This window comes from Phodopus roborovskii, unplaced genomic scaffold (assembly GCF_943737965.1).
Source record: "Phodopus roborovskii unplaced genomic scaffold, PHOROB, whole genome shotgun sequence".
Classification (NCBI taxonomy): domain Eukaryota; kingdom Metazoa; phylum Chordata; class Mammalia; order Rodentia; family Cricetidae; genus Phodopus; species Phodopus roborovskii.
Window position 1 is genome coordinate 8,770,460 of NW_026126424.1, and position 127,684 is coordinate 8,898,143.

The 127,684-nt window shown below is 42.2% G+C and overlaps 2 protein-coding genes and 1 non-coding gene across 3 annotated transcripts; 2 read left to right on the top strand and 1 right to left on the bottom strand.

The window, feature by feature from the left end:
- The first annotated feature begins 17,969 nt into the window (after nt 1-17,969).
- On the top strand, nt 17,970-34,541 carry Mettl14 (methyltransferase 14, N6-adenosine-methyltransferase subunit). The gene is made up of 11 exons (XM_051185561.1): nt 17,970-18,181; nt 20,193-20,281; nt 21,054-21,141; nt 23,526-23,606; nt 23,955-24,042; nt 27,223-27,313; nt 28,509-28,650; nt 29,375-29,467; nt 29,858-29,974; nt 31,182-31,392; nt 33,150-34,541. Exons 1-11 carry the CDS (start codon nt 18,116-18,118, stop codon nt 33,452-33,454), a joined length of 1,371 nt encoding a protein of 456 aa, XP_051041518.1. The 5' UTR covers nt 17,970-18,115; the 3' UTR covers nt 33,455-34,541.
- A 3,706-nt stretch (nt 34,542-38,247) lies between these two features.
- Sec24d (SEC24 homolog D, COPII coat complex component) lies at nt 38,248-121,306 on the bottom strand. Its single transcript, XM_051185562.1, has 23 exons — nt 121,248-121,306; nt 119,026-119,182; nt 112,026-112,155; nt 104,982-105,130; nt 102,256-102,498; nt 101,736-101,869; nt 96,537-96,648; nt 92,449-92,576; nt 74,106-74,244; nt 71,360-71,475; nt 63,356-63,480; nt 59,795-59,986; nt 59,124-59,217; nt 51,935-52,051; nt 51,163-51,333; nt 48,556-48,652; nt 48,290-48,435; nt 47,223-47,361; nt 46,532-46,650; nt 42,496-42,675; nt 41,484-41,675; nt 39,641-39,730; nt 38,248-39,055 (listed from the first exon to the last, which is right to left on the bottom strand). The coding sequence occupies exons 2-23, from the start codon at nt 119,141-119,143 to the stop codon at nt 38,915-38,917; spliced, it is 3,072 nt and encodes a 1,023-aa protein (XP_051041519.1). The 5' UTR covers nt 119,144-119,182; nt 121,248-121,306; the 3' UTR covers nt 38,248-38,914.
- LOC127223132 (U4 spliceosomal RNA) lies at nt 113,532-113,672 on the top strand. The gene has a single exon (XR_007834615.1). It is a non-coding gene; the product is annotated as a U4 spliceosomal RNA (small nuclear RNA).
- Nucleotides 121,307-127,684: the final 6,378 nt, after the last annotated feature.

Genomic DNA, 127,684 nt, shown 5'->3' on the forward strand with positions numbered 1-127,684 from the left:
TCTAAGTGTCAAATTCTAAGACTTAAAAGATTCAAAACAATTTTTCTAGTTAAATTCTAAATTTAACTTTGAATTTAACTGCAATACAATGTAAAAAAAATTAATGTCATGTGCAATGTAATCTCTCAAGTATTTCTGAGAGTAGCACCCTCTAAGAACTCAAGGTCTTTGATGTCATCATATGATAACTTAACTATGGAGTTCCACACTAATATAGACACAAGTCTCACCGTGTATTCTTTTTTTTTTTTTTTTTTTTTTTTCTTTTGAGACAGGGTTTCTCTGTAGCTTTTAGAGTCTGTACTGTGGATTAGGCTGACCTCACACTCACAGAGATCTGCCTGCCTCTGTCTCCCAAGTGCTGGGATTATCAAAACAAGACACGAAGCTGTGGAAACCTGTCTAGACTTGTAAGATACAACAGAGAACTATTGTTGGAGTGGGAGATACAAATTTGCGTGATTTTTTGAAGCAAAAACACAATAATGGCACCTTTGCTGTTACTGATTCTGCAGATAGAATCATGATATGGCTGAGGCATAGTTTATCCTATATTTGTGTACTTCAGACAACATGAATAAGCGATATGAGAAAACTAAGAATTGAACTTATCAGAATTAAAAATATGTTGACTTTGTTATTTGAATTAATTTGCATTATTGAAAATGCAGGTGAAGGCACAGAGAGAATTTTTTTTTTTTTTTTTGATAAAATAGGTGGAAGTGCTCCATTCCCCATGAAGGGATACTCCCTTAACCTAGAGGCAGGGGGGAGGGCCTAGTCCCTACCCCAAATGACTTGACAGATTTTGATGACCCCTCCTGGAAGGCATCACCACACTTATGGAGTGGGGGGAAATAGGGAGGGGAGGGTGGTTGGGGGGCATGGAAGGGTGGAAGGGATAGATGGATGGAGGAAAGGAGGGAGGGTAGGAGGGAGGGAGAGGGAACTGGGATAGATATGTAAAATAAGGAAAATATATTCATGATAAAAAAAAGAGGGAAGTGCTTGATATTTAATAAACATTTAGTAGGTCCAAAGTGCTGGGCGCTGGAGATGCAGCAGTGTGAATGCCAGGCAAGGCTCTGCTCAGACAGACCCCTCCAGGGTGGGGAGACAGCAAATAATTTAGTAAAGTTGAGAGATGCAAGGCAATGAGGGTGAAGGCTGCTTTCGGCATGGTGATCAGTGAAGCATCATGGGATCGTCTGAGTGAACGGAGTTCTGAGTAAGAGATGCTAGCTCTGCAGACATTAGAGGAGCGATCAGCACAAGCAAGGACCTAAAGGAAGGGGGCTTGGGGTAGTTGGAGCATGAAAAACTTAAGTGTCGGTTTAGTTTAGTGCAGCACAGCGAGAGGGAGGAAGATCAGAGGTCAAAGCATCAAGGTGCTATCAGACACCAATAAGCCAAATACGGCAGGTTTTTTTACAGATTGTGGTAAAAAGTAAATTTTATTTAAAATGTGGTGGGAAACTTTGGAAGCAGTTAGGCTAACAGGTCACATGACATGCGAATGGAGATATTACGTGACAAATAATGGTGGCCTGAATCTTGGTAATAGCTGTGAAAATGGAGAGAAACTGCGGAGAGGTTTTGGAGGTAGTGTTGACATGACCAGGGAATGAATTGCACATGGGAGACGAGAGAAGAGGATGTGCTATTTCCATATGCGAAATGTCAACCGTTGTTTTATACCAAAGGTACAAAAGTAAAACGACTGAGAAAGTCTGAGAAAGACTATGTTAAGAGGACACAGGAGCAGGCTCGGGAGAAAGGTGGAAACCACGCACCCACCCCAAGGTGGAGAACACGTACTGGAATCCACACAGAAACCTCAGAGCTGGGAACGGATGTATTTTAAACCTGAATTGTGGTGATGGCTGCACAAAACAATGTATTTTCTAATTGCAGACCTATGTGTTCAAAAGGAAAGATGTTTCAATTAAACCATTAACAATGATTCCTTCTGGAAGATGCAATTATGGAGAATTTAAATCTGTTTACATCTTGGAGTTCTTTAAACTCGTTTATAATGAGTGTATAATAATTTCAATGGCTACCGTTTTCTATCACTTCTTTACCCTACAGAAGTGTAAGACATGTGACGGAAGATTTTGCCTTTGCCCTCTTTCGACCCACTGCTTGCTTCCTGGAGTACAAAGGAATGAGTAGGACTCGGTAAGCCACCTGGGGCAAAAGACAATTCCTATAATAAAAATAGAACACAGCATAGCAGACAGAATTCTCTCCTCACGTGGCCCGGAGGGACCCCATTCATAGGTTCCTGTTACATGGAAGAATAAACTTTAAAACATTTAAGCCAAAGGAAATTGGGCCTTTTACTTAGAAATATACCTAATCCTAATTTTAAAAGAATCTTTAAAGTCAGCAGTAAGAGGTTTATAACAATATAGCTAGGACACAGACAAGACATTAAAGAAAAAAAAAAAATTAGGGAGGAGGGGGAGATGGCTGAGTGGCCAAGAGCATTTGTTGCAGAAGTGGCTGGTTCAGTTTCCAGCACTCACATGGTGGCTCACAACCATCTGTAACTCCAGTCCTGGGTTACCTGATCCCTCTTCTTACCTCCATGGGTACCAGGTAAGAACATGGAGCATATATATGCAGGCAAAACATTCATACACTTAAACTAAAATAAACAGATATACACTTTAGCCAGAAAGACAGACACAGATTGTCAATTAACTTATACAATTATGTTCAACATCACTGAGCATTAGGGAAATGCAAATTAGAACCAAATGAATTACCACTTTAAATATATCAAGAGACGTAGAATAAAAATAGAATACCAGATGCTGGCAGGGGCCTGGAGGAGTAGATTATTCACACACTGATGGTGAAAATATAAAATGGTAAGGATGCTCTGGGAAACATCATGTCAGCTTGTTTAGAGACCAGACACTCAACAACACAATTACATGGTACACATACAGCCTAAGGAAGTAAAGACTTGAGTTCTCAAAATTCTTGTACAAGGATATTTAGATTTATTTAGAATATTAAAAGCTGGAAGCAAACTGTATATCCTTCACTGGTTTAATTGTTAAACAAAGTATAGCATGTCTTTGCTCGTTTGTTTTTGTCCACTTAACACAGGCTAACATCATTTTGAAAGAGGAAACCACATTTGAGAAAATGCCCCCCCATCAGCTTGGCCTGTGAGCAAGCCTGTTGTAAAAATTCTTGATCAGTGACTGATGAGGAAGGCGCTAGTCTATGGGGTTGCTCCATCCCTGGGAAGGTGGTGCTAGGATAAGTGACCCACTTCCAGCTAGGCCACCTCATAAAGTTTCCATCCTCCCAAATAACATCAAGAATTAGGAACCAAGTTGTTTTATAATCAATTCAGAAAAAAAAAAGTGCTCCCATTATATCCTCTTCTGCATACTCCAGGCCTACGTGGACCTCAGGCCTAACTGGACAGAATGGGGCATCTGCACAGGGAAGGCTGTGGTGATATATTGTTTATGATGTATTAAAGCCAATGTAGATCAACGTGGCAAAGCAGCCATACTAGTTAGCCATACAAGCCAGGCACACACCTTTACTCCCAAAACTCAGGATTAAGAGGTAGATCTCTGACTCCAAAACCACCCTGGGCTCATGCTTTTAGTCCCAGAATTTGAGAAATATGAAAAGTTAGTCTTTAGCCATGTTGAGGAGAACATAGCAGTCTAAGTGAATCTGAGGAGTAGCGAAGTTGGGGGCAGTTGAGGATTGCCCCTTTGATCTGAGCTGAGGTAAACATAAGAGCTAGTGGCTGGCTGTTTTGCTTTTCTGATCTTCAGCTTGAAACTTAAATCCCAATATCTGTGTCTGGGTCCTTTATTTTCTATGTTACAGAAGGCAGCACTACACTCGTGTCCTTCAGGATCCACACATGTACAGAAAAATTAGAACCTGATTTTGGATTCCCAGAACCGGGGGGGGGGGGGCGGGGGCACCCAAAGCAGGGTATGGCTCTGTGTATATATGACATCAGTATTCACGGGGTGGAAAGGGGGCAGGCTGAGACAGGCAGCTCTTCAGAGCTTGTTAGCCAGTCAGTCTAGCAAAATGGTGAGCCCCAAGTTCACTGAAAGGTAAGGCAAAGAGTGACACTCCATGTTAGCTCTGTTCTCCACATACACCCTCTCAAGTGCACGCATGCGCACGCGCGCGCGCGCGCGCACACACACACACACACACTTAAAATATAACCAAAAATTCAAAACTGAAGGAAGGCGTCTTAAGTTCCTGTCCAGGAGCAGGACAGAAGCAGCTCCATGCAAAGAGAAGGAGAAAAGCTTTGACTTGATTTAATAAGCAAAGAACATTGTAGTCCTCTATGCACACCATTTCTAATTGCAAATGTATTTCCTATATATTTAAACCTTTTTTCTGATTTACACATCAACAACATGTGTGGGCACACAATCACGTGTGATCTTTTTATTTTCCAGTGTGACTCTATCAAGTCCCAGTAACTTCTAGTGTAGACAACATATAAGTACAGTGGGATTTATTCATCACACACTTTCCAGTTTCTCAATTAATGCACCACAGATATGAACTGGTTTTGACATGTTCTGTGACAGCTTTGACTTTAGAGGTACAAAACAAGTGCAGCTGGAAGTTTAAGTTGAAAGCCAGTTCCTATCAAGAATGAGAAAACACCACGACCTTTCTTTTTGTTTATGCAAGCTCCTGTGGCAAACAGCCACGTTCCTCTTCTCTTCTAACTCTCATCAGAATCAACATGCTTATTTATTGTACATTTTTCCTAGGAATGCATGAGGGACAATCAAGTGAGGCTAAGTCCAATCAGAAGGAATTCTGAGTAGTTGATGACTGGCCAGCCAGCAGGAACTTCGCATCACTCACAAGTCATCTGTTCTAAATGCCCAGAGAACAGTGGGGGCCTGCAACACAAGGAGACCCGTGATTGCTTTTAGATGCATTTTTCCATAATCAGAAACAGACTTAGCATGAGAGCCAAAGGCTGACGTCACTATCTTCCAAGATTGCCTTTCACATTCATTTGAAACTAAACTCTTTAGGGTAAACCAGTATTCATGCTGGTTACAATAATAAGGTACATACTGTTTAGAATTACACATTCCATCCATATTTGTGGCAGTTTGTGTATCACTTTTCTCATCCCCAAAATATGAAAAAAACATGAGGGTTTATTTGGGTTCATGATCTGAGGGGGGAAATCTATCGTGGTGGGGAAGACACCGAACCTGGTACAGCTTGGTTCACGGCGGCAGAGATAGCTAGCTGCTGAGTTTTCAGGGCATCAATCAGGAAGCAGGACTTGAAATTGTGAGATCTCTTTAAATGCAGGTTTTGTGACTGCTGCACTGCAGACCTCACACTGCTTTTCTAATTGCTTTTACCATTTCACACTTATGCTTGGGTAGGAGACAATATTCAACTTTTAAGTAAGCACTAAGCCTAAGCTTCCAAAGACAAGAAGAGTATTAAATAGTCAGGCTTTTCATTTGAATGTGCAATATATCACAGAACAACACGTTCTTCAGACATCAGACTGAGCCTCAAGAAGAGGTGCATTTATAAGTATTTAATTTCTTACAGAAGTTGAACAGATTATTGACTCTATGTGCAAGTTACATATGAAACTCCAAAGATTTTACTATCCTTGCTAAGTTTTCAATTGGTATTTTGCTATGTGTACAGAACTGAGCCATTGTCCATTTGAGCAGTTTAAACTGTTGCCACAGACTATGTCACTTATAATTAATACAAATTTACTGGCCCATGATCCTTGAAGCTGGGAAACTCCAGTCCAAAGGATAGACCTCAGAAGAGGACCTTCTTGCTGCACCATCCTTGGCAGAAAACCGTACAGAGGAAAGGAGAGAGGGATCAAAAAGGATACAGAGGGAGGGAAGGGATTCCCCCAAACCCACAGTTTTTTGGGGGGGTTTTGTTTTTGTTTTTTTATTTTACATGTTGATCCCAGTTCCTTCTCCCTCCCTCCCTCTTACTCTCTCTGCCCCCTCACATGCACCCTGACCACCCTCCCCTCCCATCCCCCCACCCCAATTCCACATGTAGGGCAATGCCATCCAGGTGGGGTCATGTAAATCTGTCAAGTCATTTGAAGTAGGACTAGGACTTCTCTCCTGTCTCTAGGTTAAGGCAGTATCCCTCCATGGGGGATGTGTCCACAAGGTCCTTTTGTGTACCAGGAATACATCCTGATTCCACTGTCTGAGGTCCCTTAGACTGCTCAGTCCTTCTAGCGGAGACACATTTTCAGGGGGTCTGAGTCAATCCCACGCTGGATTCCCAGCTATCAGTTTCTGTATCCTGGTCTTGTCCTACCTCTCTGCATCTGGATTCCATTTTGGCTCAGTGTTTAGTTGTGGGTGTTTCCTTCTGTCTCCAACAGATACTAGATGAGGGCTGCATGATGGTGGATAAGTTAGTTGTTGATCTCACTATCCGAGAAGGGCATTTATGGTAGCCTTTCGACAGTTGCTCTAATTGTTAGTTGGCGGCAGTCTTGGGTCTCTAGACCTTTCTTTAGGTTCAGTTTTCTCTTCAAATAAAAAATGGCTCCATCTTTTATGTTTGTTCTCTCTCTCTCTCTCTCTCTCTCTCTCTCTCTCTCCATTCACTGCTCCCCCACTTCCCATGTGCTCTGGGGGACTTGTCCCTTCCCCCTTCTGTGAGGGACTTTATATGAATCTCTTAGAATACACCTTGTATCCTAGTTCCTCCAGTGGTGTGAATTATAGGATGCTGATCCTTTGATCTAGGTCTTAAATCCATATATGAGCGAGTACATACCATGTTTCTCTTTTGGTGATTGGGTTACCTCATAAAGGATGGTTACTTCAAGTGCCATCCACTTGCCTGCGAATTTCAAGATACCATTATTTTTTTCTGAAGAGTAGTATTCCATTGTGTCGATGTGCCACATCTTCTTTATCCATTCTTCAGTTGAGGGGCATCTAGGTTGCTTTCAGGTTCTTGCTATTACAAATAATGCTGCTATGAACATAGTTGATGACATGTCTTTGTTGCATAGATGTGGATCATTTGGGTATATGCCTAAGAGGGGGATTGCCAGGTCCTATGGTAAACTCATTCCCATTTTCCTGAGGAACTGCCATGTTGATCTCCAACGGGTTTGCACTCCCACCAGCAGTGGAGGAGTGTTCCCCTTTCTCCACATCCTCTCCAGCATAAGTTGTCATTGGTGTTGCTAATTTTAGCAATTCTTGCAGGAGTAAGATGGTATCTCAAAGTTGCTCTGATTTGCATTTCCCTGATAGCTAAGGATGTTGAGCACTTTCTTAAGTGTCTTTTAGCCTTTTTGATTTTCTCTATTGAGAATTCTCTCTTCAGTTCTGTATGCCATTTTTAATGGGGTTATTTGGTGTTTTGTTAACTAGTTTCTTGGGTTCTTTGTATATTTTGGAGATCAGCCCTTTGTCAAATGTAGGATTGGTGAAGATCTTTTCCCAGTCTGTGGGCTCTTTGGTCTTTGTCCACTGTGTCCTTTGCCTTACAGAAGCTTCTAAATTTGAAGATGTCCCATTTATTAATTGTTTCTCTCAGTGTCTGTGCCCCTGGAGTTATGTTCAGGAAGCGGTCTCCTATATCAATTTGTTAAAGGGTACCTCCTACTTTCTCTTCTATGAGGTTCAGTGTGGCTGGATTTATGTTGATGTCTTTGATCCATTTGGACTTGAGTTTTGTGCATGGCAACAGGCATGACTCTATCTGCAGTCTTCTACACACCATCATCCAATTGTGCCAGCACCATTTATTGAAGATGCTGTCCTCGCCTCATTGTATTCTTTTAGCTGTCTTGTCGAAAATCAGGTGTTCATAGGTGTGTGGGTTAATATCAGGTTTTTTGATTCGATTCCATTGGTCTACCTGTCTATTTTTGTGCCAATACCAGGCTGTTTTCATAACTATAGCTCTGTAGTAGAGCTTAAAGTCAGGGATGGTGATACTTCCTGAAGTTCTTTTATTGTACAGGGTTGTTTTGGCTATCCTGTGACTTCTGTTTTTCCACATAAAGTTGATTATTATCCTTTCAAGATCAGTGAAGAATTGTGGTGGAATTTTAATGGGGATTGCATTGAATCTGTAGGTTGCTTTTGGAAAGATTGCCATTTTTACTATATTTATCCTACCTACCCAAGAACATGGGAGATCTTTCCATTTCCTGGTATCTTCTTTAATATCTTTCTTTAAAGCCACAAAGTTCTTATTATATAGGTCTTTCACTTGTTTGGTAAGCATTAGCCCAAGGTACTTTATGTTGTTTGTAGCTATTATAAAGGGTGATGTTTCTCTGATTGCTTTTTCAGCCTCTTTGTCGTCTGAATAAAGTAGGGCTACTGATTTGTGTGTGTGTGTGTGTGTGTGTGTGTGTGTGTGTGTGTGTGTTTATCTTGTATCCTGCTAGTTTGCTGAGGTGTTTATCAGCTGTAGGAGTTCCCTGGTACAGTTTATTGGGTCGCTTATGTAAACTATCATATCATCTGCAAATAGTGAAAGTTTGACTTCTTCCTTTCCAATTTGGATCCCCTTGATGTCCTTTTGTTGGCTTATAGCATTAGCTAGAACTTCCAGTATGATATTGAAGAGATATGGGGAGAGAGGGCAGCCTTGTCTTGTTCCTGATTTTAGAGGAATTGGCTTAAGCTTCTCTCCATTCAGTTTGATGTTGGCTGTTGGTTTACTGTATACTGCCCTTATTATGTTTATGTATGTTCCTGTTATCCCTGATCTCTCTAAGACCTTCATCATGAAAGGGTGTTGAATTTTGTTGAAGGCTTTTTCAGCATCTAGGGAGATGATCATATGGTTCTTCTTTTTCAGTTTGTTTATATGGTGGATCACATTGATAGATTTTCGTATGTTAAACTGTCCCTGCAACCCAGGGATGAAGCCTACTTGGTCATGGTGGATGATTTCTCTGATGTATTCTTGGATTCGGTTTGCCAGTATTTTATTGAGTATTTTTGCATCGACGTTCATGAGGGATATTGGTCTGTAGTTTTCTTTCTTAGTTGTGTCTTTGTGAGGCTTGGGTACCGAGGTTATTGTGGCCTCGTAGAAAGAGTTTGGTAATGAACCCTCTGTTTCTATTATGTGGAACAATTTGAGGAGTATTGGTATTAGTTCTTCCTTGGATTTCTGGTAGAATTCTGCACTGAAGCCATGTGGGCTTTTTGTTGTTGTTGTTGTTGGAAGTCTTTCGATGTCTACTTCTATTTCATTGCGGGTTACAGGTCTATTTCTGTTGTTTGTCTGTTCTTGATTTAATTTTGGTGATAGTTATCCAGAAATTTGTTCATTTCCTTTGAATTTTCAAATTGTGTGCAATACAGGTTTTCAAAGTATGACCTGATAATTGTCTGGATTTCTTCTGTGTCAATTGTTATGTCCCCCTTTTCATTTCTGATTTTGTTAATTTGCATGTTCTCTCTCTGCTTTTTCCTTAGTTTGGATAAAGGTTTGTCTATCTTGTTGATTTTCTCAAAAACCCAACGCTCTGCTGCATTAATTTTTTTTTGTATTGTTTTCCTGGTTTCTATTTTGTTGATTTCAGCCCTCAAATTGATTATTTTCTGGCATCTACTCCTCCGGGGTGAGTTTGCTTCTTTTTGTTCTAAGGCTTTCAGTTGTGCTATTAATTCTTTACTGTGACTATCCTCTGTTTTCTTCATATGGGCACTTAGTGCAATGAACTTCCCTTGTAACACTGCTTTCAAGGTATCCCATAAGTTTGGGTATGTTGTGTCCTCATTCTTGTTGAATTTTAGAAAGTCCTTAATTTCTTTCTTTATTTCTTCTTTGACTCAGGTGTGGTGCAATTGCACATTGTTCTGTTTCCATGAGTGTGTGGGGTTTCTGCAGTTTGTGTTGTTGTTGAATTCCAATTTTAAATCATGGTTGTCTTGTAAGATACAGGGGACTATTGCAATTCTCTTGTATCTGTTGAGGTTTGTTATGCCATCTAGTATGTGGTCGATTTTAGAGACGGTTCCATGGAGCAGAGAAGAAGGTATATTCTTTTGTGTTTGGATGGAATGTTCTATAGATGTCTGTTAAACCCAGTTGAGACATAACTTCTGTTAGTTCTTTTGTTTCTTTTTTGAGTTTCTGATTGGTGGTCCTGTCTAGTGGTGTGTGGAAGTCTCCCACTATAAGTGTGTGAGGTTTTATGCGAGCTTTGAGTTTTAGTAGCGCTTCTTTTATGAATGTGGGTGCCTTTGTATTTGGGGCATACATGTTCAGAATTGAGAGTTTGTGTTGATGCATTTCTCCTGCGATGAATATGAAATGATCGTCTTCATCTCTTTTGATTAATTTTGGTTTGAATTCTAACTTGTTATATATTAGGATAGCCACACCTGCTTGCTTCTTGGGTTCATTTTATTGTAATATCTTTCCTCACCCCTTTACCCTGAGGTAATCTCTATCTTTGAGGCTTTGATGTGTTTCTTGTTTGCAGCAGAAGGATGGATTCTGTCTTCATATCCATTCTGTTAGCCTGTGTCTTTTTTATAGGTGAGTTAAGACCACTAATATTGAGGGTAAGGACCATTGATTGTTAATATTTGTTTGTTTTAGATTTGTTGTTGGCAGTGGTATTGTGAATATATTTGTCCTGCTTTACCCTTGGTTTCTGGTGTAGTGGGATTATCTGTTGCCTCTGTCTTTGTGAGCATAATTAACTTCCTTGTGTTGGAGTTTTACTTCCAAATCTTTCTGTAGGGCTGGATTTGTAGGTATGTATTGTAAAAATCTGGCTATGTCATTAAATATCTTGTTTTCTCCATCTATAGTGATTGAGAGTTTTGCTGGGTATAGTAGCCTGGGCTGGCATCCATGAACTCTTAGTACTTGTAGAACATTTTTCTAGGACCTTCTGGCCTTGAGGGTGTCCATGGAGAAGTCAGGTGTAATTTTGATAGGTCTGCCTTCATATGTTACCTGTCCTTTTTCCTTCGCTGCTCTTAATATTCATTCTTTAGTCTGTATGTTAGGTGTTTTGATTATTATATGTCGGGGGGTCTTTTTTATTTGGTTCAAGCTATTTGGTGATTGGTATGCTTCTTGTACTTTCATGGGCATATCCTTCTTCAGATTGGGAAAGTTTTCCTTAATTATTTTGTTGAATATGTTTTCGGCACCTTTGAGCTGGGCTTCCTCACCTTCCTCTATGCCTATTATTCTTAGGTTTGGCCTTTTCACGGTGTCCCACATTTCCTGGATGTTTTGTGTTAAGGATTTGTTGGATTTATGATTTTCTTTGGTCGATGAATCTATTTCTTCTAGTTTATCTTCCGCACCTGAGATTCTCTCTTCCATCTCTTGAATTCTGTTGGTTATGCTTGTGTCTGTAGTTCCTGATCGTTTGTCCAGTTTTTCTATTTCCAGCATTCCTTTGGTTTCTGTTGGCTTTATTTTCTCTATTTCAGTTTTCAAGTCCTGAACCATTTCCTTCACCTGCTTAATTGTTTTTTCTTGTCTTTCTGTACTTTCTTTAAGAAATTTGTTCATTTCTTCCAATTTTTTTGTTTGCTTTTTCTTCCATTTCTTTAAGGGATTTTCTCGCATCTTCTTTGAGCACCTCTATTATATATAAGTCGTTCTCTTCTGCTTCATCTGCTTTGTTGTGTTCCGGTCTACTTGGTGTAGATTCCCTAGATTCTGGTGGTGTCATGCTTGTCTTTCTGTTATTAGGTGTTTTCTTGTATTGCTGTCTTCCCTTAGCTTCTTCCAGTAGGTGTTGGTGGGGTCTGGCCCTCTCTCTATGGTACTTCCTCAGTGGGCTTAGGTGGGTCAGAGCTTCAATGTCTGTAGCTCTGGGTGGTCCAAGTTCTCTAGGAGGCATCTCCACAGGCAGGGGCCTGGCGATGGGGGTCAACGATCAGGCTCCAGCAGAAGACTCTAGCCAAGGCCTGGCTACAGGGGACAAATGCTGGGCCCCAAACCCACAGTTTTATGATGAGTCTACTTTTGCATTGATTCATTGATAAATACTGTTCCTGTGGCCAGCCACCACTCATTGTTCCCATTCCTCTATGCTCCCACATGGAATTATTTTCAGTTTCTGCCCTCTTTTAGAGAAACATTCAAGTGTAGCACACAGTGACCTGTTTGAAAATGGTGTTGCTTTATTTTTATTGGAGTTTACCAAAGCCTCCATCCCAGTGACCTTTGCAATTGCTGCAGTACTAGTGCCTTCAGAACAGTATTCCTTTCCATTTGTTATTAGTTCTTTAAGGATCTCCCACAATGCACTTTGGTCATATTCATCCTTCCCACAATCTTCTCCCAGACCCACCTCCCTTTCCGTAGGTACTCAACTTTGTGCCCCTTCTCCTCCTCCCTTTTTTAAAAATAATTATAAACCCTGTCAAGTACAGTTTATGAGGCCCATCTACTCTTGGATGTGTGCCGCCTTTCACTGTGTGTTGGTCCACACACTAGGGGCCACAAATCTTAGAGAAAACTGCCTCTATATCTTCCTCCAGCAGTTATCAAATGACAATAACTTTTCACCTAGGGGTGGGACTTTATGCCTCTCTCCCTTCTCAATGCAAAGTTCTTGTGCATGCTGTCTCAGCTCCTGTGAAGCCCTGTTGTGTTCAGGAAACACAGATTTCATGTACTCATCCACCATTTCTGGGTCTTTTACCAGGATCTCTAAGTGATGGAAATGGTTATTTTAGGGATGAGCAATTCACAGTCTCTGATTCTCTGCACCACTTTTATGGGTGCTAATTGCTATCCAGTGCAAAAGTAAGCCTCTCCAATGAGGGTTGAGAGATGCAGCAAACTATGAGTATAATGATTAGTTATTAGGAACCAGTTTAATACTATGTTCATTTAGCAGAGTAATAGTGTAGGTTCCCCTCTGTGGTCTATGACCAGTGTAGCCACAAGTTCTTGGCTCTGATAATGGTATGAGGTATAGGTTTCAACTTGTAGTGTGGATTTTCAATTAAATTTTAAATTAAATTAGCAAGTGGTTGGTTACTCCCCCCATGCTCTTCACATCACTGTTGCACCAGTGGGTGCGCCCTCTTGGACTGGTCATTCTTGTAGCTCTCAGGGTTCACAGCTGGGGAAGATAATTCTTTTTTTCTTCCAGTGCTGTACATAGCACCTTCTAGCTCTATAAAAGCTACTGGGTGGGGATGAAGATTTCAAGTGATTACCAGCGTGATTTCTCCATGTTCTCTCACCCAAGTGTGTGGTGTCTTTGACAGTTTCCTGAAGAAAGAGTACACTCTCTGCAGTGAGATATTCACTTTGTCTGCACCAGTGACACTGACCATGCCCATCATGGGTGGAGAGAGGGGTGGACATGACCTAGGGGAACTAGGTCTGGGGAAGGGGTCCCCAGAGGACTCTTGCTTGCTTGCAGGATGGGGACAGAGAGCATTCAAAGGCATCCATCCTTGGGACCAGGAACCTGCTGGTGTTCATCTGTCTCTGTTGTAAGTTATTTCTCCCTGAATAAACATCTATTCAGCCTATCTGTTTTTCCTGATCCTTATTAAACGATGATAACGCTCTAGCTTCCCTAAGGGACTATGGAAGTTTTTTCTGCTCCTATTTGAAGAGGCTGCACCCCATTTTCTTCAGTAGGCATTTTGGCCATCTTCTCCTACTTAAGGTCAGACCAAGCCTCTCCCTTCCACCTTCCATTTCTTCCTACACATACTTTAAATATTCTAAGTCTTCTGCAATAAGGTCTTGCTGTCAATTTCTGCAGGGTAACCAAGAGTATTGGCAAGAGTCTGCAATATTTGGGGTTCTGAGGGACTTCACTAATCAACCACTCCGAAGGAGGTAGCCATTCTTGCCCACTCATGGCGTGGGGATTTTTATTTGCTATCCCGTGGTGTCTAGTAGGAGCAGTGTTGCCACATTACACTCCAAGATTTTTATGTTTGTGTATATATTAGGAAGTTTCTACAGTAGGTTAGTGTTTTAAAGGAATACTTAGTTAATTGTATCCAAATAATATAATATCTTCATATCTTATAAAATCATTTCAATGCACATCCTCAAAATTATAATTAAACCCTTATGCTTTTTCTCTTCATAATGATTTTGTTGATTTTTAAAATACAATAAACAGGCTGGAGAGATAGCACAGCCATTAAAGGATAGGCTCTCAACCCAAAATAAAATACAAAAAGGAGGACTAGAGGCATGACTCAGTGTATAAGAACTCTTGCTGCATACGCATGAGGACTTGAGTCCAGACCCCAGCATCCACACAAAAAGATGTGCACAGCCCTGTCTGTGTGCCTGTCACTGTGTGCCTGGAAAGGGGCAGGGACAGGAGGATCATTAGGATAGGCTGCCCACTGCATTGTTCCAGGCTCAGTGAGAGGCCCTGTCTCAAAGCAATAAAGTGGAAACCTAGTTACCAGAATATCTGGCACCTTCCTTTGGTCTCTTCATGCGTGTAAAACCCCACATATGCACATACACCACATCACACCCATACATATACAGAATATATAGTAAAAATTTTTCTTAAAACTATTGAAATGCTAGACAACACAAATCACAAGATACTCAGGAATTAGCTCACATGTTGGAATTTGTTGTGGTTCCCTCTGAAATACTTATTCTGATCTCATAATATAATTTGCATTATGTATATTAATATAACACCGGCTAAAGCATAAACCTAACTTTCTTGTTTTAGTCCCTTTTGTTGAAATCAATTTAGAAAAAAATTCTAATTTTCATGCTTTTCCTTTAATTGCCTAGAATAGCCTTTGTTTTATTAAGAGTAGATGTTTTTAAATCTTTACCCTCTTTAAATTATTTTAGCTTCTGCTAGACAACTCTGTACTTTGTTTTCTCTAGTATTCAAGAAAATTATTTCCAAATACAAACCAAAATGTGTGGTAATATTTTGGTTATGACCTAAAAAATAAAGCTTGCCTGAAGATCAGAGTGCAAAGCTGGCCACACTAGTTAGCCATAGAGGCCAGACAGTGGTGGTACACATCTTTAATCCCAGCACTTGGGAGACAGAGGCAGACAGATCTCTGTTAGTTCAAGACCACCCTGAGCTAAACAAAATCGATCCAGTCTAAAAAAGAAACAGAGCACACACAAAGGTGATCTCAGCACTTGGGATCCCATGCCTTTAATCCCAGCACTAGAGAGGACTATAAGGCTGGAGGAGACAGGAGCTCATTGCAATCTGATGTTTTGTTGAGAGCAGTGCGGTCTGAGGTTAGGTAGATGCAGGACAGTGTCCTGAGTTTGGTCTGAGGTAGAGGTCAGAGCTAGTGGCTGGCCGCTTTGCTTCTGTGATCTTCAGCTTTAACCCCAATATCTATCTCTGGATTTTCTTTATTATTATACTAAAAAAAAATCACAAAATAGGTACACAAACTAAATCAACTGATCTGATCCTAATGTGTAATATTTAAGAAATGGGTGTTGACAAACAACAGCTGTGGTCAGGAGTACTCATGTCTGTTTAGTAGAGCAAGTATGTATCACTGACAGTAAGACATGCCTGTGAGCATCTCTGACTAAACTTCAGTCTGTCCTTCAGCCTATCCACCAGTGGAGAGAAGGTTGGTGCTGCACATGGAGCTATGGAGATGGAGATGTCTGCAGAGATGTGGATATCACAAAATCCTACTATAGTTATCATGCCCTAACTTTCTCCTTACACCATATGTTCTTTAAGGTGATTTACTAAATTGTGTCATTGGGACAGCATGTTTTAGTCAAGTTTGAAATGATAGACCTATAGTTTTCCACAAACACTAGGAAGACTTGGAGGAACCAGATATGATTAGACAAATTAGGATGTGAAACAGGATCAATATCAGGTTATGGTAGAAAAATGAAGAGGTAGGTAGGTGTGTGTGTGTGTGTGTGTGTGTGTATGTGTGTGTGTGTGTGTGTGTGTGTGTCTACTATACAGAAGCTAATGGAAATTGGAGAGCTTCTCATTTGGGAAATGGCTTGCTATTAATCTTACTTGAAACAGGAACTGCTGGGGGAGTAGAATTGATGCTTTTTTGAGAGTAAGAATAATGAATACATTTAGGTTGATTTTATATTAATATCGTTTGATTTTGTGTACAGTAACAGGCTAGGGAACTTACACAACAGTTATTTATGTCTCATGGATCTGAAAGCTTGGAAGCCAAAGATGATGAAAATTTCTGCTGGTTATTAACATACTAACTTCAACAGTGTCTGTCCAGAGGGTAGAGATGTCATATTCTTACACGGCAGAAGGTAGGAATGCAAAAAAAAAAAAAAAAGAGGAAAATTTCCACCAAACCCCTTTATATAAAGCAAATAATCCATCAGAGTGGAGTCCTTATGTCTCAATCACCTCTTAAATGTCCCATCTCCTTCCTCTCCATGTAGAGATTCATGGCTGCTCAAGGTACTGAGGACAACTGGACCCTTGAGTGTTCAGCCCTAAACAGGACATTTATACCTCCTCCTCAAGCCTCAGGGAGGAGACAGAAAGAATGAAAGAGCTGGAAATAGGGCATGTCTTCTGGCTGTGGCAGAGTCAATGAAGTCATGACCCCACAAAACAGGCCTATCACCAGTCAGTCATGGGTTGGGGAAGGGCTCATAGGGCCCTACTTCTCCCTGATGAACTGCTATCTATCTTGACAGATTCCAGGCAAGGGACAGTGACTGTCTCCAGTTATGTACCCACTGAGAAGCCTACCAGGCTCCAATGGATAGTTCCAAACCCACAGTCTCACGTACGATTCTGGTTAAACTCAGTGGGTCTCAAAACAAAACAAATCCAGATAAACCAGCCACCAACCAATCAACCAAAACAAGCAAACAACCCAGACATGAATATGAGTAAGAGACATATGGGATAGGTAATAGGTATGTGGGGTAAGATTAAAAGGTAGAGGGTTACAACAATTGGAACTTAATACAAATATGAAGTTCAAAGAGGAAAGGCAATAAAAATTATTTTTAAAAGTCACACCTTCCAATGTTGGGAATTAACTTTCATCATATAGTTTTGAAAGAAACAACATAACAAGTGATGGGGGAGATATTCCTAGGTATACAACAGGCACAACTTCATGGAGGGAAAGGGGTGTTCTTTAGACAGTAAACTGCATGAGAATAATGAAATATATCACAGACTCCAGAGCCTCCCATGGTGCTTGCCATATGAAATGCTCAGTGAATAAATATCTGGTTTCATCATTGGCATAAAGGTAAATCAGCAGTCATGATTAGCAAGTAATACAACCGAGTTTTAAATAAATATATATTAGCACTATATTCAAAATGTTTTACAGTATACTTTTTGGAAATGAACATTTTTGTCATATATCATAAGCTACCATTATGCAAGCAATTTTTAAGGGCTGTTCTCTTAAAATTACTTGTTAGGCTTTTTAAAAATGTATTTAGTGTGTGTGTGTGTGTGTGTGTGTGTGTGTGTGTGTGTGTGTGTATACACGTGCCAAGCTATAAAACTACATGGTGGTCAGAGAACAACTTAGTTAAGTTTTTGGGAAATGCATGATACATTTCCAGGTTGCTCTGTGCTAGGTGCTTATTCTCTAGGCGGGCCCTCTTACTGCTGTCCTTTCACAAAATCTCCCTAACTTGCCTGGGTCACTCAGCTAGGCAGAGTGGGGATCCAATCCTTCGCAAGTCGGTTACTGCTGCAGTTAAAGAAACCCACACGCATACCTCAAATTGTAAAACGCCAGGCCTCGAGGGTGGGTATTGGTTAACCGGGGAAAGGAAGAATACTTTCTTTATGATCAGTACAAACCCGACCTTCCAGGAAGGAGTTAAACATTCAGACAGGCGGACTGCCCCGCCCACCTCGGATCCCCATTGGGTCTTGTCCTGGGCAGGGCGGGACTTCCTGTCTGGGTCGGCCGGTTTGGGGCGCTCCGGAAATCCTTTCTGAGGGACGTGAACGCCTGCCTGTCAGGAGCTCTGCGAGGCTCTGTGTTTCCTGGTTCGGGAGGAGGGTTAGTGTTTGAGCGAGCGGGCGCCTGGCGTGTCGGGGCGGTGAGAAGCAGGAGCCGGGCGCTGGGGCATGGACAGCCGCTTGCAGGAGATCCGGGAGCGGCAGAAGTTGCGGCGGCAGCTCCTAGCTCAGCAGGTGTGCGGCCCGGTGTGTGGGCGGGGCGGGGCGGGGGGGGGCAGTGCGCGTGCGCGGCCGCCTTTTCCGCGAACTCCCCTTTCTGCCAGCGTCAGGTCTTCGCCCCGAGGCTTTTCTCCCCCGTCTCCGCTGCTCTTCGCTCCGGCGGGTGCAGTGCCTGTGGGGGTCGTTAGGGAGAAGGCCAACCGGTGCCTCTCTTGGGCTTTGCGGCCGCATCGCCGTGGGCGCCCTCAGTCGTGGGGATCTACGGTTCTCTGCACGGTTTAAGCGGTGTTTCGTGCCTGGCCTTTCTTCCAGTTCAGCTTTACGTGCTTTTATTTTATTGTTGTTGTTTTTAAGAGTTCTTTATTATTATTATTATTATTATTATTATTATTATTATTATTATTGTTATTTTAAACCACATGGGTTTGCCTCCGCGTGGGTGAGTCCAAGTGCCCGCAGAGGCCAGAGGTGTCAGATCTGTCTGGAGCTGGAGTCAGAGGTGTTTGTGAGCCTCCTGATGTGGGTGCTGGGGCTTGAACTCGGGTCCTTTGGAAGAGCAGTGCATGCTCTCAATCGCGGAACCATCCCCAGCCTCTCTTCACACTCTTGAGATTGATTTTGAAGGAAGTTTGTATTACTTTCTTGAGACCTTGTCGAAAGGCGCATTGGAAGCAAACGGATAGTAAATTTTAAATTCTGCACTACTAACACACTCTCCCCGCGACAAATATTTGAATTCTGCCTTTGTAAGTATTAGAAACAGGAAGTGTTAGGGTCACTTACCAAAGAAGGAATGGGTTTCCAAGATTGTTGCTTCCCCTGGTCACTCCTGGAGAATTAACTGAGACTTGTCTCTGCGATCAATTGCCTTCCAAGCCTTTCGCTTTTATTGAAGCTTATGGATGAGTATGCAAGTGCTTGCCAAATAGTAGACTACAGGTGCAGAAGGTACACAAAATACGTTGTTGTACTTAAAATCTGAGGCTGTTTGAATCGCACCACGCATATCAATATAAGTGGAGGAAAATGTGCAAAGTTTTAGTGAGGCAGCTTGCTAAATCCATCGATAAATATTGATTGCTTAAAGAACTCCGAAAAAATGACTTGTATTCTGAGATGTGAATTACAAATAGAGAGAAATTAGTCATGAAAAGGAAATTAGAAAACTTTCCAACCATAGGAAGCAGGTGTTTTGTCCTCCGACCAAAAAGAATTAGAGAAGATTTTATAGAGAGGAGTTGAAATATATATACACACACACGTGTGTGTGTGTGTGTGTGTGTGTGTATGAGAGAGGAGATTTTTCATAGGGGAAGTGAAGGCAGTCATATGAAGTGGTAAATTAAGAGAATATTTTGTTGTACAAAGATGCTAATTTGCAGCATTGATATTTTTGTCTGCCTTCTCTCTCTGGAGCTAAAGGGACCACTAAATGCACATGTTCTTATAGGTCTTGTGCTTTGTAAGTTCAATACCATAGGTTTATTACCAAACATGTTCCTCATGCTAGTCTGTACCCTTGATCTGACTTGGAAAGCTTTCCATGAATTGGCTCTATTCATCTTAGCATTTGTTTACATTTGTTACACTCTGCAGAATTTTCCCAGTGGCTACCCAAAGTTGATACTACCATTTTTAAGCTATTAGTAAGCTTTATTAAAATCCTTGCTATGATAAAATGGAATAAACTCTTGAGACAGTCTGGGATGGTTTATGAAGCAGTTCATATGAAGTGATTTGCCTTTTTTGGTTATTGCTACTATTGTTAAATTGTGTTTTATTCAAAATAGGCTGAAAGTCATCTTAATTTTAATGTAACCAAGTGCATAAAATGTTTTTCAGCAGACAAAGTCATTCTCAATTGAAATGATCTTCTGTTTCAGTTCCAGTTTATCTCGACAGCCTATTGATAGTGTGTTATGGGAAGTGTTGCTTTTATAAAATATTTGGTATGTTAAAATTATCAGCACATTCTGCAGTGTGTGAGGAGTGCGTTCTGGTCTAACTCTGGGCTTTTGCTTCCTAGCTGGGAGCTGAAAGCGCGGATAGCATTGGTGCTGTGTTAAATAGCAAAGATGAGCAGAGGGAAATTGCTGAGACACGAGAAAATTGCAGGTATGTTGAGCAACCATCTTTAGCGATGTTTATGGTGGGAAAGGATAATTTGTTTGATTTTCTAGTTGTGACATACTCATGGCAGTTATTTAGGGGGAGTAAGACATAGTCTTGCTATGTACCCCATGCTGGCCTAGCAGCAACTCTGCCTAAACCTCATGAGATCTGGAATCACCTATTGAAGGTTTTTTTTTTTTTATGAAGTTAATTGTAAGTATGAATCTGTTGCTAGGAAAATTGTGGAAATGGAGATTTTGAAATTATGAAATATTTGCTTTCTGAAAACAATTAGTTCCCATTTATAAAGTAGGTAGAAGTGAAATTTTACACTAAGAATTAGCTTACATACCATAAGTAATGTTAAATTATAAATCATAATTTTTACGAAATTATAAAAGATGTAATTTAAAAGTGGTACTTGATAATTCAGAAAACATTTCATAATTTTTAAAATTATTAGTTTATCGAGTATATCAGTTTGCTTACACTAGGTAGTACAAAATATACATAAACTAGTAGAAAGGACACATAGTTTAAAAGTTTCTTTTCATAATATAATCTTTATAATAGCTTATGTTTTCACTTGGTTGCCTTATAAAAAATAAGCTACAAATTATTGCCTGTGATGTTTTGGATGATTTATAACCTGAATAAACAGATACTTAATCAGGAAACATTTGACTTTGTTCCTATAACTTGTTAATAATAATATCAGCAGAGCCATCTGCACCTTTTGTATTTCCTTGTGTGATAGTTGTAGTTTACTTTTTAGGGCTTCCTATGATACAGCTGCTCCAAATTCAAAACGGAAGTGCCTGGATGAAGGCGATACAGATGAAGACAAAATAGAAGAATATAAGGCAAGTAAGAAATGAGATAGCAAATGAAATAGTTTTATGCAAGGTTGAGAAAAAAAAGTAATCCTTCTAATAGATTCATTTCACTTAGAGAGCTTGGTTTTAAGATGTGCTAAAATCCTTGAGTAACATTTATGTTACTCGCATCAACTTGCTCATTTTATATAAGAGTATGTGGCTTCATATGATTATGTATATAAAATAGTATAGTTATTGCTAAGTACTAGCAGTACTTTTCAGAACAGCAAAAGGTAAATATATCATAAACACTAAATAATAGAAAAAAATAGATTTTGAGGGGCTGCAGCAGTCACTTTTGGATGACATTGTTCCACATTAAAAGCACAAGATAATAAAATTAAAGTACTTTGACAACTCATGGGCTCCAAAGCATTGGTATAACCATTTCCAAAAGAGCCCAAGCTAAACCTTACTTCTTTTGGTTTAATATAATCTTTTACTAGTTTTTGAGAATTTCATGCAGGTGTACATTGTGCTTTGATCACATTAACCCCTAATTATGATGCATCCAATCCACCTTCCACTCTCATCCCCCCTCCCAACTTCATAGCCATATTTTAAACTCAGAGTCTAATTTGTGCTACCCATAGACAGATGAGTGTGTAGCTATTGACCGGATCATGGTTACCCTACCTGGAACCACACCCCTACAGAAAGAAGTCTTCCCCTCCCAGCAGCACCAACTCTTAATAGCTCCTCAGCTAGGGATGGGGAACCATGAGCCTCTTCACCTTCCATGATGGAATGTTGACTGACTCGTCCTTTTGTAAGCAACCAGAGCTACTGTAAGTTCATGAGAACACAGTCCTGTTGTGTTCAGAAGGTACTGATTCATCTAGGTCCTCCACATCTCTGGCTCTTACAATCTTTCTATCCTTCATCCCCTCTTCTACGTTTCCTGAGCCTTGAGGGCAGAGTGTAATATAGATGTCAAGTATTCTACAGATACTTGACACTTTGACCAGTTGAGTCTGTATTAACCACCACACACATACCTTGCCAGGCCAGTTACTTTATCATGAGGTTCACAGCTAGATAAAGATGTTGAGTTTTCTTTCCTAGCAGCCTACATAGCACTTTTCAGCCTTATAAAAACTAGCAGCAGGGAGGAAACTTTATGGTTAATGCCAGCTTGGTTTCTCCATGTCTTGTGACTTAAGTATGTATATCCTTGGCGATAGTGTCTACCATCAGGTTCTGGTGGACAACCAAGAACTGGTAATAACCTATTGGGGGGGGGGCTGTTATGAGTAGGCTTTTTCCCCCAGCAGCCTGGTCTGACCTCCACGCCAGCCCCAAATAACACACTGAGACTCTGTATTAGATGTAAAGCTGTAGGCCAGTTATTTGTTTCTTATCGGCTGGCTCTTTCTTAATTATTAACCCATTTCTATTAATCTAAGTATTTCCATGTGGTCTCATCTTACCAGAGGGGCTGGCTGGCGTTCTTCTCTCTCAGTCCTCCATCTTGGATCTCGTCCCTACTCCTTCCTCTCTCCTCCTTGTCTCCTAGTCCCACCTATCTTGCTTTCCAATTGGCCAACAGTGCTTTATTCATTAACCAGTAAGAGAAACATATATACAGAATGACATCTCCCATGGGGGGGGGGGGTTCTTCTTGACACCCCTGACTCAAGAGGAGATATCCCACAGTGACACTGGGATTTTTATTTGGCAACCAATGGCTTCTGGAAGGCACATTATCCTCTGTAGGGTAACTTGAATTAAACTCCTTATATATGACTATATAATTGAATATCTTATAAAATAGTAGATGTCCATATGACTTTTTCAAACAGCCTTAGCCCTCCTACACACACACACACACACACACCCACACCCTTCCCAACCCCCTACCCACTTAACAAAGCCTGAGTTTGGTTTCTAACATCTATCCCATAGGTACCTACTCATTTGTACATACCAACATGCAGACATACATACCAACACATGATTAAAAATAATAACTAAAGAGATGGCTCAGTTGTTAAGAGCACTTGCTACTCTTGCAAAGTACCTAGATTCAGTTCCCAGCACCCACATGATAGCTCACAACCATCTGAAGTTTCAGGGGATCTGAGGCCCTCTTCTGATCTCTGAGGTTAAAACACTCATACCCATAAAATAAATAAACAAACTTTTTAAAAGTAAGTCTAAAAACTTTAATGCAATGCTTGTATAAATATATCTGAGGCAAATAAAATACACTGAGACTTAAGATACAATAATTAAATATAGACCAGGCTGGCCTTCAACTCAGAGATCTGCCTTCCTCTGCCTTCTGAGTGCTAGGATTAAAGGAGTGTGCCACCACACCAGCTAAATGTATATATTTTAAATGTTTTCTTAATCTTTCCTTTTTCAAGGATGAACTAGAATTGCAACAGGAGGAAGAAAATTTGCCATATGAAGAAGAGATTTACAAAGATTCCAGTACCTTTCTTAAGGTAAAATACTTTTCCAGTCTTAAAGCTGTTGATAGTTAAGCTCAGTGCCTGAAAGGACCTAGTTTTTCTTAGTATGTTTTCAATTTTTGAGAGATCTCAGTATTAAAATAAAGATCTTAAATTACTCATGAAATAGTTTTTTTGGTATTTAGATGTTTAGCTGTGATAATGGTATATTCATATAATAACTGTTGATAAGTAATGTTGTTTTTAGTTGTGTTTTCGAATATTAGTGGTTTTATTTTTTCAGTCTGTCATAATTTGGCAGCTTCATAATAAAAACACACAAAGTTAGTATATCTGCCATCAGAGTGCATACTGTGTATTTAATTTTGACCATTTCTTTAGGGAACGCAGAGCTTAAATCCCCATAATGATTACTGCCAACATTTTGTAGACACTGGACATAGACCTCAGAATTTCATCAGGGATGTAGGTATGTCAGATTTATTTGGACTATCCTGCTGTAAAGTATTGCTACATGCATGTGATTTGTGCATTTTGTAGATTATTTCTAACAAGACTTTTTTCAGGCCTTCCTTCCTCCTTTGGGTGTCAGGGCTTCTATTCTACCTTCCTAGCCTTTAAGCAATGTTATGTCTCCAATTAATGTGTGTGTGTGTGTGTGTGTATATATATATATATATATATGTATATATGTAATATATATTTATACCCATAATTAATCCATTGAAATGATATTCAGTGTTCTTTTAGTGCATACAGAGCCTTCTTGGCAACTGTTAAAGCAATATGTTTGAGAACATTTGTTTCTCTAAGGAAGCTCTGTACCCATTAGCAGTGGGACCACATTGCTTCCTCTAACCTGTCCCTTGGGCTTAACCACTAATCTACTTTTTTCTTTGTAAGTTTGACTAGCTATTGACATTTCATATAATTGAACTTATACAGCATGGGGCCTTTTGTGATTGGCCTCTTTGACTTAGGACAGTGTTTTCGAAGCCGTAACACATATCAGTACATCTTTTTATTCCCAAATAATAGTCCACATGATAAGTAAACATACACATATGCCTAGGTTTCAGTTATTCACTTACATTATTATAGGTACTTGTATAGAGTATTGTACGGCGTGTACTCATTTTTCTTTGACAAACACCTACGATTGGAATTGATAGGTCATGAAATGCTTTTAAATTTTTTTAAAGTATATTCTGTGTTTGACTTTTTGAGGTATCACCCCCAAAGTTTTTCAAACTGCCATGTCATTTCACATTCCTATGAGTAGTGTATAAAGATTCAAGTTTCTTTACATTCTGTGTTACTGTCTGTGCTTTTTACTGTAGCCACTCTAGTGGATGTTAAGTATGCCATCGTGTATTTGTGTTTTGTTTTGTTTTGTTGTTGTGATCTTTTTAAATTTTAATTTTTTTATGTATATGAATGTTTTGCCTACATTTATGTATTTGCATCACCTTCATGCCTGGTACCCTTGGAGGCCAGAAGGAGGTCTTCAGGTCCCTTGACGAGTTACATTTGGTTGTGGTTGTAAGCCACCATTTGGGTTCAGGCTTCTGTCCGTGATTTTTCCTGAGCCTTAGGTGTAAGGGTTTTGTTGTAGATGTTGGAGTTGGGCACTCACAGTCCCTGTTCTCTGTAATAGTCTCTATCTGTTGCCAAAAGAAGCTTCTTTGATGTGGGAGCAAGAGCCATTCTTGCCTGTGGATATAAGGATAAGTTTAGAATACAGTTAGAAATTATATTGGCTTAGGAAAATGACAGTAGGGGGTTCTCTCAGGTCTGTGACAGCTTGAATAAATATCACCTTTGAATACTCCTAGAGCCAGTCCTTAGGGAGGGGGCTTTCAGGTCAGTCCCAGCTCAATACCTCCGAGTCCTGTATCTAGAGTGTGTAGTATCAGTAAGGTCCTATAGTTTACACTAGGTTGGTGCACTGGATCTATTTTGTGTTTTTTGTTTGTTTGTTTTAGGATAGTTGCATTGTATAGCCCAAGATGGCGTATATGGTGTGCCTCCCAAGTGGACATCCCTTTGCCTTAGCCTCTGAGTAGAAATGATCCCAAGTCTCTGCCATCAGGCCCACATTCTGCTGTGGTTTTGATTTGTATTTTCTTGGAGACTAATGATAAGCTTAGCATCCTGTAGGCATATTGACCCACTTAAATATCTTTTAAGAAGTAACCAAATATTTTGCTTATATTGTACATTTTTGTCTTTTTCCTATTGAATTAAGGGTTTTTTCTATTCGTACATACATGATTTATAAATTTTTTACTCATTCTGCTAGTTGTCTTTTTAGTTTCTTGATACTATCATTGTAACACAAAAATTTAAATGTGATATAATTAAATTCTGTCAGCTGTAAGCATCATCGCTCCTGAAGAATTAATTTAAATGTGGTTTTTATGGTTTTTTTTTTTTTTTCTCACTAGTAGGGCTTGAACTCAGAGCCTTGTGTATCTAAGCAAGTGCCAAGCCCTATATTATTTTATCATTTTGAGAAAGAGTCTATGTAGGTTGCTGGAACCCTCTGTGAACTTGCTATGTGGCCCAGCCAAGCCTCCAGCTCGTGATCCTTTTGCTTCAGCCTGATCAGTGGCTGAGATTACAGGAATATATCACCACTCCAGGCTCTGGTTTTACTGTACTTGTAAATAGAATTTAAGGATAGCTTAAAGAGTTACAATCAGTTGTATTTGAATATAGACTCATTTCTTAAGATACATACCTGCTTTCCCAAGGTAAATATGTTTATAAAACTTATAAATTGTGAAGAGGTTGTTGTATTGATGTATTTTGAGTCAACTGGAGATTTGAATTAACCAAGAACTAACGCACCTTATGTTGAGGCAACAAAAAACAAACAAATAAAAAAAACAGTGAATTTTTTTTTTAATGATAGCATGATAAAAGGCACCATATTTTTCCAAGATCTTAATGCCAAGGAACAAGGAACAAGGCTGTTTGTAAATCTCCGTGTACCAAACAGGACACCTCAGATCTGATCATCAGGTCATCCAGAAAGACAGGTTTCAGATTGCTTCCGTTTCTACCTTCTGTTTTGTAGATAAGGGGCTGACTGTTGTATTCAAACCTGACAATAGTACAATCTTCAACCTTTTTATGTGAACTGTGACCCACATCACTGAATGAGGGAGCTTTACAAAAGTTTTCACTTTTATGTTTCATGTTAAAGACTGTGTTTTTGTTTTGTTTTTTTCATTAGGTGTATGTGTTTGTGTGGGGTTATGTTCATGTGAGTTGTGAGTGCATGTGCCCCCAGAGGCTGGAAGAGGGCATAGGGATCACACGCGCGCACACACACGCACACACATTTACAGGCAGTGGTGAGCCATCTGATATGAGAGCTGAGAATCAAACCTGGGTCCTCTGGAAGAGCAGAGCAGCAGTGCTCTTACTGCTGATCATCTCTCCTGCCCCCGGACTTTTAGTTTTTAAGATGTTTATTTATGCAGTTTATTTTCTTATCAGTGTTTCTTATGTATGGAAAACAAAAGCAAAAATGAATTTTTAATTTAAAGTGATGATCAAGGAAGACTCATAACTTTTATATTCATTAGTGTTAACTTCAGTTGAACTGAATTTTAGAATTTACTATTTTTTTCCTCCTTAGGTTTAGCTGACAGATTTGAAGAATATCCTAAACTTAGGGAACTCATCAGACTAAAGGATGAGTTAATAGCTAAGTCAAATACTCCTCCAATGTAAGTAGTTCAATGCTTTTTCTTTCTAATTCTGACTTACATATCAGTCTGTTATTCTGTAGCCTTATTCTTTCCTATTTTTAGTAAAATATGTTATTTTTTAACTCTGATGCTGAGTCCATAGTGGCTTCTTATTTAATTTTCTGGGTAATTTGGGGGGTTTGTGAATTCTGCCTCGGTCTCTGTAGGGTGGAGATGCCCTCCTGGGGCTGGTAGCATTTGAAACTGCCTTGCAAAAAAGCCTGGCTCCATATTCCTGCATTTTTGCTGCATATTCCTGCATTTTTGCTTCTGAGTTGGGAATCACTGTACAATTCTCTGTTCACTAGAGCTTGTTGGAGACAAGGTTAGCCCTCTACCTGTTACCTGAATGACAGGAAAGTGCTTGTCCTTCAGAGATGGCGATGACTTCATTATAGCCTGACTTTTTAAGTCTAAGCATTAAAAGCCCCCAAGTCCTTAAAAATAAAAGAAAAAATTCCTGTTATTTAAAGTATCTTGAATTAGGAACCAGTGAGATGCCTCTGTGAGTAAAGGTGCTTGTTGTCCAGTGATGCATGCTTGATGACCTGAGTCCAAAACCCAGAACCCTTACAGAAGTGGGAGGAGAGAACCCACAGCATGAGGTTGCTCTCTGACCACCATGTGTACACCATTCCCCCCACCCTAGTAATAATAAATAAAATGTTCTCCTAAAAAGTAAAATAAAAAATAAAATTAAAACAATGTTCATTAGGTAGTATGATAACACCATTAGTGTAAAAATATTTATTAATGTTTCCTCATAAAAGGAAATCATGTCCATATTTAGAAACTCTGAAAGGAGGAATTTGAAACTTGAATGTCACTCTTCTAACCTAAATAATGATATATTAGTGCAAATAATAATGATATATAAAAATCAAAGTAGATTAGAGATCACATCTGAGTGTAGATTTTCAGTGTAAAAATAAATGAAGAATATATCCTTGATATACATGGAGAGTAATATGCTCTTTACTTTGTTGTAAATATGTTTATAATCCTAAGGAAGACATTGACTGGTGTTATAAAGTCTTCAGGAAAACAAAAGACCTACTAAAGCTATTTAATAATTAGCTTATGAGTATCTTATAAATAATGTCTAGCAATAGTGATCCAATAATATTGGGTAAGGAATTTCCTTCACTACCACTATCCTTCTCCCTTTTGTTAGGTACTTACAAGCAGACATAGAAGCCTTTGACATCAGAGAATTGACACCCAAATTTGATGTTATTCTTCTGGAACCTCCTCTGGAAGAATACTATAGAGAGACTGGCATCACCGCGAATGAGAAGTGCTGGACATGGGATGATGTACGGTGAAACTTCATATTTCAGATGAATACGTGCTTATTTGATCAGAAAGTAGAGTTATGGGTGCACTACACTTTACTTCTACTTGACAGTTATTGAAGTTTTAAAAGTTTTAATGAGGTTAGTGAGATCATCTCGTGGCACATGATGAGGTTAGTGAGGTCATATCATTGCACGTGATGAGGTTAGTGAGATCATCTAATGGCACGTGAGCTGAACTAGAGTGCAGTAAATGTGAACAAAGAGATGGCAGGAGACTTTCATTACTCACCTGTAAGAGGATTCCAAGAGATACCTGAGCACAAATGGGCCTCATGCTTCAGCCACCCAAGCTGTCTGTGGCTATGGGTATATAATACACACCCAACTTACATTTCATTTTACCATTCACTTTAGACTTGTTTATCCTTTGACTGTTTCTTGTATAATATCTGTAGTAAAATTCCGTTACTCTGGAAGTGTATTATTCTATCAGCTCTTTCTCCTGAACACTATGAAAACAAGTATGCGTGTGTGTCTTTTTGCACATGTATGTGTGGCACTTGTATATAGTATAACAAAGCAGCAGCATATCAAAGTAATTTGAGGCACAGGGTTTATTTTCTATGGTATTTTCTAGAATATGAAGAATATATTTGCATAGACCCTAATGAGTTTTGATAGTTATTCTTTGGATTTATGATAAATGGGAAGCTTTACACACTATTATTTTTGTTCCTTCTAGATTATGAAGTTAGAAATTGATGAGATCGCAGCACCTCGGTCATTTATATTCCTCTGGTGTGGCTCGGGGGAAGGACTGGACCTTGGAAGAGTAGTAAGCTGGGGTTTGTTTTGTTGTTCTCTGGTGCTTTTCAGGTGGATTCTTATTCATTAGGGAGGGAAATATATTTTACAGCTACAAGATTAATGGTCTTTGTCTTCAGTTTCTGAACTAGTTTAATAAAAATATTGAGAATTTAAATGTAAAGTACTTTATTTTGAGGCATATTATATATGATATTGGTCACAGTGACGAGAAAAAACTAATGCAATATTCAAAAGATGTACTTAACATTTATTATGCCTTTATTTCTTCTGTCTGCAATGGGACAGTTGTTATGATGCTCTGAAATTTGGTATCTCTCTAGAACTCTAGAAAATTCTTTAATTTTTTGTTTTTAAAGTTTTTTCTTTTTTTAAGATTTCATTTTGAAATTATTTCTAGTGTTTACGAAAGTGGGGTTACAGAAGATGTGAAGATATTTGTTGGATTAAAACCAATAAAAACAATCCTGGCAAGACGAAGACTCTAGATCCAAAGGCAGTTTTTCAGAGAACGAAGGTATTGCCTTTTTTGCTTTTTTTTTTTTTTTTTCTTTATTCCCATTCTCTCAAGCTTTTCTAAATTACTATATGCTGTGAAATTAATTTCAGTACTAAGGCTCTATGCTTGTAAAGTAGCATGAGCATTACAACTTAAAGGTGTCTCCTTTGCAATCTTGGGACAGTACACACTGGCAGTACACAGTGGGTTCCTGTACATTGTAAACTGACATAATAATTCCAATTTAGTTGTTTTCTCTGATATAAGAGTTTCCCCTAATCTAAGCTCAGGAAGATGCAATGACTGCTGCACTCAATTGCTGACCAGTTAGAGTCATGTTTGTCTAATCTTCCCTTTCCCATACAAGTTCCACTGAGGACTTCTGCATATGACTCTGTCTCGCTAGTTTAAGGTGTAAGAGCTTTTGCACATTACACTTTGGAAGCATTTAGAAGTAGCATCTGTCTTACTGAGTCTTCTTGAACTAGATCATGTACGTGACAGGAGTTAGAAAATCTCCAGGTTGGTGAAGCTGTGGAATTGCTGAGAGGGAAGAGTGCCTGGAGAATTCACTTCCATCCTCCTTATCCTACTCTTACCATATGTATCTTCCCATCTGGCTAGTTAAGTTGTACATCCTTTTATAATAAACATGCTATAATAAGTAAAGCACTTTTCTTAAGTCCGTGAACCACCCAGGCAAATGTTTGAACCCGGGAGGATCATTGCAACCTCTAATTTATATTTATAATTTTAACGAATATAATTAGTCAAAACCATATGACTTTGGATTCATTCATACCTGAAGTTGGAGTGCCATCTTAGGATCATATGCCTTTAGCCATTTGGGGTATGTATCAGTGAGATAGATTGTGTCATAATTGAACTGACGTGGAACTACAGTGGGGGAAAAGTGGACAATTAAATTACATGGTTTGGGAAATCCCCGCATAGTTGTGTTGGAAATGAAGTAACACTTGGAAATGAAGTAACACTTTGAAAGTATTCGCAGAAATGTAGAAGTTGGGAGAAAAGTTTTTCCCATTTACTTGACAATTGCCTGACAGCCAGGGATCTAGCCTTTCCTGTCATAATGTATCATAAAATGATATTGAACAATCCATAAAAATGAAGTTTGTTTTAGAATTGATTGGGGACATTGGGCTGTTAAATGCTGTGAAATATGATTGTTGGTAATGAGAGTTAATTGGCTGCTCTGTTACAGGAACACTGCCTCATGGGGATCAAAGGAACTGTGAAGAGGAGCACAGATGGGGACTTTATTCATGCTAATGTTGACATTGACTTAATAATCACAGAAGAACCTGAAATTGGCAATATAGAAAAACCTGTAGAAATTTTTCATATAATAGAGCATTTTTGTCTTGGAAGACGACGTCTTCATCTGTTTGGAAGAGATAGTACTATCAGGCCAGGTGAGACCTAAGTTTTATAGAAGATAGTTTTATCATTCTTTGAGATCCAGTTTTAAGGTAATAGGACGCGGTATCGTGTAAAATAAGTTTTACGTATTTGATTCCTCTTCTCTGTGGTTCACATGTGATCAGCTTTATCGTAGCAAAGCTGAGAAGGCAGAGATTTCCCATACACTCCCTGCCCCATATCCGCATTGCCTTCCCCATTGTCAGTATTCCTTCATGACTACAAAGGTCATAATTTGTGTTGATGTCAGTGTTTATGGACTTAGACAATTGGTCATAGTGTATGTCAGTCATTGTACTATTACACTGACTACTTCTCCTACCCAAAAGTCCCTGGTGCTCTACTTAGTTTTTGGCACCTTGTAATTATACACATTTTGGATTACAGTGATGCTTCCATCCACATGTATAGTAAGGTCAGGGTAACTGAAATGTATGTCGCCTCAGTTTTTCTTTGTATTGGGAAAATCTTAAACCTGTACTATTTTGATATATTCAGTTATCACTCATAGTTAACTCTGCATTCCTATGCAGCTGCCGTGTACACCTTACTGTCCTTTCTATGCACTTTTCTTCCCTCACTCTTACCAGGCTGTTTGCAAGCACTGTTCTAGTCTCTGCATCTTTTAGATGCACTTTCTGTTTCTACCTATAAATGAAAATTTGTGCTGTTTTTCTTTGCCTAAATTATTTCAGTTAACATAATGCCCTGCAGCTCCATTACACTCAGCAACAGAATTTCATTCTTATGTGTATGTATGACAGTCACTTTATCCATTCGTCCATCAGTGAACACCTAGGTCACTTCCACATTTTGCTTGTATGAACAGTGCTACGATAAACACAGGGACTGTGTGGTTTTAGTTCTTTCAGATCCCCAGGAGTGGGATTTTTGGGTCATGTGAAAACCTCATTCTAGTTTCTTGAGAACCCTCCACACTGTGTTCCATAATAGCTGTTCTAATGTACATTTCCACCACTTTCTTTGCAGCCCCTCCACCCATTCTGACTGGGGTTAGATGATGCCTCATTGTGCTTTTGTTTCCTTATTATTAACGGTGGTGTACATTGTTTTCATATCCATGGCTAGTGTTTATCTTTCGGGAAAAGTCATTGCCCATGGAAAGATGGCATGAGGAGCCACATCGCTGTGCTTGAATTCTTAGGACCTAAGAACTGAGTATACTCTAAGAGAAAAGCAATTTTTTTTTTTCAAAATTTAATAAGAAAACAGCAGCCCCATTTTCAAATAAGTAGGAAAGATATATGTATAGGCTTTATTAAATTTTAACCCAACCCAAACTTTGTTTTTTTGAGACAGGGTTCCTCTGTGTGTAGCCCTGGCTGTCCTAGAATTCGGTCTGTAGACCACACTGGCCTTGAACTCACAGAGATCCACCTGCCTCTGCCTCCTGAGTGCTAGAATTAAGGCATACTCCACCACCTGGCTAACTTATATCTTAAAATAATATTTATTAGTGGTATTCTAACAGTATAGTACATGGATGGGGAACAATGAGGATGGATGGTATTTCATAAAAGCTCTACTATCTAGGATAAGAAACGAGATATGTGCATATGAACCCTTTTACATATGACCATGGATATTGTACATTCTATAGCAGAGATGGTAGCTGTGTGGGTAATTGAACCATGTTTAAGAATGTCTTGAGGATTTGAAGTAGCCCCTACAGGACCAATAAAAGAAGGAGATAGAAAGTCTCATCTGTCTTTTTCCCCCTTTATTCCAGGCTGGCTCACCGTTGGACCAACACTTACAAATAGTAACTACAATGCAGAAACATATGCATCCTATTTCAGTGCCCCCAATTCGTACTTGACCGGATGTACAGAGGAAATCGAGAGGCTTAGACCAAAGTCACCTCCTCCAAAGTCCAAGTCTGACCGTGGTGGTGGAGCTCCCAGAGGTGGCGGGAGAGGGGGAACCTCTGCTGGCCGTGGTCGAGAAAGAAATCGATCGAATTTCCGAGGAGAAAGAGGTGGCTTTAGGGGAGGTCGTGGAGGCACACACAGAGGTGGCTTTCCGCCTCGGTAACTTAAAGACACCTAACAATGTCCCCTCTGGCTTCTATGGTGGAGACTTACTTTAGAACTCACTCCCAGCTTGCACTTTGCTTTAGTGCTGCCAGAAAGACCTTAGCTGCCCCTACCCCATCCCACCCTAGGTCCCTGCAGTTGTCACAGGGACTGCAATTCTGCTCAGGGTAGATGAGTCACGTGCATGCAGTAGGACAGAATGGAACACTCACACTGACGTGACTGATTTCAACTGAGGCTGTGGCTTCTTGGAAACAGGTGAGCATTGGCTTCCGCATCTCAGGAGCATGGCAGGAGCCGGGGCTCTTTCCCTTGCCATGGCTTCCACAGCAACTGGAGACTGGGAACCTGGGTAGAACAGGCTTGGGACAGGTGGTGAGCCTCTCTGGGGCCTTTAACATTTCTCACTGAAACACTAAGAAGATGTAGATCATTTCCCCTTTACTTTTAAATCCTAAAATCACTTGACGTATCATTTGAGGACTAAAGACTGAGAGATGAAATGAAACCACTTTCTTCCAGATCAGGGTCTGAGGGGTGCTGGAGCCCTCGGGATAGGTAAAGGAAGAGGTAAAACTCAGTAGATTTAAAAACCAAAGCAAAAGCTTATCATAATGTAAATTGTGCAGCCACAGATGACTCATAATCATGCTTCCGAAGAAGCAAAAGGAGGGCTGTGGTGTGGACTTGATCTTGGATTGGCCTTCTAAGACGATTCATGTTTCTTAACAAAGGTGAAAACAGATTTGCTGGGGAAGGGTTGGTTTAAACATTTTTGAGTAAATGCTTGGTGAGGAGGAAATGACAGACATCTTTAAAGTTGCTATGTAAAAGCAATTACAGAAAACCCTCAAGAATACAGCTTGGAAGAAGGAACTGCAGTTGCCGTTTAGAAAACCATGTGGTGCATTTGTCTCCACGAGACTGTTGTTGGCTTGGAAAGCTTCATGCTGTTGCATTTCTACACCTTAACTCATGTTTGAATGGATATGGATATGCTGGATGAGATAATACCATTATTGCTCTTGGTAACTCCTTTTTTTATTTTGCTATAACTTTTCTAATAAAACTTTAAAACTTGGAAATTGTGTTTGTTTTCCTTAAATGCAATTAGTGTTGTTACCAAATGGAAAGGGCCCGACCTAAAGTGAAACTCCTTTTGGATTGCATTTCAGTTCTGCTTGTCAAAGATGGGCATATATGACAGCCGTGGAACACCGTTTAGTTTGAAGGACTTACTCTCTAAATGCCTGATGAATTTGGCTCTCAGCTCGTTGGTGCTTTCTAATACGACAACCTTTAGATGTCGAAGGTAGTTACATTTGCTGTAGTGTATTTTTAATTTCAGTAATTAAAGTTATATCCAAAAGCACACCTGTATGCCAGATTTGACAGGTAAGGAGAAGGTAGGGATTCCCATTTGTCAGAGGTAGGTTCCCAGGAGACCTGACTCAGGAGTATCCCTTCCACCTCCCACAGGTTCTCATGTTCCATATTCTGGGCATAAAGGATAGCAACAGTCTGGTGTTCACTTGGACTAGGCTCCTATCAGATAGTTCATAGTTCATCTCACAGAGAGAGAGTAGATTTTTCTTTTTGTACTTTGTAACTTAGATCCACAGACCATCTTATGTGGAAAAGCAAGAAGACTTGGTTGAGGAAAGAAGGTAATGATTACCAGGTGTAGCGGTACGCATCTTTAATCCCAGTACTTGGAAGGCAGAGGCAGTGGACCACTGCAAGTTCACTTTGTCACACAGTTCTATAAAATCAGATTTTCAGTTGTTTCTCAACAGTAAGCAGTTGTGTCATAGCCTTACATTTTTCTATTTAAAGTTTCTAGAGCAGTGTGCATGGGATTGCATATAGCCTTCAGCTGTAGGTGGTGTGGCCAGGGTAGTAGTGTTCATTTACAGCAGGAGCCATTATCAAAGGATAAGGAGTAGGGGGCCCAAAGTGCTTAGACTGTGTCACAGTGAAGGAATTGGTATCGTTTACAATTATGTATTGGAGAGTGCTGTAACCAAACAAAACAGCATCCCCTTCTGTTAGAGCAGCTTATGGAGATGGTGGTTAGGAGTAACAGCTTGGTTATGAAAGGGAAAGCTGTCAGGCTGGAAGTGCGAGGGAGGCAGTCATTCAGAGGTAGGCTAGCAGCTGAAGGACCCTCTGGCTTAGGTGAACTGGGGGGGAAGGTGGAGGGAGGCTCTACCTTTTGAGGACTTATGTGGAGAAACTTACACCTCATAGCCCCATTCTGCTAAAGCTAAGGGCCATGGATTATTCTCACTTAAGGGCACTCATGGATGGGAGTGAGTAGATCGTTACATCTGTCTCTGGGAGTGATGCCAGCCTATCTTTATACCCATCTTAATTGCTGATTGACACACTGTGGTTATAGCAGCTGTTACTTTAAAACACACCGGAGGCCAGAGTAGAGCACTTTGCTTCCATAGTTTAAGGCTCTGGGCTCAATCTTCAGCATCCCAAGCATACCACCAACAAAACAAAATGCATAAAATGCTATATCAGAGTTTGTGGCCTTTTATCCTTATATCCTTCACATTTATTGATAAGTCTGAAATTTAGCTAGAGTCTCAAGTATATGCCATCAGTTGTACAAATCTACTTCCCCTAACACTTCTTCAGCAGAAAACTCATTTTCTGGATGACCATACTGCCGCTCTCAAGCCCTCCATCATTTACTCAGGTGTGAAACTTGTTGGTTATATTGCACAGAGGAAAAACCAACTCCTTTAGTCTAAATGATTTGGACAGCTTTTCCCAATAAACATTTTCCCTAGAGCTAAACAGAATGTTCAAACTATCTCTACCCTCAAAAGTTAACGTGTAAAATGCACACAGAATTGAAGCAGGCTACAGAGTTGTTGCATGTTAGAAAAAATGCTATCTTAGGACATTTTATCTAAATTTGAAATAGGAATGTTTATTTCGACTTATTTTCTCCTATTTCTCTTCTTTTTGCCTTCATTGGTTTTACTCCTGAGAAATTGGAGCAGCACAGAGTCCCTTAATAAACTCCTTGGCCTTGAGTCTGTAAAAAGATGGCTCATGACCTGGCTAATGTGGCTATCGACTGCCATCATAGCTATTTGTCACACAGAATAAAAGGGTGTGGTGTTTAAGTGAAATTGCACCTATTTGTAGAAGTTGACAAGCTAGTTTGTATCATTTGCTTGTATTTTTTCTCATGAAGTTTGGTTTGGTTAGGTGAGGATGCCGTTCTTGTTTTAAATTCTGGCTTCTAAATACTATGTTGTCAAATTTACTCAGATGGGGAGCTGGGCATTGCTTAGAAAAGGGAACCACTGTCTTTGAAAGCATGTGAATTGGCTTACTTTAGGGTAAACATGCAAGACAAGAGGTGGATTATGAAGTTGCCCACCATGACCCATGATGTGACATGAGTGTAAGCCACTCACCTCTCCAATGGGAGACAGTGTAGAGGTGCAGACCTGTTTCTCTCGTGAAACACCTGTTAGAGACTCCTACACATGAACAAGCATTTACATTCTTAGGAGCATAGAAAAGTGAGAGAATCATTTCCCTTTGTGTATGTTAACCTTTTTTGAAAGCAGAGGGCAAAGGTCTAAGAAGTGTTTTCAATATATCCAGTTGTTTTTGCTGTTCAATGATTAAGGCTTTTTTCTGTCTTCAGTATTATCTCTGAGGACAAGAAATCAAGTAGTTTTCACTGAATTACCATCTTTCAGAGGTCTTGGACAGAGCCAACTTTGCTTGCTCTTTATTTAAATGAATAAAGAACAGTGGTTCAGTCAAATTAATAAAGAACAGTGGAAAAGGAGAGGATGCGGGGTGGGGGTGGGGCGGCAAATGAATAGGGAACTGAGACACTGAAAGTTTCTTACTCTGATGTCACAGTAGTGGTGGGAGCAGTAAGTCCATGTTGGCTCCAGGGACTGTACGTAGTCACCCTGCTGGGTGGCAGCATGGTCTCTCAGTCCCTTAGCTGCTTCTGTACTGAGGTCACATTTGCTTTCATCGCACTGCTCTTCATGACAAACTCCTTTATGCTTTTTAACCTGCTTTCCACAAATACCTCCATTATTCTTTCCATTTTGTGGACCTTCTGCTCTTGTTAAACTCATCCAAGTCAATCTGAACACCTCACTAGTTGGCTAGCACGAGGGCATTTTACTAGGTCAGCGTATGTATCTGTTCTCAGTTCATGGCATCCAGCAACCTATCAATGACCCTTCCTAGCCATGTGTCCACAGATGAAGTACTGAGCAGCCGCAAAGCTATCTTCATATGCAAAGGAAGCTAACAAGAGGAAGTTTCCGCAGCGTTGAACAAGCCAAGTGAGGAAATGGTCAGAAGACAGCAGAGGTGTGTGCTCTCCATTGTGACTCAGCAGTCACCATGTGTCGTGTTTTTGATGAAGCTGAGGAGGGTACACATGGAGCAGGTGCCATTCAAAGCCATTCTCCTATTCAAGAGAACTATTTATTACTAGTATGTGCATTGAAGGACTTAACACAAGAAGCCAATACCAGAGTCCTCCAGGCACAAGCAGTTCAGCCAGATGTGTCATAGTCAAGAACTTATAAATGCCTTTCTTGAGGAGTGTTTCTGACAGCTAGATGCTACTGACCTTTACAAAGATTTTTTTTTTTTTTTTTTTTTTTTTTTTTTAAATCCAGACATAGTCTCAGTAAACCGTTCCGTTTGGGAGTTTTTTTGCCATGTAGTTTTAGTGCTATCCTTATTTCCTTTCAGATTTTCAAAAGACATAAAATATACCCAAAGTACATGAAGTAATTTATTGATATTGGTTAAGATCCATTATATACAGGTAGAAACCATCAAAATTGTACAAAGAACCATTAAGAATATAGATACTGTTTTATAGACAAAACGACTGGAAAATATTTTAAACAGACAATATATAATTATGAAAAAAGGAGAACACGAATTGTTCTACCAGAGAGATTACAGGCTTTTAAAAAGTATGCTGTGCAGATTTTAAGTTGAAAAAAAAATCTGTTCAATGTAGTCACAGAGTTTTAAAAACATTGGGTATAAGGCAAAATGAAACCTTGTCCTCTCATGGTGAAAGAGAGAGGGACCATGAATCTATACAGTTTGAAAAATAATTTATATATCTAGCTAGCACAAAGAAAGGAGACTGAGACAGTGAATGGCTCTGTAAACTATGTATTTATGAAATGAAAACTGTCAGCTTTAGAAATTACAAGTAGGACAGCCAGAAATAGACTGTTCCCTTTATGGTACCACCACACTTCACGGGCTTGCTACCCGAGCACCAAAGCTGAAGGTCTATGCGCTGTCTTGGCAAGCAATCCTGAAAATTATCAAGAAATTAAAACTAGCCTACTGTCATTGGGAAAATTAGGCACCAGTTTGGAGGCTGTCTCCTCGGAAATGCCCCCTCAGTGGGAGAGAAGGGTACTCCTCAGTTAAGCAGCTGACAGATCTCCTTGTGGACACAGCAGAGGAAATCCACATAAGATGGTCCTCCATAGAGTCCTTTGTCTTCTACCAGGAACTGTCGGAAAACCATCTCCCGCTGCTCTCGCTGCTTCACGATGATGAGCTGGCAAAACCCAACAACAGCTGGTTAGAATGGCATTCCGAATATGGTCCAGCGATTGCCTCTGATTCAATGCTTCCTAACATGCCTGACTCTGTAGGTTTTTAAAAGTGTGTGTGTGTGTGTGTGTGTGTGTGTAAATGTACAAACCAGGACAGGTGCCCAGAGAGTCCAGAAGAAGGTGTTAGATCCCCTGTTGCAACGAAGTCTAATCTTGGATTCAAGACATGATTTTATTCAAACAGGAAATAATAAAATGGTTGAGGATTGACTACAATTGTAAAATTTTTCAGATATAGGACAAAACATTTTACAAATGTTCTGAATAACATTTCTATGATTAAATAACACTAGGCACACAAAGGAAAGATATTTCAAAGGTTGGTAATGACAGCAGTTGTGTTTACACCACAAGGAAGGCCATCTAGTAAGATAACCCATGGTCAACGCTGTGCCTAATGAGTAGACAGACATATTCAGAGGTGAAACTTTTCTGTCAGGGATCATGAGATATAACTATAGAATACACATTTGAAAGATTTCTGATGAAATAAACACTTGAAGGAAGAGGGGGTAGTTTCGTTTTACCTTCATTGAGTATGGCTTCTTGTGCTGGATATTGTTCATTATCATCCGGAGTTGTTGAGAATGTGGACTTCCCACCTCAGGCAGCGATGTCTGCATGGAAGAACATAATTTCAGTACGACTTGAGACACTTAGAGCAGAAGCAGCAATACGAGGTCATCGGCCTGCCAAAACCATCCCGCTAATGCTACAGAGACTATTGGCTCAGGACATTTACCTGGAAACATGGGAAACTCAGCTATCAATTACTTACTTATTCACGTACATTCACACCAATGAACCAATTATCCCTCTTGGAAACATAAGTCACCCCTGTAATGCAGAGGCTAGCTTTGGACCATCTCTCAGGAAGGTGATTAAGCCCTTTCAAGGCCATGGTGGGAGAGAAAAGGATGTCCCTATCCCTTTACCTTGTTTGGGAAATGCTACAGAATTCCAACATTAAAGTAACCAGCAAGTGCCAATTTCCCCCAAGGAAATGTTACCTCTCCCATGACAACTGTGTAGTTTGCAAAACAGCACAGCTTCACTTGGAGTACTTCATGTGAGAGAATATAGCGTGCTAATGCTGCCTCCTCAGTGAGAAGATACCAAGATCCAATCAATGCATGAGTTAGCCACTAGGGAGGATGAGGATGCATGCCAGTAAGGATGCTAATCTTAGGGGGAAGCGTGTGGCCAATGGATTTCACAGGAGTTCCGAGGAGGGCAGAGCATCATCACTAATGCTCACATCCATCCCTTTTGTGTTTTATGGCATTATGGTGGATCATTTTATATAAGAAGTGATATTAAGTATATAATAAATTTATCAGAGTGCCAAATGAGTTTAAAAATAAAGTAATCCTATTTGGGCTTTGGTTTTGTTTCATTTTTTTTTTTTTTAATAGTGAGGAGGTATGATAAGAAAAGCAGAAGCCCTGGACTCTTGCTCTGTGGTAGAGAGACCCCTATGTCATGTGCACTTGGGACCTGCAGGGAAGTTTGCAGCAAATGTTAACTCTCACATTGGTGCTGAGTTTTCACTTGAAAATAGATATCTGTATTCATTTCTCCATCAAAACAATTTCTTTTGCCATGACTAACAGAAGGGGAAAGTCATGGTTTAAGGTAGGGCTGGGGACATACTCTGCTTTGTGTGATTTTTATTTTGTGCCTCATTAATATTAGTATGTGGCAAAATACCTCTGAAGGATTCTGAATGTTCTCAAACAGGCAGTTCAGCGGCAAGGATGAAGAAACGGTAGTTGAAAAGTAAATGCAAGCTCTACCTCTGACCTTATCACCTGCAAGCACCTGCCCCTAGTTCATCAGGAACATTCTGTTGCAGCATCTACTTTACTCATGTGTCAAGAGAATGAGTATGGGTTTAAAGTACATGTGGCCAGTAGCCACTGGCAGACAGCAGGGAGTCTTCAAGTGTTGTCAGTGGATATGTACTGCGTGAGTGCATGCGTGCGTGCAGCTGTCTGTCTGTCTGTCGGCATATGCCACATATGTACAGGTTCCCATGGAGGTCAGAATAAGTTGTCAAATCCCCTAGACCTGGTGTTACAGTCAGCCACAAGCTACCTTATGTGGGTTCTGGGAATTGAACTTGGGTCCTCTGCAAGCATTCTTATCTACTGAACCATCTCTTCAGCCCTCTGTATTATCAGTTCCTATTGAAGCCATGTTTAATTTAACACTTCAGGAAATTATTTTACATTTTCCAGTTTTTAATTCATCAAAATATGATTCTCATACAGAACTATATGAGAACTGGTTTTCTTTGTATCATAAAATTGCACATAGATTTTAAAAATGCATATTTGTATTTTATCATAAAAATAGAAAATTACCTACCATTTCTGTGTTGATATGTGCAAATGATGGCACATTAAATATTCCTTGAATCAGATCTGGTGAGCTACTCACTCCGAGCCATAAGAACATGTTCAGACCATTAGCCAGCAGGAATATTCCTTCTTCGGAGAGTCGGGACTCAGAGCAGCGGACAGCAGCCGGCAGCAATGTGCTCTTCACATCTAATGTGTGCTGTTTGGGCAAAGTCAAGAGACTCAGGAAGTCATCCCTTTCCCGCTTTTCATTTCCTTTCTCTTTGTCCTGTCCCTCCCTTACAGCATACAGTTTATCAAAACCTATGTGCTGACAATCCAAGTTTATGTGACAATGAATCATTTGAAAGAATTCATTTCTTACCCTGGCATCTAACACAATTTGTCACTGACTGCATCATTGCTGAGTGCCTACTGTTTCTTACCACAAAGACTAAGGAGGAGTTGCATGCAGCCTACCAGCCTTCTAGAACTCTGAGAAAAAGTCCAGGCAGAGTGCCTGGCATTCAAAATATTAACAATGCATCAATAAAGTGGAATGTACTGTCATGGGAACCCTGGAGGTCAAGGGCAGCTGGACTCTTGCATGGCACAGATATCCCCAAGCATGTGATCACACAAGTCCCTGTCTGCATTTGAGAAAGGCCAGTGTGAACAAACATGGTGACTCTTAGACAGCCACACATTAGGTGAAAACCGATCTTTCACACTGCTCTAATCCCCCCAGTACATGCAGAAGTGGTCTTCTATGACGTGCAGTTTGAAAGACGTTTTCTGGCACCCACGTGTTTAGACTTCTAAGAGTGCCTACTTAACTGAATGTTACCAGTTTAAGAGTGGTACAGAAAGCAATCTGAACAATTCAGTGAGACGGGACTCCCCACGCCCTTCCCCAGGCATGCTGAGCACAGCAACTCGGTGAGAGAGCTTCCGCTTGATTTGACTGAATTTCTTAGAAGCAAGAGCCTCCCCTGCCAAACAGGTCTAGGGGGCTCACAGTCACCTCACCGCACACTTACTATTGGCAGGAGCTGTGGATAGAAGAAGAGCTGGGTGTCAGCCACACCCATGGTCATGACCAGCTGCCGTTGGTATGCCCGTTCATCAGGGGAGATCTCTGGTCTACTGAGCAGCACACTGTTTTTTAACAAACAGTTCATGTACACAGGCAGTACTTTCATGGAATCTGGCAGTATAAGCTGAAAAAGAAAACATCTGTTTCACGAGCCTGTCCGATTTTTAGCTTTCTCGTGTGTGTGTGTGTGTGTGTGTGTGTGTGTGTGTGTGTGTGTGTGTGTTTGCGTGTGTGCAGGCCAGAAGACAACTTTCATATCAAGAAGGCCTTCTGCCTCGTTTGAGACAAAGTCTCACCAGTTAGGCCAGGCTGACTGGTGAGCCCCAGGGATTGTCCTGTCCCCAACACTGAGATCACACCTCTCTACTGTGCCCAAGATTTTTATGTGGGCTCTGAGATTAATGCAGGTCCTCACATTTATGAGGCAAGGATGTGGCTAGTAAGAATCTCCCCAGATCTTTATGTATTTTCCCATTTAAAAAAAAAAAAAAAAAAGATATACATGCTCAGAATCAACAACGAACAACGACAAGAGATTTTTTCCCTCCCTGCAGGATTCTAATGTGATTTGTATCTCATCTTCCACCTCACATCCTATCATATCAGGAGTCTCCTCTCATGACCTGCTGCAAGAGGGGTGTAAAGCACGAACTTGTTAACTGACTTAGGCAAGCACATCCCAGAATGTTCTACCTGACCTTTTTTTTTTTTTCACCTCAACCGCTAATCTCATTTCTTTTCTTTTTGTAGATTAGTTTTTTGGAGACAGTCTTTCACTGTGTAGCTCTGGCTATCCTGGAACTCACGCTGTAGACCAGGCTGGCCTTGAACTCACAGAGATGCGCCCACCTCTGCCATCTGAGTGCTGGGATTAAGGGTGTGGCGTGTCACCACTGCCTGCCTTTCTGATCTCATTTCAGGCAGTAAACGTATGCTTTCTCCCGTGGGACGCTCTTCTCATTGTAGTTTTCCCTAAGCCAACTTTACATACTCCATTACTTCCTCAGCCACGGGAAATGGACAAAAGAAAAACAAAACAAAACAAAACAAACAAACAAACAAAAAACAAACGAAGGGACTGAAACATGGCCAAGTTTCGGAGCCAGTAGCCCCCGTGCTGTTTGTAAACAACTTATAACACAGTATGAAGAGATCCTCCCAAACAGATGTGCACATATACCTTCTAAATAAGTAGAAACCTCACTTACTGCTTCAAGTTACCCAGGAATATTATGGGAGCTTACATATTGATCATTTTAAATGCCACAAAGGGGTGAGCTGGCATCTGTGCCACAGCTCTAAGGAGGCTGGGTTAGGGGCCCAAGCGAAGGAAATGGAGGGACAAGAATGACAGCTGATGGGAAAATGTTGTTACAGATGGAGGAAAGCAAAAAGGGAGTTTTACTCTGTAATTCTGAGGTTAAAAAGAAAGCATATCACAGATTATTACTGTAAAACTTCTCCCGAAGATCCCTGACTCCTCCGTAATTAAATTGCCTTGGAGAGAAAAGGTTCTAGTTAGGCATGAGCCAAAATTCATGAAAGTCTGGTTTGACCAAGTTTGGAAAATTCTTTGCATTTTCTAATGGCAGAGCAGTAATGATCAAAACCACTGGCAAGTTTGTAGTCTTTACCTTTTTTTATTTTATTTTTTTTTTTTAAAAAAAACACTTCAGCGGCATTTTAAATAAAAGATGTACTACTGTATATGTAAGAATGCACTCAAATGCATATCTGTGCAGTGCACACACACCTCATGACCTCAGAAGTCAGAAGAGGGTTTGGATCTCCTGGATCTGGAGTCACAGAGGTTGTGAGCCACCACGTGGGTGCTGGGGGCCAAACTCAGTCCTACAAGAATGCTCCCAAATGCTGAGTCATCTCTCCAGCCACTGGCTTGCCTTTTGAGGAGCATTTCACTCCAAAATAATGAGTGGCCTATTAGATTTCAAAAAGATAACTAGCCCTACTTACACAAGAAGATTTACTGGAACATTCTTTTGACTACTCTCATGGCTGAACATCTGAGTCAGAGTGGTACCTCCTTAAATTTTTGTCCTCTAAGTGACTTCTCTTGCCTTTCGTAATTGAGCAAAAGCAACCCACTCAGGTCTGTTACACAAAGTATATTTCTTTGTGGTCTGGCTTGGTGTTGGGGCCTGGGTATGGAAACTGCCCGGCAGCCTCGGTATTGAAGGCTTAGTCCTCAGTGCATCACCATTCAGAGGTGGGTGTTGGAGGAGGGCCCTCACTTCATTGGTGGTTGGAGGATGCAACTCAAACAGCAGGTATCATCTCTATTAACTCACCCTGAGCAAAACAAGCACCACAATGGTTTGTCCTACACTGTTTAAGCCATAAAAACAGATGATCTAGTGTAGACACGAGTCTTCCCTTAAACCAGAAGGAAATGGTAAGGTTTACTTTTCCCCCCCTTAATTAGGCAACAGATTGGCTTTTCACCTAAGATCTTTAAAGGCGATTATTTCAATGTTAGCAAATAAACTTGAAGAGAAGACACTGACTGCCCCAGCTCTGTATCAACTGATCCTCCAAAAGGTGACACACTCCAGAAGTAGAAGAGTGTCTTCCAGAAATCCAAGACACATAGTGAAGATGGGTACAAAGTGCTCATGACTGGATTCCATTCAAGCCAGGCCCCACGAATGCATGGTGGGCTCATGTGACTCAAACAAAGGCACTGCCCAGCTATGCAGCCGGTCTGCCTGCCTTTTCCTCCCCGACTCCTTCCTTCCTTCCTTCCTTCCTTCCTTCCTTCCTTCCTTCCTTCAGTTTTGTTTGTTTGCTTGTTGGTTTGTTTGTTTGAGACAGGCTCTCACAGAGCTCAGGTAAGCCACAGTAACCTCGAACACCTGACCCTGCTTCCTCCCCTTCAGTGCGTGGGAATTACAGGTGCATGCCATTTCACCTGGCTTCTGCAATAGTACTGAACCGTGAATCCCTAAAGTGAAAATATACCAAATAATAAAGAGAACTGAACAGATTCAGCAGTTGGCCGAACAACTGTCCCCACGGAAGGGCAAAGAACGTTTGAGGAGTCCCTTCGAGCAGCACCAAGGGGGACTACCCTGAGGAGGGCGGCACAATAAATGCTCGTCTTCCTGTCCTCCTTTATCAGCTGTGAATTTAGATGCAGGATTTGTGGGTGTTCTCTTCCTGCCTACAGCTTCCTCCAAGGCGAGGAACCGCTTTACTGGAGAATGGGGCTAGGAAAACGTCTACCAGTGTTTCACTGAGTTCTTTTTCATCAGAGTGAGATGTTCGGTATACAGCTATGAGAACTGGCATCTACCGATGTGTGGAAGAATGTGAACCAGAGGGCACAAGCAAAACATTTGGTTTAACCCCTCTAAGTAAGGTTTACCTGAAAGATCTAAAATTTCAAATTTCTAAGATGATGAACAAAGACAATTTTTTTCAAAGTGATTCTATTAATTATGTGTAAGCTAAGGCAGGAGGATTGCCATTCATTTGAGACGAGCCTGATCTACACAGAGTCACAGGTCAGCCAGATCTACATAGACTAAGTCTCAATATGTAACTTTTAAATGAAAATAATTCCATCACTTATAAGTTCTATTTCTTAAAAAGCCATTGTTACTACTGCCATCAGTTCACAGCAACATTTTGTATGCCTAAAATGTATTTAAGCAAATACATTTCACAACAAAGTATCTGGGTCTACATACAAAGGGAATCCTGTTTTATTATGACATTCCTCTGTTGATAAACAGTGTAGTTGTGACTGCCACATTTTTGGTTCAGACACTTTGTTAAGCCCAGGCTTCTTTCTTGATGTTGGCTACAAAGACACATGCATCCATTGTCATGGTCCCCTTCCCATGCCAGGTGCATCCTTAGTTTCTTTGGCTGCATGCTCTACCTTGGAGCATCTGGCTGCATGCAGCAGCTGCACACACACTTGCTCTGCACATGCTTGCTGCTCATAGGGAACTCACCTGGCTTGCTGCAGATGGACTGGCGCAGTGCTTCCGGTAACATGCCAGCATATGAGCAGTCTGATTGACTAGAATTTCCCGGATGACCTTCAGAGGCTGGTTCAAAACTGCTTTAAAAGCTGGGAGTGCAAAGCAGAAGCTTTAGAAACTAATCTCTTCAAATAATAACAAAGAGCAAATTGCTGTTATCTTGAGACAACCGAACAAGGATAATGTTCTTGCTGCTGGCCCTCTTCTCAGTACATAGGATGATCCAGGCCACGAAGGACAATGGTCTAATTATAGCAAAGGGTTACATTAACCCAGATTTATCTTGAAACTACTAGAAATAGAATTCTATGCACAGAAAAGACAGGCCAGCCTATTGTCTGCCCAAGCCCTGACATCTGAAGGCTGTAATGCTCTCTTTTAGGGAAGCAAAACAAACAAACAAACAAACACAGATAATCAACATACATTGGTGCAAGTCACCGTTGCTAGAGGGCACACTCACATACACTTAAACTTCACCTTATCCTCCTTATTAGCAAGGAAACTTAAGGCACATCTGTGTGGCCCAGCCCTAGAGGCTTGCCACTCATTACAGCTGATGGCACTGACCATTCTTCAACCTTGGGCTTCACCACTATGTATTTTCCAGCTTCTGACTAGTTACCCAACGAGTCTCGACTGAATCACCGATCGATGCTACCTGACTTGGCAAAGAAGTTGATAAGAGCATCTGTTTCACAGCTCTTGTAGAGGTCTGCTAGCTGGGTGCTGCAGTTCAAGGCGAGACTGTGGATCCGCAGTCGGCGCTGACCACTGATGGTTGTGTAGAGCACAGCACACTGGAAGCAACAGCAAGAATGAGCGCTACTGGTCCAGACCCACACAAGCACTCTGACCCTGCTCACATGCATAGAGCAGAGGCTAAGTCGGGCCCCTATATGCTGAGTTTCTAACCCCAGCACCCCAGGGTGTGGCTTCATTCGGAGGTGGAGCCTGCATTGTTTTATTTTTGAGACTAATATAATCACAACATTTCTCCCTCCCCTTTCCTCCTCCAAAACCCTCCCATATGCCCCTCCACACTCACCTTCAAATTTCACTAATTGTTATTGTATATGTATGTATGTATACACTTATTTTTTCCTTAACAACATGTTAAGTCCATAGAATGTCACATGAATGTATGTTTTCAGAGCTGACCATCTGGTCCTAGACAACCAATATATGTGCTCTTCCTTAGGGAAGACCATGGAGGTAGCACCTTTAAAAGGGTGAGTTAACTAAAAATGAACGAATTGGAGTGGGGTCACATGACTGCAAGAATCTTGAACACAGACTCTTCATGGGAACCAATTTCTGACACCTGGCACTTCCCATCAGTTGGCAGGGCTAATGACTGCCATGTCACATTAAGTAGCATATATGAATCAACCTATGGGTGAACCACACGAGAGTCATGTTAGGGCTCCTGCTTTGAAGAAAGAGAACTGAGTTTTGTTAGGAAGAGAGTAGCACGTTCGGTATCATGTAACAAAGGCCAGCATGGGGACTGAAGAGATGGCTCAGAGTTAAGAGCACTGGCTGCTCTTCCAGAGTTCCTGAGTTCAATTCCCAGCAACCACATGGTGGCTCACAACCCTCTGTAATAGGATCTGGTGCCCTCTTCTGGCCTGCAGGCATACATGCAGGCAGAACACTGACTACATAATAAACAAACAAATCTTTAAAATAAAAATTTAAAAAGGGCCATCATGACAGCTTGTTCACCTGGATCAAGGCCCCAGCATCCTCACTGAGCTTGTCATCATGCTTGAACTCTACAGTCACGGCCTTATCACAGTCGATGGCTGCCATTTCTACATCCGTGGTGTTGTTCATAAATATTCCACCAAAGAAATCAGTGGCCCTGAAACCTAGAGTACAGGAAGAGAGGAAAATTGGCTGATTTGAATTCTGCTATTCTCTGTTGGGCTGTTACTTAAAGAGAAAATAATTGTGCAGAAGAGACGTGAAATTATATAAATGATAATTACCTGTGCTCGTACGAACCCTCATAATAGCATCGAAGCCTATTTTCTTCTCAATATCATTTCGGAGGTCATTCAAAAACTGTTGGCTATCCAAATTTACCTAAAAGATAAGATGTGGTCAGTGGCCACCAGGTGGCAGCAAAAGACTTCAAATGACGTTACTTTCCACTGATTTTTTTTTTTTTGAAATAATTATTTTTGTATTTTTATTTAGCACATTTACAAGTATATCTTATGTACGTATATAATCTTGTGAAAATACACAATCTTTGGGCAATGACTCAAGGTTAAGCTCCTAAGTCAAATCCTTAATTTTATTTTGCAAATGGAGAAATAGCATAAGTCATTCACTCAGGGATTTAGTCCTAGACACGGGAAACGTGCATTGCTTAACAAATTCAGTGAGGCTGGGGAAAGACACTGTAATGGTGGGGGGCAGAGGTGTGGGGTGGGGTGAGGGGGTGGATAGGGCGTGTCTTTTATTCAAATCATATTAAAGGTCTGAAGCTCAGTCAGAGTTCAGACAGAGTCTGGAGAGTAAACCCTTCCCTTGGACTTCTCGACTCCTCTTTTAAATTGTATTTCTGAAAGCTGTTCACAGCCCACACCTAAGCAATACATACACACACACACACACACACACACACACACACAGAGAGAGAGAGAGAGAGAGAGAGAGAGAGGAGAGAGAGAGAGAGAGAGAGAGAGAGAGAGAGAGAGAGAGAGAGAGAGAGATTCCTATCCCCAATCCACAAGACCAGGTGAAGGAAAGAGGAATCAGTCATCACAGCCAATCCTCACAGGGCACTGCAGGCACACCAAAAGTCTATGTCCCTGACTGCCATTTTCATCTAGCAATATTATTTAATGGAGACACTATTGAGTTTTCTCTCTTAAAGCTAAGAAGGAGGTGCTAAGATATGATTCAGTCTACAACAGTGCACATAAAACCTGAAGTGATTAACGCTAACACTGGTTATGAAATGTTCTACTTCCTGAAAGTGCAGACGGTTTTCTTCTATTGCGATATGAGAGCACTTCTTTTCTAATAACATTAATGGAATCAACAATAAAGTTTTGTATATTGACAAACAAGTACAGGGCTTTTATCAAAAACTACGCAGAACCAGCGCGCTCCTTAGGGAATGACAGTGACAGCGGTGAGGTCCAGGGCCTCTTGCCAACACTGTCCTTGGTCTCTCTGCAGCTAATTCACTCTAAGAAGATAGCCTCACCCAGCACTACCCCAGCCAGGACTTTGCTCACAAGGAACCCAAGATGGAGGTCTCTGATCAGATGTATCTCCCTCACTGAGAGAGTACACTGAGACAGTCACCGTGAGCCTCAAACACCCAGAATTCCGACCAGACGAGTGTCTGAATTTTATGTCCTAGTGTACCTGCAACGACCTATGTTTTTCCAGAAGTCTTCAATGGGCAACCGCAGCTTTTACAACGTAGTTCACTTTCAGTCTTTGTTCTTACTAAGTCTCTCACTTAACTTCCCAAACACAAATGTAACTGAGTGCTGCTTTTTCACTCCTAAGCTTGAAACAGAATGAGAATTAGAAACAGCCCTCTATGACCAGCTGCCCTGTGGAGCACAAATGTCAGCGGCCTGGCCCTGGATCTTCCTGGAGCGGCACCCATTCTCTGTGCCAAAATACAGTAAGACTTCAAGGCACAACTGTCCACAAGAGGAGCTTGTGATGTGCCTATCCTAAACTGGGGGGGGGGGGGGGGGAGGGTGCCTTTGCCTAATTCGGGGGAGGCACATTAGTTCAATGTGGAAGGGCAGGATGTAATGAACGGAACCTGCCTCAGAGTTAAACAAATTAAAGCAAACATGCAGTTAGGTTTTCAAACATCATCTTAGATATACATCTCTTATATAAAGCACACTTTCCCCCCACAGCAAAGCTCACATTAATATTCAACTCTGAGGTAGTGTGAGCCCAGTGTGTGGCCAAAATCAGTCAAACAGGCATGGTTTTACATCTACTGAATTTACTTTCGCTAGTTCTGCACAACCTGACACAACTTTCTTAATTCATAAACACGCCACAAACTTCAGCTGGGCTGGGGAGATGGCTCAGACTTTAAAAGCACTTGTAGTGTGAGCCTAATGTGTGAGCCTAATGACTTGAGTTTGGTCCCGACCCACATGAAAGAACACAGACAAACAACAATGAACAGGTGTGGTAGCTTGAAGCTGTAATCCCAGAACTCCTATGGCAAGGCAGAAGGCAGAGACAGGAGAATTCCCAGGAAGCTTTCTGGCTACTAGCCTAGGACATCACACAGTACACTGGAAGAAACAGGGAAGACTCTACCTCAGCTGGATGGAAGGGGAGAATTGACGCCTCAGAGTCCTCCACGAGCACCAGAAGCTCTCAGTGATACGTGTATACCTGCATACTCACGAGCCTCCTCCCCATACAAGCCAGAGAGAGAGAGACAGAGACAGAGAGATAGAGAGAAAGAGACAGCGAGACAGAGACAGAGAGAGAGTGGGGGGGGAGAAACAAAGACAGAGACAAAGTATATTTTAAGGAAATATTCACAATTCAAACAGGAGGAAACGCGGAAGAACAGATGGCTTGCCACTTACCCGAAACACATTGTACTTGTACAGAGTCCCTCCGGTGAGCAGAGGCACCAACCCCAAGGAAGCCACGTCCACATACTGACTGGGAAAGAGGAAGAGAGTCACCGAGCAGCTATTGGCCACACAGTCCTTGGCCAGAGACTCATAGACTGCTGTTTGGGGCTGGAAAAGTATCTGAAGAAAAGGATGAAAGAAATGAAAAATGAAAAGCTATGTGGTATTTTAAGTTTCTATTAAGTTGCTTTAATTGAAAACTTTAAATGGGGAGACTATGGGATTTCTCCCTCCAGTAAGCGGACTGGGCTAATAAAATAGTTGGTTGCCTGCAGGTTGTTTGATACTCTAACACCCCTAATGGGGCTGTCCCTGTCCCCACCCTCAGCCCACACCCTGAGCCCATAGGCCTGATGCAGCTCTGTGGATTGGAAGATGCTGTGTGACTGAGAGGTGTGCCCGGCAGGCAGATCCATCTTCCATCCACAGGCTCTCTTGAGTTTGTGTGACGGCCCCCTTTCAGCATGCGGTGCCTTTGCTTCACGACTAGTGTCCCTACCCCAGGAAAGTGATGTCACAGCGCATCTGCCTTCCATTACTCTAAAATTCTCATCTCACATAGATTACCCATGGAAGATGTTTCCATTTTGATATGTCAGCTATCAGCTTCCCTAGCAATATGAAACTCCTTAATGGTTTGCAGTTCAAAATACTCAGGAAGTGTGGGACCCCTTTTAATAGCACTGCAGTGGGCACTTGAAAGAGTAACGCTCCCCGGTACCTTCTCTTTGTCTGTGTTAACCAGTTTTTTATCATCTCTGTTCTTGAGCTTTCCCGGTGCTTCTGCAGTAGGCAAGGAGGAATGGAAGATGAATAGCTTCCCAGGGCACTCTGCTGCCTAAAAACATCAGACAAAATGTTTGGCTGTCAAGGTTTCAAGAGTGTCATAAATACATGAAAATTCCACCTCGATCCAGTCAGAAAGGCAACAAAATAAAAAACACAACAAACTACTGTTGGGGATGGGGACAAAAGGGACCTCTTGAGTGTCCCTAGAAGGAATGCCAGCCAACCAAGTCCCTCCAGAAACCGAAGAACCACCATACGGTGGGGATGAGTTTTCTGAGAAATTCTGCTTGTAGACTGCCTTTATGAATCAAACTTTCACCCAACCTGGGACGGAGTTAATAATGTGCTTGGAGATAATTTACATGCTGTATTCATTCTGATTGCATACTTCATACTCAGCCTGTTCAGAATTCACTGACCTTTGAAAAGAACCAATGTAACTAATCTTTCTATACTTTGAACTCCCTGGTATAACAGGTTCTCTATTTCTCCTTAGTGACCCATTCATGCCACGGACTTAGGACAATGTATGTGTGACTAAGCTATGTTGGATACACCTAAGACCAGTCACTGGAAGCTGAGAGGCATTAAAAGCAACACAAAGGAGTTTAAAAAAAAAAAAAAACAATATGTGAGGATAGATCAATGACATGTGGTTGTGGCTTTGTGTGCCGATCTGGGTCAGTAGGGCCTAAAGGGAACTTCCTCTCTTGTGAGCCATCTACAGATGGCTGATTAAGATATAAGTTCCTATTTGCTGTGCTGTTCGGTGCATAAAGAGAATGGCCGTTTTTCAGGAGACCTGATCAGGTCAGAGCCCTTCAAATCCAATCGAGCTCATTCTCTGGTAAACAACCCCAAGGATTAGTTTCTTTTCTTTAATGTGACACTGTCTTACCTGGTGACAAAGATACAGCACACACACACACACACACACACACACACACACACACACACACACCACACACACACACATATTCCCCTGAGTCCACACACCACAGGGATACGTGCAAATCCATGTTTATCATAGCACTGCTCACATCAGTCAAGTAATAGAATCAGTCTATGTGTTCATCAATAGGGGACATTGTGTACATGTAGTCCACATACACAATGGAATTTTATTCAGCCATAAAGCAGAATGAAATTATTGCTGGGAAATGGAGATTATCACTATTAAATATGTCAAATTAAATAAGCCAGACTTAGAAAGACAAGTTTTCTCTCGCTTTTGGCTCCTGTGTTTTATATACACGCAGAAAGCCAAACATGCACAGGGCATGCTAGCAGAATAGATACCGGAGAAGGGAAAGACATTTTTCCAGGGAGGGGAAGGGGGGTTAGGTGCAGGAGAACCAGGATGAATGCAGCGTGATCCACAGTGGGTGTAAGTCAAAACAGCATCTGGAAACTGCCCACTCCTTTTCAGCAGGTTTGGAATGTTCTTCAGAACTAAAATCGCATGAAAGCAACAGCCTGTGTTTGTGTCTGAACGGTCGTCACCACTTTTCCCCTCAGATTTAAATGACCCTCCCTTCTGCTTTCTGCCTTAAGACAGTATCTAGTCTTTTACTGTAAAAAGGAAAGTGAAAATCACATTATACAGAGACTTCCTGTGTTAACTGGATCAAATTAAAAATACCTCTCCCAATCACACATTCAGCTCTCAAAAATATAAAGTAAAACATTTCTTGTCTGAGCTACCCAATTCCCCTAGAGAATTCACTATCAATGTTCTCTGTGCCCATATGGACATTGCCTAGTCACTGAAGGGCTGAAATTTTGAACTACAATGATCACAGGTCCTTGTCCCCACAGGCTAGGGGTTGACTCTTTGACTTTAGGACACTTAGCTCCTCTAAGCTTCATACATGCTACACATGATGTAGATATAGCAACCACAGAACACAATGGTTGGAAGACTTTGATGGTTCAGTTATCCATAATAAGCATACTTAATTGTCTGGTTAGATGATGACAGGGCCCTACTGTGGGCCCTACTCTGGGGCTGGGGAGAGGGCTGAAAGGACAAAGTGCTTGCCATTCAAATGTGAGGACCTGAGTTCAGCTCCCCCAGCCCTGCATAAAAACCTGGTAGGCATGCTGGATGCCTGCAACCCCAGGAGAAACAGAGAAGACCAGCCAGAATTGGCAAGCTCCAGGTTCAGGAGAAACTCTGCTGCAATGGGGGGGGTAAGAAGTGGGGGCAGGGAGCAGGGGGGAGGGGAAGGGAGAGGGGGCCAGTCTAGGCAGCACTCGATGTTGATGTCAACTTCAGCTCCCCCATGTACCCACACACATGATCACACATATGCTCATATTTGCACACATATACCACACATACATACACATGCAAAAAGTTTACAAGAAACAACACACACATATGCAAGGACACATACAGTAGCTATATTTATTTATCCTTATTCAATCACTTCATTTTAGAGCTATAATTCACTAATCGCAGACTTATAAAGCATTTTCCATCTGGCAAATGGATTATACTCCTATAAAGTTGATGTCTTTGCCAACATTCAATTGTGCTCACGAGAGTGAATCACTCAGGGTGAGATGAATGGCATATGTCCTTCTGACTTCCATAGAAATAGCTTACAATGGGCGGGCCTCAAGAACTCTGTTCAAATTATGTCTCTAATGTTCTTCCTTCCAAGAGACTGGCATTAGAAGCACTGACCGGCCAGCTGCCTCTGTCACTGTCTCCCACTCTGTAGACAGTCTCCCACCCTCTTACAAACCACCGTCTCCTGTAAATGGAGGCTCTCCAAGGAAGGGTGCCTTTATTTTTCCACCCACATCAGGCCTCTGTCTTCTCTCTTTAAGAGTTCCATGTTGTCTGTCAACGGAGTGTCATGATGAATCTTGAAATTGAATTGTGGCATCAATTGTGGATTATCTCAAGGTAGATTTAATCCCTATACGCAGGTAGAAATCTATTTCAGGAATAACCATCAGCATCCATGTGTGTCCAACTCATTTTTAAAGATGTACTTGTATTTATTTTATGTGTTTGAGGGTTTTGCCTGCATGTATTTAAGTACATCGTGCGCACACAGTATCCACAGAGGTCAGGAGAGGGCATAGGACCCACTGGAACCACAGGCAGTTGCGAGCCACCATGTAGGTGCAGGGAACTGAACTTGGGTCCTCTGCAAGAGTAGCCAAGCACTTCAAACCACGAACCATCTCTGTGGCACCCCTTTGCCCAATTCTTATGTGGAAGCTTACTTATCAAGTTATTTGACTTAGATAGTTGATTCTGTCTGCGATTCACATGTAATTGATTAATGCACATGTAAGAGTCTGAAGGAAATAGATTTTACTACATAGCAGGAAAAGGAGTTTGATATTAGAAGATGCTATGTGGACACAGCACACAGAAAGCATGAAGTCCTTAGTGGAGTGTTTCAAGGACATTTAGGAACATGCACAGGGCTTTCCAAACAGCCACAGTTTATCTTTGTGACAAACTTACATTTTTTTCTAATTGTGATCTGTTCTGATCACTTTGACAAGTTTCTTAATAATAATCCTACATATAATTAACATATATTAGTGGTACATAGTAATTATATAATTAGTAGCATATATAATTATATATGTGTGTTACATATTATGTAAAGCTTTTATTCAGTATCTTTCTGGTAGAAAGAAAGGTTATAACAGGAGAGCCTAGTTCTGAAATGCCTTCACAGTAAAATGAGTCCTACTTTCCACCATTTATGTATTTATTTAAGTTAACATTTTCACTCATTTTACATACTGACCACTGATGGGAGATGTCATTCTGTAAATATGTTTCTCTGGTTAATGAATAAAGCACTGTTGGCCAATAGGAAAAGAAGGTAGGAGGACTAGGAGACAAGGAGGAAAGAGGAAGTAGTAAGGAGGGGTCAAGATGGAGAGACTGGAGAGAACAGAAGTCCACTATGCTGAGTCAGGAATCCTCCCTTAAAGGAGCCACGCAAATATCTGCTTGTCTCTCGCAAAGCAGAGTCCAACCCAGAAAAAAACTGTTAGTAAGAAGCCTTGCTTGTCTGTGTTCTTTTGTTTCTAAAACCTTTTTTTTTTTAAAGCTTTTGTTAAATTTTAAGTGGAGTTCTTATTAGCCACGTGGGTGCCATATGTAAGGAGTAAGGTTTTTCCTCCCGCCGCCGGTCTTGTCCCGCCGCCATGCCTGCACCAAATAACACACTGAGACTCTGTATTTGATATAATGCTGTTGGCCAGGTACTAGTTTCTTATTGGCTAGCTCTGTCTTAAGTATTAACCCATTTCTGCTAATCTATGTATTTCCACGTGGTTACCTCTTACTCTCGGAGAGCTGCCTGGAGTCCAGCTAACGTGGCGGTGGGACAAGACTGGCAGCAGGAGGAAAAACATACTCCTTACAGACCACAGCCCTTCCCTACACGCATCTTTCATCTCCCCATCCACTCTGCCTCCATCTCCATGCAGAAAGGGGCAGGCTTCTTATGGACTTGAACAAAGCAGGAACAAACCCCCCGCTGCATCAAAACCGGGCAAGGTAATCCAGCATGGAGAACAAATTCCCAAAAGCCAGCTGAGTGCCAGGGACAAGTCCTGATCTCAGTGCTAGGAACCTGTTTCTACTCTGTGCCCATAGTGAATGGGATCAAATCTCTGCCCTCTGTACACAATATCCTGAGCTATTGACCAAACCGTAGTCCTGGACTTTCCTAAGTTACCCCTGGCCTCCCTACTCCCTATTTTACATTTTACTACCAGAAGAACTGTGTCTTATAATACAGAATTAAGTCTTCCCTGCAATGCTTCATAAAGCTTAGGCACAGGACAGTCTAGACGGCCTTGCAAAACACAAGAACTTGATGATTTTTCTTGCTGTTTGAAAAGAATGAATGATTAAGTGAGGAGCCCTCCTCAACACTGTTTCTCCATTGGACAATCTCAAATGTGTTAGCTTTTGTCCAGTAGTAATGGCTAAGGCGAGAAGAGCACAGACTTCTCATGAAAATTGTACTAATTTGTCTGACTTCCAGCTCTCCAGACCAGACTTTATATTCATGAATTCATATTAGCTTTTTCTCATTTTAAAACATCGAAATTTTTGTGCTGGCTAGTTCACATCAACTTGATACAAGCTAGAGTTATCTGAAAGGAGGGAACCTCCATTGAGAAGATGCCTTCATAAGATCTGGCTATAGGCATTTTCTTAATTAGTGATTGATGAAGGAAGGCCCAGTCCATTGTGGGTGGTACCATCACTGGGCAGGTGGTCCTGGGTTCTAGAAGGAAGCAGGAAGAGCAAGCAATGAAGAGAAAGCCTTTAAGCAATGCTTCTCCATGACTTCTGCATCAGAGACAACTGCCTCTAAGTTCCTGTTCTGACTTCCTTTGATGGTGGACAGTGATACAGAAGTGCAAGCCAAATAAACCTTTTCCTTGCTAAGTTGCTTTGGTCATATGTTTCATCACAGCAATGATAAAAACACTGACTAAAAAACAGTTTTCATATACTTCAAGGATTCCATATTAATAAACATTAATATAACAATGAACTTATAAATAAAAAATGTAATGCAAAAGATACAAAGACATGAATTACAGTGAATCAGACTGTCATAAGTGGATGGCAGAGACTGCTTCGTGCTATAGTTAATCACTGCCTAAGCAACCTCAGACTATATTATTATTGTTATGGACAACAATTCATCGGGATTGGCATTAAATTTTAGATAAAGAACAGCTTGTCATCACTCACTCATTCCTCTCAGATGTAAGCACGTAGTTAAAATTCCAGTCTTAAAGCAGAATGATGTTTAGGGTCTTTTAGGAATTACGATGCGTGGAGAGATTTACTAATGAACCTCTCGTTGGAGAAGAGAACATGGAAAACAAAGCAAACATTTTCAAAGTGAAAAAGAACAGACAGGATTTTGGTTTTTGTGATGTGGAATATTGTAATTTCCGCGGCTTTCTGTTGACCAATGATAGCTTTCAGTTGGGTAGACTCTAATACTGCCAAGTCACTTGTGATATACTGTTAGTTTCACATTAAATTGCTGACTGCTGAAGGACATCCACAACACTGTGAACAAATGCTCCTGATACCATTACCTGAACACTCAGAAATCAGAAAACCTAGACAAGAATCAGATGCTAGGGTCAGACTATACAAATAGATGGAACATTTGTGTGGGATCAGTTCATAAGCTAGGCCCGATAGCACCACTGTTTGCTTGTATCCTTCTTGTCATTATTACTAGTCATTCTATTTTAAAAGTTGCCGTGAACTTAATTTTAATAACACATTCTTAAAACTAACTTCAGGAAAGATCTGACAAAGTACACAGGTTTGACAATTGTGCTAAACAAACAGCAACTGGGAATAGGGTCTTCAGTATCACATTGCTGTCTTCAGTCCAATGAAGACACAATGTCATTTGAGCTCAGCCTCCCTAGACACAAGGACAAGAACCCTCCATGAACGTTAGTCACTTTCCTGACACAAACTGTCCCCAGGCCTTGCCTTCGTATGTTTGAAAACCCCAAGGAAGATGGCAGTATGGGAAGTTTCCTCCACATATCTGATAGTCCTGATTAGACTGAACTGACTTTACAAACAGATCACAGAAGTTCATCTAGAAGCCAAAGCTGAGATCCTGATAAAACAGCTGTTCTGATGCTAACAGCACTGGGTTGTAAACACAGGGAATGCTTGTGGCTTGGGCCATTTCCTCCTGGAAACTGGGCAAGTTTAGAAACCCTAATGGCTGGCTTTTAATCCCAGCACTTGGGAGGCAGAGACAGGCATCGGATCTCTGTGAGTTTGAGACCAGCCTGGTCTACAGAGTGAGTTCAAGGACAGGCTCCAAAGCAATACAGAGAAACCCTGTCTCAAAAAACAAAAAACAAAACAAAACAAAACAAAACAAAACAAAACAAAACAAAAAAAGAACAGACAAACAAAAAACCAAACAACAACAGCAACAACAAAAGACCCTAATAACCTAGGCATTTGATGATTTGATGAAACTGTATTTCTTTTCACACACAAAGCTTTCTTTCTTAATCTCTCTGTTATAAGCTTTATCTTCTATCAAGTAGAGGTGGCCATTTCTCACCTTAAGTGCTTCCATACCAGCCTGGATGACAGGAACAAAGACTGTCTCATTTTCATTAGAGTCTGCAAACATCTCAGGAATCTGATCCAATAAACTGAGGGAAACAAATGGGGAAAGGGGTTTAAATGCTAAGCAAGTCTGTCATTAACTTCAGAAGATAAATCACTGATGTCTCAAGTTGGAACACATATGACATTTATTGATGGGCAGCATGTGAGGGGAATTGCTACCCACAGGGAGCAGGCAACCTGATACAGACATTCTTTAACAGAGGGTATTTTAGTACAGTCCAGCACCAAAACCTATTCTTTAGATGGAACATTTATTAAATTACCCTCTTTGTAGACATTTTTGACTCATTATATTACTTATTTATAATACCTAGGACTCTTTAAATAATACTCTATCTTAATATGTATAGTACATTCAAGAAATGCATGCCTTTCACTCCCTTTCCATAAAAGAGAAAGAATTCAAAGACCGAGAGTGAGTGTTTTTAAATGGTCTACACCAGAAAGGGTTAAATCTAACATACATGTCAAGAGTTGTACAATCTATGCCCTAAGCCCCCCTGTTGACAAAGTCAAACAATATTTGTATTTGGATGAAAACACAAAATGACTTCACAATGCATCTGATTTGCATTTAAGTAGGAGATACTTGATATTTACTTGTGAATCACAGATTGAGATTCTTGATAGTTGACAAGGAACCCATCCAACAAAGGAACAAAGACCTCTGCAACATCCGTCACCACCATCATCTGAGGTTGGGCCAAATTACTCTTCACATTAAAGAAGTGGAGAACTTTGTTGTATGTGATAAAACCAACTCGAATTGCAGATGTCTCCTCATGCTCCTCCCTAAGAGAAAAGACAAAACCAAACTCCAGGCACAAACTCTCACAAACACAGTTGAACTCTTGCTCAGAAGCAATGAAGATGCTTTAGACTTGGGGAACATTTTGCCTTCCTCAGTCATTTGCCTGTGCGAAGAGGCTTCTACCTAAATTCAACGACTGTGTCTAGAACATAAGAAAGGCATATTTAAAGTTCTGGTTTTAATTTCTATTGACTTTAGAAAGCAATAATGAATCATGGCAGGAAGCGGTACAGATTACTTCAAAAATAAGCAGGTTAAAAAGGAAAACATTCTCAAAATTCTAGGTCAAAGGTTAGATATTATGAAAACACTTCATACATATTTGCTTATGTGTTGCTATTTCTTTTAAAAATTTTTGGGGGTGGGGGTCTTTTCGAGATACGGTTTCTCTGGGTAGTGCTGGCTGTCCTGGAACTCACTCTGTAGACCAGGCTAGCCTTGAACTCAAAGACCCTCCTACTCTACCTTTCATGTGCTGAGATTAAAGGCATGCTCCACTATGCTTGGCTTATTTTCAATTCATAGGAAATTAGACTTTTTAGAATTTCCACAAACAATCCGGGCTTATTCGGTTCCTATAAATAAAACATTCTCAGAAGTCACAGAAAAACTAAAACAATGAGACATTTGAAGCAGCAGGAGCGGAGGGGTGGCTCGGGTCACTGATAGCACAGTTGTTTGCATCCGGAAAGAATTTTAGGCTCCTGTGTGATATTTTTACTGCACAACCTATGGAATCTCAATGTAGAAACAGCTAGAGTTTACCAACACGCCACAGAAACATATAACAGCAAGTAAGTTACACTTATAAATAATATTTCTTGTGATGGACATGCTAAGAAGACACATCTCTGAAAGTATATTAGACAACATCTTTTCTTTTAGGAGTTCCAAACAAGGTGCTAATGTTCAGGAAGTATAGGACAGTGAACTTGTTCACCTCAGTCTGTAGCGAAGATATTCAGAATTCAGTGGCACAGGCTCCAGTTGCCTGCTTACTGACTGCATTTCTTCCCACTTCCAACTGCCTTGAAATAAAATCTCCACACCACAGACACTCTAAGTTCTAATGGCAAATACTACATGGCACTTGGTGTCTCAATGACAACCACAAGAAAGGCACATTACGTCTTCCTTGACTTCCCATTTCAGCAAGACCTCCTCTGCTGAGGACATTTTTCTTCTGCAAAGGAGTCTACTCATTTCTGAATTTTCTCCATAATGATGCCTTGAAGTTATGGTGATGTCTGTAACCCAACCTCTTAGGAGGCAGAGACAGGAATACCGAGAGTTTAGGGCCAGCCTCAGCTACACGAGAGTGACTCAAAACACTCAAAAAAAAAAAAAAAAAAATCAGTGAATGAGGTATGTGCTTATATATGAGCAACTTGAGCACGAGGAAAAAGGAAATGAAGTACCCATGAAGAGAGATCTCGGTTGAAATGCCAGTTTCTCCTGCAGACTCTGAGTACAGGCTGACAAGACCTGGATTTTACCTGTTTGCTTCTTTTCACAAATGTGGTTTGATGGATAAAGTTTAAAAGGTCCTCATAAGCTATTGCAAAAGCAGTGGGCAAATGCTTGCATTTGGCCTCTGCAATGCTTTCAGAAGCGAGAGCCCCCTGTACTTGGTTAGAGCACTGAGGGACACATACGGGCGCCTCCTGAGCTGCATGACGTCACGTGAGCAGCTGCTGTGCCACCCTAAGTGACACTTGTCTGTGACACTGCTTCTGGGCTGTCTCTGCTTCCCTGTTATTAAAATCCTGCTTGTCGAGACCGATCATAAATTCTTCCTCCTCTGTGAAATCTCTGAGGCTACCAGCTAGAAGTAATTTCCTCTTCTAAATTCCTCTAAAGTGTTTCTCTAAGTGTATAGTACAGCTGGAAGTTAATGGGAGGAAACGCCCAAGACTTATCAGACTCATCTACCACCACCACTAACCCTCTCCTATAGCCCGAATGTAAAATCCAGGCTTGGACTTAAGACAGGCCATGGGCAAGTTCCATGATGAAGCACACAGCATCTAACAGAAAACTGATCCTTTTCTAGTCTCTCTGAAAATGGTGTGGGTCAACTCAGTCTTGGGACATCTGGGCCTTTGTTGCCACCTGCAGCTGGCTCCAGCTCCGGTCTGTCTGAAGTCCCTTCAGTGTTTGTCAAACATCCTCACTGCTTTACAAACCATCTCAGCAATATTATGAGTTCAGCATAACAGACACAAACAGCGTTGGCCCCTGGGATGTCCAGAGCCCACTCATCCTAGGTTCTCATAGACAAAGCATCGGTCTGAGTGGAAAGATTACAGGAGTGGGCATTCAAAGGCCAAGAAGCAGCATGGCTGAGGAATCCCTCCTCACCCAATGCCCCTGTCAGAACAGATGTTGCCCTGTGTGCTTAGCAAGACAGGGAGGAGGGAAAAGGTGGAGTACACAGCATGTGCTGGCTTGCACAGCATGCCATGGCCTGCATAGCCTCTATGCATAGTCTCTTGGCAAACAACCCCCTACTCCTCTGTTTCCATGCTGGGTATTAGCTCCAGTTCCAAACAGCTAGCTTGTGCACAGAGACAGCTAAAGCTTAGCTATGAGTTTAGTTTTAGTGGAGAAAGCCAGAGAGAAAAATGAGGGGATGCTGCCAGCTATTTCCTGACACTTTTTCAAATCTCTCTTTAAAGGTTTACTTACATAAAAACAATGCTTTATGTGCCGCCCCCTAATCTTTCAAAGCAAATTTGTTTGTTTTTTTTTCTGCAAAATTTAATGTAAGCTATGCATGTGTACCATGACATTTCATGGTTAAAATTGCCATCAGTTTTATTTCTCATTGTTGTCTGAAGCAGGTAGCACTCCAGCTAGCATTTTAAAGCAGTCTGCAGCGGCGATGTCATGTCATCGTGACAGGGTATATTCACCTGCAGAGCTGCCTGCAGAGCTGCCACCTCTGCTGGAATGACAGAGAGGCGCTCCTCTCACACATCTAGGACTCACAAGTGAGGGGCTCCGCTGCCTCATAAGGGCAGAAGGGACTTTGGCTAAAGGAGTCCATTCACTCCTACAACAACCACTCAGTTTCCTGAGACCCTTTGAACTCTGCCACTGTCAGCATCCCCCCACACACTGACTGCTGGGATTCTCCTTGTAATCTACAAAGTATTTTGAGATGTTTCATTTATCTATCATTGTTTCTCTGCTTTCCTTCCTTTGTACAAACATCCACTCTGACGTTCTGAATATTCAGAAGCCGGGTGAAGTTAGATTTATAACTACGACGTCCCCATTAGCAGGTGATTGAATCAGCCAGTCCGCGCCAGCGGCACAGCATAGGTCCCACAACAGCAGTGCCTTACTTGGGCAGTCTCTGAAGCACAGTCTTCAGTTCCTCACAGATGAGCTTGACGAGTCCATTCTTTATGTTGCTGTACGAGACATCAATCATGAAGATAAAGGCTGGCGGGTTGGGAGGCTTATTCTTCTGCAAGAAGGCAAACATCACATAAAGGAGACACAAAGTAAGACTATTTCATAATCAAATGTAAACAAACTCTGAGAACAATCAGATGCTCTGGTCAGTACTTAGGATATAATATATGTAGATCAAATAGCTTTTCTAGGAAACTCAGTCCCTGATGCTATAAAAAAAAAAAAACAAATAAAAATAAAAGAAACTGCTTATTTTCCAGGTTACGACACGACCTTTCTATTATGTTGAACAGAGATGGAGCTCACTTTTATATCTCAGAGACCCCCTAGAGTGAGTGCTGAAGGGAGGTCAAGTATTGGGCCAGCTTTGCCTGCAGCATGCTCCCTTAGAGGAGGAAAAGTATTTGGGGTCCTGAAAAGGAATGCTAAAAAGGGATACAATTGGAAATTAACATTTTTGGAAGCTGTACCCAAGCTTCATTAACTGGGATATGATGATTTTCAAGCCGATTACCAGTTCCTTTAGTTTTAGACATATTTTCTTGTTTTGCTTTGTTTTTGAAACAAGGTCTTGCTTCATAGCTCAGGCTGGCCTCAAACAGTCAGTTTTCTTGCCCAAGCCTCTCCACTGCTGAGATTACAGAAATATACCAACACATTCAACTATAGACAGGGAAATGTCTATTAAGGTTTAACTGTCTATCTTAAAAATGTACATTATAAATTACTTCCACAAATTACTTCATATTTGTGGTAAAGAAAAATGGCTCCTTTCCTATGTCTTTGCAACATTCACTGTAATATAAAGCAGCTGTTGTGAAAATGGGCTCTCATTGGTTTCCAATCTGGCTTCTGTCCAAATAGCTCATAAGGAAGTGATCCTTCAACTGAGATTTATAAAATGTTTAAAAAAGAAAGCCACAGGCAAATATCAGTGACCTCCACTAGAAAATGAAGACCTAAGACCAACAGTTTTTCAACTTATGGTAAAGCATCGAAATGTTCTAAAACTAAAATATCTTTCAATTACTATATGACTAGATAACAGTTACAAATGATCCCGTTGACTAAGTCTGTATCTACTATAATAGACATAACCCTGTCCTAATAAAATACCCCATTTCAAATAAAAACGTGTAAGACTTAAAATTCAGTCTGAAAATGTCACTTTTCCATTTCCAAAATCAGAAGAGCCGAGGAATGAGGGCTCTCTGTTGGTATCTACATTAGGATTTCTTCTCAGTTCCCAAGTGCCATCTTCTCTATTCCATAACACAGGTTATAGAAGATAAAAATAGTAACCATTCTCATTAACTGAAGCTAAACCTTGTGGTGACAATCCCATTGTATCTTATTATTCTTAAATGCTCTCACACACTCCCAGCAGTCAATCCTCACTGACCTATTCCATAGCTCTCGGCAGCTCCTCTGTCTAGGAACTTTCTCTCACTAAGACTTTCTTTCAACATGTGTATGGTCAACCTGCTGTTGCTCCACACCACATTGCCTTCCGGGTTCTGTCAGTGACAGCACCACATGACAGCTCAAAGGCTTCAGCCCTGGCGGGACTTGACCGTTCTGTTTCCCTCCACCATCTGCTGTTGTTTTGTTTGGTTTGGTTTTAAATGGGACCCTCTAGCTCTTTCCCACAAACCCTCTCGGTCTTCCCTTCTGGCCTCCATTCTTTGTGTCAGCCACCAACCTGCAGAAACATTTTCTACCAGAGGACCCCGTCCCCACTGTACTGAGACACCAGTAGGCAGTTTTCACTCTTTCCTGTCCTCCATTCAGGCCCTCCCGACTCATTCTTAGCCGGGCTGCAGCCTACCTGCAGGAATCCCTCCTCTTACCCAACCTGCACACCCTAAGGATACTTTCTCATGTTGTAGACCCAGGGTCCCTCTAGATCTTTTCTGCTGTCCATGTCAGCCTTTCCTTCTAGAACATCTGCATCCCTTGTGTCAAGTGCTAACCAGCAGAAACATTCTCTATGAGGGACCCCACAGCCACCACACTTGTCTGGGATCTAGAGTGGGCAATGGCAACCAATGAATAGAACCATGAGACAACTCCTACATCATTATACCAGATGCCTAGATCCCAGTGCAAAAGCACAAACATGAACATCCAAGACAATGTGCCTCCTCCAGAAGCCAGCAACACCACTGTGATAGGCCTTGAGAAGAGCAGCTCAGCTGAAGCACAAGGCAAGGACTTCCAAAGAGCAGTTATGAACACACCCGAGGGCCTTAAAGAGAATACACTTAAAGGCCTAATGAGCCCTGAAAACACAAACCGCTGAAACAGTGAAAATACTTTAAGATAGGAAAGAAAAATTTAACAAAGAGACAGAGTCACTAAAAGCAGAGGTTCTCAACCTGTGTGTTAAACAAACCTTCCACAGGTCACCTAAGACCACCCTGCAGATTAGATATTTACATTACGATTCAAAGCAGTAACAAAATTACAGTTATGAAGTAACAACATGAGGAAATGTATTAAAGGGTTATAGCATTAGGAAGGTTGAGAACCATCGCACCAAAGAAAAACCAAACTGAAATGAAATATTTAGAAAGCCATAAAACAAACAAACATCAAGACAAACAAACAAATAAACAAACTCAGAGGTAAGCCTAGTCAACAGAGTACAAGATATGGAAGAGAACCTTGGGTGTTGAAGACAAGATGAAAGAAATAGATTCTAACAAAATCCAGGGAAAAACATACAGGAAAACTTGGACATGATGAAAAGCCCAAATCTATAAATAATAGGAATGAGGAAGGATAGGAAACACAGGTCAAAGGCATAGAAAATATTTTTAATAAAATTATGGAAAGCACATTCTCCAACTTAAAGGAGAAGCCTATCAAGCTACAAAGCATATAGAATACCAAAAAGACTGGAACAGAAAAAAAATGCCCATGACACATAATAATCAAAACATTAAACATTCAGAATAAATAAAGAATATTAAAAGCTGCAAAGGAAAAAGACAGAGTAACATTTAAGTACAGAACTATTAGAATAACAACTTGACTTCTCAACGGAGGCTCTGAAAGCCAGAAGGACCCACCTGGTTATTCCACAAACTCTGAGAGACCACAGTAGTGGTCGTAGAGCCCAGGAAAATTACCAATCACAGTTGAAGAAGGAAAACAATCATTCCACAGCAAAACCAATTTAAACAATCTCTACATAACAATCTACCCCACAGAAGGTGCTAGAAGGACACTTGAGTCTGCAGAGGTTAACTATACCCAAGAGGGCACAAGGAATAAAACCTCCAAGAATAGTAGGTAAATGGAGTTGGATCTTTGAAAAACAGAAAAAAAAAAAAAAAAAAAAAAAAAAGATTGACAAAACTTTAACCAAAAGACAGAGAGATATAATCCAAATTAATAAAATTAGGGGAAAAGAAGGACATTACAATAGATACCAAGGAAATTCAGAGAACCACAAGGACGTACTTTAAAAATCTGTATTTCACTAAACTAGAAAACCTAAAAGAAGCAGATGAATTTCTTAATATAAAACCTTCCAAAGTTAAGTCAAGATGAAATAAAAATTTAAACAGTCCCATAATCCAGCGAAACTCAAAAAGTAATTTTAAAAAAAATCTCTTAATAAAAACAAACACAAGAAAACAGGACCAGCTGCATTCAGTACAGAATTCTATCAGACCTTCAAAGAAGAACTAATGCTAATCAATATCCCTCAAATTGTTTCACTAAATAGTAACTGAGAGGACACTTCCTATTTCTTTTTATGAAGCCACTATTGTCCTTATATCAAAACCACAAAAAGATCCAATGAAAATAGAAAATCATAGATGAGTATCCCTTGTGTAAATATTTTTGAAACTGATTTTCTTTGGAGAAGAAATCCAGAACCTGAATTTCCAGATCACATGACAATTCTAGTTATAATTTTTAAGAGCTGTAATGCATTGATCATTTTTTTCCCTACTTGAACTATTTATACTTATTTCTAATGTGCCATCCCCTCCAATATGTCTGTTCTCATGATAGACTTCATGAGATAAACTGGCCCATGGCACAGTACACATCAAAATGTGGTCTTCTGAGAATCACTTTACTGAACTCTCAGAGCCCAGTGTCGAACATGATACTAGAGTTCTCCATGGTTGCTAACAGTGAGTGGTGTGTGTGTGTGTGTGTGTGTGTGTGTGTGTAGAAATCAACAGAAACCACTACTTCCTCACTTTAGTCCGCAGTCAGACTAAAGTAACATAAGCTCTTAAACAGCCTGCCAATCCAGATGCTCTATAAAACTTCCTTTATAATGTGTACAAAAATCTAAAACCTCAAAGACATGATGCTAACCCAGTAGGAAATAAAAGGACAGATTTGTCTCAATACTTCTTCAATTTCCTTCTCATGCATCCTCTCAATCTAAGTGGCTGACATTTCCTACACAGAGTCACAGCCCCCCCCCCCCCAGGCCTGACGCAGGTAAATATGTTTTATTTGACATAGTTTTCTTTTTTTTTTTTTAGAAATACTTGAATTATTTGAGATTTTGAAGAAATAGGAGGAGCCCTCCAACAATCCTGGTGCTTACAATTGGTCCACATCAGTCATCAGCAATGTGTGTAGAGCCCCCGAGGAAAAGTGACTGAGTCACCAGTACCTCTGTGACTCTGCAGTTTCTACTTCTACCTCCACAATCAGTTCTCTGTCCACGGATGATGATGACGATGATGATGGTTGTTATTATATTATTATTATTACTTTTTTTCTTTTGAGACAGGGTCCCACTAGCCCTGACTATCCTAGAACTCACTATGTAAAACTCACTATGAACTCACACAGCTCCATCTGCCTCCTCCTCCCAGGTTCAGGGATTCGAGGTGTGTGTCAGCCTGGCTATCTGCTCCTGGTTTAACTTGCTCGTCCCACTTCCCAAGATGCAACTTTTTAATCATACTCCTTCACAGTATGTAACATACTTAGGTTCATGTGTGATTATACATGCTTCTTTGAACTGTTTACCATATTGCTGATTTGGGGTAATTCTTACAAAGACAAATTGTTTGGACATGCAAGGCATCTAAAAAATGTCAAAATGAGCTAAAATTAACTAAGAAAAACCCCTACATTTCTATTTAGGAAGAAAAGTTGACAGTAGATTTCCTTTGCCTCAGGGAAACTCTATACTGATTTTGTGAAACACCTGACTACACACTTCATGGTATACCAACTGACAGGAGGTAGGGCTCTGGCCCCACAGACACATTTTTAGTTGGTACCATCACCTTCTATACATTTGATCTGCAGCCAAAGCTCTCTTACCTGTCCCCATTGAATGTGGCACAGAGCATCTGGACTCACTGTGAGGGCTAAATGATGTCACACATATGTAAGAAGTATCTTGCAGAGATACACATGATGTTCAACAAATGCTAATTTTATTACCTAAAGTCAACACTAAGATTAACTAACTGGAGGATTATAGCATTATAATATATAATTATAGCATTAACACACACACACACACACACATATGCAAAGTCAATAAACTCCTTTCCATCATACAAATCTCCAAGTCAACTCGTTATTTTACTTCACTTACATTTTAGATTATATAAAACTGTGTGCATCCACTATAAACTCTACTTAGATAAAAAGGAAGATGAAGCTCCAAAGTTTTCAATTATTTGGTTTCCTGCTTTCTGGGTGAGATTTCCCATTTATTATCCTTCTTGAATACTGCCACAAAGCAAAATTTGGAGCTATGGTTGTTTGACTCTCGCCTATGTTTCTATTGAAAACAGTATAAGGTCTGTAATTATCATTTTGACAGAGACTTGAAGCCTCAGCACTTGATGGAATTCATACTCTGGCTAAGGAGTTCAGTGAGCAAACTTTCCATCATAACTTACAATGGCATTGCTATATTTAATTAGAAAGCAAAATGCTTACTTTTGTGTATTTATTCTCCTTCAGTCAAAGCAGGAAAGACAAAGAAACTGTTGAAATGTAAATTGTACTTCCAGACGTGTTTGATGACTCACATAAAGCCTCTGTATCAAAAATGTTTTATATGTCACCAGATAAGTTAAATAGTTCTCAACAAATCAAACTAAGAAGGCACTGGGTTTTGCTTTAATAACTATATGTATATTAGTTTAAAACAATCATAAAATAGTCAATAGAATAAAATATATTAACTGAAAATTTTAAAGATTTAGCCAACTGCAAAGAAAGACTAACATGGATAAAACTTCTTGGTATCTATTTTCAACACGTGGATTTCATCTCTAGAAATCATCTCTGGATGCAGGTAGTGGCACACACCTTTAGTCCCAGCACTTGGGAGGCAGAGACAGGTGAGTTCGAGGCCAGCCTGGTCTACAAGAGCTAGTTCCAGGACAGGCTCCAAAGCTACACAGAGAAACCCTGTCTCGAAAACCTAAAAAAGAAAGGAAGGAAGGAAGGAAGGAAGGGAGGGAGGGAGGGGAGGAGGGAGGGAGAGAGACAGACAGACAGACAGATAGACAGACATCTCTGGTGGGAACCTACAGCCAGGTGCTGTTGTCCAGAAGTGAGATATTGGCAGGCATTCGTTTTTGGAAGAGGAAAGAGAGAAATAAGTCAGAATGGGCCTGTGTCTTCACCTACCTATCATGCTTCAGAAGCACACTCAAGTTTTATCTGAAACTAAAGAGTAAGCACTGTGGTTACTCGTGCTGGAGTCTGTCGGTGAACACACGGGGTTAGAGTAACTCATCTGCAAGTTCACGCCTGCTCATGTACTCATTCCAACTCTGTCAGACACTGCACAAACGTCACAAAGCCAACCCAAGTGTCGAAATCTATGAGGAAGACACACATGCAGAGCAGAAACACAAATACCACCGGGAGAACAGATAAAACAAAGATACAAAGATGTTCCCTAAGCTTGATGAAGGGGGAAAAAGGCACCAGCTGGAACATATAAATAAAGATATGTGCTCATAAAAAACTTGCATCTAGTCAGTAAGTGGATAATAAGTAAGATTTTTCCAGACAGGACCCATACACACACGATGGTGAGTAGAAAGACACCGTCTTATCTTTACTATATAAAGGCAGAGCTGATAAAGTCAGTCTCTGCATTGAGAATTTCATGCAGTTGTAGACAGCTCTGCAGTGGTAGCATAGTGTCCAACAGTCAGTTGCTTTATAAGGAAAGTTAATGTTGCTATGGGGTTTTTTTTTTTTTTCCTTTGAAGAAAGAACTCAAAGAAGTTTATGGGAGGTAGTTAGATAAGTCTCACTACTTTAATGAGAGTAAGGAAGCCAGCAGCCCTCTGAGAATACTGGTTAAGTTTTTGCCTTGGTAGAGAAGTCACTAACAGACCAAAAGAAGCTGAGACCTGGATGGAATTATTGCATTAAGAAGCAGTACAACTGGGCAGTGGTGGCGCACGCCTTTGATCCCAGCACTCGGGAGGCAGTGGCAGGCAGATCTCTGTGAGTCTGAGGCCAGCCTGGTCTACAGAGTGAGTTCCAAGACAGGCTCCAAAGCTGTACAACATCTGGGAGTGGTGGCACACAACATTCATTCCAGCATTAGGGAGTTGGGGAATCAGGAATCCAAGGTCATCTTCAGCTACATAGCAGAGTCAAGGCCCACATTTAGTGAGACCCTGTCTCAGAAACCAAATCAAAACAAAGAAGCAGGATACTCTCTCTCAAACAGATAAAAAGAATTGTTTCCTAGCTATATACCACACTTGTGAGCTTGATTACTCCAGGAGACAGCTCAGCAACTGAATCATGCTAGTGAGTGAGGTCACATCTGGGTTGTAGGTATTTGTACATGCCCCCGGAGACTGTCTGGGAACCATGTCATGTCTTTCCATATGGAAGCTGTTCAGTGAAACCCAACATCGGTGCAGGGATGCTGAAGTCCTGGCAACACTCACTCTGCAGTAATCCAAAGTAGCGACGTATTCATAGGATCCCAGCGACAGCTCTGGCTTCTCGTAGTGGTCCACTCTCCTCCCATTGTGGTCCAGATGTTGGAAATAGAATGGAGGCACTACAGGAAACAAACCAGGGCAGAGTCCTTTGTTTTCACAAGCACACAACCCAACAAATTCTCAGATTTTATTGTTGAGGAAAGGAGGAAAGGAGATTCTCAGAATCATTATTATGAGAGCAAGTCTTAGAAATATGTGAAAAATGAGTTTTCTCTTTTTCAAAACTCACTAAATTTTTGACTACTACACATGTTGTAAGTCATTACAATTTTGCCTTTTAATTATGTTTATAATAGTTTTGCCTTATATAAACTTTGATTTTTTTTATAGTTAAATCAATCTGCCTAGAATTCTATCTATAGAACTACATAATTTTATACATAATTTTCATCAGTGTTGATTGCTTCTTTATTATTTCTCAGTATAAGGCATCACTATATTTTAGTCATGAAATAGTTTATACATATAGAAAAACCACAGACCACAATACTCACATTCATGTAACCAGAATGAGAGCTTTGCTAACAACCTCCTGATCATATAAAAGTTATTGATGCCAAAGAACACTTATGATTTTGGAAACTCCAGAGAGAAGTGCTCTTGTTTTCAAGCTAACACACCCAAATATCTGCCTCTACCAAGTTACCTTTTTTTAAAATTTTTTTTTTTAGTTTTCTATTTGAATTTTTAACATAGCTGACAGAGACTAATGCTGATTATCTAGATAAACTATCAATACAATCTTTGTTACACCTTAATTAAGACATTTCTTTGGCTCTGGGTTTTCATAGGCTAATCTGCTACCATCGGCCCCACTCATGTAGAAGATTACTGTATTAGGGAAAGACTGCACCCGAAAGATCTCAGCCGAAGTCTAATTTGATTCAAATGTCTCAGAAGGTTACTTCTAGCAAGTTCTGGAAGTCACCCAAAGGCAGGGCAAGACTTATGACTCACACACTGAACACTTGGACAAATAAGGCCTTGTGTCTCTGTGCAAACGAGCTCCTGTAGCCTGGAGACGTCCAGAGAAGGCTGTGAAACTTCTGTTAATAGTATGTGAGAAAGTCACCAATGCTTTTAAGTATTTTGCTAAGAACAGCATCTCCTTTTGTAAAAACCACAAAAGCAGTACTTTTTGGGTTGAAACCAACACTTGGCAGTCTTCATGTTCAGCTGTGAGTGTGCAAATTATAACAAACTATTTTGCTTTTTTAAATTTATGATTTATTTATTTATTTTAGGTTTTTTTTCTTACTTTATCATATATATCCAGATTTGACTCATTCTACTACAATAGTAGTTCAAGGTCAGACTTGACTTTCAGAACTCTTTTTCTAAAGTCAGACTTTAAAAAAAAACAGAAGTTTCAGAATCTATGTTCTTACCATCTCATGGCTTTTAGAAGTGAACTCTATAAAGTTTATATTTACATATTTGACCCTGAACTTGGTGAATTCAACATCTTGAAAAGATTACAGACAGTGAAGATGACAGTCTCTCTCAGTAAAGTCAAATATACCAGGGACCATGTTGGTGACTTCGTTACATGTAGATGTCATGCAGACTTCTGGGTTATCGGGCTTATGATGTGTGGTAAGTTAATTTCTTTCTATACAACACAATGTATAATTCACTCACACTCCCACACCTACATGTAATGTGATTTTTAAAATTAATTTCACATGCTAATTAACATTTAATAATATCCTGTTGCCTATCCTCAACCAAACTCAAGTCACACCATGAATTATGTTCTGTCATATGATCTGTTTCTCTCCTGGTTTCTCTCTCTCTTCTCTCTCTCTCTCTCTCTCTCTCTCTCTCTCTCTCTCTCTCTCTGTGTGTGTGTGTGTTCTCTCTCTCTCTCTTTCTCTCTCTCTGTGTGTCTAGCTGCACAGGTGAGGCTGGGTCAACCTCAGCTGGCATTCATCCGGAGCCATCCACTTTGTTACTTGAGGTAGGGCCTCTCACTGGGACTTGGAGCTTGCCAATCTGGCTAAGCTGGCTAGCCAGGGAGCCATAGGAATTCTCCTGTTGCCACCTCTCCAACCCCAGGGTTACAAACATGCATCACCACACTCTGCTTACCTTTCATGTGGGTGCTGAGGGCCAAACTCAGGCCCTCGTGTTTGTGGACCAGTGCTTGCTTTATCCACAAGCTCTCTCGGCAGTGCTAACCCTCACACTGTCTAACATCCATCATCCACATTGGTGGATCTGTGATAGGATGGAACCGAAAAGACATCATCATAATGTCCCTTTCTCCTCAAGAGTCAACATTTATATCAGAAGAGGAAAGCCCCTGCTTATCTGAGCTTTCCCTAAATACCAATGAATCCAGGACAACCGCAGGAGACAAAATTAAAGTTTCTAGGGTTTATCTTCTGTACATGCAAGGAGTAAAATCTCACATTGCGTTCAAAAGGGGCACCGTGGAAGGAGATGCAGCTCCACCATGACATGCTTCAGTTTTATGCAAAGCGATAGCAGTTTCCATGTAGGACTCTTGCAGCTACACACAGGTAACAGGGACCTACTTCCATCAGTAACGGCTTCTGTTTAGGGACCTTACAATTTGTGTCATCTGGGGGGGGGGGGAAGCCTGTCTTTCCGAAGCTAAGGAATGTAATACAACATATTTTTAAATAATAAGCTTTTCCAAAGTAGTCTTAATGGCACCATTTACCTTCATTCACGCAGCTGCAAAACCCGCACTGATAGCGCCTCCCGCCTTCAATGAACTGCATGAACGGGCACATGTAGGCTTTGCACCGGTTGCACCGCACTGGCCCGCTCTCACCATGATTTACCAAGTACAAGGGGGTCTGGAGGAAGGAAGAAAATGAACTGAATTGGGAGCACAGAGATTCTGGGTGCTACCAAAGTCCTCCACTGGGGCTCACTGAGAAACTCTTACTGTGCATTTGCCAGGACAATGATGATTCTTCCTGGACCTTTATTGAATTCAAGGACTATGACACAGTGTACCACACTCAAGACAAAGATTCATTTAAATTTATATCTCATTTACAAACATACACTTGTAAGCACATATTAGCACCTGAATATTGATGCCAATATGGGTAGCCATGACAACCTGCATGTGTGTGAAAAAAGAATATATAAATACAGCAATGTAAATATTTCATTATGCTTATGTTAAAATGTCCTGGTGCTTATAGCATGCATCCTGTTAAGCTGTACATATTCCAAACAAAAAAGCAAGATGGCTGTTTTAAGGGTCTAGTGTGTCTGGCATCATGTTGCCCATGTAGTTTACAAATGACTTTTTTTAAAAATAAAACTATTTGGCCTGGAGAGACGGTTCAGAGGTTAAGACAACTTTGCTCTAGAGGACCCAGGTTCAATTCCTAGTACCACCATGGTTGTTCACAACCATCCATAACTCCAGTTCCAGGGAATCTGATGCCCTCTTTTGACCTCCATGGGCAGCAAGCACACTCATGGTGCACATACACACATGTAGGCAAACACTCACATATAAAATAAAGTGAATACATTTAATAAAATCTTTTGAAAAATGAAACTATTTGGAGAAATATGCAAGAATGGCCACTTCTTTAGGGCTGAAGGCCAATGACACTCTCTGTTATTTCATTAAATGACAAAGTTCCATAGTACCCTTAGTGTGGCTGGTCATGCTTGACAGTGCTGGAAAAAAAAATACTTGATTCAAATGCCTTTCTTGTCAGCATAACACAGAAGGCCAGACTGAAAGACAAAAGGTCTTTTTTCTAGACAGGGTTTCTCTGTGTATCCTTGGCTGTCCTAGACTTCACTCACCAGGATGGTCTCCCACAAAGACCCTTCTTGCTTTTATAAACCTGTTTAAAAGAGAATATTTTCAGAGGTATCTGATAACTTCGGAGCACTTCGTGTCAATTTAAAAAAAATTGAAGATAAAGTTGTAAATAAAGGAGATTACTTTTCATGGAGGCCCAAAGAGCAGGGGACCATGGGGGGGGATGTGGGGCCATAGGGTGGGGTGACAGATCATCAGGTGGGGTGAGGGACCATGGGTGTGTGTGTGAGGGACCATCGGGTCGGGTGAGGGACCATGGGGGATGGTGAGGGACCATGGGGATGTGTGTGAGGGACCATCGGGAGTGAGGGACCATCGGGGGATGAGGGGCCATCGGGTGGGGTGAGGGACCATGGGTGTGTGTGTGAGGGACCATCGGGTCGGGTGAGGGACCATGGGGGATGGTGAGGGACCATGGGGGGTGGTGAGGGACCATCAGGTGGGGTGAGGGGCCATCGGGTGGGGTGAGGGACCATGGGGGGTGGTGAGGGACCATGGGGGTGTGAGGGACCATCGGGGGGTGAGGGACCATGGGGTGTGTGTGAGGGACCATCGGGGGGTGAGGGACCATGGGGTGTGTGTGAGGGACCATCGGGGGGTGAGGGACCATGGGGATGTGTGTGAGGGACCATCGGGGGGTGAGGGACCATCAGGTGGGGTGAGGGGGAGACCATAGGGGTATGTGTGAGAGGCGGGGGGGGGAGGGATGGGGAGGGGCCATCAGGACATTTTCTCCCAAAGGTTTAGAGAACCCAGTCCTGATGTTTGTCTTTGTCAGATGTTCAAAGTGGATCCACTGCTGGGGTTTTAGGAATGAGCCACAGAATGTGGTCTCAGAACAGTGGGGGACGGGAAAGGTGGGAGGAAAAGAGGGGTGGTTGTTGAGACAAAGATTAATGTTTGCATGTAGAGACGTGTTCTTGGCACAGATGGCTGGGGAAATGTAGCTGCCATTGTTTCTATCCAGAACAATGTTATCTCTGTACAAAGCACTTAGCATATGAAAAACTGTCTTTAATGGGAGGGTTAGAGCTGGATAGCATGAAATGTACTTGGGTTTCTGAAGGCAAACATCATAGTTACTGCAAAATGTTCTCATAAAAATGACCTAGAGGACAGAAAACCTACCTTCCAGGTTATGTACTAGTGATTAAAAGTCGAGAGGCATCTTAATCATCTAGGCATTTGCTTCAAGCCTTCACATGGATGTGCACAGTAACATTTTTATACAAACCTTTTGTTGGAAAGACATAAGCTACACCCGAGTTTGCTCTTTTTACCTAGTAGCAATAAAACACAATCTAGGGACCAGAATGAGCAGGAAGAGGCAGGCATCAAACAAAAAGACCCAGGACAATGAGGACATATTCAGGAGAGTAGGAACTGAAGACAGAAAATGACATTGGTCAGGCCATTGCTTCTGGATGCTCCTGTTTACCCTCTGATACCCGACAACACTTTCTGAAGCTAAGCAAGTAATTTGGTTAAATTCTACTCTTTCATCCTTTCATTTTTCAAAGACTTCAAAGACTATAACCAATTCCCTGAAATACTTTAGAAACAAATACGACACAATTATTTGCTATACAAGCCAGTGGGAATAGAAGGTAATTTGCCTGTATTTTTACTATTATAACTTGCCCAAAGGCAGACCATGCCTAAAACATCTGGGAAAAACATCTGGGAAGTATCACCAACCACCATTCGAGCATTCCAGTCCTGGCAGATTCAAACCCACAGAACTAAGCATGGATGTCCAGCAATAAACTGCAGTCAACGCAGGACTGTATCTTGGCTATTAAGAATGCTTATGTTTTCCTGTGTTTGCTCCTCTGGAAAGCGGATGACGATAAGAAAGAAAGGTCTTCAGACAACCAGGGTGGCAGTAAAGAATGTTAAAAGCTTTTTAACTGTTTACGTTTTATTCAGGAGCCATGGGGAAAGCGTTTTTAAATGGCACTGTCTTGTTTAATCTCCCAGGCTGTGTTGAAAAATGCCAGGATTTATTCTCTTTCCATGCGTCCACTTATCTGCTCCACAGTGCATAAGCGCAGAGAGAGTTAAGCTGTCTTTTTTTTTTTTTTCCTACGTTTAATTGTAGTGACTATATATGTTTAAGTGGAATTCCTTCTTCTCCCGAACTGGCTACGCTGCTCACTTTCCTCACCAGGGGCACACTGTATCACACCTGCCCCAGCAGTATCTTCCAAGTGTGCTCTCATCTTTGACCTCTAGTGTACTCCTGTTCACTCTTTCTTTCAGACTATTCCTAGTTCTGCTGCCATGTCCTATGAGCTTATTAACATGCATGTTATAGGGACAAGGAAGAAGGGTAAAGACAATGAATCTGAATCTCCCATTTTTGGATTATATTCATTTTGGTTGAACACAATGTATCTTTGTGTGTAATTAAAATTATAACTCACAGTTGGTTTGGTCAGAGGGGTCCTAAGGACCATGCAAACATCATAGGCCATTGCCAAGTCTATCAGTTACCCTCCACAATCTAATGGGTAGGCCCTATTGCTAAAGATACTAATAGCAAACACGTAGAAATCAAATTGGTGCCTAACCAGAAGTTCCAAGGACTAGAGTTCATATGACTAGTGTTCATAGTGCTGGATGGTACTCTGCGTATGCTACTTGAAGAGAAAAGTAATCATCAATATCAGCCAGCTACAAACTCAGTGGCCTGCATACAGGAGAGACCAACCAGTGCAACAGCAGCTCAAATGTTAAGGGAGTGACCAGCCCCTTTTGGCTTGGACTTAAGGCCGGTTCCATGAGGTAGAACCCATACCTGAAAGTGCTAAGGTGGCCAGGAACCAGGGAATAGATAGGTCACGGCCTAGGGGAAAACCCACCAGTATTATTCTGCTAAAGAAACAGCAATAAAATGACTCCTAATAAGATACTGCTATAGCCATTGATCAGAACATTGCTCAGCCCTCATCAGAGAGGCTTCTTCGTGCAGTAGATGGGAATTAACATAGGGTCTTACAACTGGAAAATGCGTAAAGAATGAGAGACGTTGGGGCACTCAGCCCCCTCCCCCGGAAAATGTGCTATCTGCATCAACGCTTCCCCTCAAGGCTCAAGGATCTAGAAGAAGAGAAGGTGGAAAGACTAGAAGAGCCAAAGGTGATGTGTGTCTCTAAGGAAACAGCCTTTTCTGATTGTTTTTCAGATACAACAGAGCTCACACACACATGAACTCACAGAGACTCTGAGCGCACACACAAGACCTTCACAGACAGGTTCAAACCAGACAAAATCCCACAGACAGGGACAAGAACACCAAACTGAATCCCTAACCAAGAAACTATCGCAATTGATATTTGCCGATAAATGGAAAATCAGATTTCTCCAATGGAGTGTCACTGACATTATCAAGGACATTCCAGGGAAAGCTCCATGCCCAGGAACAGCGGGCCAGCACAAAACAGTTTCTATGTTTTGTTTTATTTGTGTGTGTCTACTTTTGGGGGTCTTTGTTTGTTTGTTTTTGCATTGTTGTTTTTGTTTGGTTTGATTTTGGCTTTTTAATGTTTTGGGCTTTGAAGGTGGGAAGAACATGAAGTTGGCTAGTTAGGGAGCTAGAGAGGATCTGGGGGAGGGGAAAACTGTAATTAAGTATGTTATACAAAAAAGAAAATTTCAAATGAAAATGCCACTCAGCATTACTATGCAGCCACTGACTGACAATGAAATAACTTTTGACTCTTTTTCTACATTAAAGAAGTGCTGTTACAGTATCGACCAACATCTTGTTGGCGCTGATACAATCTTGTGAGTATTCCTGTTTTCATGATCAGTGAGTTTCACTCTGGGGCAGCTGTGACAGTCTTGCCTTGGGTTCTGAGTCACTATCTGTCTTACTGAGCTTACCATGAATGGAATGAACAGCAAGGAAACAAACACATGTGTGCAGTTAGGAGGCCAGGACACATGCAGAGAGAACACATCAAGAGGCATCACTAGCAAAAGCTATTTTTAGCTTAGAAAGGAGATGCAAACCAGTCACAGATTATATTTTCAAAGCAATATCAGACATTTAAGAGAATGAACCCGTGTGTAGGAAATCTCATCCAAACCGCCTAAGATCTTTAGGCTGTGGGACTTCGTTTGGGCTTGTACATTGTTATGAACACTGCATAAAACAAAAGAAAACAAAACTAGGGTCTGAGCTTGTTGTCCAGCAGGAGGAAGGCTGTGAGAGGACGATCCCAAGTCCAAGGCAAGCCTCAGCTACACAGAGCATGCTTAACAAAATAAAATGCTAGACACTTAAGTTTTGCGGTAGATTTTCTATCCTAGGACAGACAGCAAGGAGTTACAATAAGAACCCATGAAACCAAAGCTGTAACGTTTTTATAGAATATATCCAGTAGGTGGCACTGTGAGACTAAAATTGAAAACAAAGTTCTCCGGTCATGCCCAAGATAACAATTATAATCACTCATGTAATTTTTAGAAACAGCCAAACTTAGAGCAGCTAGTACCTCCTATAAAGGTCACTAAAATTTACCAACAGTTGAAAAGTATTCTAAGACAAATTAATAAAAGACAGGTTCTATATTTCATAGGCATTAAAGCAACTACCAAATTTACTAAGGTAATAGGAAACATTGTAATTTAAATATTGCTAATAATTTGCCAACTTCTCCTTGACTCTACATAGGCAAACAGAAATACTGTTGGGACTGACATGCGCCCACTAGCACAGCAGACAACATCAAAGTAACCTAAAAACAAAGGGCATAGAGAAGCCAGCACTCCCACGGCAGCTCCGACCTCCTGCTCTGTGCCCTGGCGATCAAAGAGACAGTGACACCACCACGGAGTCCAGTGCTGAGTCATGGCTCTGGGCAGCACTAAGATGGAGAGAAGCTGCATCTACAGCCAAGAGGAAAGAGCAGTAAGGATGCTGATGCCCGTATGAGGCCCAGTAGCCACACCCAGAATTAGTCACAGCCTGCCTAATGGCATCTGGGACACTGGGCGAGAGCCTGCCTGTCTCTCCTTATTTCTTGCATTTTCCTCACTTAGACACTTTCTTTACTTCCTTTAAAATTTAATGAAAACATTCCCTTTCCTCCCACCAATCCCTCTGTGTCTCCTCCCTCAAATCCTTTCCAAATACCCCTCATTCCCTCTCAAATTCATGGCCTCTTTTCTTTGTTATCATGTGTGTGTGTGTGTGTGTGTGTGTGTGTGTGTGTGTGTACACATATATGTACAGATACACAACATATATATATTCACACACATAAAATATATAGCTAAAGTTTCTGAGACAGTTTAGATTTGTTTGTATGTATAAAACATTTGACCCCTTGGTTATAGATAACAAAGCAGGAGGCTCATCTCTGGGGAAAAAAAAAAGTAATTCTCTCTCAAAAATGAAAGGGGAATGACATCCACAATGTTGTTGGAACAATATGGCTGCCTAGACAAGACACGAACAATGACGACACCAATAAATAATCTGACATGGGGGGGAAACGGCGCAAGCCCCATCCCTCGGGACCTGCCTTACGTTTAGCACCAGCATTCATCTGGAGGTCTTGAGCCAGAAACACTGACTCTGGGATGTTTCTGAAGATACAGATTCCGTGACCAGTCAGGGAATGCCATTTGAAATTTGTAAAGACTACACTAGCCAGTGCTGAATTCACCCTCCGAGTGGCGGGGATTCATGACGTCACTCACAGGCCAATAGTCCAATGGGAGGACGAAAACCCTGAAATCCCTGTTTCCAGGCTAAGTGGGTACAAAGACGCAGCAAAATGATTCGTCGGACTGTACAGGAACCAGAGGAGCCAGAGATGAACAACATTTGCTCCCATGTTTACACACTCTTCCCAAACAAGATCATGCCAATTTTGTCCAGTTTAATACATCCTCAAAACAAGGAAAGGTGACTGGAGATGGGGAGGTTGGTGAGAAAACTCAAGCCACTTGGATCTCTGGCAGCGAGAGAAGGCGATATCTCACTCAATTAAAATAAACAGTCTTAGGAGCTCCAGCACAGTTGGAGTCAGTGTCAAGGTTCCTGCATGGCAGCACTGGTACAGGAACGAACCATAAAAGATAATATTCCAAGAACAGAAAGTGGCTTAGGCAGGCAGCAGAGCAGCAGAGTGATGTTGCAAAGGTCAGCATCAACCTTCTCACTGGAAGAGATGCTATGGTTGTTCTCACTGAAAGAGATGCCAGAAACTTCTGCAGCTCAATGCCATTCCCTCTGCTCCTCACAAACGTTGACCCGTTGGAGAGGGGTGTGTGTGTGTGTGTGTGTGTGTGTGTGTGTGTGTGTGTGTGTGTGTTTGTGTGTGTGTTATCTATCTCTACAGGAGAACCGTATCTTAGAGTTCAAATGCAGGCCACTTGCAGAAGACATGCTCAATTGCTAACAACACACAAGGCTCCAGGGACATGGGAGCTTATCTTAGACTTAAGCCCTTTGAATCAAGTGTGCTTCTTCCTTAACAGGGTACATGGCGGCTTCCTCTTCCTCAAACACAAGTTGGAGAACTGAAATAACAAATTCAAAACTGAGCTGCTTTTGTTATCTGTCAGAATTGCAAGTCAGGGGATGAGTTCCCTTCATTTGTCTCACTCCTCCAATCATGAAAACATCTCCAAATGACTTCCATTTGTGCAGGGGCTTATGGGATGGCATCGTGTCAGTCCAGCCTAGCTGAGCACCCATCCAGATTAATCTCAAACCCGATCCAAGAAGCCGCCGTGTCCTCCACTGCCCCGATTTCTCTCCCTCCACAGCGTTCTATAATCTCAGGTGACCTTACCTCCCTACATTAGAACAGAACCTCTTCCAAGGCAAACTTCTCATCTGCTCTTTACTAGTGTGTCCTAAGTGCCCAGAACCCCATCCAGCCCAAACTTCATAAGCAGAGACTATTGGTTGAATGAAATGAAAAGCTCATCTGAAATCCCATTTTGAAATAAGGTGATAATCAATCAATTAGCCTTCACAAAAATGGACACTGCTTATAAACTACCAATCAAATGACCTACTGTGTAGGTTGCCATATTTATGATCACTGAAATGTTGTTATAATTGAAGATGTGATTATATAATTATGAAACTTTTTTTTCCTACTTAAACTAGACTTTTAATCAAGTGTGATGTCACTCTCCTGTAACTGCAAAATTCAACAGACAGAAATGGGTCTCTGCACCTTCCTTCAAAGATAGCACCAGTGATAATTGCAAGGCAGAGAACGAAACCCACTAAAGCATATGGGACACAGAGTATTTTAAGGGTCAGTAAGGTGCAGCTGACTAGACTACTTATTTCACACAAATCTTTTTTTTTCAGATTCTATAATTATGAAACTTATTTTATAAGGGGGCATAGTAAATCAAATCACCGTTGTCTCCACAGTTGCATCTATGGAAAATAATACATGTATTTGAAACTTTTCCTCCAACTTTTTTGAAACTGCAGTGGGAGGGGCAGAGGAGATTGGTGGAGGTGGTAAGTTCTCCAGAGGAGGTAGCTAAACTGACACCTGAAAAATGAGCAGAGCAACAGGTAAAGGCACTTAGCCCCAAGCCTGAAGCCCTCTGTTCAATCACAGGAACACACATAAACAGGAAAACAACTTCCAGTTCCCAAGCTGATGTCTGGCCAACACACCCCTCCACACCCTGCGCCTCTCTAGGTAAGTGGGTTTTGTTGTTGTTCCCCACACCCCAGAACTAACTTGAATAGCAACCAGCAGGTATTAGGGAGTCTCTTTACAGTGACTTGTCTCAGAGCCCCAGCTCCCATCAGAGAAGCTGGTCTCTCATCTAGCTTCAGGCTGTAGACACAGCATCCCAAAAGCCACCAGACTATAAACTACAAACTTACTTTCCCTGTACATTAAGGTTCAGCAAGGTGTTTTCCTTTCATTTTTATTTCCCCTGAGGTCATTCTCCATCTAACAAAAATGAAGGCTGTTAGAGACTACCTCTGTGATTGCAAAATTAGCTCAGTGCATTTTGTTCCTAAACTATAACAAAGAAAATTCAAACATACTTTGCACTGACAATGTGCATTCACCACAGTTTGCTAGAGCATGATAGCACAGCACAGAAAAGGGTCTGGCTGCATTCTTCAGCTGCCAGACTTGTTCACAAGAGTGACCTAAACCACCAAGGGATTAAGATTTAGTTTCAAAGTAACTTTATACAATAAAGGTATTCTAATGTTTTCTCCATAGCTCTTAGTTCTATTTTAGTATGTGCACTTTGCTTTCCAAGTTTTTCCTCTGGTTAATATATTCAAAATATTACAGTAAAGCTTTGGATATATTATAGCACACTCCTTAATAGTTAATTCAGGATTTTGAAACATCTATTCAAAAATAATTTTAGTTGAAAGTCTCCTTTTAAATTCCACAAGGAGAGAGAGCCAGAAGAATGTGTCAGGGAAAGAATAGAGGAGAGCAAGAAAAAAGATACCATAATAGAGGCAGCCATTATAGGTTTAAAGAGAAATCTGGTGCTAGGGAAATGTCCAGAGATCTACAAGGATGACCCCAACTAACAATCTAAGCAATAGTGGAGAGGCTACCTTTAATGCCCTTCCCCTATAATGAGATTGATGACTACCTTATATGCCATCCTAGAGTCTTTATCCAGTAGCTGCTGGAAGCAGAAGCAGACACCCACAGCTGAACACTGAGCTAAACTCCTGGAATCCAGTTGCAGAGAGGGAGGAGTGAAGAGCAAAGGGGTCAAGACCAGGCTGGAAAACCCACAGAAACAGCTTACCTGAAGAAGGGGGAGCTCATGGACCACAGTCTGATAGCTGGGAAACCAGCATAGGACCCACCCAGACTCCCTGAATGTGGTGTCAGTTAGGAGGACTGGGCAGTCTATGGGGCCTCTGGTAATGGATCACTATTTATCCCTAGTATATGAATGGGCTTTGGGAGCCCATCCCACATAGATGGATACTATCTCAGCCTAGACACATGGGGGAGGGCCTAGAACCTGCTCCAAATGATATGACAGACTTTGAAGACTCCCTATGGAAGGCTTCACCCTCCCTGGAGAGCAGAAAGGGGACAGGATGAAGGTTGGTTGGTGGGGGACAGGGGAGGAAGGGAGGGAAAGGGAACTGGGATTGACATGTAAAACAAGCTTGTTTTAAATTTAAAGTAAACAACAACAACATAAAGAGAAATAAAAAAAAAAAGATCAAAGAAAAAAACATTCCACAAGGGACTAAATAGGTCACAATATTTTGTAGTAGTTTAATTATAGAGCATAGGTACATGGAAAAGGAGCTGTTTATTTGTTCATGTGAACTTCTAACAACACACAAAGTATATAAACATATAGCAGCACACAGCGGATGCTCAACAGAGACCGGATAAAGTGACAGGCAGAACCTGCCTTCTAGTCCTGCACAAGAGAGGTATGACCACCTGCTTGTCCCTCGCCTGGTTTTCTGTCACTTAGTTGCCATACACTGCAATTTGAGGAATGGTGTCAATTTTCACTGGTTCTTTCAAGACAGGGTTTCTCTGTGGCTTTGGAGCCTGTCCTGGAACTAGCTCTGTAGACCAGGCTGTTCTTGAACTCACAGAGATCCGCCTGCCTCTGCCTCCCTGGGATTAAAGGTGTGCGCCACCACCATCTGGCTCCTAAATATCTTAAGATTCTTCATAAATGTCTTAATATCTGTCCATTCTGGGTAGTCTGTCTTTTTAATAAGAGAGAACAAGTTATGTTAGTTCTCATGAATGTGGACGAGCTTATTAAAAATACATCAGTGGATTCCAAAATGATTTCTATTAACCACAGATTTTGTGGAAAGGTAGATAAAGCTATAAACGGCATCTATAGTTATTTACTAGTACAAAACAAAATGGCCAATGTATGATACAAACTTATACTTCATTAGCAGCATTTACCAACAGACCCAATTATGAGTGGCTGTGCTGAAAACACTAACTTAGAAACCTAAAGACCTACAAACTGACCACATTTCTGTGCTTTAGTCTGTCTTTGTCTATGCAACCCTAAGGAGATCCTTCTTATTCAAAAAGAACTCTACTCCATCCACTGATGGATTCTGGGTGACCTTGGCCTTCCAGGGGTATGAAGGATGAGCTTCACGCTGCAAGTTCATTCATAAACTCAGAGCAACAAAAGGGCCCATTGTTATTAGTAAGAAAAAGGAATGCCCTTCTATGTACTTAACCAAATAAAAGCCTGGCCAGCACCTCTCAGCCCAGTGGAGCCCGAAGAACTCCAGTTTCCAGCCAGAGATTCGGAAGCATCGATTCCTTGTCCTGCCACCTTAAACAGCCCTGACCTGCAGAGCCTCATCGTAAAAGAAAAAAGAGCAAAGAAAGGGGAGGAGGGAGGAAGAGGGTGACATGTACTTTACAAGCTGTAATTTTCCTGAAAGGAGGATGGATGTACACCGTCATCCTGACATAAACTATGCTCTGGGGAGACAGAATGTTTTTTCCTTTGGTATGTTAAACAGAGGAACTGCTCTGCCAAAATATGTCACCTCCTGCACGGAAGACTGACTGAAAAGTCAAATGCCTGGTGATCAGTTCCTTCCAGATGGGTGTGAACCCTTCCCTGGCAGAGTACGCTGGTCCTAGGCTCATTTTCGTTTTCTGTTAGCACTATTTTCCAGCTCTTGGGCATGCATTCTTTTTGACTTTCCAATGGTATCTCCTTTATGTGCACTGAGTTGTGAGAATAGGAAGTCATTCAAAGAAAGGACCACAGGCGTAAGGAACAGGAGGACAACCTTCTTTATTAAAGCCATCTCAGGGAAAATGTTCCATAAATCTGAACTCCACAGACAAGACTAGATTTGTAGAGCCCTTTTCACACTGAAGAAAAGAAATAGCTGTATGTGTGCAGTTTCCCTTTATGTCCTGGTCGAGGGTCGCTGCTGTTTTCTCCGTATCGCTAAAGTCTAGTTCAGTTCCTAGCATAAAGCAAGAAAGATGCCTTCAGCAAAGTATAGAGAGCTACAGACCAAAGCTCGACCCTGCTAATGCAGCAGGGAAGCAAGTGACCTTTAATTATTCACTTATGATGGAAAAGTGTACACAGCCAGCCATAGATGGAATAAAGGGTCTGCCATCTGGTTTATAATGGCTATTACTCATTGCATAACTATGCAGGCACAAAATGTAAAGATCTCATATTTCATAGAAAAGAATCTGAATGAAATAATTTACAACCTTCAGTCTTTTGGTACCTGAAATTGAGGATTTCCACCTCACTTTTTAAAGTACTACATCAAAAATAAAACGATTTAACAAATTTTTTAACACGATCAGTAACTTGATCAAAACAGTGCTTTAGGGTTAGCTATATTTGCACATAGGAGCGGGTCCCACTTAAAGCCTAGTTTCAAAGCAGTGTGATAAGTTCAACAATGAGGGCACAGCCCTGCCCTTGAAAACACAGGCATCTCCAAAGCAAACGCTGGCAGAAACAGTCCCTGATGATAACTTCCTGGCAAGGTTTGATTTTGCAGGCCGTTGCTAACACAATGCATACTTTCAAAGGTTTTGTCCAAGAACAGAACCAACTCTTAATGAACTGTACTACATAAATTGTTTTAGAGCCACCAAGTCAAAAAACTGTTAGTGTGTGGAGATGGCCCTGTTATCCCACTACAGACAAAACCCTAAGCATTTAGGAAATCTGAAAATAGCAAGCCACCTAGAACAGAGGGTAATAATTTTAAATGATATCCATATGGAAAACTATTCTTATATAATCTACTTGCTTAGGGAGGTATTCTGTTTGAATCTTTTCTATTAATTTTTATTTTAGGGGTCTGAATGTTTCTGATTACATGTATGCCTGTGAACAAAGTGCATTCCTGGTGCCCAAAGAGGCCAGAAGAGGGTACTGGATCCCTGGAACTAGATTTATAGATGATTGTGAGCCAACATGTTGGTGCTGGGAATCAAACCTGGGTCCTTTGGATGAACAGTCAGTTCTCTTATCCACTGAGCCATCTCTCCAGCCCCCAAAATGTATTTTAAAACGTATTTCCTTGAGGGTTGGGTATGGTGACACACAAGTTTAATTCTAGCACTCAGAAGGGAGGTAGATCTCTGTAAGTTTGAGGCTAACCTGGTATACACAGTGAGACCCTATCTCAAATAATAATAATAGTAAAACACAAACCTAAAACAGCCTTGTCCTTCACATTCTGTTACCTAACTATAATTACTGAGTTTTGGTTTCTAATGGGAACCATTAGGTAAATGATGGTATAACTTATTGGTATATATAAAGAATGAACAGAAACAAAGATCAGAAATTCACATTTGAACATGTAGAATCTGGGGTTTCTATGAGAAGCATATGGGGATGTGAATGTGGGTTGGATGAGGAGAGGGGGAGAGAGAGGGAGGGAGAGGAAGGGAAAGGGAGAGGGAGAAGGAAAGAGAGAGCGAGAGAGAGAGAGAGAGAGAGAGAGAGAGAGAGTTCTAAAATGGGGATAATTACCCCGACCTGCTGGCAGAGTTTTTCAATAGTGTTTCTCTACTGTCAGTGGCTCTCCCCATTTAGGTCCAGCTAGATGCCCCTAGAATAGACACTTTCTCAAAGTACTACTCAAGAACTACAGGAGTACCCTGGAGCTCCAGCATCCTTTCCACGGCCCTATTCTGTTCCTTCTGTTTCAATCAGTAAGAATGACCGGCTTCTTTGAGCAGAAAATTCTTCCTCAAGGAGACTCTGCTATAGCAGGCACATTGTCTGGCACATCTGCCCATTCACAGTGACCCTCCTGCTGCTCTGAGGAAAGGGGAGGAGCTTCTGACACAGAGGGGCTGCATTGTCAGAGGAGGCAGCACTGTCAGAAGCATGGAAGTGAGCAGTATACACTGTCTCCAAACAGTAAGCCAGATTTCAGAAGTCAGCAAATCAGTCTGCTCATGGCTTTGGAAAGCTTGGAGACTTCCATGAAGCTCAAGTTGACACAAAGGGACATATCAGGCTTACGGGTCTTGACATAAATGACTTGGATTAATGGCTGAAAGTTTTTTTTTCCCTAACAATACTCCAAATCTCCTTAGACAACTTAATTTTTTAGATAGGCTTAATTTTTAAAAACACATCATTGAATAATTACATTATTAATATTAACATGATAACAGGAAGGTTGGGGACTGGGAGTGTGTTTCAGCTGGGAGAGCTGGCCTGGTGTGCATGGAGCCCGTGGCTTCCAGCCCCATACTGCATTCCTCCTCAGGAGGAGAAGACAGGAGGACCAAAAGTTCAAAGTCATCCTTGGCTACATAGTGAGATGGAGGCCAGCATATATGAGACCCTTGTCTCAAAACTTATTGAAACAAACATGTAATAAGATGTCTAAATATTTGTGTCATCAGCAAACAACAGATGAGTTTTATTCAGTTCCAAGCATATGTATGTTGTCTCTCTGGGTAAGTACATGTCTGTGGGTGATGTAGGTATGTGTATGGGAGTATATGCATATGTATGTACATGTGTAGAGGGGGCTAAGGTAAAATTTGGGAGTCTTTCTCCATTGCTGTCCAACTTATTGGGTGTGGGGAGACAAGGTCTCTTACTGAACCTGGAGCTCACTAATTCAGCTAGACTGGGTGTCCATCCATACCCTAGGACCTCCTGTCTCTGCCCCAGTGCTAGAGCAGCAACAAATATGTACTGCTCTGCCCACCTTTTATTTGTGGACTTGGGATCAAAACTGAGGCTCTCACTGCCCATGAAGCTGTCACCTTACTGACTGAGTCCCAACTCCCTTCCAGGAATATTTGACCCAAGTTAGCTTTCTCAGGAGGAGGTGAAGAGTAGGGTTTGCTTGTGCCCAGTTAAAAATTGGGCAAATTCATTGCAATGAGACCAGAATACCCAAAAAATGACACTGCCAGGAACCTAAATCCCACATCTAGGATTCGATACATGACAGAACTTCTGCCTAGAATGCTTTCTTATTTTACATATTCTGGGAGGGTAGCTTTTAAGATATAAGCTCATCTTCTCCTGATTATGGACATTACAGATCTCAGAGGCAAGACAGAGAAAGTTCACCTGCATCAACCCCACCCGGAGGAGGGGCGAGGGGTCCGTCTAGGTACGGTTACAAGAGCACGGCTCCTCAGACTCATCCTGCAAAAGCTCTGTGCTGCCAAGATGGGTGCACCTCACATGGACACACCCAGTGGGTGACGATGTTTCTCTTATTAACTTGTACGCACGCCTGTCCACTGTTAAAGATGACGCCGCTCTATGAAGAGCAGCATGGGAGGAGAGCAAGACACACTAACAGAAAACAGAAAAGTGGAGAGCAGTGCACAGCTGTGCCAGCATGAACACGGTAATTCACATACAGGATGAACACATGTGTGCTGGCATACCTACGGTTTGATTGCAAAAGGGAGTCTCAAAGATTGGCTCAGGGCTGTTTGAAAAAAAAGGTAGGAGGGTAGCAGCATGGGGAGGGACTGGTTCCGCTGTGAATGTCACATGCCACCTTCCCAGTTAGGTGAAGAATAATACTACATATTGTCATACAATGGGGACAAACATCTGTGTTTGTCCCTAGAGAAGAAGGGGGAAAGAGGAGTGGGTCTCAGTAAAGGAGAATTACATGCACCTAGATGTGTTCATTCTCTACAAAATCAGAATATAACGAATATTGACATGAATAATGATGGCTCATGTGTACATGGATGGCATACAAGTCAGTGCATCATTTTGAAATTAAATTTTGATCAAATCACAAACCTTGAAATAAAAAAAAAGTATTTCATGGATTCTGCCCATCATGATTGGTAACATTAAAGTGAGGACATCGTCAGGTGCTGGTGCAGATGCGGAGCACCTGGCATGGCAATGCAAAATGAGAAAAATGATGTAACCACTTCAGAAAATGGTCTGTGAGTTTCTTGTAAAACCACAGAGTACGTACCTTAAGAGGCTCCAATGTATTTGTGGATATTAGCTTAAGAAAATGAGCATATGTTCATGGAAAAATTTGTACAGCATGTCCACAGCAGTAATATTAATGAGGTAAAGAAAGCCAGCACATCTATGAAAAACTATGTAAGCAAACTGGCATGCCTGTACAATGAAATACTACTCGGAAATAAAAAGAAAGGCTAATTAGTTATCTACAAACCTCACTGTAGACAGGGAGGGGGGAGGGAGAGAGAATCCTTTCACAGGAGCCTTCTCTACCCTCTGGAAGTTTGCCCATATAAGGCACTAGAAGATCAATACAAATCTTTCATAGAAAATCAGAACAGTGGGTACCAGAGAAGGGAGGCTGTGCGAAGGGTAAGCATGGCTAGAATAACAGTGACAGTTTAGATTTTGATAGGCATCAAGGTTACACAGGTATATAGGTTGGTTCAAATGTAATCAATTATCATTAAGGCATGTATTTTTTAAACATAAGGCGTTGGGTTTGATTGACAAAATGATGTACACTCTTATTACAAATGATTTCTGTCTCTGTAAGCATGTTAATAACGTGTGCTTGAGTGAAATATATTGACATTCACAACTAACCTTAAGATGCTCCCAAAAAACAAAAATAAAAATGATACATAAGTGAGAAAACAACAAACATTAATAGGATTTAGATGATAACATGAAATTAATTTAAATTTTCTATATGTTTAACATTTAAAATTTTTTGATATTATAATATAATCACATTTCTCCCTTCCCTTTCCTACCTTCAAAAAAATATTAGCAATAGCTACAGCACACTTTAAATAGGCTACACATGTAAGACACCACAGGATCTCTTTATCAATATATGTTGGCCTATCTTACCCTTCTTAAGTATTTTGATTTTTTTAAAGAGTTTTGATGGGGCTGGGGCAGGGTGGCTCAGTGGCTAAGAGCACTAACTGCTCTTGCAGAAGACCAGGGTTCTACTCCCAGCACTTATAGTGGCACACAACCGTCTGTAACTTTTATCCTAGGAGATCCAGCACCCTCTTCTGACCTCCATCTGTACTTACATGCAGGACAAACACTCATAAATACAGCATATATATATTTTTTTAAGTTTTAAAGCCTTGTGTAACATTTATGAGACTGAAATAGAAGAGACCACAATTGCTGAATGCGTTTCCTGAGCTGACACTGAATGACACTGTGGTTTCCAGGGTTCTAAGTCCAGTTCCAGGCCTCCCCTGACCCATTCTCCTCAAGGGAAGAGACCCTGTGGCATAAAAGGCCACTGTACACATGGGTGCCATCTTTCTTCCTTCCCATGGCCTCCTCCCTCCTCCACATCCTTGGAAAGGGAACAAATCTGTTCTCTTCAACAGAGGCTCTTCCCCCTCCCTAATTAGGTGCTGCTACTTATAGCAGATCAGCCTCCCTCGCAGGATCCCTAGACCCGAGCCTGAGGGTCCTTGGAGAGGGGAGTGGGAACTTTTCTAGCACAGACAAAGGAATCCAGTGGCTAGGCACACAGGGCTGCACTCCTGTGACTGGTTGGTCTTGTCACAGCCTCACTGAAAGCTTTCTCCGCTTTAATCTCTCTCCCTGTACATTTGAGCAGCTGTCACAAAGGACCATTAAAAAAATGGCTGCAGTGAGGAACAGAATTGCATCAGTCTGGATATCTTGATCAAATACTTCAGCAACCTAATACTTGATCAATATTAATGGCAACCTATAATCACAGGTTTTAAGTATGAACCACTTTGCTTTTTTTTTTTTTTTTAACTAACTACTAAACTATATATTGGGTGTATATTTATCCATACAAACAAATACATATAGAACTATCCACACTGTGTTTCTAATGCTTAGTTTATGAACGTTTTGGTACAGTAATTATTAAAGCAGATGTATTAAGGTCAAGGACTTCTCCCAACAAGACACCTCAGCGACAGGACTCTCAAATGGGCATAAAGGCTCCTTGCTAGACACATGATTTGTCACCACACAACATCCCTCTGGGCAACACTTTTTGTATATACCATCACAGTGAGTCAAAACATGACTCAGACAATTGTGATTAGTACCCAGAACTCTAATAATATTGCTTATGAGATTCCAATGTACAAATGAGTTGAATGGCTAGCTGTTTTAAAATTAAGTTTATTCTAGTTCCCTGGAGTATGGAATAATGTATAGAAAACAGCTGATAAGGCGAATTATCACTTTTTGAAGTCATTCTTACCTCATTTGATGGAATGTCAGCGAAGGGTTTGATGACAGCAGCTAGTGGGATCTGAGCTTGCTTAGCCATGTCAGACGTGCAGGGGAAGCAGTAGGTGGTGCAGCGAATATACCGGGGGCTCGAGTGGCCTGAATCATTCAAAGTCACACATAGACAAAACCTGTTAGGATAAATACCTGGCCCGAGATTCTTGAACGAGCGTATACCTAAACAATCCATTCTTATCTATTAGCTCTTCTTTGTTTCTGAAAGAGTACTGTAAAATTCTGCAATCTATATTCCAAGGACACGCATAAGACATGATGAATTTCACTAGAGAGATATGAAAGAAGTGTTTTTATTACTATTATTGTTTTCCATAAGCTGGGCTTTAATGCAATCCAATTATAGACTGGAGAGAGTTTAGAGTCAGTGGAAGATATGAAACAAAGAGATGCAAAGGCATGAAAGAATACAGCTGTAAGCTCACAGTCATTCTTTTTTACTAAGATTTATTTTTTTTCTTTGATTTACGGTATTGGCTGTCTGATGGGGCAGCAGGTAGGACATTGGGTAAGCACTTGTGTGTGCAGTGCCCATGGAGGCCAGAAGAGGGCACTAGACCTCCAGGAGCTGCCTGACACAGGGCGCTAGGAACTGAATTTGGGTCCTCTGGAAGAGCAGCAACTGCTCTTTACTGCTGAGTCATCTCTCCAGCCCAACAATCAGTTTTTTGTTCCCACTTCTACCAACACATCTGCCAATGGCACGTATGTAGCTGTACAACATGTCATATTATCAAATGAGAATTTATCAAACACAACTTCAATTTACTACATTTCCCCCCTAAGTTTTAAACTGAATTTGTAAATTGAAATTCTATTTGTAATAGAAATATTACTTTTAAAATCATCCTAATCACTCTTTAATATACATTAGATTTCATCATATGGCACACAAGAGAACTAAAGTAACACTCGTGGCATGAAGGATAGTTTAGTCATTAGAACAATTTAATTTTTTTTTTCTTCAAAACATGTCATCGTTTACAAATTGCGTGAGGCAAACTGGATATCTACATGTAGAAGGATCCTTCTTTTTACCTGAATACCAATCAATTTCCAGTTGATCAAAGGTCTCAACGTTAGACGCCCCCAAACTGCGTAACCTCCAGAACAAATAACGAGTACACTTAGGGATTTAAGCTCAGGTAAGGAAGAGGAGGGGTGTACTTTAGGATTTCAGCTCAGGTAAAGACTTTCTGGAAGACCAGTCACCCAGGAAACAGGACCGGTGATCAACAAGAGCAACTTCATTAAAAAAGTTCTGTAGAGCACGGGAAACCATTAGTCAACTAAAAAGGAAGCAGCCTACAGAATGGAAAACATCTCCACCAGCTACACATCTGACAGAGGGCTAGTGCCTACAACATACAAGAACTCAAAAACAAACCACCAAATTAAAAAGTCAGCTAAGGAGCTGAGTAGAGATATCTCAGAAGGAGAAATACAGACAGCTGAGAAATACTTTTATGAGTATTCACCATCCTTAGCCCCCAGGGGAAATTCAGATTAACACTAATTTGAGGGTTCATCTTAATTCAGTCAGAATGGCTAAGATCACCAAAACATGCAACCACAAATTCTGCTGAGGATGTGGGGAATGGGGGACCCCAGGGCACTGTTGGTAGGACTCCCAGTTGGCACCGCTACGGCGGTTCCTTGACCCAGCTAGCCAACTCCTGGATATATACCCAAGACTGTATCCTGATACAGAGATGCATGATCCATGTTCATAGCTGCTCTATTCACAATACCCAGGACACAGAAACAGCTTTCATGCCTATCGGCTGATGAGTGAATGATGAAAACGTGATACCTATACACAATACAACTTCAGCCATAAAAAATCAATTATAAGAATTGCAGACAAGTGGATGTAACTGGAAAACATACTGAGTGAGGTAACCCAGGCCCAAGAAAAGAAACATCACATGTTTTCAATCACATATGAATCCTAGTGTTGAATCTTTAGGTTATTTGCTTAACTTGGGGTACCTGTTAGAATCGAGGGAACTAGAAAATTACCACTGATGGAGAGAGAGTGCCCTGGTTGGTTTTTTTTGTTTTTGTTTTTGTTTTTGTTTTTTTGTTGTTGTTCAATTTCATTCAAATTAGAGTTCCCTAGGAAATTGAACTTCAACTGCTTCCATCCGATTGCCGACAGGCAAGGCTATGGGGCATTTTCTTGACTAATGATTGATGTGGGAGGGACCAAGTCACTGAGCACAGTGCCATCTCTGGGCAGGTGGTCCTGAATGGTTGTAACAATGCAGGCTGAGCAAGCATGAGGAGAAAGACAGTTCCTCTACAGTCTCTGCTTCAGGCCCTGCCTCCGGGTTCCGACTCTGCTTGAGTTTCTGCTCTATTGTATAAGATCCATATTTTTTTTTCATATAAAAGAATTTAAGTGGAGTTACCCTACACTGAAGATACTGTTCCTCCCCGAAGCCATAGGTTGTCAGATGAAAAGCCCAGGGCCTATTCTCATTGCCCTTGGTTCCCCAGCAGAGCTTGATGGTAAGATCCTACCACTGAAGACACAATGCATTTTGCTGAGGATATGGAGGTATCAAATTGGTATTGACTAGGAAGCTTCCTACCTACTGGCTACCTCTCATGGTACCCGAAGGTACTCTTTAGGCCACTTATGGGGAAACTTATCAACAGTCTCACCCAGCTGTGGATCCATTGAGCTACTGTAACAAATAGCATGGCAAGATAATGCTCACTGCAATATGGCATGAATGTTATGGGTACCAACCACCTCCTTCTTGGATTTAAGGCTTTATTCATAGGAGGAAATGCATGCCTCATACTGTAAATCTGGTCAAGAATCCAGGGTTAGATCTCACAGGCTCCAGAGTCAAATCTTTTACTATTATTTTTGCTATTTAGAGTCCATTTAGAGTCTGCCCTCTAAATTTGTATCTTTATGTGGTAATATATTATTGACGATTTATTAACGCTTGCGTGAGGATTCAGAGTGCAAAGCCAGCCACACTAATTAGCTACAGAATCTGGGCAGGGGTGGTGCACACCTTTAGTCCCAGATCTCAGGAGACAGAGGTAGATGGATCTCTGTGAGCCCAAGGCCACCCATATCTACATAAGATTGAATCAGTCTAAAGAGAATTAGATTTAATCCCAGCCCTAGAGAGGTATATAAAAGACAGGAGCCCAGTGACTCAGTATGTATTCTGAGATTAGTCTCCAGCCACGCTGAGGAGAAGCAGCCATCTGAGGCTTGGTGAGAGCTTCTGGAGACAGGATCAGCTCTTTCTGCCTGAGGTAGTGGTAAGAGCTAGTGGCTTGGCTGCTTTGCTTCTCTGATCTTCAGCTTGAAGCTTGGACCCCGATATCTGACTCTGGGTCTTTTATTTTTCATGTTACATCTTTAATTAGTGCAGTTCTAAGATCTCATCAGAGAAGTTCCTTTACTCAGTAAATAGCAGTGAATGCAGAGATTCACAGCTGTGCAAAGTGCAGAGAATAAGTGATTGCATTCCTCAGCCACAAGCAGAACAACTATATCACACCTGTGCCCCCAACCCAAGGCTCAGGGATATTACAGGCACCGGCCGTGTCAGGAGGATGGAGCTCATTTTCCCCTTATTCGGGTGTAAAGGTGGGAACCAAGAACCAGAATGTAAAAGACCACTGAAAACAGTGTCCTCAGGCCACAGCAGGTGAGCTGACTAGCAGAGCTCTGCCTCATGGTTCTGCTCACAATGCCCAGCAGGGCACTCAAATCCAACCCAGGTAGGAGACCGATTACCTTAAACTATAAATCAAAACTTGAAATTTTCTTAGACAGACATTATCTCGAAGTTCTCTGGACTACTACATCAGAGAGTATAACTCCTGGAAGCACCTTTTAGGTTCTTGAGCGACTAATAGCAAATTGGTCTATTCTCTGCTAAAATGAGGTTGCCCATCAATAATAGTATTGATGAATGGAGTCAGGGTATTTGTTTTTAAACCAGTGAGTAATCTTAAACCCATGATAATAATAAATTATTAATAAAAATAATAAATGAAAACAAATACCTTGGTCTTGAATCACACAGTCTGTGGTGACCAGTGGAGGCACCTGGCCTCTGGTGTTGGTAGTGTAGACTTGTCCGCCTCTGGTGGCCCTGTCATTCTCAATCACTTGAATCTGATAAACAAGATGTTAAGAGTGAATTACACTAAGTCACAACTTTCCTGGCGCTCAGTTAAGGAGGACAGTGGCTTGTTCCTGTTCCCTCTTCCTCTCCTCTCTCTCCAGAGAAAGGGAAAAGAGAGAGAGAGAGGGAGAGTATTGGGAAGATAAAGAGAGAAGGGGAAAGAGACAAAGGAAAAAAGAGAGGGACACCTTTTATACTTTCTTTCTTCTCAGAGAAATCAGTCCTCCATTCCTTCAGCTTCATCTTCATCACTTTCACAATTTTATACCAACATTTATCAAATTCCCCAAACCCTATTCTGTAATGCTCTTAGCTCGGACCCTGACCTTTCAGAGGTCCTTATTCTTATTTATTATATTTTATCTTTTATTATATTTTATTGTAACCATAGACAAGCATTTGAAAAAATACTTTAGGGAAAAAAAGAAACTTGAAAACCTTTTAATGAAAATACTTCTGTAATCAAAAGAACACTCTAAAAATAATAAAATACAGAAAAAATGATTGAGAATATCTGAGCTCAAGCTGCTTGCCTCGTACTCAGCATCCATCCTTTCCCTCAGCTGACTTCTAAGTTTTCCCTACAAAGAATATAAGGCATCTTGGGGCAGGCGTGTCTATGTTTAGAAATCATCAGAAACAAAGATCCCCAAATATTTTCGTCTAACTTGGAAACATATTTTTCTACTAATAGTATTTGTTGCTGAAGACTACAAGATATTTTAATTTTTTTCCTTTTTGTTATAACTATCTAGGATTAAAAATTGTGAGCACAACTGAGTAGAATGAAGTTAGGGAAACAAGACGTAAGCCTAGGGACTGTCTTCCTCTATTTCCTCCCTTTCCACCCTCGGGCCTCACTTTCTATAGAAGGGGGGGGGGTAAAGAAAAAAAACAAGTAGAAGACAAAACCATAGTCAAAGCCAGGCACTGATGGTACACTCCTTTAATCCCAGCACTTGGGAGGCAGAGACAGGTGGATCTCTGTGAGTTTGAGACCACCCTGGTCTACAGAGTGAGTTCCATGAAAGGCTCCATAGCTACAGAGAAACCCTGTCTTGAAAAAAACAAAACAAAAGCAAAAACAAATATGAAAAACAAAGTCAAGCATGAGAAGACAGCGATAGGATGCATCCAGGCTGGAGAAACTTGAAAGACGCACAGCTTCCCATTGTTGTGACAATGCTGACTTTGAGCCAACTCCAAAGTGTTCTCTTCTGCTCCAGTCTCACCCAGAGCAGATGGTGTTGGCATCACAGGTTCCAAAGGGTGCTGGCAACTGACCTAACCAGAATTTAAACCTTATCTGTGTGCCTTCTGCCTTCCTTAGAGACTGAGTCCTAACAAAGGATGTGTTCCCAACATCACTACCACAGCAAGACACAGACAAGGTGCTACCATGGAAAAGATGTGCACAGAAGTATCGAATCACTGTGACTATACTCCACACTTAACCACAAAGCTCGTTGTATTACTCAAAAGAAGAGCTGCTTTTCCATTATTAAATGTTAACATTTAGCACCATTATTCCAACCAACAAAGTCTAAGGTGAACACTATGAAGACACAGTCATGTACCAAATACACTTAACCTACACAGTAACCAAACAGGAGTCCATATTTCCTGAAAAATCTCATTTCGAATTATCCATTTACAATTCTCAAAGCCCTATCCCCAAAGAAACAATGTTATAATTAGACATTATTAGTTAAATCCACATGTCAGAACAAGACACAGAAAAGAGGAAGAAATATCATATCAAGCCGTTCTAGCCATTTGTAAAAATGGCTTTTGATTTACCCCAAATGCACACTCTTGAGAAACAGCATCAGAAATAAAACAATAAGCAAAAACTCCCAACAGTCACTGGCTGTGACCTGCATGTATGTGCTGAGATCTAGCGCACGGACATGTGAAATGTCAGCTCTCTCCCCCAGAGGACACAGATCTCTTTCCCCTTCAGATGTGCCACTGGGATCATTTCCACAAATGCTGCAGAATCATAGAACATCATCGGGGAGAGGAAAGGGAGCATGGCTCTTAGACATGCACAAGGAGGAGAATCGAGTGAAGAAGCATGGCCACTTAAGCAGCGATGCTCACGGCAAAACTGTTTGAACTGTAGGTGGTGGAGGAGAAGAGGGAGGAGGACACAGCCTCTGAACATCCTCCCCATGAAGAAGAGGGTGAGGAAGAGCTTTGGTAACGAAGCTTCCCATCCCTTCATAATGTTGCTCAAACAGTCAAAGGGCTGTATGAAGTACCTCGCCCGCGATTGGGGTATGGCAACTCTCCTTCCAAAAGAAAGTTTATTTCACTAGTAAAATATGCCGTTTCAGCCAGAGGAAAACAAACAGGTTCCATCTGGCACCGCTGTGTCATCACTTCAAGATGAGCAATGTGGGGCTGATTTGCACACACATATATACTTCCAAGGTTCATGATGGATGGTGGCATCTTCTCACCCCTCCACTTGGTATACTGAGCAGTAGGCTCTGTGTAGGTGTTAGAGACAGCAGTGAACAAACTAGGCCCTTGCCCAGTAGAGTAGATGCTGCAGTCTGGAGGAACAGTGACAAACTGCCCTCTGCAGGCAGTTGGATGTGTGGCCATGGAGAGACATAGATGGGTAGTAAAGACATGAAAAATAGAGCCTATAAGTTGGGCCTTGCATATGCCTAGGAAAGGAGCATAAATACAGGCCGTAGAAATGTCCATAGTCAAGTTGGAGCACACAAGGCAAATTTGAAGAGCTAGCATAACTAAAGCAGAGGTACAGGGCAAGAAGTCATCTAGGATTTGTGCACACATGTGAGGATGGGAGCTGGAATCAGGAGTGACCAGCAGTCTGGATGGAGGCCCTAGAACAAGGATTCCTGAGACTTGAGATCTCAGCTGATGTCAGCTGCATGTTCTTGGAGTGTCCTTTGAATAATGTTGACCTAGAGACCAAATGTCCATGAAGAAAAGGCCATTCTAAAGATTAAGCCTTGGGGAACTCTAACACTGGGGTGAGGGTGTCAGGCAATAACAAAAAGCCACACCTACAAACATACACACATCTACAAACCTATCACACATACACACTTACACATATGCACATATCACACATATACACTTACACATATGCACATACCACACACATATATACATATACATAAACACATGTACAAACATATACACACCCACATTTAAATATATACACACCACACATACACATACATATATATACACACACAAACACCATATATACACATGTACACACATGCATATATATGTATATGTGTATGTGTATATATATATATATATATATATATACTATCATACACATACACACATACATACTAACCCCTATACATACAAACCCCAAAACACAAACACACAGTATATACAAACCCACAGACACATTCATTCACACACAAATACATGTATACCTACAGATACACACATACATACACATAGGCTTGCAAGAACACTAACTTGCATACATACTCAACATGACCACACACATGTATGAACACAAACACACACATACATGCATAAACACCTGCCTGTAACACACATGTGCACACAAAGACATGCACATTTACAAACACACGGCATACACCACACAAACACAAAGGTACAAACAGGAAGGCACATACAGATTCACCTGCACATGGAAACTCAAGGTTCAGAGTGATGGCGTGTAAGTCAAAGAACGTTCTGGTGGAGAGAATGGTTGCTGCAGTTTGGAAGGGAACAAGCTACAAAGGCAGGAAGCAGTGGCTGGAGAGACAACTGTAAGTCTAGAAGTCCATAGTGTTTGCTGATGACAGGGACTGAGGTAAGACCTAGAAGACTAAGCGGACAGAGAAAACTGGGAGGCCAGGAAACTAGGAAGTTCATCCACAAGGTTCTAAAGGTGGCTCTGCCTGTAACAGGAATAGAGCTGGTGAGAATAAAAGCCCAGGGACCTTATCAGAAATCATATATTCTTAACCCAAATAATCAAGTAATTCTATTTTATTCAAAGACATTTTGGCATAAACAACTTAAAGGAAGAAAGATTTATGACAGCTTTTCAGAGACTCAGCCCATGGCTGCTGAGCCCCACATATCTGTGCAGAATCGTATGTGGAAGAGTGCACAGCATGTATGTGGCATTCATATGTTTGTATCTGGGTACCTCACAGCAGACAACAAGCAGAGAACATGACAGAAAGAGGGCGTGTATTAGTTCCTTTTTGGTTGCTGTGATAAAACACCATGGTCAAGGCAGCTGACGGAGCTATGAATTTATTTTGGCTTATGATTCCAAAGGGTTAGATTCCCAAACAACAGAACAATCTGGCAGAATGTGGCCTGCATGGCGGTAGGAGCAGGAGGCTGAAAGCTCACATCTTGAACCACAAACACGAAGCAGAGAGAAAAAACTGCCAGCAGGAAAAGGACTTAAGCTTGCAAAGCCCACCTCCTATGACACACTTTCTCCAGTAAAGCCACACCTTCTGAGCCTCCCCAAACAGGGCCACCAGCTGGAGACCAAGTAGTCAAACACAATCCTATAGGGGACATTGCCCTTCAAACCACCACAGGTCAGGGGCAAACTACCAGCAAAGACTGACTTCCTCGAGGTAAGTCCTACCTCCTAAAGTTTCACAACCTGCCACAACACACCTTACTGGGAACAAGGCATCACTGAGGATCTTCCATACTCAGGCTATAAGAAAAGTTAAATCATGAACATAACAACAAAAATACTGAGCCGCTAAAGTTGAATGTATTCTTAATGTATTGTGAAGTTGGTTATAAACACAAAACACTTTATCACAAACCTCCAAGTCTATAGAATTATAAAAATAGCCAAATTCTTCACCCCTCTCTGTATTTGTCCCCTTTGCCTTGTGACTTAAACTTCCCCTGATCAGAAGGCAGAGTCCTCCCTGTGAGCCCTCAGCATGCTCTGAACCTGAGTGTGCTTCTGTGAGAACAGGAGTCTCCTGGTGTGGCCAGTGTCCCAGACCTTCCACAGGCCCCGGAGGACTCACTGCCAACATGTGGTAGAGCTTCTGTGTGGGAGAGGAGGAGCACTTACAGGGCTGGGGATGGAGTCAGGATCCAGCTTCCTCTGGAGCTGAGGTGGTGGGCCAGCCATCTGTGCGGGACCTCCAGGGAAGCCTCCTGGGTAAGACAGCTGTGAACCTCCCATCTGTGGTGCATAGTTGGTTCCTTGGAAAGAAAAAAAAGGAATAAAGGATGGAGGGAGGGAAGGAGGGAAGGAAGTAGGAATGGAGGAAGGGAGGAAGGGAGGAAGGGAGGAAGGGAGGAAGGGAGGAAGGGAGGAAGGGAGGAAGGAAGGAATGACAATCTCTAAACCCAGGTGCAATTCTCGATGACAACATTACACTGCTGAATCAAGTATGCCTCTAAGTTCATCTTGCTGAATACAGCAGGAAGCTATAAGTGAGTTCCTACACTTCCTCTTTAACTTGTTCTTCTGAGACTATCCAGAGTCTACTTCCTGCACCTTCATAGTTGACACAGAAACAAACCTGCTTTCCGGTTCAAGGCAGCTCCAGGTAACCCAAACCTTGCTCTCACCCTGCCCACCTTACCTTGCTGTGGAGGGTAGCCGGCACCCAGGGTCTGGCCTGCTGGAGGTGGGGGCTGGTACTGGGCATTCAGAGTTGGTGGAGACATAAGAGAGGCACCAGGGCCATTCATGGCGGTGGGGGGCGGTGGTGGAACCTGAGATCCGGGCTGCAAAATGGATGGCTGTGGATGTTGTGGAGGCCCCTGGAAGGAGCCTGCTGACTGAGGGCCAGGGGCACCCTGACTCTGGGGAGTCATGCCTGCACCTGTGGAAGAGAAGGCCATGCCTCAGTGCCACATTTCTCAGCTCTGATGCCTACAAAGCACATAACAGAGTCACTTGCTTTCAATACTTATAAAATATACACGTGTTTATATACTATGGCCACAAATTAAAATCTTCCCTCAGAAGGTAATAAAACTACTACTTGGGGGCATTTTGTACAAATAAAAAAAAAAATTCCAAGAGTATAAAAGCAACATCTCTAGTTTGGGTAATAAATTTCTTTTGTGTTGTTTTGTCTTGGTGTGTTTTTTTTCAAGACAGGGTCTTTCTGTGTAGCTTTGGAGCCTGTCCTGGAACTCACACTGTAGACCAGGCTGGCCTTGAACTCACAGAGATCCACTAGCTTCTGTCTCCCAAGTGCTGGAATTTAATGTGTGTGCTGCCACCACCTGGCAAGAAATTACTTTTTTAAAGAAAGGTTTAGTAGTGTGTGTGGGGGGGAGGGGGGGTGTACATATATACACACACAAAAGCCAGAGAGCTAGAATTGCAGGCAATTATGAGCAGTCATGCAGTCATGTGGGTGCTGGGAACTAAACTTGGGTCCTCTGCAAGAACAGCAAGGGCTCTTAATCCCTGAGCCATTTCCCCAGTCCCCAATGAAAGGCTTCTTAACAGTACAGATTTTAACTCCAGTTCATTACTTTCACATGATCCATGAACGAATTTTAAAAGCCTGTATCTCTTATAGAACCTTGAAAATAATATAAAAGAAAAAAATAATTGTATAGGGTAAGCATCAGTCAGGTAACTTACACCGTCAATAAATTATTTGCATTTTGAGATTGACTTGACAGAATGAGTTCAGAAGCAGATAGAGATAACTAGGAGAAGGTTTGGGTCACTGATAGGCTCTCCATTTATAGTAGAAATGCACATTGTTTCCTGGTCTAGGATTATGTGAAACTTAGTTGCTTCCTAAGTCATCCATCTGGAAACCAGTAAAAAGATCAGAAGGATTCTGGGAGAGTGTTATCAATACTCCTAAGTAGTAATGGAGTATGCTGGCTAGTTTAACATCAGCTTTACATAACTACAGTCCTCTTAGAAGAGAGAATCTCAATTGAGAAAACTCTCCCATCAGACTGCCCTGTGGTGCATTTTCTTGATTGGTGATTGATGTAGAAGGGCCTAGCTCATTGTGGGCAGTGCCCGTCCTAGGTAGGTGTTCCTGGATTCTGTAAATTAGGCTGAGCAAACCACACAGAGCAAGCCAATAAAGCAACACTCCTCCATGGCCTCCATCCAAGTCCCTGTGTCCAGGTTCTGCCTCCAGTTCCTCCTCTGACTTCCCTGGATGATTGACTACAAGCTGTGAGACAAAACCAAACAAACACCCCCCCAAAAAACAAACAAACAAAAACCCCTCCTTTCTGCCTCCCCAAATTGCTTTTGGTTGTGCTGCTTTATTACAGCAATAGAAACTCTAACTAAGGCATAAGCTGGAACCAGGTTGTAAGCTATGGCTGGGACAGACCTGACCATGTGTGTTTTAGAGGATTGTAATAACATTTGAGCTTTGGGGTGAAAAAGCCTTTGTTTGCTCAGATATCAGTGGATTGTTGTGTTGTAACCTAGAAGATGATGATGTGAGCAGGTGCGGATGATGGAGCCCAGACTTGTAAAGTGTCCGAGGACAGCAAAGACTCTACCAGGGCCATTTGTGTGATATTTTCATGTAAAGAATCTGAAAGCACACCTTTAGTCCCAGCACTGGGGATGCAGAGCAGGAGGATCTCTGCGAGTTCAAGGACAGCCTGGTCTACAGACTGAGTTCCAGGACAGGATAGGCTGTCTCAAACGGGGGGAGGGGGGGGGGAGAAACCATGGTATTGGAAAAAGAATCCATGGTGTTGGTCTGACAGTGGTGGTGCACACCTTTACTCCCAGCTCTTGGGAGGCAGAGGCACACAGATCTCTGAGTTCAATGCCAGCCTGGTCTAGAGTGAGTTCCAGGTCATCCAGGGTTACATGGAGGATCCCTGTCTCAAAACAAACAAAGAAACTGTGGTGTCATCTGGAGCTGAAGAACCAGCTGTGATGAATAAGAGACCAGAGCCATTAGAGAAAAACATCTGCTTCTCTGGGACAACAGAAGCTAGTCAGCCAGGGCCTGGGGATTGACTGTGGTTAAGAGAAGAATGGCATCAGTACCCAGAGGTTGTGGCCCAGAAGAAACCAAGGCCGTACACTGTGCTGGCAGTCAAACTTGATAATATGTAAGTTTCACAAGTGGTAGTATTTTTGATGGCATGAAGGAGTCATGGAGAGCAGCTCGGCACAATGAGAGGCCAGGAGAGGACATTTTGGTCAAGGTCCAACCTCTGTTGAAGTTGAAGCCCCAATGAGGAGAGTGGAAGTATAGCTCATAGCTTAGCATGTTTGGGGCTCTAGGCTCATTCTCCCCACCACAAAAGAACACTAGATAAGGGCCCTGAATGAACAATGACAATGTACATTTACCATAGCTGTTGATCTGCATGGAGTTGAACTGACTGCCCAGCTGGGTGACAGAGGAAGTGGACCCAGGGCCTGGGTAAGATGATGGTGGCAGGGGTTGGCCAGATGCATACGAGGGTGCCGCATTATTGACAGGTGGAAGTCCTGGAAATCTAAGAGACAAAAGGTATTGTTAGTATCACAGAGTTTCTTAAGCAAATGACACATAAAACAGTTAATATAGTCTAAAACAAACAAACAAAAAAACACCTCTGTGGTGTTGGAAAAAAGACTGATACTGTGGATCAAATATTTAATCTTGATCTGAGCTCAAAATAACCCACATAGCATGACCCCACACCTCCACTCACATGTTCCTCATGCCGACCAAGGGAGAGAAAGGATTCTAACATGAACCCAAGGCCAGCTTTGGAAACCAGTTGGAAAGATGAGCCTGCTGCAACCACTTTACATACAATAAACTTGATCCACAGAACAAAGCAAAACAAAAAACAGCAACAGCTGGTTTGAGGTTGTGTGTTTGGGACCATTCTTCTTATCGTTATGACCCAGCTTTTAAACAAAATGTGGCCTGGCTTACATTCTAAAGTCAGCAAGGCACACCTTACAAATGGTATATGACCGTTAACCTTGCAGTAAGTTTGGAGTAGTTGTTTTTTGTTTTGGTTTGGTTTTTGGTTTTTTTGTTTGTTTGTTTGCATTTTAAAATGTCATCATGCTTTGCCTCTGATGCAGTTTGAAACTGTGTTTGTCTGTTGTGTGTCATCGTCACTGTTTTAATCTCAGCAATGGCTATTACCCAAGCAGTTGTCAGACCCTGGTGACCCAATATAGGAAGCTAATGAATACCTGGGAGTCATTATGAACCTTTTCTTACGAAGTTTCAATTGTGAATAAAAATTAGGCCTTCCCAGATTGCATGTTCTGAGGGCTGGAGAGTGGCTTAGTGGTGAAATGCACTTGTTGCTCTTGCAGAGGATGAAAATTTTATTCCTAGCATCCACATGGCTAAAGCAACTACCCATGCACATAAAAGAAGAAAAAGGACACGGAAGAAAGGATGGGAAATTAGCTCCTCTCCCTCCTCTCTACTCCTGTGTGTGGATCAGCACTGTCCGCTACTGCCCCAATGGGTGCCTATAGTCTACCAGGCTCCCTGCCATGATGGAAAGGAATAAACTGTAAGCAAGCCCCAAGTAAATCCTTTCTTTGTAAGAGTTGCCTTGGCCATGGTGTCTTTTACAACAACAGAACAGTGACCAAGACACTAGGTTTCTATGTGGCTATTTCAAAGATCACTGGTATTATCTATCTCTCCTCAAACTCCTTCTTCTACTCTTGCCTCCCATCCACTTCCCCACTTAATTTCTCCCATCATTCTCTCGCCCAGCCCCTACTGCCTGTGTTTGACTGTCCCTCCTCCAATATTCTCCCTTCAACACAAGCACAATGGTCCCTTTCTAATTTCCTGGCTTCTACAAATGCTCCAATTTAAATACATATCTACAGAGCCAAATCTAGCCTCCAAATATGAGAGAGAACATACAGCATTTGTCTTTCTGCATCTGAGTAAACTGATTACATCCAGTCCTATGCATTGACCTGAGAATTTCATTTTTTCTTTACAGCTAAGTAAATTCCGCTCTGCATCTGTTTTGTATTTTCATCACCCATTCATCTGTTTGCAGAGAGCTAGGCTATTTCCATTTCCTGGCTATTATAACTAGAGCATCAATGACCAAGGATAAGCAAGTACCTCTGTAATAGTATGAGGGATCCTTTGCCCAAGAGTGGCGGAGCTGGATCATGTGGTAGATCTATTTATTGCTAGCTTTTTGAAGAACCTCCACACTGTTTGCCATAGTGGCTATGCCAGTGTGCATGCCCACCAACCCTGAATAATGGCTCTCCTTTCCCCACATCCACTCCAGCATTTGCTGTAATTTGTTTTCTATCTTAGGCAGTCTGGTTGGGGTAAAATGGACTCCCAAGGTAGTTTAATTTGCATTTACCTGATGGTTACTTTTAGGTGTGAGATACTGGTCAGGGAGGTCTCATAACTCCTCCAAAACAATAGCTATTTCTATTGCTGCCAGTATTCAAACTCCAGAGAGTCATAGTAAGACCCTTTTGCTGAAGATATAACATACTTGAGTCACAGGACATGGAACGATCATGTTGAAACTGAACTGGAAGTTTCCTCCCTTCTGGGTAGATTTCATGGCTCTAGAAGCTGCTAGGAGGAGGGGAGTCATCCACATCTTACTCAGCAGTCAACGCAGTGAACTATAGTGATGATCAATGTGACAAGATACGCTCATGGATGGAACAGTGACAGGAGTGTCATGTGACACCAGGCGCTGCTGGATTTAAGCCTACTCTACAGGAAGACATGCATGCCCAATACTGTAAATATGATCAAGAACCATGGTCAGGGAACTCACATACCTCAGGACTGAGCCTACTATTAACTAATATAGTATCAAACTGCCCTCTAAATACTTATCATTATGTCCACAGGTCAGTGCAGCTCTGAGAACTCACCAGAGAAGGTTCTTTTTACAGTGGGGGAGTTGCCAAGTACAAAGACTCACAATAGGTTAAAATGAGGGGGGCAGAAATGACTGTGATGTCCTCAGTCCTAAATGGAACATCTATATCATTGCATTCTCCGCAAAGCTCCGAGAACACCGTGGAAGGACGCAGAAAGATCGTGAGAGCCTAAAACTGCGGAGAACTGCTGAGACACAGTGCTTTCTAGACATGACCATTGCACACAAGAACTCACAACCGCTGTGGCTGTCTGTACAAGATCGAGCCAGTAGCGATTGCATCACAAATAAGTGATGGACTCACAAGGTCCTATCTCTAGCAAAGGAGCTGTTTCCCTCAGGGAAGTGGTCCCTGGCCAGTTGCCCAATGTGTGGCCCTACACACATGTCCACGTGACAACACTCACTCAACTCAGTGAGTTAAAAAAAAAAAAAAAAAAAAAAAAAAAAAAACAGCAAAAGAGTAAATGAAGTGGGGAGTGGTCATCCTTGGGGTTCTGGGAGGAGTTGGGTAGGAAGATGGGGTGAATATGTTTAAAACACAATGAGTACATGTATGACATTCTCAAAGAATAAATTTAAAGTTTATTTTTAAGAGGCTTTTAAGGCATAAAACAAAAAAAAAATGCAAAGATATGGAGGAACGGAGACAGGTAAAGAGAGAGGGGAGGAGGGAGGGAGGGAGATCAGTATGACTCACTCAAGATCACTATGCCCTGTGCCTCCACACTGTCCTGTGTGTACTGACACGTGTCCCATGGGGCAGATAAGAGATAACCTGGAAACCCAGCCTGGCATATTAGCCTTTCCCCCATAACCTTTTCATTTTTCATACCTACTCCGAACTTTTAGGCCAATACTTGAGTTGTACCAGGTAAAAAGTGGAGGGCAAAGAATAGAACCTAATTGTGCTTCCTTGAAATCAGAGTCAAAAGTAGATTATGAAACTGAGCTTGCTGGAGTCACCAGCCTGAGGGAGAGCAGATAGCAAGTGGACTTTCTGTCTGATGACATGGCATACTATATCCAATGGAATGACTCTGAGAGCTGCTGACACATACTGAGCCTATGGACTGTGATGGGTATTGTGTGCTGTGCAAAATCCTCACAATATATTAGAGATGTAGCTGTAAGTGACAAGAAAGCAAACCAACACAGATTAAGTTGGTTACAAACCAATTAACAATGGGATATTTTGAGAAATGTGTCACTAGGTGAGCTTTGCAAACATCATAGACTACGCAGACCTGGATAGAATTGCCTACTACACACTTAGGCTAAAGGCTACATATAACCTGCTATTCCTAGAACCACAAGAGCAAAAGAATACCTGAAGAATGGGAAAAATGAGACTTAGATGCATTGATACAGCTCTGCTCTGTGGAGCAACTGCTGGTTAACAACAAGGTGAGTCACAGCAGACTTCTCTAAGCAGGAGAACACTAAAATAATGCTCAGTACCATGGGCAGCACCTGACCTGGTGCAGTCCCCACACCCCTACCCAGGGTTCTGTTCTGGCATGAGCAGACCCTTGAACACCCGTGGCACCCAGGGGACATGAGGAATGTGTTTTGAGATGGTGACATTCAGATGCTGTGGCATCACTAAGCCCCAGGGAGTCTTCAGCTTCATTGGAACTTGCAGACCACACTGCACATGTGGGCAACACGTCTACACAGCATGCTAGCACTTGTTTAAGCCAACAACCCCTTAGGGCATACCTGGCAAATATGCCCCCCCCATCAGGGTGCCAGCCCTATCCTGGACTCATGGTGTCATTCTCAGAAGTAACAACGCATCCAAGATCCACCAGTCAGGCCAATACCAGTGACCAAAACTTGTTCTCAAAACCACTGGTTCCATCTTTGTGTTTCTTTTCTAAAATCCCGAGGTGCCAGGGTTGGAGTTTACAGTAATGGACTGTCCTGGGTCGTCTTCCTTTTCCGTCTGGACTAAGATCACTTCCTCACGTTTCCAGTGAGGACTTACGGCCAAGGGACGTCATCAATAGACCCCAGGCTACTCTGCTGCTGAGGCCAAAGCTACCGGGGAGTTATCAGCACTTCTTTTCTATATTTACTTATTTTTCTTAGGTGTTTTTTTTTAAAAAACTCAACATCATTCTTGACAATTCCACATGTTTATACAATGTATTGTGGGATTTGGATTCCCTATCCGTTTTCTCTTACCCCCTCCCAGTCCTGCTCACGCCACACTTGTTTCCAACTAGCTTTCACGGTTTATTGTGTGGGGAGTATTACTGTTTTTGAATCACTAAGCTTAATTAGGGTCAACTGGATGAACGCGGGTGGGAGGCTATTTACTGAGAAAGATCACATCCCCTGCACCCTCCTGGTACCCACTGAAGACCCACAGCTCCCCAGGGGAGGATCTGATTTTGTATTGGTCATGCACAGGTTTCCACAGCTCCTATGTGTTCATGGTTACCCCGCTGACGCCATACCCAGAAGACAGTTTCGGAGCATGCTCTGGCTCTTACAATGCTTTCAGTCCCTCTCCCGCCATGTTTGCTGAGCCCAGGAAGGGAGGAGGCCCCATTTCAGGCTGAGCACTCAACAGTCACTTATTTTCAGCTCTCTGCTCAGTTATGAGTCCCTGCACTCTCAATCCCTGCAACGAGGAGACTTTTCTGGGGGATTTCCTAGACCTGCCTCTGACTCCCTCTTCCCCAGCTCACAAACACAAGCACAGGCTGTGTTTATCGAGCTGCTTTTCCAGCAGGCAGGCCTGCCAATTTACAGCAGCACCAGCCTATGGATATAAACATAAATGTATATACTACATATGAATCTAAATAAAAATACACTTACATTATATTTATATAAATACTAGAAAGTACTTTAGCTATATGTCCATTTAGCAAAACAACAATCATAGAATCTGCCCTAGAGTGACCTTGCTGGCAGCGGGCTTTGAAACAGTTTCACAATATCAGGTATGAAGTCCCTCTTTAGACTGGGTTTCAAATCCGATCAGAAAGCGGTTGGTTTCTCCCACAGCAGGCATGTCACTCTGCACCCGTGGGTATATCTTGCCTGGCAGATTGGGAGTACAGTACGCAGGATCCACAGCTACATAAGACTCCTCTTGGATGTCTGAGTCAGTCTTACTCTGTAGCCCAGGCTAGCCTGGAGCTATATAACCCAAGCTAGCCTTGAACTCATAACAGTCCTTCTGCCTCAGTCTTCCAGAGCGATAGGTACAGGTACATGCAACTACATCCAGTGCTTCTCAGCAGTGTGTGCCCTCATTACCCATCCATCGTGCTTTGGAGACGGACAGCCAGGCCACAACAAGGCCTTCGAGTCCTTGCTTTGTGCTCAAACCACAGGCACACTCACAAATTAAACTCCTTTTTTGTCTCCTGTGTGATGCTTCTCTGCGATGCCATAGCTACGTCTTAATGGTAGTTACCACAACAAACAAAGTCCAGGAGTGTCAGACTCAAAAGCACCACAAGGGCATTAGCTGATGATTTCAAAACCTCCGTTTTCTTATTACCGGGAATGGCATCCTTCCCCAAAGGCACAGACTTGACGCACACCGAAGACTTATCCAGTGCCCGCCCCACCTCCACCTTACCACCTGGGAAAGGAATTGGGAAATGGGGCCTCTCCGTCACCCTTGGCGCAACTCCAAGGAAAATGCTACTAGGAGCTGGACTCAGGTTGGTGGCAACAGCTTGTGGGACAAATGACACTGGGATTTCCAAGCCTTGAGGTGTATTGCTGGCTCCACCCCCAAGTGATAATCCCTTATGGATCACAGGTTCTAAATAAATATCGCAGACAGATCTTGGCTTTCCTAGGCCTGCCTCTGACTTCCTCTTTCTCAGTTTATTACAAATAAGCACAAGATGTATTCTTTTTAGCTGCTTTTACAGCAGGCCTACCAATTGAGAGTCTCTCACTTGCATAGTGCCTTCTCTATTAAAGCCACAACTATACCAAGGCCCTCATCTGATTTCATCTTAAAACTTGTGGTATGCACTTACTGGTAATAAGCTCAGGTCTGCGGACAGCTCTGGAGAAGAGAAGGCTCCAGGAGAATTTCTTGTAACGTTTTGTTTTGTTTTGTTTTGTTCTGAGTCAGGGTCTCACTATGTAGCCCTGGCTGGCCTGGCACTTGCTGTGTAGATCAGGCTGGCCTCATGCTCACAGAGATCTGCCTACTTCTGCTTCCCAAGTGCTGGGGTCAAAGGTATGTGCCACCATGCCCAGCACGATCTAATATTTTGCAAGGCATATAGACTATAGGTCTGAAGGAACTGGAAATAAACAGAAAACTCTAAAAACAAGCTGAATATAGCCCAAAACTAAAATATATAGCATTGACACAAGCAATTTTTATGTATTCTGAAATATGGAACTTACAAAGACATTAAACTTTCAACCAAGAAATACAAGTTTACAAAGTACTTCCGAGAATCCTTTAGGGCATATTCAAATGAGGGTTGACGTGTACTTAACTCACCTTTGGGGAGGATGGCCTGGGCCATGGGCTCCATTTGGGCCAAACTGTGGGGGTCCAGGAGGTAAAGGGCCTGGGGGCAACATCCCTGAAGGCACCGAGGTTCCCAAAGGCCCTGATGGCTTCATCATGCCTGCAACATAAGGGAACAGTCTGGGTACATTAAAGTGTAAAGAGAGAGTCTACAAACGAGGCAGACTAAGGACAGCGTGAGTGAGGCCAACTGCTAGGACACAAGGCCCTCCCAGCCTCCTCAGCCACCCTCGCTGGGCCGCTATTATTACTTGGTAATTATATTTTAAAAGAACAAAATGAAAAGTTAAATAAAGGAAATAAACCCTGCATGTGGTGGAAACGCTCTCACAGAACTCAGGATCTCACAAACACTAGATCCCACAAGGAAAAAACAAACAAACAAACAAAAATATATAAGATTGCGATACAATAAATAAGTCAGTAAATCAGAAAGCAGCCTGGAAGAGCATCCTAAATGCATACAAACCCCTGCTTTGGGAGCACAGTCCCCATGGAGGGACACTCCCTTAGCCTAGAGGCAGGAGGGAGGGCCTAGACCCTACTCCAAATGACTTGACAGATTTTGATGATCCCTCCTGGAAGGCATCACCCTCCCTGTGGAGTGGGGGAGGTGGGTTGGGAGGGGATTGGGGGGGTATGGGAGGGAGAGGGAACTGGGATCGATATGTAAAATAAGAAAAAAATTACAAATATATATAATATATACAAATAAAATATACAAATATGTATATTTATATACAAATATATATACAAATATATAAATATACAAATATATATATATTATTTTAAATAAATAAAAGACAAGCCCCTGGCAGGGCCTCTGGAGAGCTGGCTGTTGCTCCAGCATATCCTGGGACACTCAGAGAATGTGGGAATCACACACAAGGACTGATGCTCCTTGCAGGGACACTTTCCTGCAGAGGCTCCTCAGATAGCATCTTAGTTAGGGTTTCTGTTGCTGCAATAAAACACCAGGACCAACAAGCAAACTGGGAAGCAAAGGGGTTATTTGGCTTACACTTCCATATCACTGTTCCATCCCTGAGGGAAGTCAGGACAGGAACCTGGAGGCAGGAGCTCATGCAGAGGCCATGGAGGAGTGCTGCCTATTAGTTTGCTCAGCCTCCTTTCTTATAGAGCCAAGGACCACCTGCCCAGGGTTGGCAGCACCCACACTAGCTGGGCCCTCCCTGATCAATCACTAATTAAGAAAATGTCCTATAGGCTTACCCACAGCAAGATCTTACGGAGGCATTTTCTCAATTGAGGTTCCCTCCCTTCAGATAACTCTAGCTTGCGTCAAGTTGACATAAAACTAGCCATCGCAGAGAGTGTTAAGGTTTCTCTCTGGAACCCTTTTCAGGCCATTTTCTCTTTCTTTCTAAAGCAAGGTTGATGGGGGAGCCAAACCTGGTGATGAAGAACCCCAAGCTGCACTTGCATTAACTTGCAGGTGCTCAGAACTGGGCAACGAGCTTTGTGCAGTGGCAGTGTCGTAGCCAGTGAGGTTTATCCAAGGTGTGGTTATTGCTAATTGAAAAGTTTTCCCAATACCCCGCCATGACGATTTGAAATATAGTTGGCATTGGCAATTTTTGACAGTCTCAATGGAGACTGAGTTTAAAAAAAAACAAAAACAAAAACTGGCCAAGGAGCCTCCTCTGAGGACCTCAGTTTTCATCTTTGTAAAATGAAAGTGAAATCAACCCCATACAGTCTGGTTGCTTGACCATTAGCCCTAAGCTGCCTCTGTGTGGCCCTGTGTCCTCCAACAGTCTGGAGTGTTTTCCATTACACCTGGTGTCAGCATCCAAACTGGTTTCTTTCTGTTCCCTCCCCGCACACATACACTGCCACCCTGCCCCCAGACAGAAGGGAAATGACAGCATGGACCATAGTCACCCACAAAGACCTTGTCAAAAATGTGCCTTTGTAAAAGTACTGTCACGCCCCTGGATAATTCAACACACGTGCCTGGCGGAGCAGCCATCTTCATGTGTGACTGGACTGAAACGCCTCTCAAGCCTCCTCTCGTCAAGCACCAGCCCTTGAACTGAAGACTTGTCCGCTGAGGACTGAGCCCACCCACTAGTGAGGCAAGCCCCAGTTAACAGTCCAAGTCGTAGCCCAAACCTCTTTTATATTTTGTTATTTTAAAATGGAGGCTCATTAAATTGCCTAGGCTGCCTTTGAACTTGCTCTTTGGTCCAGGCAGACTCTAAACTTCAGACTTCCCACCTTAGCCTCCTCAGCAGAAGGGATCACAGGCTCGCACCACAGCCTGAGTGAGAAACATTATTAACTTTATAGACGTCAGAGTTCTATTTGCAACTTTCCTTAAAGGACAAGTAAAAAGCATTATTATTTAATTTTAAATCATTTTAACTGATAATAATATATGCGTGTGTGTGTGCATGTGTGTGTGTGCGTGTGCGTATTAGTGTAATACCATGTAATATAGATGTGATATAGTCACAGGTATAGTCTGTGATATTTTTACCAGGTTAAGTACATCCATAGGAAGCACATCATTTTGCAGTAAAGCAACTGAACCCTCTTTCTACAGTTACTTGAGAAACACAGTACATACATGGTACCTCTTTGCAACTACTATACAGTACCACACCAGAAGCACTGCCTCTACCTAACTTAGCTCCCACTGATCAGATGTTCTAACCCCTCCCACTACCCCAGCTTCTAGGAACCACTATTCAGTTCTCAACCTCTATGAGATCAACTTCCTTATCTTTCACATATGACTCAGATCATGTAGTACTTTTCCTTCTGTGAATTAAAAACAAAGTTCTCCTAACACTACATTTTTAGATGATGTTCAGCAATGCAAGAAAAACATGAGGCTTGCAGTCACACCAACTTCGTTTGAAGGCCTTCCCTACCCCTGAGCTGCTTCGACCAACAAGACAAGACATTTTTTCTTTCAGACCCAGGACTTGTAAATCTGTGTCACAGATGTAATGCCCCTGCTCTCCAGGACTGCTAAGCTAAATAAACACCATCACTAAAAGCTCTTGGGAAAGAAAGGGTTTAGTTCATCTTACAACTCTCGGGTCACATCTCATCACTGAGGGGAGTCAGGGCTCGCACTCAAGGCAAAGCTTGTTCCCCCTGGCTTGATCAGCCTGCTTTCTTATACAGCTTAGGACTACCTGCCCAGGGGTAGCACCACCCACAGTGGGCTGGGACCACCTCCCTTGTCAATCACTTTTTAAAAAGTCCTACAGACCAGTCTGGTGGAGGCATTTTCTTAATTGTGGATTCTCTTCCCAGATAACTGTATCAAGATGACAAAAACAAAACAAAACAAAACCAAAAATCCAACCAGTATAGAGGTTAGTGGCCAGTTTTACCAGCCTCCCATGTGTCAGGAGATGTTAAAGCAGTCCTGAGGTACACAGAGAACTGTTACATGCCTGTCACGCTCAGATCTGCTCTCCCTCTCTGGCTTTTGGAGGTCAACAATGATTCAAACTCATTCAACTTGCATTTAGCATACCTCCAGTGCACTGAGAGCTCTTATGGAAGACATAACCATGTAAGAAATAGTGCCCCTGTCAGGTGACAAGCGTTGTAAAATGCAGAAGGACCTCTAACCCTTCCTGGAGAAATCACTGAGGAAAGACAGCTTGAGATGCCCCTCCAGGACAGAGGACTTAGACTAGTGACAGGATACAGATTCTAGCCAGAAGGGAAGCCTGACCAGTGGTCTGCGAGAGCAAGGCCTAATCATGGCTAAGGGTTCGGTGGACACAGTAAGGTGCCAAGAACAGAAAACACCATCCAGATTGGCTAGAGTCAGGCTACAAAGTCTGGTGTGTCATGTGGACTCTGTCCCCAGGGCAAAGGGAAGTCGGTACCGTGGTGGCCTGCAGAGCAGAGTCTTTGATGGGCCACACAGTTGGCATTTTCAAAAGTGACCAGACACAAAGAGGACCAGGTTCTCTAGAGCAGGAGGGGAACATTAACGGGAAGGAATGTCCCAGCAGGAGAAAGAACTGCTTATGCCAGAAGAACGTGTCAAAACCCACAGCCATCTTTAACACAGCAGCAGGTACTACAGGCTGGATTATTCACCCGGAGCACAAGTCACCTGCAGGTTTGCCTTCACATGTGGTCCTGAGGTAGAAACACAGACTCTCCTTCCTCTACACTTCCTCCTCATTCCTTCCTCCCTCCTTCCTCTACACTTCCCCTTCCTTCCTTCCTTCCTTCCTTTTTCTATGCAAAGCAGCACACCTTTGAGAAACGTGGGCCAGCTCTGTAGCACAGGCTGTCCTTCTGGCCTAGAAGGAAGTGATATTTGGTAGAATGACCCTGTGTGGGCAGTGCATCTTTGTACACCAGATAAGAGGCTCCTAAGTGCCACTTGGCTTTGTCTTTAACAAATCCCTTTCTAATACAAGCGATTCTGTTCTCTGCAAGGAGACTCTCATCAAAACAGCATCACATAAAGCAGACCTTAAACAAAGGAAAACAAAAATCTAAAAACATTTGTGGGAGAAAAATCTTTATCTAAAACAAACAAACATAAACTCCCTGTTATATTTGTGAATCCTAACAGCCAGCGCTCCCAAAGCACTGAACTGGTGGTTTACCTGTGTGAACTCATGGCGTAATAGCAGCCTTACCCCTACCCCAGGTCTGACCCCACTTCTAGAACAGTAACATTTCTGGCCTCTCTGCTTCCAGCCACAGATGATTTTTGCCACTCAAAAGACACTTGGAAATGCCAGGACATTTTGATGTGTTAAAAAGAAGGTATGTATCACTGGTAGACATAGACCATAGTCCATGGATGCTGCTAAATGCACAGGGCATCCCTTACACACATACACACACACACACACACACACACACACACACACACACACGAGGGGGGAGACAGAGAGAGGGAAGGAGGGAGAAAGAGGGAGGGGTAGAAATAGAGAGAGGAAGGGAGAAAAGGAGGGAAGGAGAGAGAGGGAGGGAGAGAGGGAAGAAAGGAGAGAGGGAGAAAGGGAGAGAGGTAGACAGAGAATGTGAATAAGTTCGTGCCAGATGTCAAGAATGCTAAGATTTAGAAACCCTGCCCCCAACACAGTATATCCACTCCTAGTTTCTCCACCACACCCTCTAATATCCAGTGTGACCCTTCCAGTCTAAATCACCTCAGTGGCACCTCTGATATGGTCCCACTGCTTTGTTCACTGAGGATGTCTCCCACTGCTCATATGCCGAGTGTCTAGTTTATACCAGCAAGACACTTTCCCACCTACAAGTCTCACTGGCCTTTCAGGCCATCCCTCTAAGAAGATGCTTTGTCCCTGACCCCATCTCAGAGCTTGGTACTTCACTGCCATCCTCCTCCTCCCTTCTCAGGCACTCCCCATGAACAATTGTCAAGCTGCTTATTGTATGTATGTATGTATGTATGTATGTATGTATGTATGTATGGTGCTCGAGATAAGTGAGTAATATATGAACTAAGATTGAGATTATTGTATTTGTTGTCTTGTGACAAGTACTCTGCTCACTCAATAAATCTGTTAGATTTGTTACCACATAACACAAAAATCACAAAAACACAATCAATGGACGCTGATAGAGATGCAACTTGTGTAAAACACAAGGCAGGATTCGGCACTGGCTTTAACAAGACACAATTACGTCGTTTGTCAGAAAACCAAGAGAAAGATCACACACAAAGTGTGTGTAGAAACTCCGAGCCTCCTGCACGCTAGGCAGATGCTCTATCCCTCAGCCCCCTCCACCTAGAACAGCAGGGTGGGCAATGCTTTGGAGTCCGACAGTGTCGGGCGGATAAAGCAGGGGAAGATGTATATGGAAGCTGGGGTACATCTGAAGAAATATGAGATAGACAGCTGTGAAGAGAGCATGGAGGACCATCTTGTTCCTGGGAAGGCAGGGTGATAACCAGACACCAAGTGTGAACCAGCACTCCAGGGACAAGTTGCTATCTGTGGCGTCACGGGCGAGGGAGGGGACAGTGCAGGTGAATGGAAAAGAAGAAACTGATAAAATAGGAAGGCCTAAGGAACTCAATGTATAAAGAGAGGCAATGGGAAGTCATACAAGCTTTTAAGCCAAGAGTGTTATACAAAATTGTCCCAGTTCAAGAGCAGATGGTCCGGCGAACGGCAGAGCCAGGTAGACGCCTAAGGGTTAGAGGGCTGTTTGTGAGCTGGAGAAAGATGGATGGACTGAACAAAGCAGCAACAGAACGGGTGAGGAAAGAGATGGAAAAGGTGTTTGGGACTGCTCAAGACAAGTTTGGGAGACAGACACCCAGGACATACACAAGTATGCAGGCAAAAACTCAAACATTTAAAAAAAAATAAAAATAAATCTAAAAAGGAAAAAAAAAAAAAACTCTTGGGAGCCTGACTGAAGTGGAACAGATAAAAAATTAATTTTGATTTTGGAGGTTTTGTTTGTTTCCTTAAAACAGGGTCCCATATAGCCCAGACTGGTCTTGAACTTGCTATCTAGCCAAGGCTGGTCTTGAACTACTTACCCTCCTGGCTCAATCTTGTGCTATGCTTACAAGCATGTACTGCCACACTAGTGTGTATTGGTTTTGTAATAATGAAAGTTTTAGGTATGGAGCCTAAATAAGTGATGCTCAGATGTGATGTGTAATACCAATAAAGTAAGTTTCAATGACAGAGAACAAATTGCTCTGGATCTGAGTATGCCATGTTAAGTCAGTCAGCAAACAATAAAAAGGTGAACGGCAAAAAAACACTGGCCAGACGTAGGGAAGACTTCTAGGCTGAAGAAGCAGATCTAAGAGGTAAGTGTGTCTAACACCTGTCTTGCTGTAAGAGCACCTTCAATTGATGCTGTTCCGTCAAACTATGGCTTCAGTTAATGACTACCAGCTAGGACTATCACACATCTCTGAGTCCAGCGAATGAACAATCACATAGGAGTGGAAATAACAATTTACCTGGTGGAGAAGTTACGTGGGATGGATCCCCATAGTGTCCATAGTGAGGGGGCGAATGGCCCATTCCAGGCTGGGCCTGAGAATACGGGGGTGTCGCCACATAACCTTGTTGGTTCATTATAAAATTATCATTCCAAAGGAGAGCTGCCGAAGAAGCCTGCAAGAGTAAAAACAAGAAATAGACAAACAGATTTGAGATGCTAGCAGGAAACATTTAGGATGGCTTGAAAAACAGTAGAAGTGTCCATTCGGGAAATACCTTCATTTTATACAACATTACGTATCATATTATTATCCCCTGGATATGCCTTAGAGCGCCTCTTTGGAATTTAGTAGCATCACTTCAGTGGCCCCAGGAAAATTCTCAGGCACAAATCTGAATAGTAATTGCTAGCCACTTTTTCCCAGGGAAGCCTGAATTGCTTCCTATACTCTCATTAGTATTCCTACAATTCTGTGACTTGGTTCCGAGGGTCATATTTTACCGTTCAAATGACTGACCACCATGATTACAAAGGGGTCTGCAGCCACATGTTTCATGAGTTGGAGCTTTCTGGTGCCCTTCTAATTAGTCATCTTAATCCACAGTTAAGACAAGGAAAAGCCATAGTCCATAGACTATAACCTGAGGTAGAACTGATAAGTAGGCCTTCGTGAGTCATAATTTGACAAGCCAGTGGCAGCTCCAACCATCACTGTCAAAGATGCCAGGTAGGTTTCTAACTAATACGATGTCACACCTCAAAGGACACAAGCACCTATACTTCAGGAACCAAGAAAAAAGTTGCATATGTGGGTAATCACACCCAATCACAAATATAACAGTCCTATCTTGAGTCTATTTGGAGCCCAAATACTAATTAGCTGTACACTTTTATGTTTCCAGGTTTTGATAAAACATATCTCTTAAGGGGGTTTTCAAAAGACATTTGTTTACTTGGCTCTTTGGTTGTTATTCCCTGCCCCCCAAAACACACACACACACACACACACACACACACACACACACACACACGGCTTCACTGTGTAGCCCTGGCTGTCTTGGAATTCGCTCTATGGCTGGCCTCGAACTCATAGAGATCTGCCTGCCTCTGCCTTCCTATTGCTGGGATTAGAGGATCATATCAATACCTCCAGGCTTTCAAAACACATTTGTGACAAGACAGGGGTTGCTCTGAATCCGGGCAAACGGACTGTGTTTTCATTTCCAATTCGCCAAAGCATAGCTTTGTGATTCAGAGCAAAATGAAGAGGCTCCCTGGGCTTTCTCACTTTTCTGTTTTAGAAAATGAAGTGTTCAAAGGCCATAATACCTGGGAAACACTCATTTTCTAGTTTCTTTGCAGTTTCTCCAGCAGACATTAGCATGCCTCTCCTGTCATTTCTCGTTGCTGCTTTTTTGCGGCAAAGATTAGCAATGCCTTCTAAGACATGGGCTCTGTCTTTATTCTGGAAGTGGCATGCAAATCTAAAATGTGAAGACCAAAATTCACGACTTAGCCTTGTTTTCATATTAAAACTTAAGCTTCTGAGTGGCCACCAAGAAAAAAGTAGTATGAGTCACTGTCTTCCTAACGGGGGACAGAAGGGCAGACAAAGGTCTCTAGTCCACTGTGTTCCTGACAACACTTTGCCTCCTCCCACTGCGCATAGAGAGACGTGGCAGCCAGCTTGGCCCCATCCAGCCCAGCCCCTTCAGAAGACCGCACCGGCACACCCACGCAGCAGCTGCGGGAGGGAAGCGGGGCAGCGATGCTCGCAGCACAGAGCAGGGAGCAGCCCAGCCCTCTTCCCTGGACCTGGGAGGAATTCGCTTCCTCACCCGACTGTGCCACGTCAAACTTCCTCACCCAGAACACCAAGTTGCCCAAACCTGACTCAGCTGCAAGCGGCGACATGGCAGAAAGCCACTTGGCACAGACCGGCCTCGGATCCAAACCTAGAGCGCTGGAATTCCTCAAACACAGCCTTCCCTACCCACTGTCACCCGGGACAAGTTCGCGTCTCCCTCTAATGATGTCCCAAAGCCGAACGCTGGAGTTGCCATTTTCCCTCGACATATTTTCAGCCCTCTCCTCCACCGGAGAACCGAGAAGCCAAGTTGATGGAGAGTCGCGGTGCAGCCGTGTGTGGACGCTCCGCACCCCAGCGGCGCCCCGAATCCCCCGTACCTGCGCCTCCCCATCCCCCTGCCCGCCTCCTGCGCCCGGCGTCCCCGGTACCTGCTCTGCACGCTCCGCGCCCCGCGCCCCGCGCCGCCGCCGCCGCCGCCGCCGAGTCGCTCTGGGCTGCGAGTGCCACGTCAGGCGCCCGGCTGCGCGCGCGCTGGACCCGCTCGCTCCCGCGGCGCGCACCGGCGGGGGCGGGGCCGCGCCTCCCGCCTCTTTCCGGGTCTTTTCCGCTAGGCTTTTCCTTCCCGAGGCCCCGCCTCTTGCAACTTGTCAAGGATCCTCCCGTGTTGTTCCGCCCCGAGCCAGTGGGAGTGACCGGGGCGAGGAGGAAGGGCCCGCTCAGTGGTCAACAGGTGGCTCTGAACAGCTGTGCTGCGCGTACCTTGCTGGAAGGGACGCGTGTCGGGGACTGCACGGTCGCAAGAGCAATCTGGCGCGTGGACAGACAATTTGATGACGTCCTCCAGCACTACACCAGAGGAAGGAAGGCCCAAGGCAGCCTGGTTGTGTGTGGAACGAGGGAGGAGGATGTCCATAGCATGAGATTGCACAGCTCAAATGTCCTCAAAGAAGCAATGGTTGCAGGACCTCCGTGGGCTCCCCCACTTAACTCTGAGGCACGGAAGGCGTATGGCTCACCCACAAACAGGAGCAAGCCCACATCAAAGTGCATAACTTCTACCTCCCTCCCCCCAGAAACAGTTTAGAGACACCCATTTTACTCTAAAATCAGGACCATTAGTGTTAGGATAAAGCGCGTGGGGAATCTTGGTGGGTTCCATGGCAGGCAAGGGTGACAGAGGTGAAGAGACAAACATGCCAGGCAAACAAGTTTTATTAGAAAAGAGGTAAAGAAGCAGACACAGAGAGGACAGAAGAGCAGAGGGAGACAGGAAAAGTCCTGTCTGCCCCAGGGGAACAGCGGGAAAACAAGGGGGGAAAGAGCATAAGTGGGCGGGGGTCTTTCTTTTCGTTTATTGGGGGGGATTGTATTTTGTTTGCTCGTTTTGTTTCTTTGTTTTTGGTTTTCGAGAGAGGGTTTCCCTGTGTAGCTTTGGAGCCTGTCCTGGAACTAGCTCTTGTAGACCAGGCTGGTCTCGAATTAACAGAGAGATCTGCCTTCCTTGCTTCCCAAGTGCTGGGACTAAAGGCATGTGGTACCACGCTTGGCAGGGGTCTTTGTTTTAAAGGGGTCCTTTGCATCTGCATTCACACTAGTAGTCATGGAATCCTGGGCTGACCAGGGTACTGCCTGAGTGCATTCTGTCAGATGGCAGGGGCAGGCCTGCATAATGCCAGGATCCTTACAATTAGGCTAGTTTCCAACTGTGCCCCACTATCAAATAGAAAGTATGAGTTCAGTCCACAGCCAAGTTTGGAATAGCTATTTACGTTCCACTCAGTTTTATGAAATAAAAGCAGCTTGGTGATTTTGTCGTCGCTATGCGCCTTAGACTGAGTAACCAGAAATTAAAAAAACTCCCTAAAACTTGACTAGTGAAAGAAAACTTAAGTAACTTTCCCTAGTGCTGTGATAAAATACTCTGACAACCACAACTAAAAGGAGAGAGACAATGTTTATTTTGGTTCACAGTTCAAAGGTATAATCTCATCTCCGTGCGCAAGTCAAGGAGGCAGTAAGTAGCTTGAGGCAGCGATCACTTTGTATCCAGTTAGGAAGCAGAGGCAATGAATGCTTGTAATTGGCTCTTTCTGCACAGTCCAAGAGTCCAGCTTGGGGGACAGTGCCACCCACACTGGCCAGGTCTTCACATCTCGAGTCATCAATCAGTTTAGTCCCTTGCTGGCTTGTCAGGGGCCTCCCCACCTCAATTTTAGATGTCATTAGAATTATCAGGAATTTTAAGACAACTGTGTCCACTGTTTTTGTCACTGAAAAAGAAACAATTTAAAGGATATTAGTTTATGTTGGCTCACGGTCTCAGAAGTGTCAGTGGTAAGTCATCTTGCTGCAGTATCATGGCCTGTGAATAGGCAGAACATCAAGAGAGGCAGAGGCAGGGGGCTGTCAGATGAAGCAGCTCATCTCATAGTGGTCAGCAAGCCAAAAGGGATGCATAGATGGCCTCATGCAGGATACAGCCCTAGGTCATCCCTTTACCTATTTCATGTAATTAGTCCATTTTAATTACTTTTCTATTGCTGGGTAAGACACCATGACCAAAGCCACTTAGAGAAGAAAAAGTTTATGGAGCACTTACAGTTTCAGAGGATTAAAGTCCATAACCATTATGTTGGGGAGCATGGCACCAAATAGACAGGCAAAGAGCTGGAATAGTAGCCGAGAGCTTACATCTAGGTCCATGAACACAAGACAGGGAGAGAGGCGGGAAATAGTCCTAGTCTTTTGAAACCTCCAAGCCTGCTGCCATGACACACCTCCTCTAACAATCCTCCCAATTCTTCCCATACAGTTCCACCAGTGGGGCACCAAGGATACAAATATCTGTGGAGGACGTTCTCGTTCAAACCACCACGGTCCACCCCTGATCCCCGTAGGTTTGTAGCGGTACCATAATGGGAAATGTGTTCAGTCTCCACACCATTTAAAAGCTCAAAGTCCAAATCTTTCCTGAGACTCAAGACAATCTCTTAATTGTAACCTGCTGTAAAATCAAGTTACATGCTTCCAATGTAAAATCGAGCAGAATATACATTGCCCATTCTAAAAGGGGGAATTGGAGGCATAGAGAAGAAATATCAGACCAAAGCAAGACTGAAAACTAGCAGAGTAAGCTTCGTAAATCCTGTCACTCCATGTCTGATGTCAAAGGGTTTTGGCTTTGTCCTTCCAGCGTTGCTGGCTGCAGCATCTCTCTCTCTCTCTCTCTCTCTCTCTCTCTCTCTCTCTCTCTGTCCCTGGTCTTTTGAAACCTCAAAGCCTACTGCCAATGACACACTTCTTCTAACAAAACTACACCTCCCAATCCTGCCCATACAGTTCCACCAATGGGGGCCAAGTATACAAATATCTGAGCCATTCTCTTCCAAACCACCATATAGGCCTTTGAATATTTCTGCCTCTTCCCAATCGTGCCTCACTTGGGAAACCAGGACATGAGGATCTGGACTTCAAGTCCAGCCTGGACTGCATTAAAAACAACAAAAACAAAAACAAAACACCCTGTCCAAAAAAGGAGGGGGGTGGGAGGCAGAGGAGAGGGAAGGGAAGAATGGAGGGAAGGAGAGAGATAGGAGGCATTTAAATTTTCCTGGAGTGAGTGTCTGGATTATGATTATTGGTGGGAAGGTATGTCAGAATATAATGTTATGGCAGTTATTTCTACTGTTTTCAGGGTGTGTGTGCATGTGTATGTTCGTATATACACCCATAGAGAAGCAAGAAGGCAAACCCCAGTGTTATTCCTTAGACTGTGTCCACTTGTTTTGTAGAAAGGATCTCTCCTTGTCCTGGAGCTTACCAAGAGTATGGGCTGACTGGCCACTAAACCCAAGGATTGTGCTATCTCCCCACAGACTGCAGGTTCTGGGGTTCAAATTCAAGTCCTCATGGTTGCACAAGCACTTTAGTGAACTGAGCCTTCTCCCCAGACCTTAGCTCACAGTTTTAAAGGCCAAAAGCCCAAGACTGTGCAGCCTCATCCATCAGTCAGATTCTGGTGCTAACCTTGTGGCGGATAAAGTCACAGTAGGCAAATGCGCAGAAGAGACTGCATAGCAAGACAGCAGGGAGCAAACCAACATCCTGACAGAACCATAACCGTTCTTTCTGGGGGTGAATCAGCAGTGGCTGAGTCACCTCCAAGCTGACCTTATTTCTTAAGGTTCTGCCCTCTTCCAAAGGTGCCACAGTTAAGAATAAGCTTCAAGCTGGCAGGTGGTGGCGCACACCTTTAATCCCAGCAATCAGGTGGCAGAGGGAGGTGGATCTCTGTGAGTTTGAGGTCAGCCTGGTCTACAGAGTGAGTTCCATGACAGGCAGGACTGTTACACAGAGAAACCCTGTCTCAAAAAAATGAAAGAGGAAGGGAGGGAGGGACGGAGGGAGGGAGGGACGGAGGGAGGGAGGGACGGAGGGAGGGAGGGACGGAGGGAGGGAGGGAGGGAATTCGAACCTTCGAGAAACTCACTTAAACTGTCCACAAACAAAATGGTATAAAAGGAACAGTGGTGAGGAAGGAGGTGAGGTAGACTCGACATGGAGAAGGAACTGGATACCAGGCTCAGGCAGCTCTTGTTCTGAGTCAATCCCAAGTGGGGAGTGGGACACCAGAAGAGAGGATCGTAGGAAAGGGAACAGTTTCCAGGAAAGCATTTATTCCATCTTGAGCTTGTTTACTTACAAGGTGTCAGAACACAGGTCCTTGCACCCAGGAGAAAGGGTGAAACAGAGCTCTGTGTCATGGGGTTTCCATCTTGCAGATGGTTGAATAGGGAGAGACTGTCACATAGAGCGAGAAAGGAGATCCAAGAGGAAATTTAGATTCATGAGTTTGTGCAATGGAGAGGGAGGAGAAAAGCCAACAAAGGGTGACAAGATGGCTCAGCAGGCAGAGGAAACTGCTCACTGGCCTGATAACTTGTCTTTTACTAATGACAGCTACAAGGACTTAACAATAAGATGGACAGTGTTCATAAAGAGACAGGTCAAAGGGCTGGATAGATGGATGGCTCCATGGTTAAGTGCACTGGATTCTTTTCCAGAGGACCCAGATTCAATTCCTAGCACCCATATGGCAGCCCACAACTGTCTGTAACTCCAGTTCTGGGGAATCTGACACTTTTGCACAAACACAAATGCAAGCTAAACATCCAAATTGATAAATAAATGAGAAAAAGAAACAGATCAAGAGAATACACCGTTCTGGACAATTTGAATCTGTGTTTCCACCCATGGCTACTCTTTATGTTGTTGTTTGTTTTGTCTTGTTTTGTTTGTTTTTTCCAGACATGGTTTCTCTGTGCAGTTTTGAAATTTGTCCTGGAACTTCCTCTGTAGACCAGGCTGGCCTTGAACACACAGAAATTCACCTGCCTCTGCTTCCTGAATGCTGGGATTAAAGACATGTGCCACCGCCGCCTGGCTGCCATAATTACTCTTAATCAATTTAGAATGAACTATCTCTTATTCCCTTTGGAATGAAAGCTGTTTCTTGTATTGAGACTTTGGCAACTCAGTGTGAGACCCCAAGGACAGTCCACTTTCACCAGCAGAGCCCCCTCAACCCTTCCAGCTACCAGCTACTAGAACAGCCTTTAGGGCTAACTATCCTTTTTGCCACCTCAGGCAGATGTTGCTAAGTCTGAGATGTATGGGGCCCAGACACTCCATTTGGATTTGGTCAGTGGTCCATTGGTTTATTGTGAGCAGGTTGCTGAAGATCTTCTCATTTGCATTAGAGCCAGAACCTCTGTTCTCTAGCAGTTTTTCCCTCCAACCTAACGGCAGGTTTTGTTGCTGTTTGTCTCCTCTCTTCTGTTTATTGCAACTTCACCCTTTTAGTGTAGAAATTCTATGAGCACATCATTCAGACCATGAAGATAAGCATTTACACATTTGTATCTCCATCTCAATAGGGTGCTTTAATGGGGATGACGGTGGTTGCCTAGGGAATTACCAAGTTCAATCCCTGGAACGGATAATTGAATGACCAGGAAAGATGGGAGATCAAGCCATAGCGAAAAGTAACTGTTTGTCCATTCAGGATGAGAGAAGCCTGAGGTGGAAGTTGATCAAATGGACTCTGATGTATTTATAGAGTCCTGGGTCCTCTCCTTCCCCCAGTGGTCCTGCTTAGAACAGCAGAAAGGCATGAGGTGAGGGAAAGTCTCAATGACTGCTGTAGCCTGGTGATACTGAGAGGGGATGGAGTCTAAGAAGCATTTGGTCCAAGAAAGAGGACTCTTATGAGGTGGGTTCCTAGGATTGGTCCAGGAGGCAGTGAAATTGGGGCCCCATCTGCAGGGTCAGCTGTAGAAGCAGAAGGCAGAAGTAGAGAGAAGGTTACTAGGGGTTACTACAGTGTATCTCAGAGTAGGGTGGCATTCCCCATCCAAGGCTGGCCTTGAGAGAGTAATGAGGCCGGCATCTGCTTTGATAGCTGTTAGAGTGTCTAGAGTCTGTGGGACATCTCTCCCAGATGGCAGAGATACAGATAGGGAGAGAGAGAGACAGAGATTTAACCATCATTTTATTTTTAGTTTAAAGCAATAGTGGACTATCTATCTCTCTTGGCTACAGGTAGGCGTGGCAGTACTGAATTGAGGCAAGGTCATGGTGTCCCTAAAATCCAAATGGCATTTTTCTTATCAAGAAGAAATGAGAAATAGTTGCCAAAATAACATCTTCTATGGTTTAGAACATGCAGGGTATGCCATCCCTTAAACTGTTAAACAAGCATGCCAGTCATCCTTATCCCTCTTGACTACACTTTTCTGGGGGTTTAAGACCATACAAGCAGCTAAAAGTAATTATTGTTCTTTTTTTCTTTCAAAGCCACTTAACG

Bases quoted from the DNA above. Each gene is read 5' to 3' on its own strand.
- Mettl14 (XM_051185561.1), top strand. From the start codon at position 18,116: ATGGACAGCCGCTTGCAGGAGATCCGGGAGCGGCAGAAGTTGCGGCGG. The intron at 23,607-23,954 runs GTAAAATACTTT...CCATTTCTTTAG, and splicing joins ATTCCAGTACCTTTCTTAAG to GGAACGCAGAGCTTAAATCC. The intron at 28,651-29,374 runs GTACGGTGAAAC...TGTTCCTTCTAG, and splicing joins AGTGCTGGACATGGGATGAT to ATTATGAAGTTAGAAATTGA.
- Sec24d (XM_051185562.1), bottom strand. From the start codon at position 119,143: ATGAACCAACAAGGTTATGTGGCGACACCCCCGTATTCTCAGGCCCAG. The intron at 59,987-63,355 runs GTAAGGCACTGC...CTTTTCTCTTAG, and splicing joins GTGCTTCAGAGACTGCCCAA to GGAGGAGCATGAGGAGACAT. The intron at 48,436-48,555 runs GTAATTATCATT...CCTGTACTCTAG, and splicing joins GAGGGTTCGTACGAGCACAG to GTTTCAGGGCCACTGATTTC.